General features: G+C 40.9%; 1 protein-coding gene across 3 annotated transcripts; it reads right to left on the bottom strand.

Annotated features, from left to right (window-relative positions):
- Positions 1-57,313: 57,313 nt before the first annotated feature.
- Positions 57,314-110,584, bottom strand: TMEM161B (transmembrane protein 161B). Of its 3 annotated transcripts, none has more exons than XM_063319642.1 (12): positions 110,514-110,584; positions 100,049-100,152; positions 87,453-87,533; positions 82,012-82,109; positions 80,120-80,276; positions 73,224-73,375; positions 72,636-72,696; positions 70,778-70,918; positions 67,893-68,006; positions 66,609-66,783; positions 64,479-64,575; positions 57,314-63,610 (listed from the first exon to the last, which is right to left on the bottom strand). In XM_063319642.1, exons 1-12 carry the CDS (start codon positions 110,514-110,516, stop codon positions 63,333-63,335), a joined length of 1,461 nt encoding a protein of 486 aa, XP_063175712.1. In that variant the 5' UTR covers positions 110,517-110,584; the 3' UTR covers positions 57,314-63,332. The 3 variants fall into 3 exon arrangements, with proteins under 3 accessions (XP_063175712.1, XP_063175713.1, XP_063175714.1); XM_063319643.1 differs by lacking the exon at positions 110,514-110,584 and adding an exon at positions 110,167-110,248; XM_063319644.1 differs by lacking the exon at positions 70,778-70,918.
- Positions 110,585-129,532: the final 18,948 nt, after the last annotated feature.

Below are 129,532 nucleotides of genomic sequence, written 5' to 3'. Positions count from 1 at the left end.
ACCTACTGGGTCAGCTGGAAAGTGTTCATACGGGTTTTGTTTGTGGACGAAGAAGAGAAGGCACTTTTGTGGCACGTTGACAGGCTATGAAACACACTGAGAGGTATAATCAGGTAACCCAGAGCTCTCCTTGGGCTAGTTTACAAGGAAAACCCTTTCAAAGCTGTCTGGGGTATGTCTACTCTATATGATAGATGTACTGAGTACACAAATGTGAAGATTGACAACACAGTATTTTTAGGTTATTTTTTTTAAGGAGAGAAGCTTAAGAAGTTGCACACCTAAACTCCACTGAACAATAGTAACAGCTCAATATTAACTATTAGATTAATTATCTTCATATTAATAACAGACAGTGGTATTAGCAGTGTGTGTCCAGAACCACTGTCTGTACGCATCCCAAAGAGAAGAAGCACAAAACCAGAAGCTGGCACTGGACAGCCCAACTCAGCCCAACTCAGCCCATCTCTTACAAGTAAGCAGCCTCCTCTGCATTTACAATAAGGGCATCTGGGTTACACAGCACCTATCAGGTGTTCCTGCACTGTCTGAGTGCAGGATGATATTCCACTTTGTCATTTCATTTCATAATATTTTTTAAATGAAGTATATGTCCAGCCCTACAGCCTTTGGTAAGCACCAATTTAGAGTTTCCTAACTGGTTTTCTTACATGCTGGCCATCAAACCATCACATTAGCTCATTATTTTCTGCAAGACACATTTTCTCTGTTTATAAAAATTATAGTTGCAATGACATTGTTAAGGTATAGTTGTAGTTCAGTGACATAAACATATCAAGCCCATAGCAGCAGAACTGTGGATTACACATCATTCACAGAAATGCCTCAACATTGTGCAAATTTGGGTGTTTTGGTAGCCACAGGATTTCTTCCGAATAATAACTTCTTACTCAGTACTGATGCAAACAGGTCGTTCTGCTCTGAAGCCATTTGCACTTTTTCCAGTCCCCAAAAAAGAGAGACGTTCCTTCAAAAAGCCGTAATCAAACCTGTGGCACTTCTGAGACACAGCCAAACGCAAAGTTACTGTTCACTAAAGCTCATCTTCAGTGAAATCCCCTATTGTGAACAAATGAAGAAAGAAAAGATTTTGTATTCCCACCACATGTGACATTAGCTTCTCAATCAGTCGCTCCTCCATTGATTAGTTAAACAGACCAATGGATGTCAAGCAACCATCAACACTTGTGATATTTTTTCAGAGTAAATGACATACATGTGCAATCGCTTTTCTTTAGCTACACAGTCTTTGAGGAATTTAATTTATCTCCTCTGAAAACGCAGACGCCTCTTAGACAAGGGGTGTCTCATGCTCTCTACCAACTCAAGCATATTCTTCAAGCAGCCCCACTTAACTTTACACCTGAGTTATGGAGTCAGTTTAGCTCAGTATGGCACACTCACCCCTGAACTGTAGTTCTCTTTCCTTCTCACAAAAAAGTCCCTCTACTTCCCCGTTTGTGGCTGCTCTTCTAAATCTTTCTATACCAAAACTTTAAACTACTCTTAGAAACATTTTTTTCCACCTCACTGCTTCTGGCCAGGGAAGTAGTCAAATGATATCCAGCTCGATATATAATGATCTTTGAGACTTTTTATCATTAATAAAAGCTGAATTTTGCCTGTCCTTTTTAAATTCTTTTGGTGGAGCGGCAAGTTTCTCTCTCAGTAGATATACAGTTTGCTGTCACAGTCTGCTTAAAAAAAAGAGCGTTCCCACGAGCCCCCTGAGCCTGTAAGACTCATGATTGAATTTCTCCTTGAAAATTCACCATACCTTCCTAGTCAGCAAGTCCCTGTGTGAGTTCTCTACCCCCTCTCAGATCAAAGGTAAGTACATTTGCAGGTTAATGCCATTGTAACTGTTTGCATGCTGTAAGTCTAATTGTTTGTTCAAGCTGGAGAGGAGATTCTCCTCTGAAGATACTCGAACCTTCCTTTTTTCAAGCCAAAATGAGCAATATTACAAAGGCACGCAGTTTTCAACTCTGTCCACATAGCTGCTTGGGGTGTATAAGACTTAACTCTTCTTTTTCCAGCTTCTTTTTAAAATATCAGTTCCCTTTCATGGCACTATGGCCACTGGATAAGAAACATTCCAGACTGGGGCCAGTGATGAAACATAATTCAATTTTGAAAATGATTTGGTACAGTAGCAATAATACTATGTAAAATCTTCAAATGGATATTTGTTTTAAATATCACAGGGTACTTTTCATATGCTAATGAAAAGCAAATGACTCTGAGAGGGAAGGACATGTTTGAAGTTTAAAAAATGAATGAGAAGAATCTTCAGCCTGGATAATACAAAGATCCACTTCAGTGTAAGTGTATTCACTGTTCATTTCCTAGCACACCTGCGGCAGCGGGGAGAGGGAGGGCTGATTTCACAATCTACCCAAATGTGCTGTAATTAGGGCAGAGTCCTGCACACACTCTGTATCTGGAAACTCCTTTTTTCCCACCCCCATAAGAGAACAATCTCAGTTTGGCACAGGCACCAGGGCAACCTGTTATTTCAACACTAGGGCTGTTGCCTCGCTGGCACTCAAGATCTGGAACTTAGAGGAGTGTGAGTCCTCGGAGCTGTCGCAGGGTTGTAACGTTTGCGCTTCGCTGCTCCGAGAGCACCGGTGCGCAGCACTGCTCCCCTTTGAATTAGCACCACCGCCGCTCTCCTGCCTTCTGAAGAGTGCTTCGGCATAGGAACGGCTCCTGGACCTCTCCACAACATGTTACTGAGCCTGAGAAGGTTTGAAATCTACTCCCTAATTAGGGTCCAATCCAAACCTACTGGTCCGAGCCAACGTGTTCTCCCACAGGTTTCAAAGGACCCCCAGATCAGGCTGTGAGTTTGTAGGCATTGTGTTCTCCTGAAGAATTTAAAAATCGTATCAGTCTGCCTGGCTGTCTCCCCATTTGAGCTTTAAATCACCTTCACAGAAGCTTCTCAATTGGCCAAGGAAATGGCTCAGGTAATCGATTACATTAATACCTATAGGCTGTGTCAGATTCACCTCCTTGCTACCCGTATCCCAAAGGCAGGACCTCGGAGGTAGGTCGTTACGTTATCTGAAAATGATTGCGTGGAAAATGAACTAGAAATTCGCTACCGCCAGGGTAGCAGCTGCTTCTGAAAAGTAGATATCTCACCTCTGGAATGGAGAGTCTAGCTGTCATCTACATTTTAGATACACGCGGCAATTTCATCACTCAACCTGCTGTTCATTCTTCATGGGGTTAAGCTTCCTTTTAAATAAATGGTGTCCATGATTTTGGTAGGACATATCTTGATGGCAGGAAAAAATATGCTAAATGTTTTATTTTTAATTTTGTTTTTTCTACAGTAGAGTTACAAATATAAGAAGGGCAGGGTAGACAGATGAGGCATTCCCATGTGAGGAATGTCACCCATGAGGCGTCACCCATGTGTGATCCATGCATCAGGATAATTCCCACTCTTAAAAAATCATTATATTAGACTATAGTGGTGGACTAGACACAGAGGTTTTATATAAATGACGATAAATCTGTCCATATATGGGTGGAGTGTAAGAAAAAATGATTGTCTTTTATTTGCCAGGAGGACTCATGGATAGGTCCATAATGACTGCCAGGACCATGAAGGATGTGTTTCCTCATAATATAAATCAAATAATATCTTTGCATGTTTTCTACATCCAGACCAGAATTTTACAGCTGAAATGAAAGCTGGCTGTTGGAAAGAATTCCAGTTTTCACCTTGACACCTAAAGAAAAGTACTCCTCCTGAGGCATCTCACTTGCTTTTTTCTTTTTAACGTCATTACCATGGTTTCCTCTCTTATTACATTGAAGTTCTAAAAAAAAAGCCCTGCAACCAGCCTTACTGTTAAGGCTTGAGAATATATAAACATAAAATATGTAATCTGTCTTTGATTTGAGCTAGAATATTGCATTGCTGTGCTTTGAAATCACAACTGTATTACAAAACTGACAGTTTTAATGGAAAAATGGCTTTTGAAAGCTGCCTTTGAAAACACACTGAATAATTCTCCGAATTGTGACTGTTTCACTTCCTGAATATTCAGGATAACAGCAAGAAACACCGCTTTACCTTATTCTCCACCTTATTCTCCACCTTATTCTCCTTATTCTTTGGAGTGACTTTCAGAGCTAATAAAACATACTTTGCTTTACAGTAAAACCCGTGCAAGCACCTTGTGCTTTTCAAACCACTTCCCATCTGAAATGACCACTCCAGAACTTCTCAGTGTTTTGGTCCTGAAGAGTGTACTTAAAAGAGTTCTTGGACTTACACATTATTTCCTGCTCAATGATACATACAGAAGACCCTTAAGGCCATTTGATAAAAAGTGGTCCTTGTTTTCCCTCCTTGTTCACCTCTCTCATCCTCAACTTAAATAAAAATGTAAGAAACTCCAGGTGACGCTTCTCTGGTTTCTGCTGGAGGGCTCATTGGAGGTTTCAAAGATGCAGCCTGTGAGCACATCAACGCGTAACTCAAATGACAGAGGGTGTTTAATCTTAAAGACCGTCTTTACACCTGAGTGTTTCTAAGGCACTCACATCAAATAACCATTAACAAAAAAAAAAATTCAAAACAGAGTAGTAAAGATAATTCTTTCTGTCAAATAATCAATCTCCAGTTGTGCTCCTGATATGAGAGTGCTATGAATTTTCCAGTCAGCAGAGGAGTCTTCTACCACAAGGGTAGCTAAGGCATGAATTTTTAATTTATAGCCCAAATAAAATCCCAAACAAAGCACTTTCTTTCCCATAGGCACTTCTTATATACCTTGAAAAAAAAATAATAGAAAAATCAAATCAAATCTATTTCTTTCTCTTTACAAGTCATACTTAAAACAGATTTGTCTATAGGAGAATCCTACTAATAATCCAGGTTTATGTAGACATACATTTTATGCTGTATAGAAAAGTATAGTCATCTATCTCTAGCTCCTAGGAAAGATTTAATAGTGGATGCCACAACATATTACCAGGTCAATTTTATTTAACTCTGTTTTCTGGAGTCCTTTTCCAATCTTATTACACACTGGAAGAAAATAAATGTAAAATTCAGTTAGAAAAAGTACGTTTTGTGATTCTTTGTCAGTTCTTTAATTGTATCAATTCATTTACTCACTGGCAAACAGCAATGAATAATTTGACTCGCGTGCCTAGGTGCAAGTTAGTGAAGTTTCCCTGAGACACACACAATAAATAGGCTTGAATGAGGGCAGTGGTCAAAAGGAGATGGCATCATAGACTATGATTTTGTGTAGTATTATATTCAACTACATGCAGCTGGGGTTGTCATGTAAAACTGGATGAAAACTCAACATATTCTGATCAGCTTGACCAAAGACTTTTGACCTCGGGCTTATACTGAACTGCACCAAAATAAATATATACCAGTCACATATAAACAAGAACACTTTCCCACACTCTTCATTTGGACATTAACTTCACTTTTCAACATCAATTTAACATTTTATTCTGTCAGAAGTTTGTTTACTTGTGTTTCTTGTAATATGGTTTTCTGGTATCTGCTTTGTAACTACTAATTTAAATTGAAGTAAAAAAAAATTCGTTATTGTCTGCATCAAATACACTCGAGTGTGATGGATTATTCTGCTCATTATGAGTACTTACACAATACAGCACTGCTTCCCCCAGAATACCAGAACACATGCAGTAATAATTCATTACAATACTCTATTTTGGGATCATTTTTATGAAAAAAATTTTAAGACACTTTGAAGTGTGGATTTCTCAACAGGTTAAGATAGGTCATTTGATATGTGTTTATATGACACAGGAAAGAGACCTTGCCTGTTTCCCTACGGGCAGACATGACATTAGCAAACTATTAATTTATGACACATCTCTGCAATTCATGTAGTTACAGTGTTGAAACTGAGTGAAAAGGATTTCTTTGGCCAAATGAGAAAACGCAATTTTTTTGTGAGTCCAGCCCCGAACTGCCCCTTAAGCCCACAGCAGGCTTTTGCAAGCGAATTTGCATGGGTTGGGACTACTGTGGTACATACAGTCTCCTAACTGAGACTAAAAATTGGCTCTGACAAGACAGTCTTGCCCTTGTAGGACGAGCCCTGTCATTTCCTCTGGGAAGGGGTGGTTTCTTCTTAGGCATGTCAAGGCAGAGCTAGAAGGAGAAAGGCAAAGTCACAGAATCACAGAATGGTAGGGTTGGAAGGGACCTCTGGAGATCATTCAGTTCAACCCCCTGCCAGAGCAGGGTCACCCAGAGCAGGTGGCACAGGAACGCCTCCAGGCGGGTTTGGAATGTCTCCAGAGACGGAGACTCCACCACCTCTCTGGGCAGCCTGTGCCAGGGCTCTGCCACCCTCAAAGGAAACAAGTTCCTCCTCATGTTTAGGTGGAACTTCCTATGCTCAAGTTTGTGCCTGTTACCTCTTGTCCTGTCACTAGGCACCCAACAAAGTCCCAACAAAGCTACTGTGGATATTTGGATGAAATGAAGAACACAATATTTTAGATATAGTCTTTACATTTTCATTTGATTTCTTGATGCTAAGTTTTTGTCAGAATTGAAATATCTAGGTTTCCTGCATCTTCTGAATACAACATCTGGGGAAAAACCTGCCTGCTGTCAGACAAAACCTGTCAGACCCCATTAGCACCACAGGTCCCTTTTGGCTTCCAGCCTAGACTCAGCCAGGCAATTTTAAGCACTCTACAAGGGCCCGCTGTCAGGAGCCCTGATCTTTTTTCATGGAAGCTGATAAGTGCTCCTAGAGAGCAACTCATCTCACCTAAGAGTTCCTTTCCACTGGGATGCAGATTATTAACTTAGCTGATTTAGCAGTCTAAAACCAGTTGTTATTAATCTAGGCCTTACAGTAAATGAATTAATAAAATAGGTTTTCATATAAAGGGTCACTCTGGTAATCTGACTAATCCTATACATTTTCTCAAATTACAGCAGGAAGTGGAAAGAAAATTTGCCTTTGGGTCAATTTCTTCCTTTTTGGTAGTCTTGGTGAGGAAGCTAATGTGGACCAGTGAAGAAGCTAAGATGTTATGCCAAGAAATTTGAGCCTCTCTGCGTCCCACTTCATATTAATGAAGACTCTTCAAAGAGTACCTCAGAGATAAACTGCTAAGTAGTATTTCATTCAATATTTTACTGAGATATTTCCAAGATACAAATTTATCCAGTGATTCTCAATGGACTGGAATGGCATATAGGCAATAGTATTTCAATTGTGACTCATTGGATTGTGCCAGTTTAGTAAATGTAACAATTTTAACAATGTTCAGTATCTCTCTGTTTAATATATTGAGACACCTAAATAATTAAGATTTAAAGGAAACAGGTTGACAAAGGTACAGTAGAGACAGTTTTGGCATTACTCTAGTGAAGAAGGGGAAAACATTTGTCAAGTCATCACTGATGTATAATTCTGTTTCATTCTAGTGATAAAGTCCCTAATTTAAAGCTGGTCCTATCCATGAGTCCATCTCATGCAAAGACTTACAGAGCACTCAGCCTTGGAGGATTCAAGGCTAAAATCTTACAGAAATCCCATGAAATACTAGGAAGTTACATTCTCCTCTCAAAAGCCCCCCATTCCAGGTGACTGCTAACCCTCTATGATGTCTAACCATGTCAAACCACCATGTTGTATGTGAAGGATTTACTAAATCACTTCAATTTGTGGTTGGATCGCATTTTCTCTGGTGGACCAGTGTAGAACTTGTCACCTGGGTCATCCTCCCAGCAGCACTGACAGAGCCAGCAAGCGTGGTAGGAACAGTCATGAAGACGTAACCTCATGGTCAGAACTGTAGGATGACCACGTTTTACACTGTTGGAGGCAACCAGAAACAAAAAATGACTAATATTCCTGCTCCTCTGCTCCATGCATCCTGATATCATACCCCTTACCTATGAGGATTAGTCCTCAGAAAGCCAAACCAGTTAATCACATAATCCCTAGTTTTTCTATAAAGCTTTCTGTGTCCCAGTAGTATTGATTCATAGCATGGAGTGAAAAGGTTTTTTTCCGAGCAAAGTGGCAGGTGGTAGATTCAGCCTCAACACACCATCTCCCTTCAGGGAAAGTGGTTTTTACAAACAACAGATGGATGGCACAATGGCTAAAGGCCCGCAACTCAGGTTGGATTATTATTGAAAAGGGGGTTTTGTTTTAATTTAATAGCAGTATGATAGGTTAATCAAATCAGCGGGGAAAATCCCGTGGTGGTGCTGGTGGAGAAAGTATAGTATGTTATTCAATCTGGTAATCATTGTAAAAGGCAGCTCTTGGGGCATGAGATATATTAATACAGAAAGAAGCAGAACAAATGTGCTGGGGCTTATTCAGCTCCACTCCACATAAGGCATATTTGGCAAGAGTCAGACACAGAGGTAAATCCACCACATGAACCTCCGAACCAAGCTATGAATGGAAGGGTTAAGGAAAGTCAGAAACCATTCAAGTACGTGTAGACTCCAAACTAGTGGGAACTCACGGGCAGGCGGGGAAAAGGTTGGGGTTTGTATTTTTCTTAAGAAACATTGGCCTGGCATTTTTCTGCCTGCAGCATCATCCATAGGACCTCTTTCTGCTGCCACACAGGCTTCCATCCAGTGATTTGTCTGACCTCAAGGTGGGAAGCTGACTAACACAAATGCACTCATTGTCTATGCCGTAATAGAATTAGGAACCTTAATACACCTCCTGTGTTTTAATGAGGTTCGTTATACAGTGCTGTGTGGTTGCCCACTTCTCTCCTAGTAGTTCTTAAGGCTGGTGAAAGCGCAAGATCAGATTTTCTTAAGCTTACAAATGCAATGCACACAGTGCTTAAATCCAGGTTGTGGCACGACTAGACAAGTGCTGGAAGAGTGACAGTCTAAGTTTAGACCCCATTCTCACTGATGCCTTTGTGAATAAGAGATGGGAAGAATACATGGTACCACATCTCTAATTATGGAGTCTACCCATTTGACTAGATATGCTCAGAGTGCATAGACTGTAATATTTTCTTAAAACACATGTCGTCTGTCCTACAGGAAAAAGGAACTAGAGGCACTGCTTTATGGGGATAGTTTGTTTTGGGTTGTTTTTCATGGACCTCTGTATACTTAACTCGGTTTGAGATAAATGTATTATCAATTTATAGTACCTCATAAAGATTTGCAGACTGTTTGAAGTTGCTTTCTGCCATAGATTGTGATGATGTGCTTTGAGGAAATACATACAAGGAAGCCACAGCACAAGAGAGAATATGTATTCTACTGCTGCCTTTTTCCTTAATTTTTTTAAGTCCTGTTGCTCATGAGAAGGCACGTACAGATCTCAATACAAAGGTTGAGAGCTCAGCCTCATTGAAGTCTATGTATTAGCCTGGGAGATGCAAGACTAGAGGTTTAATTTCTTAAGCCTTCACGGAATATCAGTGTCCACCAGCATGAGTCACCTTAGGGCTCTGGGTAAATAACACGAGTTGAGGGGTGATGCAGCGCCCATGGCACGTAGGTCATGATGCCTGGCCCCATCCTGCCCTGTGTACCCCAGCCTGGAGGTTGGTGCTTCAGCTTGGTTCTTGGCTTGGAGTGACTTAATGCTTTAGTACTTGCAACATGTCATACCTCACGGCCATATTCACACCATCTTGGCATGTATTCACAAATCACTGTCTTGAATATTTAATTTTATGCAAGTACTTCAGTGTTTACTGACTATTTTAAGTTTGTTAAGCCTGTTTTTTTTTCCTGGGATAGTTGGCATATTATGCATTTGTTATTGCTGACTGATAGAAACTTATTTTCCTTGCTTGTTCAATTACATGTATTTTGAAAGGCCTACTGCAAAGCAAGAAGTCCGTAACATTAAAACAAAATAAAACAAAACTAGGATTGTAAAACCAAGTGGAGTCTGAGCTAGAAGTAAACAGAAGAATCCTCTATCCATTCATAAAATTCCTTGAGCTCAACATTTTGATCTGTTACTGCAGCCTAATCCGTACATTGTTGTGTGCCACATCCAACCTTGCAGGAGTCCCTGTTGCTCTGGTTCCATGATTCCACATCTACTGGTTTCAGCACAGCATCAAAAGAAGCAGAGAAAGGCAACGCATAAGAGTCTTCAGGGCTTCCATGTGTGGTTTGGGAACAATGAAAACCTAACAATTAATTTTTCTCTCTCCCTGTCTCTCCCTTCCCATGAGCTGGCACACACACCTGGAGAAACAGGCGGTATTTAGAATCATAGAATCATAGAATTGTTGAGGTTGGAAGGGACCTTTAAGATCATCGAGTCCAACCTTTAGCCTACCCTGACAAGAGCCACTTCTAAACCATGTCCCTAAGTGCCCCATCTACCCTTTTTTTAAACACCTCCAGGGATGGTGAATCCACCACCTCCCTGGGCAGCCTATTCCAATGTTTAATAACCCTTTCAGTGAAAAAATGTCTCCTAATATCTAATCTAAACCTCCCCTGACGTAACTTGAACCCGTTTCCTCTCGTCCTATCACTTGTCACCAGGGAGAAGAGGTCAGCCCCCATCTCTCTACAACCTCCTTTCAGGTAGTTGTAGAGGGTGATAAGGTCTCCCCTCAGCCTCCTCTTCTCCAGGCTAAACAACCCCAGCTTCCTCAGTCGTTCCTCATAAGGCTTGTATTTTAGACACAATCCATCATCAGGAACCGCACTTGCAGACTTATCTTTGCAACTAATTGTGACTTCACTGTTTTCAAATGCAAAATAATAAAATCTGAAGCCCATTAGTGGACACATTTGTTCCTGAATTCAATATTTTGTATTTGCACATTTTTTAATTCAAACATACTTAAATGTAAAATTCTGCGCTGAGCATCGGAGGTTGTTTTAAATTTGTCAGGACTGAAACACAAACATGTCCATAAATGCTGCCTGCCTGAAAGGATGCCTGGCACACCAGCATTGGCTAATTTTGTGATGCAGAGATACTAATACCTGGTACTGCTGATCTAAAACCCTCACAGAGTTTTTCGTTCTCAGTGGGTATCAAGGTAATGGTGCTGAAGTCTGGTGCTCCTTTAGTTGGAGTTCAGGTACCTCAGCTGTGGGCAAATAAAAATTGCAGGATTAGGGTTTGGGTTATGCTCAAACATAATCATAATTTGCTTTCCAAGCTCCTGGTTTAAGGAGCTGACTGGGCTGATTCAGGAATTAGCCGTAAATTTAGGCTTGAGTTTAGGTCAGGCTGGTGTGAGGGTTTCATAACCATATGAAAGAGCATCAACAAAGAGACTGGACAATGCTCCTGGCGAAGCTTGGTTTCACTGGCTTTGGGTCTCAAGTGAGAGTCTTTGGCATTTAGAAAAGTATTTAGAAAATGTGTGTGGGATCACATGAAGGACTCTGAATTTATTAATAGTTCTTGTTTGAAAAAGATAAGGTGACATGACCTTAGCTATAAAAACAGTAGCAAAGGCTCGCTCAATAAATTTGCTGTAGGTTTGTGTATGCACTTTCCATTATCTGGAACTAAAAACCTATGATAATAAACCTAACTGTATGTGAAAAAACGACAGTACTGCTTTTAAATATTTTATTCGCTTGCAGTTGGCACCCTGCGTGTGCAGGAACACTAATGCATCTTCATCTGTATGGAGGAGGAATTTTTTGCCTTTCTTATGTGCCTTTATGTGTCTTGGCTGGAAGGGGCTTAGATCCTATAAAATGTCCCATTTTTTTTAGATTCCTGCTGTAGAATAAGACCTGGATCACGCAAGTTGGTACAAAGCTCTATCAGTAGATCAAGAAGCAGGCTGAAATGTCGTATTTCCAAACACAGGAAATAATATTAACTGTTGAACTAAAAACCTGTTAATATATGAATTGATTTACAGTAATACTGAGTTCCTAGAAAGGTTGATAGGAGCTGTATTAATTATCAGAAGTAAAATTCTATGGCAATCAATTACAAAACTTTTTCTGACTTAAATAAGACCAAAAAATCCCTCTGTAGTTCACCTGCACTTAAATTCTATATGTTAAGCATTCATATTTTGAAAAAAAGTGTGGAAATACACTATAATCATTTAGACAGATGAAGATCTGACTTACAATTGTGCACTAAAACAGGGGTAGATCCTTCCAGTATGTTGGGTAGACATGTCCTTAATTGCAGTGAAAGGTCATCCAGTTAACACCTTGCACGGTCCTTGCTGAACGTGTTTAGTTTGGAGAAAAAAGATAAAAATACGACATTGGTTCACAAATGTGAAAATATTTGATTGCCATAGAACTTTAATTTCAAATCCAACATTTTTTCCTTCCACATTTCACTGTTTCTGACAGCGTATTCCAATACTGAAATGACTGGAAAATTATTGAAAAATCTGATAACTACAATATATATTATAGTAATATGTATTTCAGTATATCCATACCTCTGGAGTAAACTTTTCTTGTAATGTAAAAACTGTGTATTGCTTGGTTAAGTAGGAGGAGCACAAAGATATAAGCAAATTGGGAGTTGCTTCAATGGCAAGACATGGAATAGCCCAATTTACTATTTTATTTTACTAATTTTAATATGAATGCTGTGTGATGGAGAAGCATACCACATTCCTCAATATGGACAGCCTTTCAATAAAAAGAGAGCTCTGCAACCACCTGTTTTATTTCCCCAAATCTCTGGGGGATAAAATGATTGTGTTAAGTGGAGCAGTGAATAGGTTGGGTTTGGGCAATAGGGGAGAGGCAGGGGATTGCGGCATTATGGCCTTGGAAAGCTCTCTCTGAGCACACCTGAGCTGGCCCAGGCTGCGAAAGCCTGCCTGGGGAATGGGGAGATCTGGAGTTTGAGGCTGAGGTCGCTTTTCCTGGTAGGAGGAAGAAAGGGAGAGGGCTGCGAGGGGAAGTCTTGCTCTTATCTCTTTTCCTCTTCTGTATCACTGAAGATAAAATTGCAGAGCAGCACACCAGGAGTCGGCTCAGACATGAGGACATGAAGTGTTCCTGTGCCCTGCAAAGCACAGGAGTCATTATTCAGTAATCAAAGAAATAAAATAGTAGTACCTTAAATATATACAGATGTTAGAGTGATCTATTATTTGGAAGGTGACTCATTTAAAGTTAGCTGCTGTACCAAGGTTCACCTAAATTCAGATGTCTAAAAACCAACATCTAAACGTGCCGTCTTCAAGCCACGGGGTACAAGCACTTCCATCGGATGAAAGAGTTCCTTGATATTAGGCAGGGGTCTTGGGATGTGGACCTGGAGGGAAGTTACTTCTCTTTGTTGGCCAAAAAGGCCCTTACAGCTAGTTCAACTTTACACTAGGTTATGTGTGGAGGGAACCTGAGCCTGTGTACCCGTCTGTACCGGGCTCACCCTATGGATGAAGCCTCCCTGTCTCACCAAGCCTACCTGTTCCATCTAGACCAGGGCTGTCGCAGAAATATTTCCCTGGGGATGCTGGCTACCATCCTACGCCATTGATAGCCGTGATAGCAGCTAATGTTGGTGCAAGCTGTGCATTTTTCATTTGGGTTTGTTTTGCTTCATTCTGAATTGCAGGAGAGACAGCAGCCTGTCTTCAACTTGGATGAAACATCACAGAATGGGGCAGAGAGCCATCGATGTGCATACAGGACAGCTAGGGAAGGACCCAGTAGGACTTGAAGCAGAGAAGCAAACAACCTATTGAAAGGATATACAATACAATACAATAAAAGACAGGAGTAAAATAATGCAGCATGATAATTCTGAGCTGGGTTCTGCTCTCCTTTGCAGCCAAGCAGCATTATTGGAGCACAGCTCTGCATTCATAGGGCTGAATAGCTGCAGTCAAGGAAGAACTTTTCTCACTAAGGGCAATGAAAAAGGTCGGTCTCAGGAGAATAATGCTGTATAACTGGATAATCCAGTGCTGCATTTATTATATACGTTGGAAATAAAAAGAAAAAAACCTAATACTTATGCTGGGGCGGGGAGTGGGGAAAGACACTGCAATAATTCCCCCCGTTCTACTCAGCTCGTTGAGATGACTAGTTTGTAGGGCTACACGTGCATGTGAAAACTTGATTATCAGTACGTGAAAGTCTGCAGAGATGAAGCAGGCAATGTGAGCAGAGAGAAGAGATGATATTCAAATAACCACCACTTATTTGGACAATGACTACTTATAAAACATAAATCTTTAGTACGCTTGCCAGGGGTAGGGGAATAAAATAAATTAAAAAAAAAAAAAAAAAAGACAAGAAATGGAGCTTCATTTGTGCCCTGAAAATGGAGATTTTGTGCATAACACCTGCAGTTAGTACTAATATAGTATGAAGGGTACATGATAAATACTGGTCTCCCTGAGAAACCAGCTCTTTCAGAAAGTTGAATAAATTGTTGTTTGCGGATGTTCTCAGATACCTTTGTTTCCCAGCTACAGCTTTGTCTTGAAGTGGGGAATGTACTACAAGAACGAAAGGAATGTGAAAAACTTAGAAAGCTGAAAGTTATAGAGGCAAGGAAGAAAAATAAAAGATCTAGAGAGGCACAAAAAATAGACGAGAGTAATGTAAAGGAAGTGTAGATGAGGAGAGAGAGGAGATACTTTAAAAAGCAGGAGGGGGAAAAAAAATGAGAAGGTGGAACAACTGTGCCTCTGAGAGAGAGATTAAAAAACCACAGAGAATGAAAAACTCAGAAAGAACCTGAAAGGAACCTGAGAGGTGATATAGGGGTAAATATAGGTGCACATAGGGAAATATAGAGCGTGAGAAATCATTGAAAGGAAAGAAAGAAAGCAGAAGGAGAAGAGCATTCAGAAAAAAATACATGAAAAAAAAAACAGAAGATATACATAGAGGAGAAAGCCAGACTAAATTATTAGAATTATGCATATTTTTAGGAATTGAAGAAATAGCTAGAGACAGGTAAGCAGGAAGGAAAGGAAATTAAATAAAGTGAAAAGGAAAGAGGTTTTTTTGGGATTACTTCCTAGAAAACCGGGTACTAAAGATAGATATAAAAAGCCCATGTAAAGATGCACATTTTTGAAGTGAATCTGTCACATCTCTGCACTTGCAGGCTCCAGTCCTGCATCCTCACCACGAAATCTTAAGCGTGTCGCTGGGGGAGGCTGCCGTTCTGCAGCTCTGTGTATCCCGTGTCTTATCTAAGCGTTTCCAAGTCCTACACGGGAATCCCATATGGCACTGTCGGGATTGCACAGAGGTTAGCTGACTATGCAATGGACATTCTCCAGAGCCTACACCGAGAGAGGGACCTGCGTGCCGTGATGCTATATTGGTGTTACACCCGCTAATCTTACCCATACTTGTTGCCGTGTTAATTTAGGGAACAGGTGGCATCACTGCTAGTGGGCACCATGGCTGAGTGGGGAGATGATCGAAAGAGACAAGAAAAGAAAAAGCAAAGGGAATTAAATTTAAATGGCATGAAATAGTCTAGAAATATCAATAGGGGGTTTATACTCATCTTTCTTACCTATCGTGTGGAGATAATTCAGAAGATACACGCTGGTAGGCAAAGAAAGGCTTTGTGTTTCTTAGGGAAAGGTGTAGAGAATAACTATGCATCACGTGTTCTAAAAAGGTAATATAGTAATATAATTAACTGGAATTGTGTTGCAACTGTTATTGTATAACTCCTTACTAACTATACGGTTTTTGACACCTTCATTACACAAGTGTTTTCCATTAGATGTCCTTCTAAAACATACAAAGATGTTTGGGAGGGTTAATGTATTTCAGACAGCATTAAACATTTTGGAATTGATACATATAGATACACCACTATTTCTGGTTTTGCTTATGTTTTCGCCTTTAGAAGAACCTTTCCATTTTAGTTAAGCCACACTTTAAAATATTATGATTTTTCTTAGTGTTCCCTCAGACCTGTATGCCAACATGCGCTACAAGAAACAGCAATATTCTGGTGTGGGCTTGTCGTTAAGTCTGGCAACCAGCCAATTCTGCTTCACGTTGTGAAATGGCGTAAAAGATAAGAAAACTACAGCTGTGAGTCACCAAATAACAGACCCGTTATTTTAATGCCCAAGACTCACGTGTCAGAAGCTGATCTAGCACATCCACCTGCAGAACTTTGTAGGTATCAACTTTTCAGTAAGCACATGCGTATTTGTGAGATGGGCACATTTCCGAAGAGAAAAGCTATTCATGCAGTTTTTCAGGCGCACTGAATGGCTTGGGAGTTTTTCAAGACCTCTCTTTCTGGTGAGCAGGATGGCTTAAACCAAGCCAAACTGCAAAGGAAACTGTATCATATGTTATTTCCCACGTAACATGCCACCTACCGCTTGTGTAGGCAAAAACTATTGGATTTCTTAGAAACCCAAAGTTGTTCTTTCTTTCCAGTTGAAGGGAGCCTGTGTTTCCCACCTCCCATAATCATTTTATGCTGTCAGATTGGGTATGCATTTCAAAAATTGCAAATCATACGTATATTTACCTCTCTTCTCTTGAAGATAGGGCTTCTGCCTGCGCTGTCCCAGCAGAGCAAATCTGCAATGGGAGGTCATGACCGGGCAGTGAGTGTTGCTCGAGCCCTCCCCAGGGGACCAAGGGGGAAACCTTGGGTTTGACCTGGGAATGAGGACATGGCAATGGGTAACAGGATCACCACCGCTCCTGCTGTGAGTAACCTGCTGCTGAGCTGGCTGAGGCTTCCTTAAGGGTAACAGTTTCATGCTGAGGTACAATGAACTACAGTAACTGAGACTGGCGGTTATGATCACCGTGACTAAAAGCATGACTTGATCAACAATGACCAAGGCCAGGTTGGATGGGGCTTTGAGCAGCCTCAGGTCTAGTGGGAGGTGTCCCTGCCCATGGCAGGGAGGTGGAACTGCGTGGTCTTTAAGGTCCCTTCCAACCTGAACCATTCTGTGATTCTATGCTTCTATGATGACTGGTATCTGAATCTAGCAGGAGGAAAATCTGTCCTTTTGGAGGAGGAAGACCTTATATTGCTCCTTGCTTTTTACTGTAAAAACCATGGTGTGTAGTGTAACCAGTGTCAGCCTTGTGATGGCTCGTTACCCAGCAACAGAGAGCTCGCTATCCAAATTTGAAGGCACAGAAACACAGAGCAGGTTACCGTCCTCATCTCAAACACATTAGCAGCTTGAAAAAAAGATGTGTTTACCTGTCATGCACTCAGCAGTCTTTTCCTACCACAGGTTTTGAAAACAGGTCCTAACCACTTCTCTCACTGTTTTTACTGTATTTTGCTCGGCTGTCAAAAAAAAAAATAAAAAAAGAAAAGAAATATCAGGCCTTTGAAATTTGCCTTTTCAAGGAATGGTTTCCCCTCTTCCTAAAGTAATGTTTGATGAGAAATAAAATGCTGGAGAGTTACTTACAAAGACCACAGGGAAATAGATATTCAGTGGTAATGAGAGGAAAGAAATTGAACTTTTTGTGCAGGCATTGGAAGTGATTTGTCTCCAGCAACGGAAATCGTCTCCCTGATAAGGAGCTTGCTGGCAGAAGGAGGTCTGTGCAGCAAGGAGTTTGCAGGTCTCCTTGCAGAGCCATCACTGCTCCGTCCAAGGTGGTGGTCAGAGTTTATTCTGCTTTTTGGTACCTCAGCCAGTGATTTTTAGGCACAACCAGCTATCCAGGTGCAAACCCAGCTCGCTTTCTTTGCTTCGTGATTCATTCATATGCCTGCCTTGAATATCTGCTTTAACAACAGCGGTTTTTCTTAGCTGTCAGAGTTCACTGGCCTTAAAATCCACAATGCTGTTTACTGCAGAAGAGCTGCTCAGCCCACATGCAGCTTTCCTCCACCATAACCTGCACAGCCCTTCTGGGCATCTCTCCATGAGCTTGCTGTAATTTTCTAATCTAGAATAGGACAGAAAAAAAGGAAAAAAAAACAACCAAACAAACGAAAAAAATCCAAAAAACTGATTCATTGTGGATTCACTGATAACTGGAACTGCGGATTGAAAATGGCTACAGCCAAGACATGAGAAAAGGAAGAGTACATTGGTTCCATAAAAACACTTCATTTCTATAATTCAAAAATGAAACTTTTCAGCTTCCACTTAGAAGTTGCAATTTTCTTTAATGAACTAATATGAATAGCATAGTACAATGTGAAGGAAAATTAGTGTTCAGATTGAATTACATACAGGGATCTGCCCAGCGCAGGTTTTCCCGTCTTTGCTGTGTTGTCAAATATCTGAAAAGAAAATTCTGTTTCATCTCCACAATTTTTCCCCTTTCCTGACCATATTTTGGTGTGCCAGTGAGCCAAAACCACCACATTTTGCCCCACTCTGCTGCAGACTCCTCTCCTTGCGTGGCAAGGTGCTGGTGGCCCTGTCCTGCCTGGAAGCCAGCTGCAAGTTTAATTCTCTTTCAGCCCACAGACCTGAATTGCACTGTTCTCCTTCATAGCTAGAGTTGATTATGAAATCTGCAGTTTTAGTGGTCCTTCCTGAGAGCCATCCCCCAGCCGGCATCACTTATCCGATGCTGTAGGGTCACCATGACCTGGACTATCAAGGGCCCTCTGGATGTACCTTGAAGCGTGAAGGGCAAAGAGGAAAAAAGGCTGGCTCGGAAAGTTTTACAAACATGTCTGAAAACCCATGACTCTCTGTTTCCAAGGAACATAAAGCTGGCAAGAGTCGTTTGTCTGAGAGATTCTCCCTATAGGCTTCCCTGACTCATCTGGGGTTGTGATTCTAACAAAATGCTCAACTGGGAAAAAATGTTTTGTTTTGGATCAAATGCAGCCAAGTGGCTGGTTTTGTTGTTTTCTTTTGCTTGCTTTTATTTCATACAGAAGTTTGGTTTTTTTGATTTTCATGAAGATGCCAAGTACATCCGTCCTCCCGGGGCCTCTCTGGGGAAGGGAGACCAAGTTGTGGTCCCCCGTAGGACCTTTGCACCCTGGTCCTGGGCTCCGTCCCTGCTGCTTGCTCTGCACATCCCTGGGAGGCGGCACAGCAGAGGCATCCAGGGCGTTTCAGCAGGCGCTCTTTAAACGCAGGGGTTGGGCTAACCTGAACTTTGTCTGTTATTAGCTGCTACAAAGCCTTCTGAATAGCCAGCTGGACCAGGGCCAGACCGGCCTCGGCAATTACAGGGCTGGTAGCATGTGCAGCCTGACTGTGCTGATGTACTGATGGCAGCACTGAGAGCATTACCAACTGTGTGGCATCCACAGGATGTCTGATTTGCCACATTTGTGACCATAAGCAGGAGGAGGAGGAGGAGGAAGAGGAAGAGGAAGAGGAAGAGGAAGAGGAAGAGGAAGAGGAAGAGAGAAAAAGAAAAAGGAAAAATAAAAAGGAAAAGGAATAAGGAAAAAAAAAAAAGAAAAGAAAAAGAAAAAGAAAAAGAAAAAGAAAAAGAAAAAGAAAAAGAAAAAGAAAAAGAAAAAGAAAAAGAAAAAGAAAAAGAAAAAGAAAAAGAAAAAGAAAAAGAAAAAGAAAAAGAAAAAGAAAAAGAAAAAGAAAAAGAAATTCATGTTTTATGAGCTCCTGCCCTGAAGGGTTCTTGAGAACAGGGAGTGTGATCACCCAGCTCTGCTCTCGTCCCACCACAACAGCTACGCTCTGGTGCGCAGGTCAGTTGGCAGCTGCTCTAACAAGGACTTCTCCCCGTGGGTGGTCTCGGCTTTACTCCCATTTGTATTTTTGTGGTACTTTGATGCAGAAACACAAATGCTTCTTTTCTTATCATGTTCTAGTTTAGATTTCGAACTTGTATGAAAGGATCATCACGGGGATCCCCGCCTCATAAAATACTCAGGATCTTGCAAAGCCAAATGTGGTGTTCTTTTTCTTTTCTCCTTTTTTTTTCCCGAAATGCAGTTGATTTCAGGACTAAGATTACTCTTTGGCCATTCACCAGACAGACTGTACATTGTATTCATGCTTTTCAATGTCGTTTCCTCCCTAGAATCACCATGGTATGCTGCATTAGCAATAATATTTACCATCTTGTCAGTCGGTCATTGGCAACAGGCTTAATAAAACGGGTCATTTGTTATTCAGCACAAACCGCAGTCATTGAGAGATCAAGCTGGGAGACAGTTATTTACTGAACTTTTATTATCCGAATGCGCACAGCCTTTTAGAAAAAAATGTATAAAACTTGTGAGTTTGAATAGTGAGCATGAGATGGGGGTAAAAAAAGAGCTATTTATACTGACTCTTTCAAATGTCTTGCCCAATTTCGCCTCTGTAAAAAGGATGCAAATGTAATTTGCTTATTCACATTTTAAGGTCCTTTTCATGATGTTAGAACAAAGTAAATAAGGACTCTGGGTCAGCTGTGTTTTACCTCCACATTAGTAAACTTAGATTAATTCTGTATGGCTAAGACAGTGTGTATAATATCACAATACTGTTGCAAACCTGAAAACAGAGATTTGTGGGAATGGCATTGGCAACAAATGACTCCAGAGAGGAAAATGTTTTCTTTTCTTCTTTTCTTGTCAAGTATTAACATCTAGAAAGACATATAAATGAAATATTCTCTTCTCCTACCACATCCACTTTCTTTTTTAGTACAAATAAACACATTGTGGATATTCAAGGGATTGTTTCCAGCTCCAAAAGTGTCAGAAGAGCTGACTGAAACTTCTGATATGTCAGCAAACAATGACCTGAGCATGGAGGCCTTTTATTTGGTTTGGTTTGTTGTTTGGGTTTTTTTATGTGGTTTCTTTTTCTCTCTTTTCCTGGGGGTAGTGGGAGGGGGCAGGAAAGTGGAGGCAATACAAAACAATCTTGGGGAAAATATTTAATTTTACTTTATAATAAATAAAATGAGGCCAAATCCAGATAAAAAAAAATACCCAATGCCAAAGAATTTTTAAAAAATTGTTTTAAAAAGCCACATGTATGTTTTTTTAAGTACAAAAATAGAATAAAGTATTTTAGCCATCCCTTCTGGCAAGATCGTTTTACTGTACTTCATAAATTTCTCTTGGCTGATACCCCTGTGTAAGACTCCTCAGATAACATGGAGCTACCAGATTTTCTCCTATACTCCGGGCTCCAGCCAACGTACCTTTGCCAGAAGTATTGACAGCACCACAATGCCCTGGTTTGTCGTCTATTTTAATTTCAAGCATCTGCGAGGCTTCTTTCAGCCCTGCTTGGATAGCTGTAGGGTTAGAGAAATGTCGTCGCGTCTTGTGCTACCGGAAAAGCCCTGGGATGTACACATGTAAAATGCTCCTTTCCCACTTCCCGGAGATTTATGCACCCCTGGGAACAGCTCTGGTGACCCACACACCAGCACCCCTCCTGGTGTTCAAGGCACCAAAATGACATCCATATGGTACTGGGCAAGGCAGGGGACTTTTGGCACAGCTCACCCTCCTGAGAAAGGCTCTCAGCAGTGGAAAACCAAAGGATACCCTGATTCATGGTGAGTCGCGGAAGGCGAGTGGTAGTGACAGTCCCTGTTGGGGTCTCACGTCTCATCTACAGCCTCATTCTACCCTAATACTCACCAGGGCCACCCCTGCCCGTGGCGTTACCTGTCCTGCACACCTGCGGCCAGGCTGCGAAGAGAAGCATCTTCTTTGCCTGCTTGGGGGGAGACCTGGGCTTCCACCACTCTGGTTCTACCACCCGACCCTAGAGAACAATCCCTGCGTTAAAGGCTTTTCCCGAAGAGCTGCTTCCAAAGGTACGTTCTGAACTTGCAAATTTGCACGATGTGAAAATGTGCTTCTGAATATGCTCTCATGTTTCCAGTGATTATCAGTTTGCAGGGAGCTGCGGGCTACAAATCCCATGCAAAATAGCTCCGGCTATTCAGCTCCAGTAAACACTGACAGCCCCTCGACTTTTAGGGCTGCCCAAAAGAAAGAGAATAAAACCATCACTGACCACATTTCTTTTTTTTTTTTTTTTCTCCCATGGATGTGTTGAGGATGGGGATACGGAGGGGCTGCGGGGAGGGAGGGAGCGTTATCGGTGCTGAAATTAAAGGGAGGTGAGAACCATGAGTGTAAGCGAAATCATCTGCAAGTGAAATGCTGCAACCGGTCGCTCGTTAGGATGAACAAGCGGGAGGAGAGCGCGCCGGGGTGTGCTGCGCAGCATCGGGAGTTGCTAGGTTACCCCCAGCACCAGGAATTCAGGGAACAATGTACTCAACATCTTCTTCAGTTTTGAAAAATAAAATAAGTATTGACATGAAATACAGTGTGGCGCTGAGGTAATTCGGCAGCGAGGAGATCAGAGGAAGGGAGCCTTTCATCTTGGCGACAGCGGTTCGCTTCTGGTGGCGATTTAGAGAGGGCTCGCTGGGGTGCCTGTCTGTGGGAGGATGCTTACAGCCCCAGCAGCTCCTTGCATCCCAAAGCCAACAGGCCTTGGCTGGTCCTACAGAACACCCCGACAGCCCCAGTGAAGTACAGGCCTCGAACTTGGAGAGGGGGGGAGGAAATAAGCCACCCTTTCATCCTGGAAACAAATCCGATAGGTCTAGCGGAGACTCTCAGCTTACTGGTGTTGTGCCCTGAGCTTTATCATCATTGCCCTTATCATCATCATTCTGCCGTTCATAGATAATGTCATAATTTACAGTCACGCATTGCGCACGCTGGACGATTGGTGCTGCTTGGGCATGAATAACCCTTTCTGTAGGACTAATAATGGATCTTCAGTGAGAAACCGGGGTGGGGAGGGGGAAGAGTGGGGGAACTCCCTCATAAAGGCAGCCTTTCCTCGGATGCTTTTCTCAAGGCAGCAAGATGAACTTCCTCGAGCCTGCGCCCTGTGCTGGTGTTGTCCTAAAACAATCGCTCGGTGCAGGAGCAGATACGATGCCTGCACAGCGGGAGGACAGAGGGAGCTCCCAGCACAGAGGTGGCAGGGTGCTCGGCGGGCTAGGAAGGAGAGAAGTCTTGCACGAAGAGGTCAGGTTGTGACACGGGCTCCACCACCACGCAAAATGGACTGTGTTTTTAGTGCTACAGACGCACCACTTCTCAGAAAAACATCAGGTCACTGCCACTGGGTGCTCGCTTGGCTGCGACTCTTCAGGGACCAGAGAGGGGAGGACATGGTGTCCCCCTTCCCCAGTCTTACTTTAAAAAAAAATACACAACCACGTTTCTATGGCAGGAGCACATTTGTTTCAGTCAATTGCAATGTCTCCCAAAATAAACAGGCTACTGTAGAGACCACATGCTCTCTTCACCTCTCTGTCTAAAGTTGACTGCATGTCCTTCAGCAGCCCCACCAACACTTCCGTGTCGGGCAACGATGGAGGAAAAAGGAGTCTGCTTGCAGTAACGCTACGCTACATTTAACCACAGCCCCAGCATCTCATTATCAGTTTAGCAGGGCAGCTCAGACCACAGTGGCTGAGCTACAGGCAGGGCTCATTTTATTGTCGATGCTTCTCACATCCACCTTTTCAAATTGTCGGCAGACTTTTATGTTCTGTAAAAATGTATATCAATGAAGGTTGCATTTTTGTGGATGGATTCTGATGACACCATAAACTACAAGGGCAAGTCCTCAAATGTTTGCAAAATCCCACCACAGTCCAAGGGTAAAATTACATTTTATAATTGGTAGAGGATGAACTTCAAAGTGATCACACTTTAGCTTCATTTACAGAATCAATTTATCTTCAGTTTCCCTAAAACTACATGTATATTATCTGAATTGTCAAAAATAGATCTGAATTTACTTACAGAAGGGATTCTTCATAGGTCCAAGTTTTAAAAATTAGTCCTGTCAGGATACCCTGTGATCCATGGTGCTGACTAAAGGCAGAGCTGACTCCTCTGTATCTTTCCTGATACCACTTTTCCTAGCTTGCTCTTAAAAATGACTCATTGTTGGTATTTCAGCACTTCCCAAGACAAAACTCAGATTCTAGTGCTTTACTCTCCTTACTGTCCATTAGGTTTTCCTGACATTTAACCTCAGTTGCGCTTTTTGTAATGTGAACTCATAATTCCCTTCCAATTTACAGCAGACAAAAAGGAGAGTTTATTCCTCTCCTTTTCCAGGATGAATTTCCTTTCTCCTTTTGGCACATTCAAAGAATATTATCAGCTTCTTTTTAGTCACCTCTTCATTAAACTAAGCTAATTTTAGTTTCCTTGTGCCTTTCCTCCTAGCTCAGGTTTTGCAGAGCTGGTGAGACTCACAGCCATCCTCTGCATTTACATCCCCTCCCATAATCTCTTTCTTCCCCCCGTGCAATTCTGCAAATTGCAGTTTCCAGCCAAACTTTAAAAACTAATGGCAGGTCCTCAGCTGAAGAAAATCAGCATTGCTACACAAATGGAATCAAGCTCACCTGAGCCAACAGTTACTATTATCATCTGTAAAGTGGGTGCAAAAATATATACATGCTTGATAAGTTTTTTGAATTACATGGACCAGAAAGTACTGCAAAAGTAGGCATTACTTTTCTTTTCTCTGCTGTCGCTAACCATCGCCTTCACACTCCGCCTCTAGAAGAATCAACCCAAATAAGTGTCGTTAGGCAATGGTGAAAATAAATTGAAAAACAAAACAAATCCTCATACGTGGACTTTGTTGGAGTTAAGCTTACTTTGCATTTTATTTCTCAGCTCACGCGACGCTGTCTTTTGCAGTGTTGGCTGTATCCACTCTTATTAGACAACGTCTTTTCTCCCGCGCATGTCAGGTGCCCACCAGCTCTAGTACTGAGGTGGAAACACCTGCTTAGATGATTAGGGACGGCAGCAAGACTTGAAGAATCAGCTTCAAATCTCACCTCAAAGTGGTGGTGATACTGATGCAGGGTGCATGGGAAGAGCCATGCACTGCCTCCAACCACTGCTTGCTCGGAAGAAAGCCAGGTACAGGACTGTGACTTCCCAGTGGTGGAGGGGGTTCTCCTCTTCTTAGTCACCCCAAGACAAAAATTCACTGTTTTTTTTTTTTCATAATAAAGGTGAACTAGAGTCACATTCCTCTGCCAGATCTTTCCTTGGAATAGCATTGCTGTAAACCTTTCCTACCTCAAGGAAGAATACCAGTATTGGCAGTTAAGGCTGCCATTTTATGTCACATAATTCTGGAACAACACCCAAAAATAGACAGACAATAAAAACATCTATTTTTGATCCCTTGATGTATTACTTGCTGTGTTTTTTCCAGCACCGGCTTAATCTTTCTATTCATCAGATAAAAGGTAATTTAAAAACATTTTATAGAAAATGGAACATCAAATTATAGCCTGGAGTACAGAAAATCAAATTATTTTTTAATTTTAAAATACTTTTATTAAGAACTCAAATTATCTTGAAACATTAAATTTTTAATAAGATAGTAGAAATACAACCCCAAGTTTTAACAGAAAATGGGATTTATGTTTCTTGATTTCTGTGCCTTTTTTTTTTGTTTTTAATGGTTCAAAAGAGCCTTTCTAGTCTGAGAAAAGTGTTTGTAAAAATGGGACCACAGAATGCGTATTTTTCAACTCTCTATGACTTCCAGATCCAAATCCTATAACTTTAAAAGTAGAAACATTTCTTTTTAACTCCTGTTAAACTAATCTGTCATGCTCCTTGTCTGCAAAGTGCTTGACTTGCTCTTTGCAAGAAGCACGTTATTCAAGGCAGCTGAAGTAAAAGGATTACATTTTCTTGCACTGTGTTGACTACTCATTTCTGTGCCTTTTATTTCCTTAAACATCCATGGTTTGTGAAGCAACCATATGAGTCAGTTTAATCTTTGGCATCTGCAAAGAGTTTACACTGTTTGTAGACAAGCAGCAGTACTTCATGTTCTTCTTCAAAGATGTCTTAGGCATAAGGTGAAGGATTTGTACATCTGGAGATTAATCAAAGCCCTCGTGGTGCCTGGGGAAAAGTTTCTGAGGTGCACTCCACAGGACAGATCCTCACCACTTTTGTTTTGCGGTGGATCACAATTTTCTTCCGGTACGACAAGGAACAAAACACCAAGGCTAACTATGCCAAGAAGTCTTCTCCTCCATGCTGTACGCTTAACTCACCTGCCCTCTCATCCTCCTCTACCTGACTCCCTGATCCATACAAACAAGCGGGTGGCATTTCACCACTGGTAGTTTACGGGGGAAGCGCTTTTCTCCTGCAATGCAGGAACATTCAAGAGTGAGCCAACAGCCTGGCCTGATGCCTCTCCTCACCCACGCCCACCACCTACGCTCGTCTTCCTCGTACAAAAGTCCAAACAAAGACATGCCTGAATGTGGGGTTTAATGGCAGGGATACAAAATGAATTCCAGCTATCCTACCACAATTGCAAGTGACTCATTAACTTCGTCATCCCCAAAGCCCATTAACACTAAGCTAAAATTAGGATATATCATAGTAAGGATGTGCAGCGAGAGGATTATACAATGACTTTTTCTTCTCCTACCTTAACTTCCAAGTGGTCCTATCATAATTGTGAATGTGACATCAACACAGCTAGCCCCAAAGACAGTTATACCAAGCTAGGAAAGCTAAGCTTTGCTTTCCAAACAGCTCTCCATCACACTCTTAGGAGAAATTGCACAAGACCTCTTCCCTGTCTGGTGTGCTGTGCAAACATACACGTTGCAGACAAAACAGACCTATGGTAACACCGCTGCTGAAGGAGCCTCTGGGCACCATGGGAGGGCAGAAGCTGGAGGGAACAGACAGATTTGTGTTCCAAGAGGTGCTCCATCCTCCCCTCCTACCTCATCCAGTCCCAAGCTGCCTGCAGCCCACCTGCATGTGACACCAGAGGTCCCCTCCTAGACAAAGCAGAACCACACTTGTTCTCCTGCCAGAAGCTACCAATAGCTGTAAGACCGGTGGCCAGATAAGCCTTTTCAACAAAGAAATCTGCAATACTGGCCAGTAATGCATGAACAAGAATGTGCTTCGTCTTTTGACTTCAGACCCAGGAGGAGTAAACAAACACAGCGTCTCACCTGGACCACAAACAGGTTTAAAATGGAAATTTCCAGCTTCAAAATGTGATGGAGTTTGCCTTCCAGTTCTAAACTCTCAGCTTTCTCCCTGCGGAAGTCAACAACAAGCTTACCTAGCAACAACACACAAGCTGTGCCTGCTCATAAACCACCCGAATGCAGCCTTTCTGGAGCCAACAATTATAGCATTTCGGTTCTTGGAATGTGTCACACTCGCTCAGCATGAGTGCCCTACAGAGAAGAGCCTAAATACTTGTCCACATCCATCTGACAACACAAGGTGTGCATGCAGAATTTGCTCTTTCGTTTCAGATGGAAAGATGGTTTCATAATGCCGTTCATCAGTTCCTGAAGATTTCTAATGCCTTTTCTGTCAAGATTGCGCACATTGTTCCTCCATTTAAGAGGCATATGTTAGCATCACAGCTGCGGCGGCATTGCGGTAATACCAGATCCTGTGAAACAGCCTTAAAAAAGAAAAAAAGAAAAAAAGAAAACTAGAAATTGTAGGAACAAATATACATAAAAATATGCAGTGCAACTTTCCTCTGGTGAGTTTATTACGTTTTTCAAAAGCAATAGAAGATACTGGATAATAGATGGCCAAACAGTGACTATAAAGCAGTAATCTATGCGAGGGGCTCTGCTCGTGTCACAAGCAGTGAAAGCACAGCTCCAGCTAATTCTCAAGCTGAGAATTAATTCAGCTGCATGGGTCAAACCCAAGAATTAGGTTCCCATTCTAATCATACGCAGTGATGTTTCCCCCTCCCATCCCACCTCAGGAAAAAATAAATGAGAAAAAATAAATACAACACCACAACATGAAAAAAAACCCCGCAAGTCGGAAAAGAGCTGGTCCCATCATTGTTTTTGGTTTTATTATTTGCAAGTCTTAGCTCTGGATCACTTCTGAGTTGCTGTAGGTAAAGGAAAACATCTTCAGGACATGCTGGAGCGAGACAGAAAGCCTGAGTGACTTGATTGACCTCACAGTGCTTCTCAGCTTCAGGGCTGGCTCCGCAGTGGTTACAGTAATGATAGTGGGCAGAAAGGGCTCCGGATGTGCTGATCTACCCAAATCCTCTGGTGGGTCTCGCAGCTCATGATGCTGAAGTTTGACAGGTAGCAGCACCCAAAGCAGAGGGTAAAAATCCACCTCTCCACACCCGAAAGCACTCTCTATGCTGCTAGGCATTGCAGGGCTCAATGTAAGACTGTATGGTTTACTAATGGTGAATGATGTATGTAAAAACAGCATGAGAGGAAGATGCTGTACCACTGCCCCACCACAAAACGGAGATAGGGCAGTGATTGCTTGCTGGTGGAGAACACTCTCAGGCTGACTGACAGCTTGGAGGAGCAGCTGAGAAGTCTTTGAGGGGTGTGCTACATCCCAGGAAGCATTCAGGGCAATCTGAGTTCCTGAAGGACAAAAATGGCCATATTTTTCCTTAAAATGAGGCATGGGTTGTTCCCTCAAAAGTTATGTACCTTGTTGAGACCCAGGGTTCATGCACTTATTTAGGGATACAATCATGCTCTCCTTAGAAAGGGAAATGGTTCACATAACGCACCCTCTCAGATATAGTGTTGTGGTTTGGGCAACAGTTTTTCCAGTTTTCATAAAGACTGAACGTGAAAATTTAAATAAAACAGACAACAGTTTCTCAAAAGCCCATCGTTTTGGTGTAACGAGCTGGTTATATTTGGGGTTTGAACTTTAGAAGTCACTTTTTCTGAGCTAGGAACCTGCTCTGTGGCACAAGAGAGGCAAAAGCAGAATTATACACCACTGTTACGCTTTGGCTTCTGAACTCTCTACACATCTGCATCACAAAATCTCAGCACTCCGAGGTTCAGGGTTTTGAAAGTACTTTGTACAAATTTCATTTGAAACATCAGAAAACACGTACCAGCCACAAAGACTGTTGGAAACCTCAACCCAGTGTCACAGCTTCGTGTGCCTTGGACCCACTTGGAAGGTTGTTATGTGGTACCTGTGAAGTGCACTTTCAAATGTGGAAAAGCAGGATTTGTAGGGAAAGCTAAAATCCCTTATTTGACCAGCAAATACTATGGGACATGACAGAGAGTTCTCAGGCTCAAAGTCCCTTCCTTAGTTACAATAAAAAGCAGAAATATCCATTCTTACACAACTTTCTGCAGCTAAGTTCAAGGCATAAATGATGACAGAAAGTCATAAAAATTATAGTGGTGGAAATCTCCTGAAAAGTTACGTTAACAAAGACAGGGTTAATGGGCAGAAATACTACATACAGTGGCCAAGTCAGTGACACCTTCCCATATTTCGCCTTTTGCTTCAAATCTATAAAACTAAACAAAATGAAGTCTATTCTTCATGAGAGGGGAAAAAAACAACCAAACAAAAAAAAAAATCACATGGGACAGTTTTTGTAGGGAGGCAATCATTAAAATTCAGGCCAGAAGGTACTAAAGAAGAAGTCAGGAAAGAAGGAATAATTTGGGGTGTTGAGGCTGAGGAATGGGCTCCAAGATGCTGGAGACAAAACCAGGGAGGGTGGCTGTGTGAGACGGGGAGAAGTGAGGTCTGCTCATCCGTCAGGAGACGCAGGACGGCAGCCTGCCTGCACGGCGAGGGCAGGGCAGAGAGGGGTCCACAGGGAAACCAGAAGAGGGGTTGGTGTGAGATGGAGAAGGTTTTAAGAGGAAACAGGGGAAGAAGAAACACGACGTGAGTGGGTGGCCAAAGAGATGAATCAGGGAACCTGAATCAGAGAGGACTTTGGAAATCTCAAAGCACAGCAGGGGCTGCAATCGAAAAGGGAAAGGGCAGTAAAACAAATAGAAGGAGACGACGGGCAAGAGCTCCTTTCAGATGGTGCCAGTCCTTCTGGCAGGGAGTCAATAAAATCCCTAGAAAAATAAGAGAGAGACAGCAGCGGAGCAGGAGGAAAAAGAGGAGAGATGAGATTTTAAGCAAAAAGTCAGAGGTGGCAAAGAGCTTTTACAGATTAGAAATCTCTGAGCAGATAAGAGAGGAGAACTAGAAGGTCCTGGCCAGGGAGAAGACAGGGCTGGAAGGAGAGAAGGTCAACCTCACAGCAGAGAGAGAGAGCCATGTCAGAAGGGAGGGCATCTCCCTGGTGTCCTTCGCACGGCAAGAACCAGAGCCACGAATACTCAAAGCTGAGAGAAAATTGCAGTTGTTGACACTACAGCAGCACTGGTTCTTCTTCCCCACCACTTTGATATTCCTAGGGGCCTCATGGGGGACTTGTCTTAATCCATTTTTCTTTCCAGCCCTAATCCCTTCTCCTCTCGATCTGGCCGTGGCAGCAGTGACAAAGGCATATTGATAATTGTCCCCCGCCAGCTGTGCAGCAGTGGCTGAGAAGGAGACAGAGCCAATGGAGCTCATGCGGGGAGGGGGGGCAAAGGATTTTTCTCTGTGAGGATATATCTCTCTGCCTCTTCTGGGACACCCAGGGACAGCAAATATCACTGCCCGCTAATCTGTAGCAACTGGCATCATCCACACTGCAGGGGCAGAGGTCTTGGCAGCATCCATCATGGGAGAGAGCTCAGAAAGAAGAAGAAAGTGGAAAATAATGGGAGCATGGAGCCAGGGCTGCTGCAGGAGAGGGGGATTTTCAGGATGACTCCTGTTGAGGCGAGGCGTGAGGTTCTGCATCTGAAGGTGGGAATGGGCAGCAAACCTCAGCCGTTTACCATAGGCACTCGCTTCAGTCATAGCAGAATAAAGATGACCGCAGAAAGTAGCCACACACACGCAAAAAGCCCTCTGTGGATCTCGCCATTGTTTGTTCTGTAGCTGGAGAAATACTCGGTTTTGGTATCGGAACTGGAACAGCCTGCAGAATAACTGAATATCACTTCCACAGTCTCTGCTGGGTCAGGATGCACCAAAGAGGCCGCACATTTGGAAGACAACATAAAGCGATGTATTTTTAATAAATGCTGAAGTTGCTTCAATGCTAGAACAATGAAACTGCAGGCATCGATATCCATATTCTTCGGTTGATGTTAAGAGTAAATAGAGCAACTTCATTGTTTTCCAATGTTACTCACTTGGGAGGCCTGTTCACATTTTACAGAGCAAACCAGAGATGTGCTTAAACAGATGGGTAAAACATTAAAATTAAAAACCGGAGTACTTTTTCTGCAAGTACCTTTTCAAACAGCACAGAGAGCTTCGCACAAGCTAAAGGAGGCTCTACATTTGTTTCCTGAAGGCAGTGATGTTTCCTCAGCTCATCCAGCAGTCTGGTCAGGTACTGCTGAGTCAACCCATCGCTGGGACTTTCTTTGCTTGTTAAGGCTGCGCACGGGCCTTGAGGTGTCATTATTCGGCTGCTATGGCATTGCAGAAAAAAATCGCCTTTTGCTGGTTCACTGCCGCTTAGAAGCAAAGGCTCAAAATCCCTTAGCATCACATTTACTGTCTTTAAATCCAAAGCTGAAATGCCAATTCATTTGCAGAAGTGGCTTCTCTTTCATGCTGTGATATTATTTCTCTCTGGTTCAGGTACCCTCACGGTTATCTGAGGACTCTAAAAGACTAAATTTCATAAAACATTGAAAACTAATTCTATTTTCTGCAGAGCTATCGTGGAGTGTCAAGCCTGTCATACTGAGGCTTACACCACCAAAGAACTGCTTTCAGAAGATCTGCTACGCATGTATTATATGGAAACACTTCAGGTGCTTCACTGTTTCTGCTGGTTTATCTCTCATACCTTGCATTCGGCTTCCAGAACAGATGAGTGTATAAAGGTCCCAAAGGAATCTCTTCAAAGGGACATTTTGGCCTTCCAAAACCGTAGCAGAATGCGATTACCCTCTGTAAATACACAGGGAAGGTGAGGAAGAAAGAATGAAGAAAACCACATGAGTGAAAGGAAACGGTTTGCACAGAAGATACTGGATACAAACTAAGCATGACTAAACTTCGACCAGAAATGTGAAGATAATCACAGAAATCATCTTCTGGATGGGGTTTCTTATAGGAATCGTGGAGGAAAAACAAAAAAAAAAAGGCCAAACGACCTAAGGCTTGATAGAACTTTTCATGCCCTCCCTGGGCAGGCTGTTCCAGTGCCTGACCACTCTTTCAGTAAAGTCATTCTTCCTAATATCTAATCTAAACCTCCCCTGCCGCAGCTTCAGACCATTTCCTCTGGTCCTGTCATTATTCACCCAGGAGAAGAGGCCACCACCCACCTCTCTCCACCCTCCTTTCAGGGAGCTGTAGAGGGCAATGAGGTCTCCCCTCAGCCTCCTCTTCTCCAAACTAAACATGCCCAGCTCCCTCAGCCTCTCCTCATGTGACCTGGTCTCCAGACCCCTCACCAGCCTGGTCGCTCTCCTCTGGACACGCTCCAGCACCTCAATGTCCCTCTTGTACAGAGGGGCCCAGAACTGAACACAGCACTCGAGGTGAGGCCTCACCAGTGCCGAGCACAGAGGCACGATGACTTCCCTGCTCCTGCTGGCCACGCTATTCCTGATACAAGCCAGAACGCTGCTGGCCTTTTTGGCCACCTGGGCACACTGCTGGCTCATGTTAAGCTGGCTCCACCAGCACCCCCAGGTCCTTTTCTGCTGGGCAGCTTTCCAGCCACTCTTCCCCAAGCCTGTAGTGTTGCTTGGGGTTGTTGTGACCAAAATGCAGGACCCATTTATGTTTCCCTGAGGATAATTGTGCACTGCTGAAAACATCATATCTACTGTCATATATTGCCAAATCCCTGTCAAAAGGCCGCCAGAATCGGTGGGATGATTCTGATGAGTATATACCAAAAATATGTCCCATCAACCCAAGTAAGCACCTTCATTCATACAATGACTTCCATGTGAGACAACAGCAGTGTATCCCTGAACACCATCCAAGTCAAAAAAAATACACTGGGAAGGGGTGCTTTGAGACATCTAGTCCATCTCAGTGGGGTTTTTGTAGAGCCAAGTCCCGACAGGTGTTGATCTCATTTGTTTTTTAAAAAAAACCCAATGATGGCAAGTCCACAAATCAAACAGTGACTGTGCATTATGTCAATACTATATTATAGTTAAAAAGACCTACTATCTCTCCTAACCCATAGCATGGCTACTTAAAAATCGCAATTCATTGTGTGGGTGGGAGATAGTTGCCTTCCTCACTCAGAAATTTTTTTCTCTTGGTTGCTCTTAAGTTTGCATCTATCTGTGAGTACAAATTTATGGCTCTCTGGAGAATGTGTTGGAAAAGTCTCAGAAGAAGCACGGTCCTCAAAAGCAGTAAAAGCCAGCGTAAGCCTCACTTCCTCCTTCCAGGAGCTCCAGACAAATTTTGAAACAAAGCTTAACAAAATTTCATTAAGATATGGGCATCTCTGTATGCTCATGCGGACCCTGAAAATGGGTCCTAAGTCAAACAGGCACTTTTAAACCATTTGTCTTACCACTCTAAAGTACGCTTGAGTTTTCTAACTTGTAAAATCATCTTCATGAAGAATGAATGATGACTGAGTTTGATGAAACCATGGTGGAGCAACCCTGTCGTTGTTCTCTGTACACTTAAGAGTAAAACTGGCCAATTTTAAACTGTCACATAAAGCAAATCCTTGTTCAGCTCCAGCAAGAGAAAGCAGAATCAGATGTTGCAGGTGTGACCTGACACATCACTGAAAGTTAGGCTCATTTCTTTAAGCGTTCCAGGGATTTGGGGTAAATTCTGGTGGGGAAAAAAAAAAAAAAAAAAAAAAAAAAACCACAAAAAACGGAACACCTTTCTGCTGTTCCCTTTTGATAGGAAGACCTGGGTCGCATACGCTTCAGTGTATGAATCGTACTGCAGACGGGGATGTGTGGCTCCCCCAGTATGATCACACCTCACCAAACATGACACAGGCACGGATGTAAATTCAACTGGGCACCACCAGAGACAGCACACTTGGTCTGAAGGACCGTCCAGCTGATGCAGCGCAGCATCCCGACCGTGCTTCCTGCCCAGGAGGAGGGTTAAGCGGGAAGAAAGGAGAATGCAAAAATCTGTGCATCTGTCTGTGGCCCCCCGTTGAGGCTTTTTTTGCTAACATTGGGTGAGAAAAGGCTGGCTGTCCCTGAGAGGATTCACAGAGTGGGTGAATGGAAAGCCAGAAGGGGGGACACAAAACCGGGAGGAGGAAGAGCTGAAAAGTTATCAGATGCATTTTGGAGTTTAGTCCAAGTTAGCTGCCAGCTCCTAGAGCCCTCTGCCCTGCGCTGAAGCACCGGGGAGCCCGGGGGTGCCCAGCACTGCTGGTGGTGAGGGCACACAGGCAGGACACCTGTGTGAGACCTTGTCTGGGCCATGTTGCAAAAAAAGAATAATTAAAAGCACCACATTTTTATGGCCTTCCTGCATTTTTACCCTTCTGCACAAATATATGAGCCTTGACATCACTGAACATATTTGAGGACGATGTGATATTTGAGGGATGTGGAGCAGAGTCTGAGGGTTTTGTGGAGCAGGCAGAGAGAAAAGTAATGCCCCAGTCACCTGTTCTTTCTTGAGTAGGGTTTTGTTTCTTTTGCCACAATTAATGTAAAATATCATTACTATTTATTATCACTGTGACTGGATCTTACAACCGCATGGAGGAAAATCTTTTAAAGTTGGGTTTATACTTTCTACTTAAAAAAAAAAAAATCCACCTCCCAGGAGACATCAGAATAATGAAACCTCCCTTCTCTTTTATTTTTTTCTGAACACTCATTATTCACACTTTGTATTTAACTCATTTTCTTCCATTATTTCATCAGATGTGTCTGTAGATGAAATTTAGAATAGTAGTAAAACATTAGTTGCATGTGCCATTAGAAGATGTTAATGTGAGTATTACTTAATTACAAAAGTAACCTAGCATGGAAATGAATACCTTTATTGAAGAGACCATTTTGAATAATTTTTATTCAAAAAAAAAGCTACACGTTGTATTGCAGGTGTGTTGGACTGTAAAGCGCTTTTACAGCACAACATAAAATGCATTTTATAGGAAAGCATTTGTAATGTAGAAGAATTATTCTGAGGTTCTGGTCATTACTACAAAAAATTGTCAAGATGATGAGTGAAAAATCCAGGTAATGACAAACAACTTCGAAATGAATTACAGCGAGACTGGTTCTGAAGCACAGCCTGGGTGAATAGTGCAAAATACACCCAACTTGTACCACTCGAAGGGAAAAAAGCAGGGGTTTTTTAAAACATTTGTTTGAGCTAATCCTGCCATCCCGTCCCTTTCCTTGCTCCGCTCCCGAGACGTGTCCCCACGCCGCAGCCTGGAAAAAGAAAATTTTGGAGGCTGTTTACGGCCAGGAGCTTGCCGGCCCTTCCTCCGAGGGGCACCGGGAAGTCTCCTTTCCTCCCCCCACCCCCGGCACTTTTGCGGGACGGGGGGTCCCAGCGCACCCACCTCCCGCTCTGCTTATTTCTGCCTGCGGGGAAGAGCAAAGGCGGGCGTTTGCTGGCTCCCAGGGTGCGCACGCTGAAGAGAATCAGCCAAGAAACGTCCTCCTTTGCCTTTTTTTTCTCTCTTTCTGTCTTTTTTTTAACGCTGCCAAGGGATGAGCGCTGCGCGTCCGCGCTCTGCAGCCCCTGCGCGCAGCTTGAGCGGTACCCAAAAACTGGTACCCAAAATTCTGCGGACGGGGGAGGCATTTGGGATGCCCTCGGGAGGGGAGCGACTCCCCACAGCAGCGGCGGTTTGCTGGGTGGGGGGGAGGGTCTCCGCCGGGGATCTGCCGGCGAGGGCTGGCTTTCCAAACAAAATAAAAATCAAAAAAGGCATGAACACACCAAAGAAAGACAGAAAGAAAAAAAAAAACAACAACAAATTGAGGAAAATAAATAGAAAAAGAGAAAGAAAAGAGAAGAGAAGGAAAAGGAGAAAAGGAGAGGAGAGGAGAGGAGAGGAGAGGAGAGGAGAGGAGAGGAGAGGAGAGGAGAGGAGAGGAGAGGAGAGGAGAGGAGAGGAGAGGAGAGGAGAGGAGAGGAGAGGAGAGGAGAGGAGAGGAATTAAAAAACCTGAAAGAAACAAACAAAACAAAACAAAACAAAACAAAAAAATAAAATTAAAAAAAAAAGAAAGAAACAAACAAACGAACAAAACCAAAACAAAACAAAAAAGCAGGGGGGAGCCAACCAAAACCCAAAATAAAAAACAATATTAAAAAAAAAACAAAACTTAAAAAAAATAACCTAGAGAAAGCAGGAGGCACGGAGAAGGGGAAATGCCACGAAGGCACTGACTCCTTTTCCTACAACATCCCAGAGGTCCAGGAGCATCTTTCCCGCCGGGCCAGGGAGGGGAGGACTGGAAGGGCCGCATCAGTATCAACCTGGCAGCGAACGCACAGAAACGCTATTTTTTTTTATTTTAAAGCAGATGTTGTTGCTCATCTCGCTTCAACTCACTTGAAGCCAAAGGAGCTGCAAACCAAAGTTATTTTCATGTGAGGTATCACAGTAATGGTTGTTAATATGGTAAGGATTGTTTCTGATTTGCTCTACAAAAGGCTTTTTACACAAAAGGATTAAAATAGTTTGGAGTATAAAAAGCCACGCCACACTGCCTGAATAATTTAATAGTGATAACGATGACCCTCACCCAGCATGAAATTACACTATGCATGCATGCATTGTATATCCATATTAAATCACCTTTGATTTACTTTATTTTTTCATATTTCTTTGTGTCTAGTGGTCCGGGATGGTTTATAGATCACAATTATTCCAGTATTTGTTTTGTTGTTGTTAAAAAGGGGACTTGTTACTAAATGGATGTTTTATAAATATCAGTTACTTCAACAAGAAAATATCGTCACTTAAGCCCCTGTGTTTTTCTCCCACAACAGTGAATTCTGTATTAAATTCAATATGAAATACAGATATAAAAGACACTTTATCTTTTTCTCTTTTTTTCCTTTTTTCTCATTTTTTCCCTTTTGTTTTTTTTTTTTCCCTAAAGAGTAAGCTCTCGCATAAACTGCCCTGTTCCTTTCTTTCCATAACCCCCTTCAATTATGGGAGATGATGAGAATGAAATTGTAATTTTTACAGATTTTCCCAATTTGCTTTCACAGCAAATCTAATTACAATATTTTTCAGTATTTTGAAAGTGAGAGCTCCAAAGCTCTTTTGCAAAGATGCCAGGAACTTGCTTAATTTTTTTAAACACAGAATAAACACAATTTTTTTGGCAATATACATTGTGTTAATATATAAAAAAAATACAGTTACGCATACATTTAGATGCAAAGCAGAACTGTAGATTTTTTTTAATCAGTCCCCTCACAGTAGATAGCACAGACTATAGGATTACAAAGGTATCTGCAAATACTAGAATGATGCTTAAAAAATCTCCAACTTTGTTGGTTTGGTCACCAAGTACAAATAAACTTACTCCAGTTTTCAGAAAGCTACCACTATGAATACTCATTAAATTAATAAGGGAGGGAGAGGAGGGTGCACAGCTCTCTTTTCTCCCCCCCCCACCAAGAGATGTGTTTGCAAAATAACCCGGAGTAGTAGGTTATTGGATTTTATGGAAGTTTTAATTGTTAATCCAAAAGACACTGAATTTAAATATATTTATGCAGGGATTTTTTGGCTGTTGCTTTGTTCTCATGCATCCATCCGAGCACCTGGGGCTTCCAACCCAGCCCCCGTCTGCTGCGTTTGCCACGAGAGATACCGCAAACTCCCTGGGAAAAACCCCTGGGCTTTTTGCAGGCACGGCATCCCCATCCCTCGGAGAGGAGGGAGCTGGAGGAGAGCTTTTCTTGCGGAGCACCAAACGCTGCGTGAACTGAGAGGAGCTGCGCTGGCATCTCCCCCCCCATTGCAGACTTTTTGTTGTTGTTGTTGTTGTTCCAGTAAAAGCACAGCTTGGGGAAGTTCATGGGAAAGGTCTGTCCTGTCAGAGTCGCCCGCTCCCAGCAATGGCTTGGAAGTATTCTGTCGGGGGATACGTGGCTGCTGGAGTCGAGTGCATTAACGCATTTCCTTATTTTGTCATTTTCTCTTGAGAATGAAGGCTTCATTTCATCAACGAGGCGACCCAGGGCTGTGCAAGGCGCGTCCTTGTGGGTGTCAGCAGTCTGCACAACTGTTAGCGACTTTCCTTCCTTGTCGGAGCAATACTTTTAGGAAGCAATAGGGTTTTAGGGGTTTTTTTTATTATTATTTTTATTCATTGCAGCCTGACTGTGCTAATATACAGAGTAGTTTTTGTTAGTTGCTGTAACTATAATCATTTAAGCTTTCAGAGGAAAATTTTGAAATCTTGCAGTGAAAACGCATTTCTCCCCCACCACGCCAAAAAAAAATTCAAATAAAGCCAGACAAGATTTTAACTTTTCTTCAATGCTGACCAAATGATACATATTCTTACAAAATGTGCATTCACAACACCTTAATTTAAAAAAAAAAAAAAATCCAAAAATATTAACACAAAGGAGGACTCCTTCAGCAATATTCGGGAACTCTGTCGTGGGTTGCCAGGGTCTTGTTTGACCTAAAACAACGTGGTCAGCCATCACACAGATGAAACACCAACGTGAGTGCTGAAACGCCTACAGCAATTTTGTATGATTTCAGGAAAACTCTCCAGTGAGAGCCAGTTCCTCCAGCCTGTGTCCCGCCTCCCTCACCAGCCAGAGGAGCCCAGGGTACCACGGCTCCCACGATGTCCTTGGGATGGAGCCACTGCAGTGGCAGGGAGGCAGCGATCCCTCTCTTCCTCTCACAATATAATTTGCTAAGAAACTGATTTTATTAAGGCACAAAGCTTCACAGAATTATTGAAGACCAGACCCTTCCCATTTTCTTTCCAGATGTTTTGCCCCTCCTTATAAATGACATAACAGTTGGAAAATTTACCTGCAGGATTTTGTCTAAGTTGGGAAAATCTCTGTGTGGTGATGATCCGGACAGCCTGCTGTGGATGCTGCCTCTGCGTCCTCTTCCTCCAGCAACAAAACCACTTTACATCTGCCTCTGGGGAACAGGAATGTGGTCCGGGAGCCAAAATGAGTAACGCCTGGCGGGGTTTGGTTAGAGGGGCTTTGCCACAGAGCTGGGCACACAAATCCTGCCTTCTCACCTCTGCTCCTGTTCTCCTCCTGATGTTGTTCTGTGTGATGGAATTGGGGACCTGTCACCGCCCTCACAGGTGTGGCACAAACCTGTTTGGTTCAGCGGGGAAAGTTTTTGGGGAGTCTATGCGCGTAGAATGGCAGAAATGTGAGGAAAGAGACCGGGTTAATAGAATGAATATAAACGGGCCAAACGCCACGCGTGCTTCATCGCTCCGCTGAAGCGATCTGCGGGCAGCTGCGAAAAGGCAAAGCACTGTTAAAATAAACCCCCACCATTCTGCTAGGCAAGTACTTTCCCGTCTTTCCAGTCTGCTTTATCTGCAGGGGAAGGAAACCTTCCTCTCCTTTGATGACCTGGATGCCGAAGCACATTGGGTTCCTTGCAGCGGGTGCTGGGGGCGAAGCAGCTGTCCCCGAGGGGCAGCAAAAAAGACTCCAGAAGAGATGTTTTACTCCTGGGGCAATTGCTGAGACTTCACCTCCACCCCCTGATTTTGCCACTGGGGCTGGAATGCTTTGTGGATGCACCGGAATCTGTGGGAACATTTGCAGCAAGCGCATTTAGTTCAGCTGGGCTTGCTGCTTTCCACACATATGAGCGGCTATTATTATTATTACTACTATTATTATTAATTATAATAATATATAATATATAAAATATGTATAATATATTATTATATATTGTTATATTATATAATGAATATATTACTATATTAATATAATTATATATTATATCGTATATATCATTAACAATAATTAATAATAATTTTGTTATTGTTTTATTATTAATAAAGGAATTGTTTTATTATCAACAAAGGAAAACAAGCCTTTATGTTTCTGAAACCCACACCTTCCTGAAAAGCTAATACACTTTGCCCTCTCACAGGCCAAAAGACATTTTGTAGGATCCCCTTGTTAAAATGCTGAGTGTCCATTATCACCCTTTTTCCCCCCCAAAGGGCTCTTCTTATTGTGCAGGAACGTTTATCAAAGGTAAGTGGTCAGTCGGAAAATGCACAAAAAAATTATCCTTTTACTTTTTTGAAGTTAAAATCCATTCCCAGGAAAGGTACAGGACTGACAACAGCCCAAAAAATGAACCAAAGCCGCTTATTTACTAATAATGTCAAATACTCAAGTCACCTAAGGAATACCACAACCTGTCGCTCAGGTCAGCCCTGCCACCAGCAGCAACGTACACCTGCAGCCGCAGGAAATAAAAGGCTCCTCCTCCTCTTTTTTTACTTATTTCATAACAGTTGTTAATTATTTCACTCCTTGCGGAGCTCACTTAGAGCCTACAGGAATTGTTTCTAAAATTTATAAACCTATTAAGTGCACAACGTACTGAAGTTATGCGATTCAAAATACCAAAAAAACCTTCTTGCTTTGATAAGTCAGACCTTGTTTGAAATTATTTGGTTAAAGAGCTGATTAAAGATGCAGAAATAGAAGGTTCTTAATTATTTGATTCTCCCAAAATACCTTTGATTAGTCTGATGCAAAGGCATTTTCAGCTTATTAATTAAGCATACTTAATTAAATGTATTTCAATTAAGAATACTTAATTATGCCTAACATAAAACATATGAGTAATCCTGTTGCCTTCATCTATGCAGATATTTAAGTCCCTTGCAGAGAAACAGGGAGATGTTGCCGTTGAGTTTTCCAGCCAATTCCAGGAGAAACCGGCACATAAACGAAGGGCCTCCAGCTGGAGGACTCTCGGTACGTGCTTACTCCTGTGGCCGACGGCCCTAATTCCCTCGAAACAAAAACTTGTTGAATGTGGAGCAGTTGGCAGCGTAAAGCATGTACAGTGTAGCGGCTAAACGAGAACTCAGCAACTTCGACTAGCTGAGATTTTGATTCCAGGCACTGGTTCCTTCTTGGGGTGGCATAGCAATAATTTAAAAAGAAAAAAAAAAATCAACAAAAAAAAATCAACAAAATAAAAACCCCACAAACAACAAATTATTCAGTCAGCCAACTATTCTACATTTTGTTGTTCGGCAAAAGCCCTCTAAGTTGGCCGTATAGGTTTATTCTGCCACCCAGGGGTCTCACGGTTAATTCACATGCCCTTGTGTAATAGTATTTAAAATCAAGCTGTGGGCAGAGGTTATTCCTGCTTACACCTCTGCGACTTTGTCCTAAAAAGGATGTCCTCTGTGCTTAAGGTGTCTTATCAAAGTGTTTCCCTGAGCAGCACATCCCAAAATCTGTTAAAACAGATGCAATTTTACGTTCTAGGTGTAGCACAGGGTTTCCAGAAGACTTTCCTGTTAGCACTGACACGTAGCAACAAATACCCCAAAGCCGCACTTCCCGCTCTGTTTCCCTCTTACCTGTATTTATACTTCTTTACACTTTGTTAAGAAAACAACTCAGAGCCCCACGGCAGTAGAGCCAAGTCACAGCTCAACCTGCAAAGACTGGACCCAAAACAAGGAGCGAGGTAGCTGCCTGCTACACCCCCATCCCCCCAGCTGAGCTTTCGGCTTATCTTAAAACCAGGTGCAGGGAGTTAAATTACCCCGTCTCAGAAACTGATAGCTTGATCCTCATGCAGGGAGACACATATACATCACCTGGGCATCGCCACCGCCAGGCGTGTAGGCATCGCTCAATAACACAGTGGGGGGAACGAACCATCCATCAATCAAACCCTGCTGCTGAGGCCACAGCTGAGCAACTTCCAGAAGAGATTTCTCTGGCAGAGAGGAATCCGGCAACGAACTCACTTGCACAAAGTTGCAGGGAGACGTATGAGGTGGCAGCAGGTCTTGGCCTTCAGAAGGGAGGAGAAGGTGGGTGGTAGAAAGGGAAGAGAGAGCACTACATCAAGAGGTGAGTCATTTTTCTGACTGTGCTTTCCTCCCCTGCAGTTCTTTATTTATATACACAACATTACATGTGCATATATATCAGGAGGGATCACCATCCAAGAGCAACTGCAATAATAAGTGACAACCTGCGGAGGGGTGACTTGCCGTACCACCTGTGGGATGCTAGTGACTGCAGCAAAGGGCGGAAGGAGGTTTGATGGAAACGTCACCGGAGCAGGCGGATGTTCACACCGGAAGGCTGTGCCACCATACAGAGAGACCTGGACAGGTTGGAGATCTGGGCAGAGAGAAACCTTATGAAATTCAACCAGGGCAAGTGTAGGGTGCTGCACCTGGGGAGGAACAACCCCCTGCACCAGTACAGGTTGGGTGCTGACCTGCTGGAGAGCAGCTCTGTGGAAAGAGACCTGGGAGTCCTGGGGGACAACAGGATGACCATGAGTCAGCAATGTGCCCTTGTGGCCAAGAAGGCCAATGGCATCCTGGGGTGCATCAAGAAGAGTGTGGCCAGCAGGTGGAAGGAGGTCATCCTCCCCCTCTACTCTGCCTTGGTGAGGCCGCACCTGGAGTACTGTGTCCAGTTCTGGGCTCCCCGGTTCAAGAGGGACGGGGAACTGCTGGAAAGGGTGCAGCGGAGGGCTACCAAGATGATTAGGGGACTGGAACACCTCTCTTATGAGGAAAGGCTGAGGGATTTGGGTCTCTTCAGTCTGGAAAAAAGACGGCTGAGGGGGGACCTTATCAACACTTATAAATACTGAAAGGGTGGGCGTCAGGAGGATGGGGCGAGGCTCTTTTCAGTGGTGCCCGGGGACAGGACAAGAGGTAATGGGCACAAACTTGAGCATAGGAAGTTCCACCTAAACATGAGGAGGAACTTCTTTACCCTGAGGGTGGCAGAGCACTGGTACAGGCTGCCCAGAGAGGTGGTGGAGTCTCCAACTCTGGAGACATTCAAAACCCACCTGGACGTGTTCCTGTGTAACCTGCTCTAGGTGACCCTGCTCTGGCAGGGGGGTTGGACTAGATGATCTCCAGAGGTCCCTTCCAACCCTATGATTCTATGATTCTATGTTTCCCAAATGATAACGACGCTGCTCATTTCTGAAAAGGGAGCATACAGTGAAAAGTTACAGCTGTGAAATGGTAAGGGATGACCATTCCCTTGTGATGTGGAATGACCCATGAAACCTAAAGAAAAGAAACGGTGGGAAACAATTTTGATGGAAGAGAAGTGATGGAAGAAGGGCCCATGCAGTTGTACAAGCTGTAAAATTGTGTTGTTGGAGGCTCCAAAGTGGCTCTGAAGAAGAGGAATTGCTCTGACTTGTTGGAGGAAGGACGAAACTCTGAGACAGAGCCTGACACAGCCCGAGCAGGACTTTGCAATGCATCTGCCCACCGTCCTCCGCAGAGAGATGGCACAGATTTGGGGGGAAAAAACACCTGCAGCATCCCTGATACTGTAGTATTTTGCTCTGCCACTGCTTCCAACGCAGCCCTATTTCTTTGTCCTTGTTGCCACATCACCCGAATTCTCACCTGGACTCACATCTTCCTTTTCTCACCAGCACTTGTACCCCCATTGTGGCGTCTCCGGCTTCATTGATGGGAATGCAAATTCCCAGTGCTCAGGGTGCGACCAGAGGGCAGGTTGGGCACCCATTGACTGAACGGCTGCTGCACTTTGCAGACTAAAATAAAGCAAACCAAGTCCTTTGTTCCCTTGCAGCTGCCAAATCTCTCACCCCTTCGCACAGGGGACTTTTAGCAGGCGCTCACCCCCGGCTCAGCTCTGCTTCCACCAAGTTGATGAGCTGATGGTTAATCAACTGCAATATCTCAAACTTCTTGGGATTTGCAGCTTCACAAGTGAGACTTCTTTTCTTTTTTGCCTTTTTTTTTTCTATTTTTTTGAATCAGACTGTCCATAACTGCGTTTGCCCTACTGACACAGTTGTCTTTGAGCACTGCTCTCCTAGTTGCCTCTGAAAAGGTCAGATATCTGAGAGGCTACAAATAAAATCCAGACTGCCAGTGCCTTACTCCCAGTATTTCAAAATTATAGTTGTACAGAGCATGGCATGTCTGTAATCACGTGTTAATTCACAGAAGTGTTCTTAATAAAAGTGCTCCAAAGAGTTTCCTCTCTTTGGAAGTCTTCCTCCATTACGGGTAGAGCTGGATGAATACCGATATCGGTGAATACCAACACAAACCGTATGTGTATACTAGTGTTTTGTTTTCCCGTGTTTTGGGGTTTTTTTTCCCCTTGGGTGAAAGTTTCCATCAACTTTGAGGGAAGCCAATTAATGACACCTGCTTCGATCCAATCCCCCAGAAAAGAGGTACGCATCCCCAAAGAGACACGCATAAATTTTGCTCACCATGAGGATTCAGACCAGGACGTTATGCTCATTCATAAGACTAAGTGCAATTTGTATCACAGCTAAGATGATATTGGATTTCAAAAGTCAAAAGCAGACTGTGAAAGGGAAGACACAGGTCATTCCAAATGTGTAATGCTGGGGGCGGGGGGGAAATAATCAAGTTTTTTTTGCAGAAAACTTAGTGTAAATTTGGTAGGAAATTTTACTTTAATATTGAGTAGGAAATGCACTGTTGATAGGGTATGTGAATGTTCTTTGTTATTTCAAGGCAGAACATTCGTGTTACAAAATCACAGCTTTCAGGCATTCCTGCCTGACTGGGATGGGCAGTTGAGGTCGCTAAGCAAACTGAACTGTTCTCGTGCCACTTTGCAAAATGAGGAGAAAAATCAAGAGAAGGCTTGTGCAAAAACTGTGATTTACACTCAAAATAACCGAATCATGTCATCACATAAGGAGAGAGTTTCTCTACAATACCTAAGACCACTTTGAATAAGAAAGTAATTCCATGGCCACAAGAGTTAATAAGAAAGAGTAAGTAAGTACACAGGAGTAAGAAGGTGACAACTTAGCACTTTTTTCTTTTTTTTTTTCTTTTCAAGTGTGCTAGGATTATTTTTCAAAATAGCAAGCCTTTTCGGATCTCAGTTTCTCAAACTGTTTAGTAAGCACGTGGGAGTGAAATGCATCCTCTTTTCCCACGTGAATGCACCTTTAACGTGACTAATGTCCCCACCAGCATCCGGATATTTTCATCAGGGTAGCGTTGCAGTGATCTCCCTCCCATCTACCCGGGCCAGGACGCTGCTGCTGAAGAGAAGTGTTGGCATTATCAGAGGGAGCATTACGAGCACCAGCACCAACACATGGAGAGGTGGGGGGCGGAAAAAGCTAGGGAAGATTACAAGAGCATTTATAGGTTGTGCATACGACCGTACTAAAAGCCCTACAAAACTCACTACAATGCCGCTCGAGTCACTAACAAATTGAAGCACTTTACGAAATTTGTAGCTCTTCAATAATTTTGAATCATTCTAAAGTGCTCGCGCTCCAAACCATAAATTCTTTCTTAACCGCTGCAGAAGTATAAAAGGCACATCACCAAAATGACGGTAATCAACTCCTTCAATCTCAGGTGTGAAATTGTTATGTATTTTTCCCTTGTCATTTTTGTTATTCACCAAGTGCAAAAAATAGAAGTGGTCATAAGGACACACAAAAAAAAAAAAACCACACCGAACCACAACCTTTTCCTGGATTCCTATGTAATCAAATTCAAAAAACTTTGTGGATTAAAAAAAAAAATAAAATAAAATCACAGTTATCTTACGCAACATTGGCTAAGCTATCATAAACTATTTTTTAATAGCCATCCCATGAACAAAAAAAGAACGAACACCCAAACATATAGGGAGTGACCGATCTCCAGAGATATTTCCTTTAGCAGAGAAAGTGTTTTATGGTCAGGAGATGCACGCTTGAGGCATGTTGTGCTGGGTATTGAAAATATGTTAACAAATATGTTAAGCTTAGCATGTTTTTCCTATAACTCACAGCACACAGCAGAGAGCAGTATTGAATTGTCTAGGTTAGACATTCATGACTGGGAAGTCGTGTGAATAGTGGATATCTCAGTTTAGCCACGAAACCAAATGAACACTGGTGTGTGGGAGGAGGATAGCTCGACTTCTGCAATGAAAAAAGAAAAATCAAAATAATAAGAGAACATGAGCTTTGCCACAGTTGTTCATTTAATTCACAAATATGTTAGTCCCTTGAACAGAAAGGTCTTTTGGCTTTTGTTTTGTTTTTGTTTTTGTTTTTTTTTTTTTATTGAACTAACACTTCCTCTCCTACTGCTGAAGTGTAAACACGTGTTGCCAAGCACACGCTCTTCTGTACAGACTGTTATTGCAAGAATCCTCCTGTCCCTGTCCCCAAGAACAGCCCCGAAGAGGGATGTCCTGATGAAGTTTATTATAAATGCAGCAACACGGTGTGGTGCGTAAGCAATCTCACGCTTGCAAGACGTGAAACAACAGAGGTGGCTGCAAGGGAGAAAAAGGAGAGCCTTGCCAGAACTGGAAGAAGCAACTTTTCATTTTATTATTATTTTATTTAATTAATTTATTAATTTTTTTTAATTCCTTTCTCCTTCTGTGGCCAACGAAAGTAATCAGATAAACCAGGTCAGCACAAATGAACAAGGTGAGCCAGCTGCAAACTCAATGGGCGACAGAGCAGCGGCTGAGGTGGCTGGGAGGGCATACGCACCACAGTTCAAATCACCAGGGAACAGCTTCACACAGCTCTAATTAATTTTTACATATGCTTACTCTTGGTTTTTACAAGTGGTTTTAAAACCAGTACTTCACACTAATTTTGGAACTATATTTTGTATCAAGCAACACAATAAACTAGTCACTAAGTTGCAAAACCTTCAATTAAAATTTCTTCCCTTTTTCAAATTAATCAAAATCTATCCCTTTTGATCCAGCAGGAACTAAGTAAGTGTCAGTGACCAGATTCCCTTGCAAACCTTCCACTTACCTAGTGTGTAAAACCTATGCATACTTTTATCAGTGAAACAGAAGTTAAAAGGAAACTGCTCTCAGAACACGCTAATTCACTCAAAGTACAAAGAAAAAGCACAGGATGAAGCAGGACCAGAATGGGAATCCCGCAGAACACTGCATAAAAAAGAAAATACAGGCAAAAGTAAGCAAATAACATTCCTCGGGTATCTCAGGAGTTTAAAACCAGCCCTGTGAAAGGGAGTTCTCATTAGGAGAAATGAACTAACTTCCATGTGAACGTGGTGGGTCTCGTCCTGTGACCCCATCTCTGCCCAGGACTTCGGGATTGCTCCCCATCTTTGGGGCAACGTCCAGCCCTCAACCAAGGGGTGACCTTTCATGGGCAAGAAGAAAGGAGAACTCAGTTCTAAGTTGCAGTGAACCCAACACTGCTATGTCTAAATCCTGTATCAATTTGCTTTTGCTTAGCCAGTTAGATATACGCCCGAGTTCAAAAGCCACCAGCATAGCAAAACAAGACCAGGGTCTCCATACAGATTTAAGAGACAGACAGGCTTGAACGCTTTGCCCTGTGAAAACTCCCTCCCTCTGTTCCCAGCCGCACAGTGGTCTCGCATTTACCCGCTAAACCAACTGTTTACATTGCTAATTCAGATTCATTGCAATTTTGTTTCTTCAGCAGCGGAAACTTAATTTTAAAACCCTTTTAATTGAATGACCTGCTAGAAGTACATTAAAGTGATTTCATTATTTTAAAATTTCCTATAGGAAAGGTCATTTGCATAGTGATCATTTTTCACATGCACCAGCAGTAGCCATTTTTCAGCACTCAGCTTCTACCCCTCCCTTCCTCCCTTGCACTTAAGTTTACAGTAGGTAGCAGACAGGCTAAAGAGATGCTGCAACCACGAAATCCAGTCAAATAATTTTTAAGTAGAGGTTAAAGCAGAGCCTAAAAGTTAGTAGTAGATAGTTTCACACTTTGCCTTGTTTTTTCTTGCCTTCACTACATGAAACCTCACAAGGTCCTGAAAACTGGGCATGCCACGGAAAGGCGGGGGGACCTTTTGGGGAGAAGGTCTAAGAAAAGCCTTGTGGAGGACAAGGATTCAAGTCCCACATGGGTGTGAAGTGTATTGGCCCAAGTCAAGTGCCTGGGCAAGATTTGCTCGTGTCCCAAGGACTTTTCTCGTGCCAAAGTCTCTGCAGTAAAACCAGGACACAAAGGTTATGGCCACAGATGCTTCAGGAGGTGAGCTTCAGCCCACCTTCCTCATCCTCTTCACTTCACCAGTAACTTACCTTCAATGCACTTGTACTCTTCAATCTCTGATTTTCTTACAACCAAAATACACTTCCTCGATGCTGCTTCTAAAATCTGATATTTTCACACGGATGCTGCCACCTGGCATTTTTATTTGAGTACAGAATGATGAAACCATCAGTAAATAAATATGTTGAGTCTTCACCAGTTGCACTTTCATCTACAACAGAACATGTGTTGAAACACGTAAGCGCCGGCAGACAAAATTTCTTTAATATTCTGACAATTTCATTTTTTTATTAAGTATAGGAAACATTTGTATGTGAAAGGCTTAGCATAGTCATTTTCTCAGATATAATATCCCTTTCCCAGCAAAGAGCTTGTGAAAAATAAACCCGTTACACTTTTATGCGGTTGAATCAAAAGAAACACAAGATGGAAGTAAAAACAGGAATAAAATTTGCAGAAAGATATTTTATATAAGCAGCACGTGCCCTGACCACTTCAAAACTTTTTTCCCCTCCGTATTTCGGAGTGATGTTAACGTAACCTAATTTGTTTGTTAAAAAGCAGAAATACTACTAAATCCACTTAAGCAAATAAGCCAACTTTCAGGGCATCTCTTCCTGCCCTGCTGGAGAGCTGCTCTGTTTCATATAAGTCCGCATCAGAGACATCAACAGCTGACTTTGGGCATATTTGTCCCTATTTAATGCCTTCCACAGAAGGCTACTTCTTTCTTTGCTACAGCTCTGGGATGGACAGAAAACCCCTATGAGTTTTTTTGTGTTGATTGGGAAGTTAAGAGAACACAGATGGAAAGCACCGTATTAATCAAAGTCTGGTAAAAATAAAGATCATCCCACTGAAAGCAACTATTAATTCTATAATAAGAATCCTTTTTCTGTGAGTTTAGAATAACTTTGTTTCCTATAGATGCAAACATCAGGAATTTGTGGAGTTGACAGAAATTATGAAAGGCAGCAAAGCTGGACTTTACACGCCTTCCCAACAGGATAAATTTGTGCTGTGGGGTGACTTCAGTATGTTTCAACTCTTGCAACGGCTCCGTCTCTAAAACGTATAAGAAACATGACTTCTTTAGTGGGAGTAAAGAGAGATGATACATAACGGTACCATGGAAGGACAGAAGGAATCAAGAGCAAGAAGAAGGTGGGATTTCTTTCACAACCAAACTCGGAACAAGAACAGCCAAACAACAGCACACAAATAAGAGGAAGCATAAAAAAAAAAAATATCTACAACAGGCAGACAGGGACAAAACTGAGAAAGCTAAGAATATCTAAGGGATAACGGAAATAAGAAGGAAAATGAATAGCTGTCTATTACTTAATAGGGAAATTAAACAAATAAGTGGCTGGAATGCTCCTTAACTTTTTTATTTATCATTCGCAGTGGTAGACCAGGATACAGAAAGAAAAGACTGTCAAATATTAAGAAAAGTTAGATGCATTTAATCAGGAGTGCTTGAGGAAGGTCACCGGAGTGCTTAGCGCACTGGCCAAAAGCGTCACCACACAAAATCAACGACCAGCCCCAAAAAGCTCACGGAGGACAACAAGTTTCTTGAGGCTGAAGGCAGGGAAATACAAGGTCCACCTTTAGAAAGTGTGGGGTAACGGGGGTTATTAACCACTCAGCCCAACTTCAGCACCCAGACACACACCCCGAAGAGATTCCTAATCAATCTGTAAACTCTGAGAGGGTGAAGTGATAATGAAAGCGAACACAGACCTGCCAAGGACAGATCATGTCCAACCCACCCAATTTCCTTCGTTCAGACAACTGGCCTGGTGGGGAAGCGGGAAGTTAGAGATGCTATCTCTCTTGCCTTTATTAACGTCTTCGAGGCAATCCAGCAGGAAGTTTTCATAAACAGGTTAGAATATATGGATAAAGACCATGAAGCACCTACAGGCCGGTTAGGACACTTCACGGAAGAACTACTGTGAGCATTTTGCTGTTAGATGGGGAGTATATAACGGAGGTGGTGTTTATATATAAAAATACATACATGTAAATATATATACATAATGCATCTGTGTGCACACTCCTATGAGGACAATATGCTTCAATGTTTTCCTTTAGCATCTTGGGGGCTGGACTAGATTATCTTTAAAGCTCCTTTCCAACCCAAACTATTTCATGATTCTATGACTGTATGATCCTACTATGTTTGCATAGAAGACACATATTAAATCTAATGGACTCAAGTTACAATTACCTTGAATTTAAAGTAGCTTTTATGCATTGCAAAAATGGTCTAAATTTAATATTTTTTTAAAAAAAGAAACACAGCAAAGTGCCAACTATTTAATAAAAAAGAAAAAAGCATATATACAAAAATAGGGAATAATTGTCTTGTAATGGTACTGCATAAAAGGATCTGGGAATTACCACATATCCGGCTACGAACCAGTGTTGCAACGTTGCTGCAAAACAAGAGGCAGAGTTATTTGTGAGACACACTAACAGGGTGTCTTACTAAAGCTTGGGAGGTGATTGTCTGGGAGGGCTGAAAGAACCGGGCTTGTAGTCAAGGGTAGGAGGAAAAAAGACCAGGAAGACCGTAGCAGTCTGCATGAACATACATGGGGTGAGTAATAATGGGCTGAATCCATAACTACAGATGCTGGGGGAGTGCAGGTGTCCCATGTCCCTCTTCGTGGTGAGGAGGAGACAGGAGTACGGGATGCAGAGAGAGACGGTGAGTGTGTGCCTGGGATGGACGAAGGGACACAGCTGGCACCTACGAAGGCTTTCTCTGCTGAAAACAACACCCCTCATCTAAAATCTGTGCTCTAGAGAGCGGACTCCACAGTGAAAACTAAGATATGAAGGAACAGATATGAGTTAAAAAAAATATTTACAGAACATAGATGCTACTAAGGGAGAAAGCATCAAATCCAGCTATGAAGACTTTGATAACAGACAAGAAACCTCTGAATTCCTACTGAAATATCCCAAACCAACCACAACATCTTGCTTGAACTACATCAGACATCCAATTCTCTAGCAAGGTTCTGATGAAAAGACAGAGTCGCAGGAGAAGAGGGGAGGATGTGTCTCCAAAGTATAGAGTTATCTTGAGAGTAGCAAAAACTTCTCAACATATAGCCACCCAAAGGTTAATAGTAACGACAATGATGATAACACATAGCGGAAAAGAACAAAACGGTTCTTACCTCCAGGCATTTAAGAGAAGTGGGACCTTAAATTGCCAGCTCAGACTTGAAGCCAGTGAGCACAACAGCAAGTCTCCTCCTGCTGAAAGAACAACTTCTGCTGCTTGGAAAGCCAAAACCACAACTAACATTGAAGCGCAAGTTCTTGATCTCTCATCTACCCCCTGAACTCATCTGCTCTATTTCCAGCTGAGAAGTAAGAATCACAAAATTGTAGCATCAGAACAAAAAGTTCAAGTGCTGGAGACTTACACTTCTAACTTTGTAAGAGTCATGTTCTGACTCCACTCTTGTACGGAGTCCATGGAAGTCCACATGGAATTAGATTCAGCATCTTTTAGAATTTCCAGAGAGTTTTCTTTCCTAAGATATCACTATGCTTCTAGAAAGACAGAAAGTAATACTGCTATTTTCTTACTTTACAGTTCTTTACTTTCAAATTTACTTTTTTTTTCCTAGATATCAGCAAAACTGTATTTTAAATTCTTTTGACACTTACAATTTTTCAAAGGCATTAAAACCTGTGCAACATAAAGGAACGGCTACACTTAGTCCAGGTTTCAAATATGTTAAAGAAATGTTGTCTGCGTGTCTCCTGCTAGTCACGCGGCAATCCAGCCACAGCAGTGCCAATCCAAAAATTCCAAATTTCCAATTTTTAGAACAAACCTAAATTAAACATTGGTTTAGTTGTTTGTCCCCTGATGCCTTTACTTTTTGTTACTATCCTTGTATTGAGAGCAGTAACTTGCTCATCCATAGCAGGTTATAGAGAGGATCTCTGAAGACAATGCAGTGGAGAATTTAGCACTTCAGGCTGTAATGCAATTAGTGACTTTCTCTGTTAAAATCCCATTTTCTGCTACTGTAATTTATCTAGTGTCAGGTTGCAGTCTCTGGTTCCTGTTCTGTCTTCCTCTAAGATTGGAGTCCTTCTCTATGCAATTTTTATTCCGCATTAAGGTACTTTAACCTCTGAATCTACCCTTGATACTCTGCAGAGTTCTTACGTTTCTCACTAAAAGTCATTTTCCCAGTCCTTAAATCCTCCACAGCTTTCCCAGGTTTTCCCACGAAAAACAACCAACACGCAACACCTCGCCCTGCAGTGCTATGGCACGGGTCCCACTTACCCTGCGCTACACAACCTCCAACTCACCCCTTTGCTGGCTTTTGGTTTCTTTTTTTTTTTTTTTTTTTTTTTTTTTAAATCGGAGTCACTTTCACTCCTCACCTCCTAGATGGCTTTTACTAGCATATATTGAACAGCCAATTTACCACATTGTACTTCCCTGTGGCCAAGGAATCCCTGTCCAGATCAGATGCTTCCTGTGTCTTTCATTCTGTAAATTCCAGCCCGAATTCCTTGACTCTGCTGTCCCCTTCCTCACTTCCGCGAGCTCCTGCTGCCTGGGAGGTGACAGTAACAGCTCAATCCCGCTCCACGAGCAAGAGGACAGGGGAACCGGCCATCTGGACCAGATACAGATGTTTGGGCTGGAGGAGATTTTATATTTTACTCTTCTAATGGGGCTGACACCAAGAACAGGAGTGGAATAGCATGTGCTCACCCAAGGAAGAAAACCAGACTTTGGGACCAAAACTTGCACATCTGTCCCATACCCAAAATAATCCAAATGAATGGGAAAAGGTCAGATACATCTAACTCCAACTAAGAGCTCGTATTCTTTTAGTATCTGACACATGCACAACTGTTTCATGCTATACCCCATACACCTATAAAAATGCGCATTTCAGGAAATCACACAAGTTCTACACTCGCTGAAAAACTGCTTTCAGATTTGACAGGTGGGAAGAACGTGGGCATCATGGAAAGTAGCTTGTGAATCTCATAACTCGGAGATGGATGCTTTGTTTTCCTTTCGGCTTTCAAGAGCAACAGAATTACAAAATGGCTCCACAATTCATGAACTTAGAAGCTGCCTTTGCCCCAGACCCATCACCCCTGGGAAAGCAAAATGCTAACCCACAACAGTGTTTCAGAGGGGTCTTTAAACACACAGATATTACGGGAAGCAGAAAATGTTGCAGGATTGACTCCAGAACAAGTATAACAAATTACTTTCTATTTTTTAATGTAGATCTAGAGGGAAACTGAACATTTCTCCAAAAGAGTGACCTCCCTGTCTCTGCCACATCTATTTTGCTGTCCACCAGCTAATAGCCTGTCTGTCAAGCAGACAAGCAACAATAATTGTTACATCTTCTTTGAAAATTCTTCACAAAATCTGAATCAAACCAGCAACATCATCGTTATTTTCTCAGCCCTGTCCTGACCAGCTAGCACAGGACAGGTAGCAGATGCGTGACCTCTTGGTTGGAGTACACTTCTGGGCCTCACCCTACCACAGGACATACTCAGATAAAATCAGCATTTTTAAAAGTTGGATAGTCCCTAGGCTGTTACACTGACTCATGCACGCTTGCACTTGACAGCAGAGGTCAGCTTTGCTCGTTTTCCTCCCCGAAGACCTTTAAAGTCAGTGGGGCTTTAGAGTGTGAACCTCGTGGGTCCAAAAGCAAGACGTCATATAACCCTTGAAATCAAAGACTCCCTTCCATTCCAGGAGCACGCTGCCAACGCTTTCACACGGCTGCTTCTGGCTGCAGAGCAGGTGAGTGTGAAGCGCGGGAAGAGCGGAGCACGCACCTCCACGGCAACCAGGGCTGTGGCTAGCAGAAGGATGGATGCTTTTTCCAGGCAACTTGCCTGGACACTTCACAGGTAGAAAAGATGCTGTAGAGTCAACAGCCTGAGTAAGCTGACGGCAGAGTTTGACACCAAAGACCTTTTGCAGGTTAAACACAACAAACTTCGTAGATGCAGAAACCTAGCCTAGAATAAATCTTGAGAAGCACCTACACTGTTTCAGCGCCCACTGAACAACCTGAAGTGGCAAACTAGCATCAACATATCTCCCAGAGCAGAAGAACAGACTATAAAAACTGCTGAGAAGAACACACCGCGCTAAACACCCATTCTACTGTGAAGTCTTGGGGACTGCAGAGTCCCAAGGCAGTCTTGGGCTTCAAGTGGCATGGAGAAAGCAGAAGGCCGAGGTGGCTTCTGAGACACAAACAAATCTCCCACCATAGCTCACTACCTTCCTCCTAACCATGGTTCTAAATTCACCCTGCTGTCTGGGACAGGCTGGTCACTTTCAGGAGAGGATCCCACAGCTCAAATGCCTCGTACACTTTCAAATCCCCATCCCAAAAATGAAGACTGGCTTCTCCTAGGGACTGCTGGGCATTTTTCCTCTCTGCAACAGGACCGTCCTTTACAATTGAAGGGGTCTTTGGTATTAACTCGGTTTTAGGTTAAAGGATGCTGCTTTCTCAAGGATTTTTTTTTACCACTGCAGAACTATCTGAGCGGTTCTGACATCATTCACCTGTACGTGTTGCACAGATGGAAAGAAAAACCATGCATAACCAAATCTGCTATTCAAAAAATCAAATTAAAAAAAACAAAGGTTACAAGATGTCATTCCTTTAAGTATATTCCTTCTTAGTGCTGCTAGGACAAAACAAATAGAAGAGACCATGTAATATGTTTTTAAACACGTTCCTTCTCTTTTTTTTAAGACGGCAAATGCAACCCATTTTTAAGTACTTTCCTATTAGGAAATGGTGACAGTCAAAAAGAAAGGTAGTAAGTCCCATGACTATCGTGGGAAACTCAGAATTTCCTCCACCCACCATGGCATACAGCTGATCGTTTTTCCAGAAAGTTAAATTGTTCCTGAATTTTAATTCTAAAGCACCCAGAAATGAAAACATTTGTATCAAATCCGTAAGTGGTTCTTTGTGGGTAAAGTGCCATTCATGTGAATACAGCATTATCTACATTTATACTAGAAAATTGTTTATTCTGCTGCACCCCAAACAAGGAGGGGATAAATGGTCTACGCTATTTCTAAAAAAAGAAGATAAACCATTTCGGCTACCACAGAAACTGAGAAAAAGTCTGTGTACTACACGTTCTTTGGCAAACCTGGACATTTTGGCACAAATTGTTAACACGTGGGATGTATAATACAAAATAGGAAAAAATAATCACACCAATAGACAATAAACATTTATTGATCTTTGGCTTTAGAAATTTTCCTATTTTGGATACGGGAAATACTATATAAAATAATGGAAGGTGTTTGTTTTTTTTTAAACCTAAAGTACTGCAAAACACTCTATCCTTTGACAGTGCACAAATGCAAGGCATGCAGAGTACATGTAGGGACACTAAATTACCACGTGAGCATCGCTGCAGTGGACATTAAATGTCTAACACGATCAAGGCTTTACAAAGGCAAGCAAGTTGGTGGGGCAGTTGATATACAGCAGCTATCACAGTTCCTCTTAGATTTGCTGTGGTATTACCATTAGCAACTAATAGATGAAAATTTAATCATGTGTGCGTCATAAAAGCAAAGTTAAATTATAACATTTCAACAGAACGAATGGGGAGTAAGAAAGTATAATCCTGTTTCATGTTACAAAATTTACTGATGTTAAAGGAATTCAGGCGTTTAGACGACAAACCAATTCTTACTATTTTCACATTAATAAAAAGCTGCCTGATACATGGTAACACTAAGCAAGACAAAACCAGCTTTTTAAATGCTCTGCAGTAAAAAAAGCAATGTAATTTCTTACACCTAGTGTAAGGAGGCATTTGGTAAGCTTACTGGAGCAACATTTCCCAAGCAATGTACTCATACAGTACAGATTGCTACCGCCACTTTTTAGAGCCAAAAGCTCAAAATGCTTTTATAAGCCTTCCTCGGAGGAAGGCTTCCTTTGGTAGATTTGAATGAGCAACACCATCTCAACTTACCAGCACTTCACATTGAGAACGCGTAATTAACTCAAGAGTAGGCACCTGCTGTTTCCTCACTTTTTTTTAATTTCCCTGCTGAGCCAGACCAGGCAGGATTCCACCTTCGGCTCTCACCGTTCTCAGAGGCAGGGAAGTAGTTGAAAGATGAGGTTGGTTTCGCTATTCAATACCCTAAACAGCGTCCCACAGAACTGGTACAAGGTGTAACTTGTGCCTTTTCTTTCGGAGCCCCTTTGCTGGGTGCCAGCCAGCCACATTACAATCCAGCTCTTTCGTATTCTTTCTGCCCCAAAAATCTATGCGGATGCAGTGAACTTGAGCGCAGCCTTTCTGAGCTCACGCAGAATTACTTACCTGGCTGAAGTCACTCGTGTGCCTGCACAACTCGGGCGTAAGTGACACCCAGGGTGTCCCTACAAAGTCAATGCTTTCAGAATTGTGTAAGTCCTTTCCCCCGGCCATAAAAAAAAGGAAAACTGAATGCACAGCTGGCAGTGGGGTGTTGTATTACCAGTCAGGGAGTGGGAAAAGCTGTCAGACTATCATTAGAGTCGCAAGGATGGAAAAAGGTTTCTTCAAAATCTTATTTGCCTCCAACGTGTAATAACCCATGAACACACACGAACATTCTGCGTGTCAAAAACTGTAACGAAACAATAATTTTATAGCAAACCCCATTTTAAGGGCTAGCATTCCTTGCATTTTCTTTCCAAAAAGTTAACCTTCTATTATGCAGCAAAATAACTACAAAGGTACATGCAAGAAATTTAAAGCATGTCTTCTAGAGACCACCCACATTTAGGCACTTTAGTCTACAGTGTACAAAAAGAATGCAATGTTACTGTAGGTTGTTTATTATTTGTAGTAATTGTACCTAAGTATCATCCACACCGACTCCAAAAAAAAAAAAAAATTAAAATCAACCACCAAATGCCCACAAAACCCCAACACAAAAGAGAGCAAATCCCCAGTTTTTTCCAACATGTGCTGCGCTCTCCCGTTCATGGACCCAAATGAACCTCTAAAGCATAAAGCAAACAAGACAATTTGTTTTGAAACAGCAGGTAACGCACCACCGGTCGGGACAGGTCGATATAATGCAACAACCACTTGACACCATCTTCACTGTGAAGCATGACAGTCTTAATGCTTGTAAAGCTGTAACTACAAAAATCGTATTTTAACACTAATTTAGCAATAAGAGGAAGCTGGAACTTACATAAATTACATCAGAGTCTTTCCCATTTGGCAAATACTGAAATGAAGGGAGGGGAATCTTTTGTTCTTAGGTTTGCTCTAGAATAAGAAGTATTTAGTGCTTTTCACTTAAAAAGACAAGAAAAAGGCTATTAACAGAACAACACTGAGTTTATGTATGTTCCCAGCAACAGAGAGACATGTTTAAACTAAAATATTTACAGCTTGGAGGATGTTCCCTGTGCAATTTGTAACAAGTCTACCTTATGAGAAGTTTTAGGCTCAAGTCATTTAATAGCATCTTTACATGAATATTTGCTCACATAAATGGGAAGACTGACACATTAGACAAAGTTTCCTGTCATTGCTATTACAGAGTATTTCCCCACATGTATTCTTCCTAGAAAGCCTTACATACTGAAAACACAGCACGATTGTTAACAACGGGACAAAGGAAGGACTGAATACAGGAGAATTAAAAACTGTTTGTTGGCACGTCATGACATGGGTATGAACTGTACTTATGAAACAAAATTTTTGGTGCATTTTTCTTTTTCCTAGGTTTTTATCAAAAATACTATAAACATGCATTCTTGAAGCTTAGAAAATAAAGAGAAGCAGAGTTAGAATGAACAGAGTAAAGGAGAAAAAGGTTGACTTTAAGCATAAGGTATTTTAAACCAGGTTTCAAAAATAAAATACTTCGCAGCATCATAAAATAAACAGAAATGGCCTACTACTAAGGAGTTTGTAAAAAGCTACTCAAAACTCTACTGAGGTGTTTGTTTTATAAATAGCAGTCATACAGATAGCATGTTGAGGGAAACGCTGCAAATCTGAATAAGGATTCTTGACTGATGTGTGATCACTTAGGGGAAAAAGTTTGGTATTTACAGATGGATTTCACACTTCAATATAAAACTGCATACTTGTTGACACTTCAGTCTGGACATCAAGTTTTAAAAAAAATTTAGTGCAGAAGTATTTGACTTCTAGTTGCAGGCACTGATATTAATTAAAAAAATGAAAATATGATCCATGGTATCAGGATTAAAAATAATTTCCATTAAAAATGCCATTGAAATCAAAGTTATAAAAATACACATACACTGGCATGCAAAACAATGTCCAGTGCAGCATTACTCTCCTGGCAGTCCACAGTGAGAGACTCGAAAGAGTTAAGTGCAGCATATACAGATGTCAGTAAAAGCAGCCTTGAAATAACATCTTGGCCCCTCCTGCAGAGGAGGAAGACCTTTCAGCCTAGGATTAGGAGCGGAGATTAGACATGCCATCCGTTTCAGTGCATGCACTGCCAAGGCCACAAAGCATGGCAGACCTTGCTGAAGAACAAGTTGCACCAAAAAAAAAAAAAAAAAAAAAATCACTCCAAAGCACAGGACTGACTACTCTGCATCAGCTCGCTTAACTAGATCAGACATTTGGCTTCAATACTTGTTGCCTAGATGGTCCTTAGAGTAAATATCCATGAGGTCAAAATATTGCTCTTAACTTGCTGTTTGGGATTTAGGACTTAGGCTGCAGATGCTGAAAATAACAGTCTTATTTACTCATAATGGTAAACATTCAGATTTAATATTTGATTTAGGATACAAGTGACCTGTTGTTGCCTTCTTTTATTAAGATTTTGCTCAGCCACAATGGAAAGATTTCTCCAAGAGAACACACATTTTTCTTTGGCCTGATGTTCATTCCATGTTCCCATTTTCACCATGCACTTAATTCTTCAGTCTTAACTAAAACACTGTAGTAACTTTGTAGTGACAAAATGAACTCGGGGGTTAAGTCTGGGGGTTTTGTGGCTAAGAAATGCACAAATTGTGTCATACTGCAAAGCATGAAGCTTTCAAAAACTGCCCAAAAATCTTCTCTGCAGAAATACGCTATGTTCAAAAGGAAAACAGAGGTCTTTGAGAATATAGAGGCATAAGGCCTTTTGCCTTGTAGAACCTTCCAACAGCTTTACGATTAGATACTTTAAATTTTCTATGCGGTAAATCCAAGACCTTTATTACCATTTAGCTGTAGTTACTGTGACAAAATACAAAACTTAAATTTTGCTTTGAGGTTAGTTGAAATTTCCATACTCACTAACCATTTTATACAGAACGGGTATTCTACCTAATTGTTGTGTTGATGTATCTTGGTGGCATTTTTGTTTGTAGGCGAGTTTGACTTCACAATCCAGGTAAGCCAAGTGTACATCTCTATCCACAAATCTTCCAGTACTTCTGACTCAAAGAAGGTGAAGAACAACTGTCAAAGAGATGAATTTTCTAAAGTGTGTCCCTCTGCACAAGGATGTTCCCTTGTACTGATGCTACCTATTTCCCCCATTTCTTCATCTGTTGATTCTTATGCAAGAGAAGTCTGTAAGAAGAAAAACCATGCAGCTAAAAATACCTCAAAACCTGGCAAATCCTACAGGTTGAGAAGAGGACAAGTGCTGACTGAGAACATCGCGTGCAAAGTGGAAGAGCAGGCTTGCGATAATCCATTCTCTTTTTCCTAATCAACTTCTCTAAGCTCGGAAATAACACAAGTGTTACGTATGGACTTCCCTGAAGTTGCTGGAAGACTTGGATTTATCACTATCTTAATAATCTCTCTAAAGGGACTTTCATAATAAAAGTGCAGTGTTTAAACATTCATTAAGAAATTTGTTTATACTTCAGCTAGAATTCAAAGTTATTTAAAGTACTTACAGGAAATAATCCTTCAAAAACAAAATATAGTCCTGAATTAATTTAGCCCAGTCAGTTCTGTGTAGGAACATAGGGAAAAAGCTATAGACAGGAAAAAAGTCAACTAACAAGTCACATTACCGGAGTGAGAAAGAGATGTGCACTGAGGAAGGAAGAAAGTAAGAAAAGCTGATTCTTTGTCAAAGGCACCTTTCCTTCTAAAATCTCTCAGAAATGAAGTAGCTAGTGGGCAAAAAGCAAGAGAAAATGCTTAAGAATCCTGAATTAAAACTGCTAATCTCCCAGTCATGTTTTACCTGCTTTTCCATTTCTGCAAGATGCTTCTCCCCCCACACGCCCCACCCCAAGATGCTGATAAAGGTCTCAAAAAAAAGCAGTTGCCAGCTGCTGTTTTAAAGTAACTTACTAAAGAAGCGAGCAGGTACTCCTTTCAACCTTACATAATATATATGTAAGTCAGGACTGTCAGCGTTGCCATTTTGCTTTAAAAGTCACTGTTGAGCATATCTCACAGTTGTAGGAAGCATTGCTCACAACTATAGCAATACACTCCCTCCAGTTTCACTGTCACCTCACACTTCAAAGGCGTTTATTGCTATATTTTAGTTTATAATAAGCCTCCTAGACTCATGTAAGGATTAAATGGCTCCAAAGAAAGACCATCTCCCACTTGGATCAGACGGCTGACCAGAAGGTCAACTATTCAGTTCTGCGGAACAATGAAACAGCAATGGCCAGAAGTGTTGATCTTAACTTTAGCAACATCCAGGTGCCTATTTTTCACTGTGATCAGTGTGACGTCTGAAGAATAAGACAGCATGAGCTCTTACCAAAAGCACTGTAAAGCTCGGCTACACACACAATTACCTTTGCTGAATGCAATATTCTATAACTACAGTTCACTTTTACTTACGAGCTTTCAGAATAAATACCTATGCCAACAGAAACTCTGTTACTTAACGTTATTTTGAAGTCTTCCCCAGTATCCAAAGTTCATTCCTTTTCTTCAGATTGCAACAATATCTCCTATATAGTGAGCTGCTTCGCCTAAGTTCACCATAAGAATCAGGCTGGACTACACTGTTTTATTTTCCTGAATGAAATACATTGGATACCTAACTATAACTTAAAAGCTGGCCCTATTACTTCTACTAGTAATGATACATCTCGAACTAACAGAAAGGGGGTCCAGTATTGCTGGATCTGTCGTATTTTGTCATTCTATTAATCCAAAAGACATTTACTAGGAATGTTTTCGAGATCTGAATCTAAGAAGTCAAATATTTTTCTTTAGGCGAATTCACACAGTTAAGCCTTTGTCCCCATTAGTTATGAAAAGCTGGTGTGAAAAAAAACAAAGCTTTCAGCACCAGGAGCACTGAAATACGATACTGCAATGAAACCGGTAAAATCATGCAAAGTGTTCTCAGACATCCCAAATGCATGCGGAAGGTACTGGATGGTGTGCACAAATATTTCCCTAGTATCAGTAAATACAATTTAATAAACTAATAAATAACTTACAAGGCATTCAACACAGTAAGACAGTTTATCCCCATCTTAAGTTCTTGGTTTTCTGCATTCATTGATAGTTTGTTTTCCCATATGGTAGGTTTGCTACATATTAAATATTTAGTTAAGCTTTTCCATTTATAAATGCTTATTATATGCCAAAGCTGTACACAAATTCAAGAGAAAGAACATTAACATAAAACCAGCTAGTATTAGTTAAAAAACCCACTGACCTCTGCAAAGTGTAGTATTAATTTTTTAAAAAAACTACTGCATATAAATTCCCATTCCTGTTTTGCAATTACACAAAACATCTGAAAAACTGTCATCCTCTTTGTTTTGCAATGGTTTTATACTTGGAATCTATCTCTCCAGTTAAGCAAAACTTGTAAAGTTTATGCTTTGCTCCTTACTGTAGCTGTTTTATTATACAGAAAATTTATTTCTGAAGCCAAGAGATATTAGTAGTTACTATATGGCCAAGATAACACAGATTAGAGTGACAAAAATCATCATCTGACAGAGCAGACATTTCAAGATTAACAGTTTAAGTAGATCTTTTCTTCCAAAAGAGCATAAGTTCTTTAGTATAGCTAAGTACCTTTGAAGAGGCACCAAAAACAAATAGCCCTTTCAACTGAACGTTCAGAAAAAATTCAATTTTCCTTTCAAAAGGGATCTTGAAATTACTAGATACACATACATCCCTCTCCCACGGCCCTGTAAGATACATTCAGTAATTTAAAATAAAGATTCCATATTTTATAACTTCATATATATTATATATTTAATATATAATATATATTTATATGTACATTACACAGACACATACACTCTCAGTCAGCAGGATTAAACTGTTTTGTTTTGAAATGTTTGGCGTCACTAATCGTCTCCTATTATTTTGTGAATTCAATGGAATTTATCTATTACCTGAAAATAAATTTAAAAGATCCAAATGGAATCTGTGGATCACTATTAGCACCAATATAGATGGCCATTACTTCAAAGTGACTGCAGGGACAGAAATAATATATTTTTTATAACCCCTCTCTTACTGCACAAGCATTCCTGCAAAATATTTAGGCAGCAATACCTGTCAGGTCATACATCTATTCCTGTTAAATTTAAATTTTATACAACTTTCCTTACTGTAATATACAGTATCTCTTTTGTCCTGTTGGATTATTTCATTTTTCATGGAGAAAAGTGATTGATAGCTATCCAACAGAATATTTTTATTTTTTTTTAAATCCCCTCTCTCCTTCCATTGTATGGCTCAGTTTCAAGATTTAATTGATAGGCAGCCACCATCACTATAACCAGTACCCTTCTAACACAGTTCTGTCACTGACTGTTGATGCTTAAAACAAAGTTTAGAGGTTGGCTTGCTGTTTATGGAAACTAAGATACTCAGAGGTCGTATCTTTTCAGCACGCTCACCACCACCTGCCACCCAATAATGTCAGTCAGTCCCGATACTATAATTCAATTAGTTACCTACCATTTGGGTAACAAAAATAACAAACCCAGTTGCGATTTTAAACATTATAAGAATATTCACCCTGAGAACACAGAGGAAGTGTTTAAAAAAAATTCTGATATGTTTTCTCTTCATGTATAGTTTTCTTTTCTCTTCATCCCCTCCTGGGTACCTGGGTTTGTATCTAAGTATTTGACCTCACGCTTGCTTTGTCATTTGACCTGTTCATGCCACAGTCAGGTACTGATGATAGAAAAGCCCAAAAAGGCTTGTAGAAAAGAGGCAAGCAGCAATCCACCAGGTGAGGAAAGACAGGAGTCCCCGGAACAGGAGTGGAGTGAAAATATTCTTTAGGCTTCCCAAGGCCATTGTTATTTGTACTACAGTTACTTTCATCTTTCCATCAGCAGGTGGAGACTCAGAATAAACTGAATTGGGAAGCAGGCTGCTCTCCACTGGAGTGTCAGAATTCAGTTCTGGGTAGACGCCCCAAGAATAATTACCTGTGAAAAAGAAACAAGTAACAGATATTTGTATAATCACATTCAAGTTCTGTTATTTCTGCCACTCTAAAGATCATCTTAGATATATTTTTCACACACAAAAAAAATATTGACTTTTTGAGATTTAGTAAATACTAACTGTATTCATCTGCATGGCTTCCTGATCATTCTAGTAAACTGTTAGGGTAGGATTCACCTTACCTTTTGACACCCTACCATCTACGTATGATATAGCTGCCTTGAGACCCCTGCCAGTGCTGGGTATGATTCACCTCACCAGGTGTAGCTGTCTACTCTAGAATGGGATAAATCACAGCCTACTAAAGCCTATCTCCATTGACATTTTACGAAAAGAATGCCACGACTGCGTGGCAGGCTGTGAAAGACATCCCTCACAAGAAAGAAGATAAACAAAAAAAAACCCAGAGTGACATCAGATCTCCCAATAATGACATGAACCCAGTATCTCACAATTTCTGTTCAAAGAGACCACTTAAGATTGAAAAGCTGAAAAAAATTCATTTAACAGATGCTTATAAGGTTAAATCAATAATTCTTTATACAACTCACTTTTAAAATACTTTTTAGCCAAATATTTCAACAGAAGTAAACAGCCCTATTTTTTGTATTACACAAATTCTCAAAAACAAATCAAACAAATTAGCATATAATTGAAAGATGTCAAAAGCATCAACAGAAGAGGACGAGGACCGCTTAAAAGCCATAGACCAGTATGTTTTAAGTAGCAGGAAGCTACAACCTATTTCTGTATTAAAGTACTCATACATTCGAATTCTCTTTAGTAAGCTGAAAATCTAAGAGCCCTGTATAGGAGACAACACATTTTTGTTGATCCAATTTTGCCTACCTAGTGTTTTCAAGAGCAGGGTTGTGTGAAGTAGCATTACCAATGGTGCAACGTACTGCAGTGCAATTACACAGAGATAATAGAATACCCGAGCCACCTGGGAAAACAGAAGAGAGCAATTCATAAGTTCTGGATGATCAAAACAAACCTTTACGAATAGATCTAGGAAAAACAAGCAATTTATTTAAAAAAAAAAAAAACAACAAGTACTTATGCAGTAAAGCTGTTTTAAATGTTTTCTACCACATCTTGGGATGTGACATATTTTCTTCAAAAGACCTAATGAAGAAACCCCTATAATGAACTCCAGTTGCAGGGCATTTACAAATCTGAGAGGAAGTGCTGAAAGGAAATAATTAAAAGCATCAGTTCTGTTAAAACGAACAGAAACAATTTTGCTTCTGCAAACTCCGTGTCATCATTCAAAGACTCCTCCTTCAATAAACCAGAATCAACGCTAAATATATGTTCAATTTTTAAAGTCCCCAGTGATTTCAAACTCAATCCTGTTTAAAAAATGAAGCAGTAGTCACTGTCCAAAGCCTCATAAAAAGTAAATTAAAGTTAGGTTAATACTGCAGTCCCTTCTCAAAAGCAACATATTTTTAAGATATCCAACTGTGAAACACCGATGTTTTAAGAACAATGACAGGATGGTTTTTCATTAATAGTTGATCAATAACAGCATTTAAATGGTCTTTATTTCAGGCATACATTATGGTTCATTGAAATCCACTCAGATTTACCCCTCCCCCTGCTCCCAATCTGTTCCATCTTTCTCAAGATTGTTGCCTTACGTATTTTATATAAGCTATTGACCTAAAAGACAGGACCAAATAAAGAAGGAAAAAAGTCATAAAATCAATAGCAAGCAAGCAACGAAATAAAGGTAACTGGATTTTAGAAAAGATGAAGGCATACATGACATTTTTGGAAATACTTCTAAAGCCTCAAAGGGCTTTGTGATGAGCAAGCATCAAAAAAACTAACATGAGACGAGAAATATTGTAAGACAATTGATGGAATATGGTAAGAAAACATCATCGCTGTAGGATGACAGCTAGGAAAACTTTACTGGCAGTTCCAGGAGAAGATACAGAGATCCTGGATAAACAGATTTAGGAAACACCACATAAAGACATTATTGTTTTACAGATAGGGTGAAAGCTCCCAGAACCAAAATTATGCAATAACAGCATTCAACACAGTTCTGTCCAAACCAGTTGCTGCTACCTGTATTTCCTAACCTTTTTTCTGAAGCAAATTGCTACCCCCTTTGTTTGTAAATAGCTACTGCGTAGTCCACTTAACAACCTTCAGATACTCAGTGAAGCCAAGGACAAGATCATAAGTAATAGTGGCAATCCTAAGAGAGGAATCTGTCTTATGGCATACTTCCAATACTCCTCCTGCAATACTTCCCAGCTCAGCAGGATCATCAGGCACCACTATCATGCAACACTAGAAATGTAAGTTTATTTTGCAGGCAACGTGCAACACCATTCTACAACAAGCTTACGAATTTCTACCTCGTCACTTTGTTGATGGTACGTTTCATTACTTTTCTTTAAAAAAAAAATCAAATTTTTCCTTTGCCACAGTAAGAAGATGGGCAGACAGTTTTGTAACTAGGGCAGTGCACTTGATGGTGGTCTGACAGAATTAAGCACGTCTCATTTTATAGTAAAATATAACCACCTAATCTTAAATTTTGCCACAATTCAAAAATCATAGTTGGGATTAGGTAACAGTATTTCACTCTTCTAAATTCAACTATTTCTTTTTTCCCCACGTTGTAGCCACAGATCACTCTCAGCCTGTGCACTCCCCCAGATCTATTCATGCTGAACAGAAACACATCATATTTGTAAAGAACAACTCATGATGGGATCTTTTACGAGTACTTCCAAATAACTTAAGACAGCCATCTGCATAATACGGATGACAGACCTCTGTATATTTTGATCTGCAGAATTTCTCTGTAATAGTGCTCTTTTTACCAGAGACATATTTTAGGAAGCTTCATTCGGATTTCAGCTTTGGTGCCACAGACGTCATAAGAAACTGGGGAAAACGCATTTGTACAGACAGAGGACTCCAAATTTGTAACCTCAGTAACACCATACTTACCATTTTCTGTAAATCAACCATACTTATTCTGCCAGCTTCCTTTTTCATCTGATCCACGCTTTTCTGGGCTAAATTCAGATAGGCCTGTAAATGATGACGCATCATAGCCAATCGCAAAGCACACAAGAGGATTATAATCCACAACCTCACGGTGTCAAATGTATCTTCTGTCATTCTGTGGATTAATAAAAAAAAGAAAGGCAATGCTGTTTTCCAAAGGTCACCTACTGCTATGGAGTTATTTGTTTGTATCATCTGTAAAGAAATTTTGAAGCATATTGTCAAAAATCCCTAACACAATCTAAAGTTACAAAGTTCATGTGCAAGCAATATTAACTTTGGTCCTCTGCTCCTCTCTCTACTGCTACTTCTTAGTAGCCCTGTTACAGCATAAGATCCAAATTAGTATGCATTGTAAACAAGAATAGCTCTTAAAAGCTTAAATTCCGAGTAATGAAGACAACACACTACAAAACAAGCTCGCTCAGATAATTACAGGACTTGATACACACAGTTCTAGATAGCAAATGTGTGCTTCAGTTGCCTTAGATACCCTGTTACAGCAAAACCCCCATTTTAAGAAAAACCAAGGAACAAAATGGGAGCGCAAAATATTTGCGATGTTTTATGTAATAGTTCAGTGGTCACAGAATCACCTTAGAAGCAGAAAACAATAAAAGCATCAGCCAATCGTATCTGTTATATGTCTATTTGACTACTACCATTTTGATTTATCTAGACTAAAGTGACAGTGACAATCACCTATGCTACTTGTACAATATTTATTTCAGACACCGCTCTTCCTGAAAATCCTGTCCATTTTTTATTTTTTAAAGTGTTTTAGCTATCAATTCCACATGCACTTCATCTACACTTAGATCTTAAGACAAATTGCTTAGGTTAGTTCTCATGCCAGTGTACCCCGACTGTCTTCAGCGAAACCGCTCCTCTCCTACACCAGTATGTAAGATACAAGGTTCCAGAAGGTGGCAGTGAGGTCGTATTCCACCCCTAGGAAGAACAACCCATCACTGACAAGGAGATGCCAGAAGATAGCAGCTTTTTGGGAACCACCACCTTAACATTCACCACTTTGTGACTAATTCTCGTTCTTCTGAAGTAACAGAAGCTTTTTAGAGCTCAGCTGCAACTTCCACACTATCTTTGAAAGCAAATGCTGTTAAATTTTAAGTTTTTCACATTTTTATGACTTTCACAGGGCACTACTTAAACTTATGGTTTTGTTCTCCATACCCCAGAAAGAATTTTTAAAGGGAATCTTACAAAGGGACGCTCTCTTTGCCCAAAGGTGGGTTCATAATGTAGTCCTTAGCGATTGGTTTTACCCACAGTAGAACCATAAATAAAGGTGCCAAGAAGTTTATATGTAGCAATGTTCTGAAAGAAAAAAAAAAAAAACAGGGAAAGGTTATTAAATACAAACAATTACCATGCTGCTGAAATGGGCAGTAGAGATTCAAAAGGAGAAATTCAAATTTTAAAATAGTCGTGAGGCAGGGTAAATAAGAAAATTACTTCCCTATTTTATAGATATAACTTATGTTTAAAAAAACTTACATACTTTGAAATCCCGCTGCTTAAAAAAGTTCTCTTAGAACATCTGAAAATTTGATTTATTCCAAAGAATTTAATGATAGGAGCTACCTGCATTATTCCACACTATTGTAAAAGACAGTTGTTGAAAATGTCCGTATGATAGCGTAACACCAAACTGCACTAGCTATTACAGTTTTAACCTACAGTCAGCATATAAGGATAATTACAGGAAGTATGCTGCTGTATTTATTTTTTTCGCTTTAGTAAAAATGTACTCAGATTAATTTCCATTATCTATATAGACCAGGGGAAGCAGTTCTCACAGGTCAGACTTCCCAGTTCAATGAAGATTTTTGCTTAGAAACCTTGACTAAATGAAACTAGGTACTTCCATTCAATTAAAGATATTCAGACAAAAACCAAACAATAGCCAGCATAGCTATTCTATTTTAAGAGCACTGTAGTAAACTGCACAGCTAATGTAAAAGTAGTACTCTTCTGATTTCTGAGTACAAAATACACACTAGAATTTAAACAGAGGAGATAGTTTTCTGGAGTTTTTCCTGAAACTAATATCCTTCTTCGTTTCTGAACCTGATATCCCACTCATTTTTCATTACTAAAATGAAACAAAAACAGATGAAGACTTCAGTGCTGTCGTTCCGGTGGTTTTGCTAGTGCAATGCTTCCTCACTAACAGAATCAGCTTGTCTATACTGCCACCTCCAACCAGAGTGCTTCGACACTATAGAAAAAATGTGGTAATCAAAAGTTATTCTAAAGAACACAAGACCTTACTGATTTCAAACTATCAAGCTTCCTAAAACCATTAAAATGTTGGCATGTTTCAGAAGATGTCATCACACACACATTTAAATCATTGGTTTCAGACGAAGAAATAAGCACTGCTAGTTATTCAGTGTTGCTAGGGAACACGACGGCATCAAAGAACAATCCAAAGCACTTCAGTAACTTGTGAAAGCATTTTACCTGAGCTTCTACTTATTTAAGACATCCTACTGAGTTAATGGACTGGAGTGTGCCAAAGGGTGGCAAGAATCCCTTTCTGTTTGTTTGAGTACAAGGAGAAAGGCTGAAAGACTCCTGAAGCAGGCTAAGGAAAATAAGTGAATGTGTAGAAGAGTGGTACAAATTGATTAGGAAGATTCCAAAACATAAGCAGCAAAGAATACGCCTGACAAAGAAAAAAACCAAACCATCTATCAAAAACAAAAGGGACACCAGATTATTTTTATTCTGTTTACCCCTCAAAAAAAAACACAACTCACTCCCTGTGTACATAAAAGAACCACATTAATCATTTTGAACATATTAGTGAAGTGGCAGTTAATCGTTAACCTTTACTTTTTTTGGGGGGGTGGGGGGGAAGGGTGAGGGGTTGAAGGGTGTCAGTCTTCCCTGTAAGTTGCCTTCAACAATCAGTTCCAATATCACCTAAACTTTAGGTTAGAGAAGATTTACTTTTCATAACCCCACTCCAGTGGATATTAATTACTCTTTTAGTTCATGATTAATGAACTTCTGTTTCAGAGATTTTATATTTCTGCCTAGGATCTCATGTCCACAGATAAGATGTTGGACAACTAGATAGAAGATACTTACAAAAAAGGCACAAGAAATCTTAAAATATGGAGAACCATAAAAATTAAAAACTAAGCAGTGTATTTAGCTGAAAAGAACAGATTATGAGGTGATTCAGTCACAGTCTACACACTGAAACTTCACAGCAGATAAAACAAGCCAACATCTTACAGCTGTACCTGGATGCATTCAACTACGACGACTGCAAGTGTAACACAGAGTACTTGGTTATAAATTTACCAAGAGTGAAGGAATCTACTTTAAACACAGATTAATTGTTAAGATGGGCATTTTTCGTGGAAAATAAAAGATAATGCAGTTTGCATATAAATAGTTTTCATTTCAGAAGATATAACAATTCTCTTAGGAAAGTGACCTGACTAAATGATCACAATGGCCTATGCTGCAGAATCTGTCATTAACATGTATTAAACATCAAAGGTCAAAATCTATGAAAGACATTTGGAGGTTTTCTCCCAACCAGAGAACACTGAAGAGAAACAGTTAAATCAGAGAAAACATTTTACTAACAAACTCAAGGACGGCTGAAAATTAAAATATTCCTTTAAACTGTTATTAACATCTGATCCTTATTAAATATTCTGGGTCATCCTTTCTTTGTGTCTTATCCTAAATTTATTAAAAGCACGATGCCCACCTGGAGGTGGGGTGGGAAAAAAAAAAAAAAAAAGAGCCTGTGGTTGCATCTCTGCTTACTGAAAGTTATCTTAACTTCCAAAAAAAGATATGATGGGGGAAAGGAAGCAGTAAGCAGAAACATTCGTGGTGGAGGAGGAAAGGAAAGCTCCTTTAATTGGGACTCTAATTACAAGGCAAAGAAGGTAACAGACTGGCAGAGCAGAAAGAGGCAGGTGGCAAGTCTGCTCAGGATACGAAAAGCAGGCAGCAACAGAAGTCTTAGTCACTACCTTCTTCTTGGAATAGTTTGCTTTGTTTATTTTCAGACATTAAAGACTGAGTAGCATATATGTGCACATATTTTCTCTTACTGTGTTATTTTTTCTGTTGCTAAATTCAGAGCATCCAGATGCATTTGAGCCAGTCGCAAGCCAGGGAATGTCAAAAAAGCACCAATAAGTGAACACAGAACAGCCAGGAACAATTTGAAGGTTAGTTTAGACACAGGACCCCTAAAAGAAAAGAAAGGAAATAAGCATTTTCTTGGGGGGGAAGTTGTGGGGGTAGGGTATCAGAAACTACTTTCAACTCAACAGTATCTAACATTTAATAAAAAAAGCAAACATTATTCTATAGTTTTACTCTGGAATACCAGCATTATTACAAACCAATCTGGAGTTAAAATTAAAAAAAAAAAAAACAAAACACCAAGTCAGCTATTTATTTCCTAGAAAAACAGAAAACCTAAGCTACTGCCTGTAAGATGTTAAGTTTGTTAGTAGAGAAGGAAAAAAAAAAGAATAATTTCATATTGTAATTAACAACAAAACATAAGAGAAATCGCTAATAGAATGAATTTAATAATTATGTTTTTAAGAGAGGAACAGATGCATCAGTAAGTTTAAGTTGTCAAAGACAAAATGAATATTTAAGTTACACTACTTACTTTCTACCTTGATCCATCAAAAAGCTCTATCAAACTGTTATTACTGCAGTTTTTCACAGATTTATCTAATACATACATATGGCCAATTAACGTGTCTCTTCAAGTGATTGATATAGTTTGTTTTAGTGAACTATGGAGTATATAAAAAAAATTACTGAAGAAATATCCATGATCAACTAAGTTACAGAATAAACAAACACTGGATTACACAAAAAAACAAGTGACATGTAACTAACACAGATTAAAGAGTAACAAAAATAAATCTAGTGATCCACATGAGTTTCAGATTCTTTCTTAATCTGTGTCATATCAACTACCAAGAGACACCATCATCAACTCAACTGCTGCCATAAGCAGTCAAAGCACCACACAAGTTCAAAAATACACAAACACTGAACAGGAAAATTAATACAGAAGTTAGTAAACCTGCAATAGCTTAGAAAAAGCAGAGTGAAGAAAGGCTAAGAAACACATGGGATTCAGTTAAGGGTTTCCCATGAATTTATTCATAAATGACAAACTAATCTAGTTTGAGGAAACTTCTGTTCCTCAAAAATAAAGAGATTCTATAGCTTCTGCATGATACTTAAGAACTTCCAAGCAAGAAATTCAAAGTTGCACTCCCACAGTGATTACATATCCCATAAATGCATTTTAGAGCATTTCTATAGGGAACGAATTGTAACCAAAATCCATTTTACAATATACAAAGGCTGTCTATGACAGTGATTGTATATTTGTGTAACATAACAAGCTATAGCACGTTCTTCAACAGCCTATGCAAAACTTGGATGTCCTGTAGCAAGCAAATGATTTTGCATAATTGGAGAACACTAATAGAACCTGAAAACAGGACTGAAGGCCAAAATTTACTCCTAATGCCAACTGTATCACAAGCTTTATCTGCAGCTTTTGCACATTCATCCTCTTGCATACCACAGGAATGGCAAAAGATACCTAGCACCTGTTTTAAGCAATCCTTGCAAAGCTGAAGGGAATTACTGCGAAAAAAGTGTTCATAGTTTTGAACAATATTTTATGAACTACAACAAAATGTGAGGGTAGGAACTACCTCCAAAATAAAAACAGAAAACACAAATGCAACTTAAGTTACTTGTGACTGCTGATGAATTATTTTTATTAATCCACCTCTTCACATTATTATAAATATTAAAAGCATGTACAAGAGAAACACATGCAAGACAAATGCTTGCTAAGAAAATCCAAGTGATTCAGTTATAAATGCACACATAAAACAGACAAATGTATTTTCAGGAACTTACTGCGATTCCAAACCCTGCTTTTCAAGAAACTGCATAGCACTTTCTGAGAAATTCGAGAATCCTGCAGAGACATAAATTACATGTATTTTATGACAGTACAAATGCAGAATCCCTTTTTTGAAATAAAATGCCAGCTAACAGGTCATCTTATAAACAAATTTTCTTATGTATAGCATAGCTCTTTCATGTGCTAATTAGTATGCCATAATTGAATAAAACTTGATTATTAACATCTCTGATATTATTACACTTCAGGAACACGAATAAAATTAACATTATTTTTTACAAACATAAGTTTTGGGGTTTTTTTTGAGTAAAGAAGCTTCACTTTACTATGAAAGGCAAAATGGGTTAAATGTAAAACTGGAAAGCAAATATAATTAACAAACGATTACACTTTTAAAAGAAATCAGGGAAAACAGAGGATATCCTCCAGAATCTACATTCCAAAGCAAAATTTCTTAAAAGTGTATGACACAGAGTTCACTTTAACACAGATACTCTCAAAAACGCAAAAAAGACTGGAAATAAAATTTTTCACATCATGCAATCACTAGAGGTGTTGCAAACCATAAAGAAAGGAGTTACCTGATTCCAGTCCAAATTCTAGATAGTTGTCTGTCACAATGAGGATTGCCATTGCTTTCACGAAGAAGAAAAAACCAAAGGTGACACAGACTGACCTTTCACCTCCATCCTCTACTTTGAAATAATGGGTAGTCAATGAAAACAGTACCTTACTACACAAGAAAAAGGTCAAGGAAAATTAAGTTTGTAAAATAACTATATTTAAGAATTATAAAGCTGTGTTTTGATCATCTACACTAGGGTTGTTCTATGATGCGTAATTTTTTGTAAAAAGTAATACGCGTTCAGCCAATTTCAAGTTAAAATTACAGAATACTGGTAAAGCGTAATAATCACATAATGGGTAGCCAGGAATACATCACTCTGGAGTACAGCTTTGGTTTAGGCTTACTTATAGTTAATTGCAGCGGAATTCACGATCAATCTAGGAGAACTAAGCCACAGTTTAAGTGTAAATGATTACATAATCATAAGTTACATCAAACAAGAAAATAAGACAATTGTATTTTCAATGCAAAATATTGAGCTAAATGAAAAATATTCCATTAAACTACATAACTCAAGATTTAATTAATTTCAAAACCCAAAATACTACTTTTGAATGCAACAACTGGATGGCAGGGAAGTGAATAAACACAGGGGAGCTACATGTGTTCTTCCTGGATGTACAACCCTAAGCTATATGTACAAACAGGAAGAACAGGATGCTCCAACAAGCACTTCTATCAATAATGGGATAAGATTTCTCAGCTATGAGAATTTCTTCTCACAGGGGGTGCAGACCTGCCTTACAAGAAACTGTGACAAATAGCCTGGGATTCATGCTTAGATTATCATATGACTGTTTACTAAACAGAAAACATACGGAAAGATGAAACTTAAAATTCTCTACTTCCACATGCGCATATTTGAGATTTCTCAGCCACCAAAGATAGTAAAATAACAGCATGTTTAGTACTATCTGGGAAATAAAAATCTATCCCATGCTCACCTTGGGAAGAAAAAAAAGAAAAAACTGACTTTAAAAAAGCCCTATATAGTCCAGCATGATATATTAAGTCCTTTCACGTAGCCGCAAATATGAACATCTAAGACATCATCTGCTCTGTTATCAAGCTGTTTTTAAAATTGAAGATTCTCCTTTTTAACACATTTCTAAACATAATTAGCTCCACAGTTAAAGAGTAGATTTGGATATATTGTCAACTCTTATTACTATGAATTGCGGATCATTATAAGTGATTTTTTCTTTTTTAAATGGCAGGCAATATCCAGTCCATATTTAAATAAAGGACTTTGAGATCACTCCAGATATTACCTGCTTTGAAAAACCAAAGAGAAAAAGGGAAAAGAAGATTTTTAAGTGTAAACTGTACCCTTTTCTTCCCACCATGCAATAACATATTCATTCATATTTGCACTTTTTTAATACTGGAAGTATTTTAAGATGTAGATTACATGAAAATATATTTTAGAGTATCTATACAGTAAAACATTTGAACAGTCATCAGTTATTCCTTGGAGAAACTATATGACTACGCGATATCGCACTTCATTAGGCAGCACATATTGTTCTATTTCCCATATATGCAGAGAGGTACTCATGCACACAATGAAGTGGCCTAAGCACAGCATCCAATAACTCTAAGTTCAATGTAATCAACTTAAACTCACTTCGTACTTCACAGAAAGAACTGATATATCTACAGGAAGACGTACCTCATCCTAAAAAGAGGTACATAATAGGTCTGGAGAGCTCTGTTTCTCTAATAATACATTCTTGAACCAAGTGTCTTTTTACAGCTAGGCACATTGATCACAAATTGAAAACACATTAATTTCAAATCTTCAAGTTATACATAGGTCTTCATAAGACTTTGTGATCAATAGTCCTAGCCTATAAATAGATTTATAATCCCCCTAGATACCTCATGTTTTCAACTACGGATTGTGCCTAAAGGATGTAGAAAATGCAAACGAGAAAAAGAAAGCATGCTGACAGTAAATTCCAATTATAGTGCAGATTCAGAACTCAATATATAAATTAATGATTATACAAACTATATGTGACTGAAGCCCTCCGTTAGTTGAATAATCACCACTGCTACCTCTTTTAGGGATGGAAAAAATTAAAGCATTATGGCTCACTTCATCAATTCCTTCCACTGCTTCACCTACGTTTCAGGACCTACTAAAGAAATAATTCTGGAGCATACAGTGCTAAATTAGTAGATTCCCCACCTTTTCTTACTTTTGTTTAGTCACAAAACGTGGTACACCTATAGAATTTGTGGTATACACTTTTACAAAAAAAAAATTGTCTTTTAAATTGCTACAGTTATGGAATCCAGCGATACAGTCCACTGGTGTCTATGCACATGTTTGAAAAGATCTACCTTCTGTCTCTATTAAAATACATGAAACTTTTGGATTCACAAGTGAAAAACCAAATAAACTCCTCTATATTTTTTCTAATTGCATGTATGTAGAAAAAACTATAGTTTAAGTCTTGGAGGTTTTTTTTAAGGTATTTGATGGCCGACTTTCCCTGAACCAGCCTTCAGTCAAGTTAAGGCTTTCCCCTTCCTTTGCTATGCCCTTGAAACATTTTCCAAAAGTAGCCAGTGAAATTTACTAATCTACCATCTCCTTCATTCCACTGGACTGAGGTATGAACCAATACCAACCTCACAGTTGGTAGCATGGATAAACAGCTCCAGCACAGGGAACTCTCTTTTAGCAGAACAGAAAAATAAATCTTTACATGTCTAGATAGTTTCAGGAAGACTCAAAGATGTTTCTTGGAGGCAGCATTTAGAAGACCTGTTCAGGGTTTAATATTTTTGAAAAGCTGCAGAATACTCTGTTGGTTGATCACTTTTGATGCTGATAGCCTGCGCTCACTGAACAGTTTCCAGTACCTGAAGAGAAGTAATAAAAGACCCTGCAAAACAAAGATGTTGCACTTTTTTTCAGACAGATTACTGGCCATGACCTGCTGATTGTGGTGAATTTCAGCTTAAAAATGAGTTTTGCAATCTTTCTTGCAAAAACAGCATTATTGTTTGTGACAACTCATTGTGGCGTAGGCGACATTGTGGTGTAAGCCCTAGACTTAACAGCAGGCTGAGCATCAGCTGCCACTTGAGCATCTACCCAGTCTGGCAGGGGAATCTGGCATCATTCACTGAGGTACCTGCCAATGCAGCTGTACAAACATTTCAGCACATGAAACACGTTTAAAGCTAGCTTAGTTGTGCCTAGCACAACTACCATCAACGTAATGCCAACATACTCTAACACTGTAACTCAAATACTAAGTTTATGTACTACTCCTTTTAAACTAAATTTCTGTTAAAATACAGATCTGTAGAGTAATTTCTGGAATTTTTCTGAATATCTACACTACAGACATTTAAAAAATGCTTATAGTGGGTTACTGCACTGAATCAAAACCAAAACATCTATTTCTGGAAGACAGGGCTGAAGAAAATTCCAGTCATCACCTCCAACTTCTCTAAGCTTTTTTGGGTCATTCAGTCAGCCAAATCCATAGTACAACCTATCACCTCTTAACGCACAGCCATGAAATAGAAGAAACACCTGTCATCAAAACACAAATTTGTTCTAGAATTAATTGTTGACATATCACCCTGACTGCTTTCAACTGAAAATATGGTGGCAACCAAATTTTTTTAATACTTAAATGACGATGAATCATTTCTGGTCTTGACATAATGAATCAGTAAATATTTGCGTAAGTTTTAAAGTATTCTCAGCATCCCAGAGGCCTGATGTGACAACACATGAATGAAACAGTTTTCTTCTGAAATCTGTTTTCATCTGCTTAGGTGCCAATGATCACAAGGATTGTTATCAATACCTCTGTATATCATTCTTTCCACCATACTCCTTCACCCAAAAAAGCTGTAATGCCCAGAAAAACTTATGTTACCATATTTATAGAGATGTTAATTCTAATGTAAAGTTTGGACCATGCTTCCTAGTACTGCAGCCTTCTGCTTTGCCATTAATCCCTCAGACTGCACAGGATCACATTACTTCATCCCATCAGTCCAGAAACCATACAGGCAATTAAGCAAAGCCCTGTTCAATATGAAGAAGCAGTGACTTCACACAGATTTCTACAAAATCACCTACTCTGTACAGAAGCCTCCAATTAAAACAAGGTCTATTTCATGCCACCAAAAAAAAAAAAATTAAACAGAAGTTGTACATAGTGATAGAAAACCAGTTCTGGCCATTTGTTTCCTTTCTACAATTGATAAATGACTGCTCAAGTACCTAGTACTGGATAAGTAATTATACTTTCTATTGTATTATCTCTTTCAAATTATCCAAAAAGGTAAAATTGGTTTTGGAAGTGATTAATTTAAAAGCCTAAAATTTAGACTCTACTGTTTGATAACACATTACAAAGGGGAATAAAAAAAAAGAGAAAAGGTTACACTTTTTTATTTCACAGAATTTATTTATTTTGGAAGGCTTGGTCCTACATGTCAGATCATTCTTTGGGCTTTCCCAAATTTGCATGTTTTTAGAAGTGCCATGTGCATTTTAAACTTTATCTTCTCTAACCTTTCTCTCACCCCAACAAACTGACAGAAGTCCTTAAGGATTTCCTCTATAAAGTATACTGCCTATTACCAAAAAACTCAAAATAATATTGGTCCCTTAGCTAATACATACCCAGGTACAAAAATGTTAAAGCACGCAAATAACTGTTCGTAGCTTCTTAAATAAAATTTAGCTTTTGGCACACGGTCTTTTGCTTTTAATACTGTTCTATCTGATCTCACTTCCCTTTCAGTCATGTAGGAAGGCTAGTGAGAAAATACAGCTAATGTGCTTCTAACAAGCAGGGAATACTAGATTTGCTTCAATCTCCTCCAGGTCCAAATTAGATCTCAAGTGCTTCAGCCAGATTAGGATAAAATTGGAAATGTTGGGTTAGGCTCAATTCGTATAAAAATGGCAGGTGAGAAAGAAACAATAAAAAAAAAGATCCTAATATCAACTTGCATGTTCACACTACTGAGACAGAAAGCTTCCACTGCCAAGCAACTTAATCTTTTTTAATTTCTACATTTGGTTTTGCACTGAATATATGACCAAATGAAAGCAGTGATTAGGATTGTACTCAAATACCACTGTAACAAAGAATTACTGCAGTGGATTTTCCTACAATATATAATTCACAAATCTACTTCACCTAGAGTTGCAATCACTGTAGTATTAAAGTTGGCTACACCCAAGATTTGAAAGATGAAGCAAATGGAGCATTGCCACCGATAAATTTAAGACTGTATTGTGGCTTTAGTATTTCAAGCTCGTTTTTCCATTAGTTCTATTAACCTCCCCCTCATGCTCAAAACGGGAGTCAAAGGTGTTGGCTTTCATTTCTAATTTCTTCCCTCTGCCAAGATTATAGACTACAATTCCTGACTTCACCCAAACAAAGAAAACAAAGGCTGTGCCATAACAGATATATGTTAGCTATAATATAGCTATAGTATAATTATAAGGTGCACAAGAGCCAGACACAAGCTTTCCTGTCATTACCTGGTGGACTAGAAAAAACACCTTTTGGACTGTGGGTCTGTCCACAGACAAGTCAAAGGAGAAATACCTGGTCTGGAAAGCGAGTTCTTGTTCATTATAAGAAAAATTTTGGATATCATTTATACTTCAGGCTACTTAGAAAAGAATTATTATCCTTATAAAGGCAGCACATATTTAAATAATTATCAGGTACAGACAAGCCTTAAGCATATCCAGAACTGTTAGCCAAATATAACCAGACATTAGAGTTCAAGGGTTTTACATAACACCACCAGCTATTGCGAACACAGAAAAAACAACAAACACACAAACCAATACCCCATAACATAGTAAGAATCTGTATTAAAGAACATGTATGTACACAGAGGAATCAGTTTTGAATATCCAAGTGCTATATGGACCCAAACTTAGCACTTTATCTGTCTGTCAGCTGTTGAGGAAGCAGAGGGGTTGCAGAAATTCATTTTCTAACTCACCTTTCCATAACCTGCACTCTTGCAGGCCCTTATTCAATTCCACTGCTTTATCACCTATCACATCTTTAAAAGACAACTTTCCTCCCTAAAGTGTATGTCTGGATTGGTCTATGAAAAGCAGTTAATTACCGTGCAAGCATCCATGTCTGATACTGCCTTCTCCAGGAAAAACAAACATAACAGCTGCTTCTTTTTATGATTTGATATTGCCTGCTTCCTAAACACTCCGCTTTTATTTCCCGTAGTATCAGAAGGGAGTTCAGCTTCTCACAGTGCTTTGAAAACTTAAAACCTCAGCTCCTACAACTGTTTACACATTTTGTTTTCTGCAAACTTTGTAACAGTGTCTTGAATGTATTTTAAAATTATGAATTCATGCATGTATCTTTGCAATAAACTAGTATACACATTACTATACTATTTTGTTCAGGAAGTACCAGACTAAACATAGGGAAAACAAAAAGGTGTGCAGTAAATTGCACACCCTTCCAAAAGCTGTAAATGCTTTCTGTAGAGAAATCTATTTCTGATTGCCAAACTGGGCAAAACCAAATTAGTTTAGAATCACTACATATTACAGAAGAACACTAACTGTATGTTCACAAACATGTATTTTTTCCATAAATTGTTTGGTATTAATATTAACAAGCTATTGATATCAGCACGTACAAAGAGCATGTACAGAATATACATTACCCAACAATGGCCCTAGTTTACACAATCCTTTTTCACAAGTGCTAAATATTTATGTATCCTGCCAACCAACAGAGCTTTATATGAATTGCAGAATGATGTAAACTATTTGTAAGAGTGATTTAAGGGAACAGAAAAGGATACACTGCAAAAGCCAAGACAAGCAGACACCACACTACGCTGATATTCATTTCTTGTGAGGGCTTCACAATACTGTAATAGGCTTCTGTCACCACATACACAACTGTAGCTGCAACAGTGAAATCCACCAACCACTGATATTCCGGAAAATAATGCAATGCTGAAAAATACAAGTTTGCAAACGTTAAAGGTTTGATATGTTAGGCAGTTACTGACATACACCGAATGGAGTGACAAAAAACGCTTTCAATTAACTGAGATCTAGGTAGGCTCAAATCATCCAAGTAAAGAGCAACAGCTGCAAAAAAAGCCACATTTTTTCAATTCAACAACCTGAACTTCATTCTTCACTTCTGTTATTCAATACTTGTTTACTACTCAAATTTATAAGGCTACAAGATTTTACTGTTTTATCAGCTCAGTTTTTATACATTAACATCCTAAATTCAAAAAGCAGACTTAATTTAGATCTCAACATCATGACAGAAAATGGTTCTCTGGCTGAGTCTAGCTGCAATTCCACATAAGAGGCTTTTTGACTCTCTGTTAAAGAATAAAAGCTCATCGTCAATCATTTAGAATACTACATATAATCACTTCCTCTTTTTCTTTAAAAAAAAAAACAGTACCTAAGGTACTGATGGTTAGTTCTTCCAGATTTTGTTAATATCTCCTGTACAGCAGTAAATAATTGTGTAAATTCCACTGTAAAAGCTGAGGATCATACTGTCTTGCATGCAGGCTGGGTGATTTATGAGGAGAGAGCTCCCATAGGTGCTAGGAACTGCTGGGAACAATTTGTGACAATGAAGTACAGACTGTCCCTCCCGAACACCTTCCTTACATCTACACAGTTAAAAAGTCACAAAACATTACTAGGCGTTTCTCTGTTGACTGCTACCTAACATCAAACACATGAAATTGGCCAAACTCAGGTATTTGCTATTTTGAAATAACTATCTGGTTAAATTCAACAAAAGTTTGTATACATAATTTTTTAAACACAGTTAAACCCTACACTGTATCAGTATCTATGAATACTCAGGGAAACAGTTAAATGCTATAACTTCAAGCAAATAACACCAATTGAAACTTGTGAATGGTTGGTTTGTTTACGTGCCAGCTTCAAAAAACCCTGCATTTCTTTTAAAGGTATTTTCTATACTGTCGCCAGTAATTTAAGCATCAATTAATTAATGCAATAGTTTAAGCACAGTCCTACGCAGGATTATGCTTCCTTTCTTCCTACGTTTATGCATAGAACACATGCATTGAAAAATGCAGATACAAAGAAAATACGTATCACACATACATAGCCATATATGGGTTTTCTGTAACAGAATGACTGGTTATGATTAAGGAGTCAAAAATTGCCATTTGAAAAAATAGCAACTTCCAAAACACTTAATGCTGCTTGTTTCGGTACTGTCACTTTCAGTTTCTTAAGCATTTTACCTCACCGCGTGGTTGAAAGGTCTAGGTTTCAATGCTACAGCACATTTCCTATTTTAGATGTGCAGAAAGTATATGTTTCGACATCTGCCAATTGTCATTTTCTTGTACAAAGCTATGATCTCTATTTCAAACAGACTACGATGTGATCCTTTGGGTGTTGTCTTACATTGCTATGGATGCCTAATACAACAATGGATGTGCTTTATGCTGGATTTCACCTACTCATCCTTTTCCATAACACTGCTATTAAGATGTCAACCATCGAACAACAAAGGAGATTTAGCCCTAATTCCTGCCTTCTCATTTAACTTTATTGTCATACTTCTATTCATTCATTGTCTATAAAGATATTCCAGCATTTATTGTAAATAAAGACTTGATAGAAAGAATCAGGATATATTTGAAATAATATAATATCATCTGCATCTACTTATTCTTACCGATAGTGTCCCTTTCAGTCACCGATTTTGTTTCCAGATGAAGATCAATGTCTTTTGGAATGGTTAGGGGTTTGTTTTCAATATGACCATTATATTTTCTGTAAAAAAAATAAATAAATAGGTAATACACATACAGATATGACAAAAACTTTTTGAAGATATAACAGCATTTGAAGCTTAAGAAAAATGCAGAAAACTTTTTGGGCAACTGCTAATGTTTTTATCTATCTAGCTAAAAGAACTAATTCAAGTTCAAATCTTGAGAAACAACCAGGTATGTCAATGATTTCTAGCTTTATCTTAACAAGGCTCTGACATACTACTGTAGTACGGGTTTAAATAGCTTCCACATGCTGCATCCTGAGCGTGTATTAGGGCAAAATCCCATGGCCAGTATTTACGTCAGCCTGCTGATTTTCTTTGTTCAGGGAGCTACAGGGTGTTGTAGTAAGTTCCCACAGACCAGAATATATCCACACTGCCATACAGATACCCTGGGAAAAAAAAAATCAAAGCTAAATTGGGACATTTTAACTGAGGTCTAGACCAGGATGCTGAAAAACAGGAGCATTAAAGTCTTTGGATTGAAAGTAAATAAGAGAGACAGACAGACTTGGCAGTGTTAATTTATTGAATGTTCACTGGAAATAACAAACAGTAATCTACCTTGGAAGACAACTGATAAGGAAAAAAATAAAAAACAAATTTCCAAAAACATCATTAGGCCTTTTTGTCACAACAATGTGCTTAGCAAGTACATCAGAGGAGCTGGACTAACCTAGACCCTTGAAAAATCCATCCTACTGTCCACCAACCAAAGAGTTTTAAAATAATTTTCTAATCTAAAAGGGTATGTGTAGAAATACTATAGGCTTGTTTCTGTTAATACCCTGCTTATGAAAACAAGCAAAAAATGCTTTTTGCAGTGTTACTAGCAATCCTAGAGATCCAGTACATCTTGAAAAGAAATAATCCATCGTGTCTTTGTGGAGACAGACAGGGCTAAGTACATCGCAATACAGCACCAGGATTCAAAGCTGTGTTCCAGGTTTTAGCCACTGCTGCAGAGCATGACAGTGATACATGGGGGCTTCACAAAGACTAACACAGATTCATTTGATGGCTACTCGCTCATACAAACAGAAGGAACAAGGCAACCAAAGGTTGATGCTCACACTGCTAAACCCTTCCTGCCTTCCACCATTAAGTTACTTGGGGATAACCTGAGCCAGGGATCACATCTTCTGAAACCATAATTTTTCAAAATTTACATGAATTTGCTGAATCCCTTTCTGAACCAGCGTGAAATTTGCTGAGCTGCATAGTGCCTTGCGGCACCAAGTTCCACATGAGTGTCCCAAACTGAGAAGTCCTTAAATCTACTCTACTAACATAATTTGGTGACTCCTTGTCTAACATAGTAGTAAGTTTACTACTCCCTATCCACCCTTTGCACACTGGACATGTACCTGTTACAAAACCCTCCCTCACCCAGTTCCTACACTAGTAAAACTTATGCTCCTTCTTGTGTGGACGCCTTTCTTCTAGCCACCATCAGTTCCCCTTTTCCAGTTCTAGTGAATCATCCTGGAAATATGGTATAAACAAAAGTACTTCTTATACGTATAATATGAAGTTAGACTATGTTTTACAACTTGTTGGTTAGAATTAACACATCTTTAAGGAATTATTTTTCACAGCACAAATACATGTAAAGACCATAAAAGATGACATTTTTAAAGTAAAAGGTGCATTTTCATCCAGAGCTCTGAAACCATACCAACACCATGACCTTCACTTTCCTGAAAATAAGCCACACTACTAGACTTTAAATTGAAGAAAACAGGATACTCAAAAAAGAACCAGAAAAAAGTCAATTTACATGAAATTGGGCTGAGAGATTACCATTACTAGCTAGGGTAAAACTTACCTCATCAGCATTTAAAAAAAAAAAAAATCATTACAGCAGATCAGAAAATGTTTTGTTAAGTTAAAAAAAAAAAATCAAACTCAAAACTTAAAACCCCTAAGTGACTAGAAGGAAACAGCAAGCTCTGTTACCTTTTAGAATATCACCTCACAAACTAGAAAAGGAGACATGGATTTCCCATAGAAAGACCATGTATTGGGATATAAGCATTAAAAATAGTCAATTGTGAATTTATTTTTAAGGAATTATGTCCTGTCAGCTAATGTGTGAGATGAGAACACAAGCAGAAAGTATTAATAACTATTATTTTTTTCAGGTGGCATTGATTCTTAGTATCATCCGAAGGACAAGAATTTTAATGAACAAACTGAAAACTGAGGATAGGAATCTAAAGCATTGCTCAAAAAATTCAGGTGCTCAAGTCTTCAACAAGAATCATAGAATCTTCATGGCTGGAAAGGACCTTTGAGATCATCGAGTCCAACCATACACACACACAAAAACCCCTACAATCTCTGCCACTAGAGCATGCCCTGAAGTGCCACACCTAGACGTTTCTTGAATCCCTCTAGGGACGGTGACTCAACCCCCTCCCTGGGCAGGCTGTTCCAGTGCCTGACCACTCCTTCAGTAAAGTAATTCTTCCCAATATCTAATCTAAACCTCCCCTGCCGCAACTTCAGACCATTTCCTCTGCTCCTGCCGTTATTCCCTTGGGAGAAGAGGCCAACACCCACCTCTCTCCACCCTCCTTTCAGGGAGTTGTAGAGGGCAATGAGGTCTCCCCTCAGCCTCCTCTTCTCCAAGCTAAACATGCCCAGCTCCCTCAGTCTCTCCTCATATGCCCTGGTCTCCAGACCCCTCACCAGCCTGGTAGCTCTCAACTCCCAAACACTGCCCAGCCACTTGACTACCTGCAAGCTTCTGTGTGCTCCCCTGTCCCCAGTTGTACTCTCGATGTTTTTCCACTGCATGCACACAGGAGTGCCATCATGAGTGAGATGAGCATTTTGGTAACTGAAGCCATTTCAGTTCAAAAAAAATTTGGTGTTCCTACACTTTAATTATCCCAGGGGATCCATAATCCAAGAGACACAGTCAGAACCCACCCAAGATCACTGGCAGCTTTAATTCAAAGTAATTCATAGTAGCTATGGACCTTTATATTAGCCTAACAATTTAATGTAACACAAATGATTCCGAAATAGAAAATCTGCCTAAAATTCATGTGCCATTATAACCTATAGCGTAATATGCTGAAGTATATTATGCATTGAATAAAATGGACTACAAGTTCACACTACTGCTGTTTCTAATGCTCATTTCCAAGCAAGTTCCTTGGATGTCCTTTTGACATTTCTCTTTTAATTACTTCAAATTGGAAAAATATTAAGCAAGGAGCAGGTACTAAATTTTGCAAGACTATGAGCTTCACAAAGCAAATTCTTTATCTTGAAAAGACATGGCGGGGGGGGGAATCAAATAGATGTGTCCTTATTTCTCCTACATCATCTGTTTCGTATCTCCTTGGTTCAAAGGAGCACTGCATCCCATTTTGTGCAACCTAAAGCGGTATAACCAAACCAACTCGGTAAGAACAATTCCTAGTTTAGACTATGGTTTTCCTCCCACAACAACTGCTTCTTTAGCAGACATACGGGTATATTTATTGATTAAAAAGTAAGTGTAGTATTCATTCCGTTGTTACAACAGCAAAGCAAAGCTGTAAGTTTAACATCATTTAAGTCTCCACATTACCATCCTGGTTTCTTTAAAGTGTCATATTGCCCTGTGATTAATGTTTACCCTAGTACAAACAACTACCTACAACTATTACAATTGCATTCTCCTGGTTACGTGTTAATATAGTAAGATAATCATACCACTCTTATAATAACTAAATCACAGCAACAAAATTTAACTGCGCAGACAAGAAAGCATAGCGTCACATTTGAAACATTAAATGTAGGCTTTTAGTAACTGAAAAAGGACTTAATGCATATATAGATGACTTGGGATACAGGTTCCTACTAAATTTCACAGTAAACTTTCCAAATATTACAAAATTTAAGATTGTATGTCAGCACACATTAACATATCATGCTTCCACTCTGCTGAGAGCATGTAATTGCTCTGGTGAAAGTGATAACACAGATGTTATGGATGGCAAAAAACTGGCAAGACTGGGGACAGGCAGTAAGAGCAATGTACAATTATTATTTGGCAATGTAATTGTGTTTTTCTGTTTAAGGCTCCTATGGATGGACTTAAAGTTATAGTTATATAATTAAAGTTAATTTTATGTATGAATAAATATTACTGGTTAAATGGATAGTTATAAATTATAATGCTATTCATAATTATTTTGTCTCGATTTTTACAGAAAACCTAGATAAAATGAGTTTCAAAATTTCAAAGAATATTGCAATATGTAAAATTAAAGTTATTTAATACTAAAGGAACAGGTTAATTCTTTACCCCAAAGTGTGGCAAATAAGGTTGCTAACCAGGTAGCTTAAGAACTACAAAACAGAAAAAAAAACAACATTACAATAAACAGACTGTATGTGCACTTTATGGTTTATATGAGAGTTCATCTGCAGTAAAAGAAAAGGACTAAAGGAAAGCTCCTGTGTCACCAGAAAGCAAGCCAGAGAGGCTGGTTTGTTTTAAACACAGCCAATTCAGAAATCTTGCATCAACATAGCAGCTCCACCACCTCAAGATGTCTTTGTTTTTGCCACAGTTGTACTTCTGGAAGGCTGTTCCAGAACTTCATGCCTGAACATCAGAAATCTGTTTCCACCTTAAGCTGATAGACAGCTATCCCACCTCTCTCAGTCGTACTTTTGCTAGGTTGAACAAGCCAAGCTCTTTTAAGCTTCCTCTTGTAAGACAGACTTTCTGTTTCCTGCATGACCCTAGTAGCCCTCTGTTCATTTGTTCACGTAAAAATTAATTTTTCTTGAACATGAGTGATCAGAACTGTACACAGTAATCCTGATAAAGTTCTACACTGGTGCCTTGACCAAGAGGATTAATATTTCCCTATCTCTTCTACTAGAAATACCTCACCTAATACATTCTAAGAGTACATTTACCTTTTTCACAGCTGTCTAAGAGTGGTGGCTCACAGTAATCCTATGTTTAACTAATATACTCCTATCTTTCTTCTCTTGCTTCAAGATGAAGAGCTTCAATCCTATAGAAGATTTGCTTTCCTCAGTTTTTATCCAAATTAATACATTCACTAAAAAAACTCCTTGCCACTAAATTAGCAATTTCACAGATCAACTTTGTGGACTGGAAATTACCCAGTCCTGAACAATTTGAGCATATTCAACTCTGCTGAACTGAAAAAACACAGTTTGGTACAGTCTCGTGGCAATTAACACAAGCAGGGCAGTCACATGCAACTAGCAGTTTTTAACTCACACTAAAACAAAAGTTGGCTGGCAAAATTATTATGCTACAAAATAAAAAATGAAAAAATCTTAAAGTAAGTGTTTACCTATCTTTTTTGCTCTTCCCTCTTTGTTTCCCTGCAAGAATCCGTAGCTCTTCTTCAGTAGGATGCTGATACCACCGTAAACTAAAGAAAAAGAAAATCCAAATTAAAACAGTATCAGTATTGGCAATTTAGTGTTTGGTTTGTTTTTTAAAAAGAAACCATATATCAACACAGATCCATATTAAAATGCGGGTCATTTGCCACACCTAAGCAAAGGAATGGCTCACACTTCAGACGGGACAGCCACCCCGCAGGAAGACCTGGGCAGGCTGGAAGAGTGGACTAACAAGAACCTTATGAAGTTCAACCAGGACAACTGTAAGCTCTTGCACCTGGGAAAACATAATGCAGGAGTGCAGCACAGCCTGGGATCTACCCGACTGGGGAGCAACTCTGTGGAAAGGGACCTGGGTGTCCTAGTGGACAACAAGCTCAAGACGAGTGAAGAGTGTGCTGCTGCAGCAAAGAAAGCCAACGGGATGCTGGGTTGCACCAACAAGGGCATCACCAGCAGAGACAAAGAAGTCATTATCCCACTCAGCACTTGTCAGGCCACACCTGGAACACTGTGTTCAGTTTTGGTTCCTACTACGCAAAAGTGATGTGGACAGGCTGGAGAGGGTCCTCAGAAGGGCCACTAAGATGATCAAAGGACTGGGAAGCCTGTCATATGAGGGAAGGCTGAGTGAATTGGATTTTTTCAGTCTTGAGAAAAGAAGGCCTAGGGGAGACCTTATCACCAGGTTCCAGTATTTAAAGAGTGGCTATAAATAAAAAAGATACTCCCTTTTTAGAAGGAAAAGACAAGGGATAAATGGATACAGGTTACTCCTGGGGAGATTCCGATTGGACACAAGGGGAAAATTTTTCACACTGAGAATCATCAGCCATTGGAATAATCTCCCCAGGGAAGGGGTGGATTCCCCAACATTGGACACTTTTAATATTCAGCTGGACAGGGTGCTGGGCCATCTTGTCTAGGCGTGCTTTTGGCAAGAAAGGTTGGACCAGATGATCCCTGAGGTTCCTTCCTACCTGGTATTCTATGATTGTATGAAAATACCTTTGTGTACAAGTACCAACCCTGCCTGAACAACCACAGATACATTTCAGTTCTCTTCAGCACGTGAGATGCTGATTCATAATTAGAAAGCTTTGCCACTTTGTCATTCAAGTGAAAGCCCTTCACTTTTCAAACAACCAAATTTTCAAGTTATCAAATACAGCAAAAAAGGTTGTCCTGATATTGGAAGAAATTCACTAGAATAATTATAGCATTACAATTACCTATTAGAACCATATTCTAAATGATTTTATAAAGTATAATTATACCTCTCAAAAAACCAGTAAATTTTCCAGAAACCGGAACAGCTATTATCAAATAACCATTACAAGTCTTTTATCTTAGGCAGAGCAGATCATAACATCAACATTCCTTTCCTAAACATCTCCTCACTGATATCTTCAACACGTACTAGAAAAAGTGCTACTAAAAAAAAAAAAAAGAAAATCACTAAGTTACATGTAGTTGAGCTGCAAGTTTTTCCACTTTCACAAGTCAATGCACCCATCCATTGCTCATTTATTTAAAAGGCAAGTAGTGTCACAGAAATTCTGAAGACGAAAAACAGAAATGGTTAAGTTTCTAAGATGGTACATTCTACCTTAATCTCTAAGCATGTCAAGAACCTTAGTAGCTGAAAGAAGGTCTTTTCCACATTCAACAAGGGAGGGCTGCTGCCCAGATGTAGGAAGGATGTCACTCTGATCTCCATTCTGAAATGCTGAGGCAAAGGAGCCCAAGTATTAACAGGAACGGACTTGGAAAATTTATCTGTATTTATGTGGAAGTACTTTTCTGGAGTAGGAGGCCACTAATAGGTGACCCTGGTTAACACAGAGTAATAGCTAAGAGATGATAATGGAATGAACAACCATCACTACTTCTCACGTTAAGAAAACATCATCAAATAGGACCATTCTAAATTGGCAAATTAGAGATTAAGTTACATTCAATTTCAAAAAGATAGCAAAGCAAATTTGAAAAACAAACATCAAATCCAAATAACTTCAAGCCACTTGGTAACACTTGATTCCCAGCTCTGTTTTGGAAAGGCTTCTTGTCCCAAGTGGAAGTCTGATTCACCCATCTTTATATTTGCAGAATATGGCCTTTCACATAAAGATAAAAAATTTTGTCATTCTTCATGGAACATTGTCTACACAACAAATACTGCGGGAGGTCCACTGCTATGAGACTCATGCTAAAAGCAGAAACAATCATAAATGCAAGCAGCCACAATGAGCAATATTATACTTCTTCTGCCTTCCTCACAATGACATGGATGCTTTGTGGGTGCACACATGTTCTGAAAGGGACACTGGATAAAGACTACGAGAAAGAATACCTATAATTTTAATGAAATCTATGTAACACAGAGGACATGCCTGCCTGGCAGATCTTAAACATGAGACAGTCGTCTCTCTATCCTGATACTGTCCGTGACACTACACTAAACCTGGCAGAAGACAAGGAAGTGGGAATGAAGAAAAATGGTGCAACAAGAACACAACACATTTCAGGAAGAGCTCCCAATTTTGGCAGTTTAATTGCTGGAATAAAGAAGTATTAAACAGGTAGTTCCACAGAGATCATGGACATCATCTTAAAATACCTTAAAAAATGGCACAATGGCTAAGTAAGTGTTCAAACCAGCAAAGAATACCATCTAGTTAATAGGAAGTTCCACGAGCCTGTGTCAGTACGTACTGATGTGCTAAAGAATCAGCTGATGCTGGGATTTCTTCAAGAGAAAAGAACTTCAGTACCAGTCAGTAATACATCACAGAGATCCAAACCACTGCATGCTGCAAATTTCCCTTGCAGGAATTCACTGCAGTTCAAAAACTGAAAAATGGTAACTCCTACAGACTCTGCAAGAGCAAGATGGGGGGGGGGGGTGTTGAATTTTCTTTGTGGGGTTTTTTGAGGCACCAGTAAGAGAGAAAGTTATTCCATTGTCCTGGTTCCGGTGGGGATAGGGTTAACTTTTCCTGGTATTCCATGCCATGTGAGCCACGCCCACCCTGAGCTGCCAGGGGAGGGGGCAGGAAGTTGCTGCTTAAAAGCGGGCTGGGGCGTCCCGGGTCCGGCCGGTCGGCGAGCGGTGAGGAGCGGCGGTTCCGTAATCGCGTTTGTATATTCCCCTATCCGTGTTGTTGTTGTTGTTGTTTGCCTGTTCCCTTTGCTGTTCTGTTAAACTGCCTTTGTCCCAACCCAAGAGTCGTGCCTTTTCTTACGATCCTTCCTGTATTAGGAAGGCACGTGCGAGCGGCACGTGGTTCTTTGTTGCCATCTGAGGCTAAACCACGACAGTCCTTTTTGGCGCCCAACGTGGGGCTTGAAAGGTTGAGATAACGACAGAATCCAACTAGAACGTGGAAAAAACAGTTTTGGTTTGTTTTTTTTTCTTGTATGCATTTATTTTATTAGGTAAGTAGTCACTGGTCATCATGTTGCTTGGTTTGTTCTCATGGCTGTGTTACATAAATTCCTATATGGCTTATGTACTCCCTGCGATGCTGTTTACCATGTCTGGAAGAGGGATGAGGATTATCATTCTGCTGTCCTGTGCGATATCTGTTTATGATATGATAACATCACTGTTCAGACGGCTATTTTGGGGTGTTTATGTGGTCTTGTTGTCCTGTCCGTACATTGGACACTGTCTCTCAGAATTTGTTAATAGTTTCCCCAGCCCTTTTGCCTCCCTTTTCTCCTTCGGGTCAGGTATGACAGCTTTTGAGAATCTTGAATATCCTTGGGATACTCAAACTAGTGTGTTCCTAGTGCTATGTCTCCTGAATACGTTCCAGGTCTTGTTTAGGGTTAAGCGACTATTTAAGACTACCACCCGGAGATCTGCTCCGAGGCTGGATAGTCAGGGGTGGCACAGCATGTGGGAGAGCATGGGCAGGTACCTAGAGAACTACTCACCTCCAATGGTCTGGGACTTCACCCCTGAACAATTACAGGACCCTGATAAAGTGGTAGAATATTTGAAGGGAAAATGCTGTGGCTATTCTAGAGAGGCACAACTCACCGTGCTGTGCTGGGCCCTGGCCAGTATCTACCAGGCACTGCTCAGAATTATGCAGCACCCTCAAGGGGAAGAGATGGAAACCAGACCGGCGGCCCCTGCGGCTGCTGCAGCCCCTGCGGCGGCCCCTGCGGCTACTGCAGCTCCTGCGGCGGCCCCTGCGGCTACTGCAACCCCCGTGGTAGCCACTGCCACTGAACCAGGGAACCAACCCGTGCCGGTATCAGTTGCCCCCATACAGAAGAAGAAGTACACAAAGAAATCAGTTTGCTTAGTAAGAGATGATGATGAACCAGGGCCATCACGAGAGCAGGAGGAAGAGGCAGAACCAGAGATAATTACTCGATCCCTATCCTTGAGTGAGCTGCGGGATATGCGAAAAGATTTCAGCCGACTTTCAGGCGAGCACATTGTCACCTGGCTGCTCCGGTGCTGGGATAATGGGGCCAGTAGCCTGGAATTAGAGGGTAGGGAGGCCAGGCAGCTGGGATCCCTGTCTAGGGAAGGCGGCATTGACAAGGCGATTGGGAAAAAGACCCAAGCCCTCAGCCTCTGGAAACGACTCCTGTTAGGCGTGAGGGAGAGGTACCCCTTCAGTGAGGATGTTGTATGTCACCCAAGCAAGTGGACTACCATGGAAAGAGGTATCCAGTACCTGAGAGAATTAGCCGTGTGGGAGATGATTTATTATGACTTGGACAATGCCGACTTACCCACGGACCCTGATGAGGTGCGATGCACAAGGCCCATGTGGCGGAAGTTTGTACGGAGCGCACCATCGTCATATGCCAACTCCCTGGCAGTAATGGAATGGAAAGGTGAAGAGGGACCAACGGTGGATGAGGTAGCTGGCCGGCTCCGGCGATATGAAGAAAGTCTCTCTTCCCCCCTTGTCTCAGCTGTGGAGAAACTGTCGCGGAAGGTCCAGCAACTTGAAGAGAATATGTTCTACTCCCCACCTGCACGGGCCAGCATCTCAGCTATTAGAAGCAGGCATTTCCCCACTCAAGAGAGAGAGTACAGAGGGTACACACCACGAGGCACCCTGTGGTTCTACCTGCAGGACCACGGAGAGGACATGAGGAAGTGGGATGGACAGCCTACTTCGATCCTGCGGACACGGGTACAGGAGTTGCAAGGAAGGACAACCACAAAAGGGGATCCCTCCAGGAAAAGTGCCGCCCCAGTTTCCAGTGGGCCGTTCCCCAGACAAAGCAGAAGGCCTGATCTTGCTTCTGATCCTCTTGAAGGAACTTCCAAGTCATTTATGCAAGAAGTGAGTAATGGATACTATGACGAGTATTAGGGGGGCCCTGCCTCCGGCCAGGTGGAGGAAAGGGACAACCGGGTTTATTGGACGGTGTGGATTCGATGGCCTGGCACATCAGACCCACAGGAGTATAAGACTCTAGTGGACACGGGTGCGCAGTGTACTTTAATACCATCAAGCTATAGAGGGGCAGAACCCATTTGTATTTCTGGGGTGACAGGGGGATCCCAAGAGTTGACTGTACTGGAGGCAGAAGTGAGCCTAACTGGGAATGAGTGGCAAAAGCATCCCATTGTGACTGGCCCAGAGGCTCCATGCATCCTTGGTATAGATTACCTCAGGAGAGGGTATTTTAAGGACCCAAAAGGGTACCGCTGGGCCTTTGGCATAGCTGCTTTGGAGACAGAGGAAGTTAAACAGTTGTCTGCCTTGCCTGGTCTCTCGGAGGATTCTTCTGTTGTGGGGTTGTTGAGGGTCAAAGAACAACAGGTGCCGATTGCTACCACAACGGTGCATCGGCGGCAGTATCGCACTAACCGAGACTCTCTGATTCCCATCCATGAGCTGATTCGTCAACTAGAGGTTCAAGGAGTGATCAGCAAGACTCGCTCCCCCTTTAACAGTCCCATATGGCTGGTGCGAAAATCTAATGGAGAGTGGAAGCTAACTGTAGACTATCGTGGTCTGAATGAAGTCACGCCACCGCTGAGTGCTGCCGTGCCGGACATGCTAGAACTGCAGTACGAACTGGAGTCCAAGGCAGCCAAGTGGTATGCCACGATTGATATAGCGAATGCATTCTTCTCAATCCCTTTGGCAGCAGAGTGCAGGCCACAGTTTGCTTTCACTTGGAGGGGCGTCCAATACACCTGGAATCGACTGCCCCAGGGGTGGAAACACAGTCCCACCATTTGCCATGGACTGATCCAGACTGCACTGGAACAGGGTGAAGCTCCAGAACATCTGCAGTACATTGATGACATCATTGTATGGGGAAACACAGCGGAAGAAGTTTTTGAGAAAGGGAGTAAAATAGTCCAAATCCTTCTGAACGCTGGTTTTGCTATAAAGCGAAGTAAGGTCAAGGGACCTGCGCAGGAGATCCAGTTTTTAGGAATAAAATGGCAAGATGGACGCCGTCAGATTCCAATGGATGTGATCAACAAAATAGCAGCTATGTCTCCACCAACTAGTAAAAAGGAAACACAGCCTTTCTTAGGTATTGTGGGTTTTTGGAGAATGCATATCCCAGATTACAGTCAAATTGCAAGCCCTCTGTATCAAGTAACCCGGAAGAAGAATGATTTTAAATGGGGTCCTGAGCAACGACAAGCTTTTGAACAAATCAAACAGGAAATAGTCCATGCAGTGGCCCTGGGGCCAGTCCGGGCAGGACAAGATGTTAAAAACGTGCTCTATACCGCAGCCGGGGAGAACGGCCCTACCTGGAGCCTCTGGCAGAAAGCACCAGGGGAGACCCGAGGTCGACCCCTAGGGTTTTGGAGTCGTGGATACAGAGGATCCGAAGCCCGCTACACTCCAACAGAAAAAGAGATATTGGCAGCATATGAAGGGGTTCGAGCTGCTTCGGAAGTAGTTGGTACAGAAGCACAGCTCCTCTTAGCACCTCAGCTGCCGGTGCTGGGTTGGATGTTCAAAGAAAGGGTCCCCACCACACATCATGCAACCGATGCTACATGGAGTAAGTGGATTGCACTGATCACGCAGCGAACTCGAATGGGAAACCCCAGTCGCCCAGGAATTCTGGAAGTGATCATGGACTGGCCAGAAGGCAAGGATTTCGGAATGTCACCAGAGGAGGAGGTGACGCGTGCAGAAGAGGCCCCACCATATAATAAACTGCCAGAAAATGAGAAGAAATATGCCCTCTTCACTGATGGGTCCTGCCGTATTGTGGGAAAGCATCGAAAGTGGAAGGCTGCTGTGTGGAGTCCTACACGACGGGTTGCAGAAGCCAGTGAGGGACAGGGTGAATCGAGCCAGTTTGCAGAGGTGAAGGCTATTCAGCTGGCTTTGGACATTGCCGAGCGAGAAAAATGGCCAGTACTTTATCTCTACACTGACTCATGGATGGTGGCAAATGCTCTGTGGGGGTGGTTACAGCAGTGGAAGCAGGGCAACTGGCAGCGCAGAGGCAAAGCCATCTGGGCTGCAGACCTATGGCAAGATATTGCTGCCCGGATAGAGAATCTGGTTGTGAAAGTACGCCATGTAGATGCCCATGTACCGAAGAATCGGGCCACGGAGGAACATCAGAACAACCAGCAGGTGGATCGGGCCGCTAGGATTGAAGTGGCTCAGGTGGATCTGGACTGGCAACGTAAGGGTGAACTATTCATAGCTCGGTGGGCCCATGACTCCTCAGGCCATCAAGGGAGAGATGCGACATATAGATGGGCTCGTGACCGAGGGGTGGACTTGACCATGGACACTATTGCACAGGTCATCCATGAATGTGAGACATGCGCTGCGATCAAACAAGCCAAGCGTTTGAAGCCTCTTTGGTATGGAGGGCGATGGCTGAAATATAAATATGGGGAGGCCTGGCAGATTGATTATATCACACTGCCACAAACCCGTCAAGGCAAGCGCTATGTGCTCACAATGGTGGAAGCAACCACCGGATGGCTGGAAACATACCCTGTGCCCCATGCCACTGCCCGGAACACTATCCTGGGCCTTGAAAAGCAAGTCCTGTGGCGACATGGTACCCCAGAGAGAATTGAGTCGGACAACGGGACTCATTTCCGAAACAGCCTCATAGACACCTGGGCCAAAGAGCATGGTATCGAGTGGGTATATCACATCCCCTATCACGCACCAGCCTCTGGGAAGACAGAACGATACAATGGACTGTTAAAAACTACACTGAGAGCAATGGGTGGTGGGACTTTCAAACACTGGGATACACATTTAGCAAAAGCTACCTGGCTAGTTAACACCAGGGGATCTAACAATCGGGCTGGCCCTGCCCAATCAAAACTTCCACATACTGTAGAAGGGGATAAAGTCCCCGTAGTGCACATGAAGAATATGCTAGGGAAGACAGTCTGGGTTAGTCCTGCCTCAGGCAAAGGCAAACCCATCCGTGGGATTGCTTTTGCCCAAGGACCTGGGTGCACTTGGTGGGTGATGCGGCAGGATGGGGAAGTCCGATGTGTACCTTATGGGGATCTGATTTTGGGCGAGAATAGCCAATGAATCAGATTGTGTGCTGTTAATTGCTAAGTAACACTGTCACTGTATGTCCTCATTGCTATAATTGCTATCAGTTGTACTACAAGTAAGGCACAGGGATGATGGGATAAGAACTGACCTCAGCAGCTGGCGCCCAGCAGTTTCCTCAAGATCTACATCTTCAGCCCACGGACTGTGAGCATGAGCCACACCGGGTGCACCAGTCACAAGCTCCGAAAAATACAGCATGCAACAGACCAGCACCACCCAGCATCTCACCTGCCCTGAGAGACTGTTCTAACAGATGGAGCCCAAAGCCGTGGATTAAAAGAACTCAACGGACACTTTGGAGGGATGACCCATAAACTAAGGGCATTATATGTGTGTATATATATATATATATATAAAACAGGGGAAAGTGGTGGCAATTCATTGGAACCTGCTGGGCATGGCATAGATGGTATGGAATAAGGGGTGGATAATGTCCTGGTTCCGGTGGGGATAGGGTTAACTTTTCCTGGTATTCCATGCCATGTGAGCCACGCCCACCCTGAGCTGCCAGGGGAGGGGGCAGGAAGTTGCTGCTTAAAAGCGGGCTGGGGCGTCCCGGGTCCGGCTGGTCGGCGAGCGGTGAGGAGCGGCGGTTCCGTAATCGCGTTTGTATATTCCCCTATCCGTGTTGTTGTTGTTGTTGTTGTTTGCCTGTTCCCTTTGCTGTTCTGTTAAACTGCCTTTGTCTCAACCCAAGAGTCTTGCCTTTTCTTACGATCCTTCCTGTATTAGGAAGGCACGTGCGAGCGGCACGTGGTTCTTTGTTGCCATCTGAGGCTAAACCACGACATCCATTAATTTATTTTTATGATGTGTGGTCCCAGCTGAAAAATTTGCTGTTTGCAAACTTTGCTGCAAAAAAAGACTTAACACTGAGAATCACACAGAAACCAGAGCAACTACCTTCTCATCCAAGACTACAACCTACACTGGAGATACTACCTTCTTCCTGTCTTTCACACGACCTAGAGAATGTGGGAGAAAGCAGAGAAATAAGTCTTCTGCGTTGTCACCATCTCCCAGATCAGAACTTGGCATGCTGAAAATACCACAAGTAGTTCTGTAGTGATGAAAATCAGCTGTGTTGGAACACTAGTTTTTCAAAATCTATCCTGCATAGATATAGTACCTAATACAGCAGAACAGAGCGAATTCCTGTTCTGTTTAAAATACTAACACAAATCAAACACTTAAACAACAATTTGCTCTTAATTACACAACTAAATTATGTTGCAAGTGATTCCTAATTACAACTAATAGGCTACAAGAGTTTGGGGATTTTTTTAGTTAATAAACCCTACACACCTTGCATTTACAATCTCAAAACCAACAGACATTTTCTTAAAGGTAGAGTGAAAAAAAAGAAAGAGTAGTTAGCATCTGCTTTAGCTTATAGATGTTTAAAACCGAGATCCCACAACAGATCACTCTGTAGCTTTGACATATCCAAGTTAGTTTAAATAGCAACAACAGCAGAGATATGCCCCAGTTAATTTGAATGAAGGGCATTAATGAGTGCACTACAAAACATCCGTTTTATCCTGTCTTCCTGAAGTGACCTGAAAACGGAATGTAGCTGAGCAACTTAAAAGCAACATTTTGTTAGAGAATGTTTTATTAGTCAAAAATGCAAAGGCCTATGTAGATATTTAGGCTGCCAATTCTTTGACTTCAATAAATATGAATATTCAAACTCTGTTCAAGCTCTGAAAATAACATTGTTTGAAAAAGTTTGTATTTCTTCACAAATTTAGATAAATAGTTTTTCAACTATGAAAAACAGCTGGAAACTCCATAAAGAAATAATTATCTTATGTCTACCTATTCTAAACATTCTTTTAAATTTTGTAGTGTCCACGTTCCCTTTTAATGGGCTTTGAACGCACACATACAGGCATCTTGGAACCAACTGGTCACTTAAGAGTTTCTAGCTTGTCTGGTAATGTGTTTATCCTCCCTCACATTTGGCAAGGGCTATCTGTAGACATTTCAGGCTACCTGCTTAGAAAAGCCTCCCAACCCATTGGAAGAAAGACACTTAAGACAAATAACTTAAAAAGCAGTTTTTGGTACCAAAGACTAGTTGAAGTATATTGACAAAGGAAAGGAGGGGCAGGAAGCAACTTTTCCTAAGAAAGCTGGACTGCTCAAGAGTGTGTCTGTACACTTACGTGTGTATAAAGCCCTCCACCACCCCACCCACACAGGTCTGTCAAAGAAAACACTGTTGGCAAAAAGACAGCACTAAGGAAAACGGGTTAACATAAAAGACAGTTTGTCAGCTAAACTACGAGGAGAACTGTTTTTCTTTCTGACATTAAAATTCAGATTCTTGTTGCAGTGAAGCTTCTGAATTGTTTTTATTTCTGGAACACAGCATTATTTTTGGCTCTTTAAATAATACTTGTATTCGGGAGGTTATTCACAATGACTGAAATTACAATGCACTAAAACAGTTCCCAGATAAATAGAAGAACAGTGAAAAGCAACAATGAGATTCTCAAGGCTACTAACATGAAAGGCAATAAGACTCATAAGACTCCCATTGACTTCAGCGGGAGCCAGATTCCATATGCACAAGTGCAAAAATCCTGCGCTGTGTATTTATCAATCTGCAGGTGCACAATGAAAACAGGAGAAAAGGATTACAAAAAGTATCTGAACAGCAAACCTCTCCCTGTATTTGGCACAAGGCATGACTTAGAACAAGAATACAGAAAGGCAAAACTTCACAAGAATGAACAATGTGGGTATAATACTGAAAAATACTTTAAAAAGAGCAACTAAATATTTACATTTCAAAATAAAAATTTAAATAAAACTTTTAAATAGGACATAAAAAGTAGAAAACATCATTTGAATAACTGCTAAAAAAACCACAATGGTAGTAACACACCTTAAAAATAAATGGTATGCAATTTCATATTCATTAATTTAATATTCTTTTTAGAGCACAAAAAAGGCGATTAACACCCTGCAGATGTGGTCAACAATGAAACTTCACACAATTAAGAGTGTGATTCCTCTGCATATTATTCACCTGACAATTACTGTTTTCCATTACACTTAACCAGTGACACCTAAACACACATCTAAACAACATTTAGAGTCATTTTTCCTTAGCGTCTCTTTGGGTGGTGAAATGGTGAAAATTAAAAAGTTGGTAACTCTGAGATGTACAGGAAAAAAGGCAACGGAAATTTATGAGAAACTGGTAAAACTCCTGTGGAGCTCATTATTATTCAAGGATACTTCTTCAGGAATCACGGAGTAGAGACTTGGTATTGTCAAAATTTTAACAATTAGAAAAGACAGCAAACTACATTCTAATCACACAAAGTGTTTTTCTTCCCAAACAAAAAAACACAGTGCCCGTGATTCTTTTAATATTTAAGATACTGATTTATATTCAAAACAGCTGCTCGTTTTCACTGTGATTATGGATACAGACACACAGGGAATGCTCCCCTTGCAACTCATTATGTCTGTTTGATCTATTGTTATGAGGAAGTAGTGTATTGAAATTTATACTAATCCTGTCCTATGAAGTATTAAAAAATAGAATTTTTAATAAATACCTAAGCACTCTTTAGATGCAAGGCTAATCAGCAGGTGGATGATCAAGAACACTGAGGCAGTGCAGAGAAAAAAATCCTTCCATTTTTCAGTGCCTTTCATTCAGTTTAGCTATTTAAGTATGTAATTTTGTCTTTAATAATATAAGAGTTGGATGACAGCTAACTTTATGACTCGTGCAATTAATAGCAATGAACAAGTGTGTTCTTCTGCAGCAACACTGTCTTTATACCTTAAGCCTATATGTCAGGTATTACAATGCTACAGTAACAAATTTAAGAACAGCAGATTAATTATTTTTCAAGAAAACAACCTAAATTAGTATGTTTTACTGTTACTACTCTAATGCATAATTGCATTACCATATTAACACACGGTATAGCAACTCTTTCTTATCTTACCTGCCACTACAGAGAAGCCAACGAGCAAGAGAATAGTGAGGTATGATCTTCTGTATGACACTAGCCATTACCATGGTAACCACCAACTGTACACCTATCACACCCTGTAGAGGAATAAGTTAATAACAAGTCAATACGTGTTTTAGAAAAGTGCTGAAGTACCTTTCAAAAAAAATAAAAAGTTAAAAACATCCTGTATGGTCAAGATAACATTTTTTGGTTCTTTTTAAACTAGAGGAGGAAAAAAATTGTTATATCACAGCTTTCAAGAAATCCCCTGGAACTTGATATAATCAGTTACATACTTCATAGAAGGGAAAAAGCATTGTCATGTCAGAGACTGGGAACGCATGTCCCTGTTTCACAGACTGTAAGGCCACATGTGGATGTGGCATTTCACAAGACATCATGCCTTAAAATTACATCACTGATGACAATTGTGGGTTTTGTGCTCTTTTCAGTTCTGACACGATTTAACAGTTGACGCTTCACAAAGCCACTGGAATTAACACTATTTTACTACATCTGCATCATGAATTTTCATTCTTAGACATTAACTTTTGGTTACTGCTAGTTACTAACAATATTTTGAAGTGAAAATATTTCCTTCTATATTGTAGAGGTTGGGAATTACACTTCACTAGCTTTGTAGTGATGCAATGTACTATAGAAGGTCAGGAAGCAAAAGTATTTCTACATATGGAACCAGTACGCAATTAAGCACTGGCAAATAAAACACAGATTACTCATACGCTTGAGAATCATTTTCTCCAAAACTCCACAAAGGAAAAAGTAAGCTTCATCCCCCAAGAACAGCTCATTAGCAGCACAGCAGGCAGTACTGCCATTGTTCAAACACATCCTCTCCCACTTAGCATACCTGTTCACTTGAAGGAAATTTAACCACACATTGTTTTTACAGAAGTTTCTCTCAATGTAAAGATAATCTGGGAAAGAAAAGACCAATTCTTACAGAATGGTGAAACAGCTGAGGTTGGACGGGACCTCTGGAGATCAGCTAGTCCAACCTCCCTTGCTAAGAACAGGATTAACTAGAGCAGGTTGCTCAGAGCCATGTATTCAGTCAGGTTTTGAATGTCTCCAAGGACAGAAATTCTACGGCCTGTCTGGGTAACCTGTACCAGCATTTGACCACCCTCACTTTAAATAGTTTTTTTCTTTCTTATGTTTAAATGAAATATTCTGCGTTGTGCCCACTGCCTCTTGTTCTTTCACCAGGCACCACTGCGAAGAGTCTTGCTCCACCTTCTTTATTCCTCCCGTCAGGTATTTATATGCATGGATAAAATGCCTCCTGAACCTTCTCTAGGCTCAACAGTCCCAGCTCTCTCAACTCTTCCTCGTATGACAGACAGTCCAGTCCCTTTACAATCTCTGAGGCCCTGCACTGGGCTCTCTCCGGTGAGCCTGTCTCTCTTGTACTGGGGAATCCCAAACCAGATGCAGCAGTCCAGTGTCTCACCAGTACTGAGCAGAGGTGAGCACCTTTTTCAACCTGATGGTGATTCTCAGCATAATGCGGCCCAAGGTGCTGCTGGCTGCCTTTGCCACAAGGGCTCATTGCTGGCTTATGCTCAACTGAATGCGTTTCCCGGACCCCCGGGTGACCTGACCCTGCTTCCACCACTTGCATACTTCCTATGTTTCAGGTTAGTCATGAGCTCCATGTTCATCCACGTACATCAGGATGGATTGTTCTTGAGCTTGAAGAAGGTGATCCCAGACCCCTCTTCTCTCCAAGACCATATCCCAGAGGATTCTTTCAGGCTGAGGCCTGATCAGGCCAAAGTCTGCTCTCCTGAAGTCTAGGACTATGAACCTGATACTTGTTTCGTATGCGTCTCTCAGGATCTTGAACTCCACCATCCCACAGTCACTGCGGCAAAGGCTGTGCAGCCTTCACATCACCGACCAGTTCTTCCTTGTTTGCAAGTTTGAAGGACAGCAAAGCACCTCTCCTCATCCACTCCTCAACCACCTGTGTTAGGGAACTGCCACCAAAGCACACAAAAAAGTCTCATGGATTGCTTCTGCCCTGCTGTGCTGTCTCTTCAGAAGATATCAGGGCAGCTGAAGTACCCAATAGGACCAGTGCCTGCAAACCTGAGGATTCTTCCCGTTGTCTGAAGAAGGCCTTATCTTCTACTTCTTTATGATTAAGGCTATCTACAGCAGACATCTACAACAACATCACCCACGTTGCTCTGCCCTCTAGTCCTTACCCATAAGCTCTCAGATGGTTCATTTTTCATCCATGGCAGACCTCCATGCATCCCTTCTGCTCTCTCACTTAAGAGCAAGTCCCCTTCCTCCCTATCCCAGCCAGTCCTTTTAAAGGGCCTGCATGCATCCATGGCAGCACTCCAATCATACGAGCTATCGCGTCACATCTTTGTTATCCCAATGAAATCATAGCTCTGCAACTTCATACAGCCCCCTACTTTCCTATTTTCTCCCCAGGCACCATGCATTAGTGTACAAGCAGATCAGAGATGCACCCAAGTGTGCCAATTTCCCAGAAGACATATAAAAGCTTCTCCCTCATAATGCTGGCCTCATTATCTGTGTACAGTTGTTTTCTTGTTTGTGTTTCTACACTTATGTGAGCCCCCTTCTGCACTGTTTAGTTGTTTTCAAGGACTACTCTCCACATCACCCTACATCCTTTGCTTATCAACTCAGTCCACCACTTTTTCCTGTCAACTTGTGAGTCATCACCTCCGTTCTCCCTCAGTCCTAGTCTAAAGCTCTCCATACTAGTTTGGACAGCCTGTTGGCAAAGATGCTTTTGCCCAACTTGGTCAGATGGATGCTGCTCCTTCCTAGCAGTCCTCAAAACTCAGAGAGGGTCCTATGGTCATACAAACCAAGTCCCTGCTGTCAACACCTGCTATGGAAACAGCTGTTAAACTACAGGATCCACCACTCATCATCAACTTTTCCCCTCCTCATCAGCAATATTTTCCTTGGTCTTAAGTATTGTACTAAGGAAATTTCTCCTCTTTTCTCCTTTTAATGCTTTTTTTCATTTAAATATATCAGAAATTGTGTCAATACTGCTTTTATGAAAAAGTATAGGCAGATTAAATGTTACAGGTGATGTCCAGTATCATCCTTTATAAAACATGATTAAGGGAGATTAAGAAAGCATAAATTACCTTTCAGCATTTGTAAACACTTTCACTATGTTACCACACATTTCATAACAAAGTGTCAAGTATAATTTAGAAGTACTTATTACTTTTTATAAGTTGAAATAACACCTTTGGGTGTTCTTTTTCAGATATTATTAAGTTTCTTTAGTACTGAAGCCTCTCTTTGCTGATTTGCCCCTCCTCTCCTTGAAACTTCTACTGCTTCTTTACATTGGTGCCATCAGTTTTTTGAGGTACCTCAAAAGGTAACACCTCACGTTTCCTTATGCTCCATGTCACCAAGACCAAGGATGAAGATCAGGATTGAAAACTGTATGTATATACCTTTATTAGGGATTCTTCACATCTTGGAGTCCTGTGCATAAGATTACTCAAACCAGTTCCCTAGCCAAGGGGAACTGTACTTAAAATGAAAGGAAGCGTTATTAAACAAGCTGCCTGCATAATAGATTTATTATATATAAATTACTAAATTGCTCAGGAGGTATATAGTCTGTTTACAAAACAAACCATGCATTTTAAAAATCAAATGTTTATTCTGATCACTTCACAATAAGCCACTTCTACTCAATATGTGAGAGAAACCATTGTGCCTCCACCTAGCCTGCCTACCAAGCCATGATCCTCAGAGTTCACTATCTCAGTGTAAAGTTACATTAATATTTCTCTAGAATAACGTTTTTATTAGGAGGACTGCCTAATCAGGTGCTAGCCTGTATCTTCAATTACTCCTAAGGCTTTCTGTTCATAAGGGAAAGAAAATGCCTTTTGAACTCAAGACAACAGGACGGAAAAATAATGCAAGTCCAGACAGTTATTTGTTTGGGTTTTTTTTTTTTTTTTTTTTTTTAATACAGTGTAGCAAGTCCACTAGCTGAGCTAAAATACTTACAATTCAACAAACTATTTAAAAATGCACCTACAGAAACCCATTTCCTCACTCACGTGAAAGCTGCAAGTTGTAACTGAGCCCACTAGGATCATTTTGTCTTAAGCCACTGCACATCTCTCCGCATCCACCCCACCCCCTTCCAGCAGAAATTCACCGTACCCGCTCCCATAAAGGTTACTGCTATATTTATTAAAAATAGAAATACCTACACAAAAAAAATTCAGCTTACGACTGAAAACAACCTCGTAAATTTTAAGCCATTAAAAAAAATTAAAAACATTTAAAAAAATCAACAATGATATCCCTAATCTGAATTTTAAATCTGACTTTGTGGTGGAAATATCCTTCTGGTATTTTTCTACACTGCAAGCAATTAAAAAAAATTTATACACACACTCACTTGATCAGGGTATTTTTCTCTTGATTCCTGAAGGTTAGTAATCAACCACGAACAATACGTTAAGACACTACAGCTGTCACATGACATTAAAAAATTCCACTGCATTAATCTTCTTGCAATCAGCCCAGAACACATGGCACAGGCATACAGTAGCTGATATGCCACTCAAAATAACACGCTATATGCAAAGCACAACATTTTTCCAGCTCTACTCTCTTACCTGTAGATGGTTACACACTACTTATATGCTTATTAACACACTCTGGAAAAACCTACAATATCCCGAACCATTTCACATTATAACACCAGAACACATCTTTTCCCCACCCCCACACACAAAACCACAAAATACACAGTTCATTCCAATCAGGCTCTGTCTAGATCAAGTCTCTCACATACTTTAAAGTCTTCCCATTACCACTAATATCAGTTTAAATTCAAAACCACTTGTTTCAGGGATATGAAGATTAGCTGTTTGTTCCCACCAATATCTAATATCCTGTACTTGCCATACTCTAATTTAGAGGACAGAGTTTAGAGCCTAGCCAGAAATCCGTAACTTAAATAAAAAATTCTGTCCCTGCTTAATAGAGTATGATACGTGTTTGAGGGAGAAGATGCTCAAGGGCAAAGTCCACAATCACAATAGCGTTTTAAGGGCCTCTGGTGAACAAAACCTGGAACCCACCAACCCACATGACCTATGATAAAGTAATTGAGCATACAATCATTGACAGGCATGACTCAACAGTAATACAAGCATTATTCACCTCTTAGATGAGGAACTGCTGCACAGATTAAATAAAGGGTCTGCAGTTTCAGATCAGTTTGTGGAAAATGACATTATCTGAATCCATTTCATAAGACCTTCAGCACTCTCCGATTCCACGTAACTGCATGTCCCTATCATGCATCAAGTTTGCAGCTTGGAATTTGAAATCCAAATTCAAGAGAGAGAGAAGTCAGGATCTTGCTGGTCAGAAACATTTCTGTCAATCTGTATAACACCAAGAAGCACTCAGCACAAAGAAAAGATGACTATAGAAGATAGTTAAGTTGGTTTTGCTGCAAAACAGAGGCTGGCAAGGCTGGTGGTCAAAGACAAGACTGAAATATTACAAGCTCTTCAGGAATATGCTGTCTAATAAACTGCAGTCTGGCTGCGTTTGTGACAGTGGAAGGTCTTTAGTTAGAGGTGTCTTAAAAGTCTTGAGCACTGTGCTCAGTTCCAGGTCCTTCAGTAAGTATGGCATTCTTACTTTTGCTTGTGCAACACAGCACGTTTTACAAGAAAGCTTTTAATAAAACATAGCAGAGAATGCATAAGTTGTCTACAAGAGAAGTGTCAGCAGCTACTTTAAAGGAAAGATTGCCAGATTTCTTCAAATTGTGAAACAAAGACAACAGGCCTAAAAGGCAACAAGGTTGTACAAGGTTGAATAAAGTATAACTTCAACTTTGATTTTCACAGTCTGTATCTTTTATACTACACACCTGGAGACACTGTTGCTGATAAACAGGAGAACAGAAAGTATGAATAAGCAATGAAGATAAAGTTAAAAAAACCCTTATCTACAAGTTAAGAGCACTTATAATACACCAACAGCTATCTCAGAATAGTAAACAAAAAAAAAACCAAATTTTTTAAAATACTTCTGTCTAAAGGACATTTTTCTTTTCATCATTAATTGATTTACAGAACATACAGATCAAAGATAGCTAAGGTTAATAGTTTTATGCCAAGACACCACTCCAGTCTCCTTATTTTGACCTTGCCCAAGGTTATTCTCCCACACCTGTCATAACAGGTCAGCTTTTTCCCTCTTTTTTTGCCCTACCACCTAGGTATTACAAATAATTCAAATACCTAGCTTTATGCAAGACTTTGAAACTACTTGTTCCCTAAAAATAATGACCTCCTCCACTGCAAGATGAGGGCCCTGAGCTGCAGTCAAACACTGTACGCACCAGGACTGCAGTAGCCATACAACTGCACGTGTGAAAAAGCAGGCAGTAGAATCCAATTTACCACTTCAGCTTCAGAAATGCAATGCCAGCTACTTACTTTTCTGAAGTGGCAAGTTTTGTAAGAACAAGACTTTTACACAAGTGCACTGGAGCATTCTATAGATGTTAATTCAGGGCATATCAATTTCTTTAAATGGTAGCACACAAACATACTAAAAAGGTGGTGAATTTTCAAGTAAGAAATGGAAAAGCTTTTGTATTAGTAGCAACCAGCAAGATCTCTCAGGATAATATAACAAATATTCTTATCTTCTGCAACTCCAAAGTGCAATGGTATTTGTGAAGCCTGGAAGCTAAATCGATACAACCTGTTTGAAATGTCATTTGATGGATGACACATTATTGCTCCTGCTATTAGATGAGACTCTTCCATATGCAAAATTTTGTCTGCATGTATATGTGTGTGCTCAAGCTGCAGCTTGCAAAAAGCAAGACAGTGCTCTCCTGAAACATAAATGCAATTCAAAATTGTTTGCTAAATAGTAGAAACCATTATATGGGATGGCCAAAGAAAAGTGAGCTCACTGTGCAAAGTGTTTAAAATGAATGCTTTCTGTGAAAAAGACTACTTTCACAAAATACCTATAGTCAGAATGATATCTTGTAGAGCTAGCAATCTAAGGCAGTTCAAACCTTACTATTTGTAAAAAATCAGACATTCATAAAGCTAATTTTGGGGAAAAAAAAAAATCTATGCCAAGCGACCTCTTCATATTTTATTTTTTTTTTATTTCTTCACGGACAAGTTTTCCCTGAATTTGTAATTTCCTACACCTACCATTGTTTACAACACAGCAGGGATGAAACAACGATGCATAAAGTCGCATGAAGAACAAACAAGGAACTCGGGACTACCACCAAACTGTTCACCTTCGCAGGTCTTTCCCGCCCAAAGGTTACTTCCCTCTTGATCAGTGGCTCTCCACATGTTCAAAGGACAGCCATGAACTGCTAGATGAAAGCAGTCACCAGCAGTATGACTCCCTCTGAAACAAGGTGTTTTGTTTAAAACCAAAACTATATTTCAGTCAGCCAACAGCATTCTACCTGACAGTCTGGCTTCTTTTTCCACTGAGGCTCTCTAAGCACCAAGATTACTGAACTAGTGATCATTAGGCTGTCCTGGTTTGAGGTAAAACAGAATCAATTTTCTGTTTTGTAATTTTACTTTTTAGCTGGGCCTCTTCTAACTGACTAAACTCTGAAATTAACAGCACATTGTTCACAAACTGTTCACTCTCAGAGTGGTAAGACCTAATTATATCAAGGAATGGTATGCACAGAGGCTCTTGGTTATACTTATCGCTATAACAACCAAGGTCAGATAACTTCGCTGTTTGCCCCATTGGAGGGTTGGAGGTGGAGAAGCATAGAGGGGTCACAGCTGTAGGGCAGAGCAGATGGGACAGGAGACCCAAAACTGACCAACAGGGTATTCCCATATGTATCATGCTCCATATAAAAGCTGAGGGATCAAAGCATCAGTTATCTTTCTTCAATGGCCGACGTCCAGGGAGGACCCTGTCTGTTCATCTGCCTTTGATCCCAATACGAGCATTCCTGACTCCAGATCTGAATTCAGCTCCTGTCCATCCCTGACTCCAGTCTGGGACTTTCCCTGTGTCTGCTGGTGATGCAATCGTCATCCTGGGAGCTGGATACGGTTTTGTATATATTGTATACTTTTTATTATTACTATTTTATTATTATTTATTATTTCATTATTTATTAATATTTTCATTAAAGTAGGTTAGTTCTTTTTCTAACCTCATAAGTGTCTTTATCTCTTTTTCTCCCCTCTTTGGAGAAGGGGAGGGGAGGGCCACGTGTCATTCTGATTGGCCAATCCAGCCAAAACCACGACATAGGCAAATGGAGTTATTGCTGTAGAAGTCTCAGGACTGGAGCAAAAGCATTTATAAAGTCGCAGAGTTATCATTATTACTGAAGAAGCCAATACAGAATTAGTGTTTTGCAGAACACTAATACATATCCAATGTATTATTAAACTACAAGTAAAACTAGTTCAGAGAACCAATCTACTACAAAGGGAAAAAAAAAGATTATATTCTATTATTACTACTCATAGATTTTAAAGATCTAGTTTACCCATGCTTCCCCAATAAACACAAGTAGGAACTATGGAAGCTCTCACTTTCGAGACCGCTTGTTTTTTAAATAGCTGACTTTGCCATTACAGGAGTCCTTCCAAGTATAAGAAGTGAAAAGTCTCTAATGCCTCTGCTGAACAGTCTAAAACACCAAGGCCTTGCATAGTATTAAGATACTTGTGCAGAGTTTAAAGTTGTGAACATAACTGGCATTGCAACTATGCAGACAAGTCCTGGCTGTCCCAACTTGGCAGAGCACTGCCAGTAAATTGTTTTGGTGACTTGATTTATAAGCCTCTTGATGCAAAAGAAACTGATGAACATTTCATTCTGCTGTTGCTTTGGAACTGGAGAATACAGGTTCCAAACTGAACTATCGTCTTTTCACTTTGCTTACGTCATGGAATCACACACAAAGATTATTTGTCCACACTGCCAGCAACTAGCAAAGAAAAGTGGACCTGATTTTTCAACCTCATCAGGCAACAGAAGGAACCACTCAGTTTATTTAGATAAGGACCTACACTGAGAGGAAAAGCTGTATTTGCTTGCAACTTTCCAAAAACAGCTTCAAATACAGAGCTAGATGATAGCACCCATGCACTCCTGCAAACGACAGGAATCTCTCAAGACCTTTTGATTAAATATTCTAACCTCTACAGAAAATAAGAAAAAAAGAATGGAGGAAAAGACAGAACGAAAAAATACCTACACAGTTCCTTTCTGATTTCAAAACATACATTATTTAAAAATAGCTTACTAGAATCAGATGAATAAATATTTCAGTATCAGAACAGTTAAAAGTGAGCTTTTACTCCATGTATAACTCTACAGTGTGTTCCCTACACAAGGTGTCCATCATTTGAACACTATATTGCTACAGTTAAAACGGCATATTGACATTTATTTCCATATGGAAGATAAATATATGTGTTAATGGGACATACAAAATATGTTTTTATACCTGCACTCATGTATCCCTATGGTGCTCCATATCTGTAAAATAAGTATGTTAAAGGCAGAACCAATCAACTCAGGTGTTTTAAATGGTTACTAGGACCTAAGTACAAAATTAAGCGTATCTTTATAGTGAATGAGGTCCATTCATGAAACACTATTAAGCACTATTTAAGCTGCAGTATCCAAACATGCTTATGTCATTAGCGGCAACTACACCAGTCAAACTTTGCTCTCCTGTTACTGTCTACATTATGAGGAGCTCATCCACTGTGCATTATGCAGAGCACAATAAGTTGTGTCTGTGCTAAAACATCTGTCAAGAAAAGTGATCTGAGGCAGAATTTTTCATAAACCAAACGTATTTGCGTATACTACTGGCTGCAGTGTCACCCAGAGCGCTGAAAATGAAGAAGCAGTAGTGAAAACCAAAATGTTTAGCAAAGGTTTCTAGATACATTCCAGATCACAGCTAATTAAATAATCAATTTACAGAGGATTTGAACAGGCAGTTGTATATACTTAGAAAAACACACCTTAAACCTGATACAGACCATAAAGCGTAGCAGCTTGCTCCACTTCTCAGTGGAAAAGCAGCAAAAGAGGAAATAACCGCTGGGAAGTACAAACGTGCCGGTGTCAGGTCGCCGTGAGGAAGCAAAAGGCACGGTGCTTTCTTAATGAGTAACTAATAAGGGAGATCAACGGAATCAACGGAAAACCCTCCCTCCACCGTTCCAGACGTCCCCAAACCCGTTCCTGCCGCCGAGGCGGGCCGGGGACGGCAGGGCCTCAGCGCCAGGACACCGGCGCCGCCGCCCTCGGGCTCAAGAGGGGCGGCCTCACCCCACACCCCTTCCCGCCCCCTCTCCCCGTGTCCCCCCTGCGCTGCCCCGCTCACCATGGTGCTCCAGCCGGCCCCCCCCGCCGCCCCTCCAGCCGCCCGGCCCGGCCCCGCTCCCAGCACATAAATCCGCCGCCGCTCCCGCCGGCTCCCGCCCGGCGCACGGAGGTCACGCTAGGACCCCCCCCTACGCTCCCCGTCAGACTGAGGACCTCCCTGTTTGAGCTGCGTAACTAACTGCCTGCGCAGACGGGCTGGCGGCGCGCCCGGATGGCGCCTCTCCGGCCGCTTCTTCTGCACCTACTTGGACTATAGAATGGAGGCGAAGGGGAGGTGTCCATCAGGGCAAACGACTCGCAGGTTTCTTTGTGCCATTCCGGTCAGGCGCTACATAGGCAGCCAGCGCCTGGAGGGAGAGGCGCATGCGCAGAAGTAGAGGGTGAAGCCGGAAGTGCCTCTGGGGAGGGAACGACCCCGGGGACCGCGCGCCGCCAACGTCTTTTAGCGGTTCGCGGTTCCAGGGGTCGTTCCCGCCTATCCCTGGTAACGGCAGCCGTTAACGGCGATCCCTGAGGGGATGCGACGGTCTAGTGTGGCCTTCCGGCAAGCCCTGAGGAGAGTGGGGTCCGCCGCTGCCTCCTGGGCCCGCCGATGTGCTGCCGAGGCGGCAGCCGTTTGGCCTGAGGGAAATGTGGCCTTCCCGCCGCTTTCCCACGTCAAAATAATATTTGCCCTGTCACCTCTGGTGGCGTTTACCGCATGGTTCCTGTCTTAAAAGGGATTGCCTTCACAGCCAGCCCCAAAAGAGCGGCGGCAAATTGTGGTTATCTCGTAACTGAAATAACAAAACAGCTTTGCTGTAAATCCGGCTGATTTAAACGTACCATCATTTGTGAACTGGAAAGTGAAGCGCAAGCATTCCGCTTGAAGGGATAAGTAGTATTTTTACGGAAAATATGTATTCACATCCATTGGTATCGTGACAAACTTTGCCTGCCTTTCAGCGAATCCCAAGGGGGGAATTCCCACTGAGTCTAAATCTCGCTCAACCCACAAGTAACAAGGAAAAGATAATTTAGTAACATCTTAACAACTGTCATGGAGACTTACAAACTGTGACTTTCTGACATTTTTAATTGTTCTTTTGAAAAAGGTGGTGGCTGAAAGACAAACCTAACAAAACCCACTCAACCTCACAATAATAAAATAATACAGCAAATGGACATCAAAGGAATTCCTCTCAGATACCAGAGATTATAGTACCAGGGACAAAGACAAGACAGTTTTGACTTGTTCAAGCCATTTCCTTCTAGTCAACAAGTCTCGGGTGTCCCAATTTATTAACATTAATTTGGCAATGTTTGTGGCACATGTAGCAGGGTAGAGAAGAGCACTGTCGGTTTAAGAAAACAACAGATTCTGAAGTCGTTCTGTGTACAGCATTAATCGTGTGTTCCTGGCACACAGAATATTAAAGAAAATTAGTAAGTTCTTAATTTTTTAGGCATTTTTTAGGCATAAATTTTTAGGCAAAGCTACAACTGAAAAGCATTCGTCACTGTAGGAATAATAAGAGATCAGATGCATTTGGAGAACAACTGATGTGAGACACATTTAACACTTCTGAATATAAAAGTCTCAAAATTGTGTGTCTTTTAAAGGAAATTCATAAGTTCGCTGTGGATCTCTTTGGCATGAGATTTCATCACTGATAAGAATTTGGTGACATTTTATGAAAATTAAGCCATCAAAATTGATAACAAGGAGAGCTGTTTCATTAACTGAAAGAAGAATTACATATCGGTTGGCTTGAACTCTAACAAACAAGTATGAGTTCAGAGCCCTAGTATTTTAATTCCAGTGTTGCTTAAAGGGTGTTCAACAAAAACAATCAATATTCACACAAAAATGGGGCCAAAGTTGTTGTAATCACCGTGCAAAAATGGATTTTTTTAAAGGATTTATATGGGCTGAGTAGGACCTTTGAGGGGAACAAGCTGAAAAACATTGTCCCATGCTTTATCCAGTGCCGCTGGTACAAACACCGTCTCACCTGCACTGGTGCTCTCCTAGACCCTCTTGTCTCGCACAGTGGGCAAGTTTTAAGAAATTGGCTGGAGCAGAGACATCCTTGCTGCCCGTGATGCCTGGATACAAGGCTGCGTTAAGCGGAACACATATGCCTCTTTCTTCAGGAAACAGGCAAGGCTCCCCAGAGATACCAGCCATTTCTGGACTGTCAAATGTGGTCTCAGCAGCCTCTCTGTTCTCTTTATTCCACAACATTAAACTCTTTTTTCCTCCAGGCTACCATTTCCTCCCCCATGACAAGTATTATTCAACCTCCACGGGAAAAAAAATCAATTTTTTGCCTAACATGCAACATGTTATGTGGCAACTAGCATGACTTAAACTCTACTTTAAGCAGACAAGCTTGCCAGCTTTGCCGAATGTATGCTGAGATCACATCATTAGGGGTTCAGAAAAATTTTCTGCATGTGGGAAGAAGCAGGACTCACAATGCTGATGAGAGCTCTAGGAACATTTTCATTGTGATCTCTAAGGGCTCCTTCTCAAGCTTGGTATTAGAGCTGATCACTGTCCCACCTGCTTTACGAAGATCATTTCCACTGCTGTGATTTGAGACGAGCTGTTTCATCAGCGGTTTAAGTGCATGTGACCATAATGATGCTGCACCACAGGTCTTATTCTGCTGTCATAGTCACAGAAGTAATGACTTCCAGCAAAGAGAGTGAGGGAGACATCATTATCTTAATCAGATTTAGTGAGAAAATATCTAAATAGGGTCCTCAGCCTTCAAAGTTCCTCATGATGTCACAGTTAATGAGTTGTCAGTTTTATATCCAGCAGACCTTAATGCCATTGGGGCTATAAAGGAAGCTTAGCAGAGCTGTGGCACAACTGTTCCTGACACAACTAGGTTATGAAATAACTTTGCACTCAGATATGGCAGCAGTCTTGCTCCAGACAAAGGCAGAGTCTCAAAGAAATGCAGAGGAGGAAAGCTTCTGTCAAGGAGATTCCCTTTTTTCAAGTCTAAGGAGATCTAATCTCATGGTTATCTGTGGGACAGCACTTAGCTGTCAGGAGGTGGTGTCAGTGTTTTGGTGACTTCCATCTGATCCTCATCACTTGAAAGTGAAAAAATGTTATAAATGTTTTTGAAGGTGCATTTTATCTCCCAGCTTCCCACAGGCCAAGAAATCTTCCTCTAGAAAATGAGCCTGGGAAGAGTAGAAATGCTTACAGACATGAGAAGTCTGCCATGTAATGTTAAAGCAAGGCAACTGAGCTGCTGAAACAAAATTTAAGAGAATATTTATTTTATTATAATACCATCTGCAGTCCCTAGATGACAGGACGGTAAGCAGAAGGTAAGTTTAGATCAACAAGGGCCAATTAAAAAAAAAACAGAATGCAGTTTACTCAGCAACATTTTAAACAAGTTGCAGGAAAAGGTACTGGAAAGAATAAGAGCTCCACTTCCTACGATATGCTGGGATTTGAGTTGTCCAACATAAGCCAACACATAAAACATGTATTTGACATTAGAGTTTACCCACCAGACAAGGGAAGTTACTATTATTTTGTGAAGAGGAACCTGAGATAAAGCCAGATAAAGCTTACCTAAAATCACTGGGTTTCTCTATACGTAAATAGATCTCTGTAAATATGAGAAACATTACAATCCTATGTCAGTGCAAAGTTTATTTTTAAAGGAAAGTTTATTTAAAGGAAACAATGGGAACACGTGTCATTGCAATGTGTTCTGTTTATCCTGAACTTTCCATTTTGGGGGATTCTTTCAATTTTTGTAAGGTGAAGACTATTAAGAGACTCACTTAAAACCTAATTCTACACATGAGAGGATATTGAAGAAAAATGGTGGTAAAACCATCAAAATCTGCTCCAGAGAGGGCTCATTATTTTCTTTTTTGGAAGACAGCGTGTCAGGCTGGAAAATTTCTGTTTAGATGAATAATTCTGAATCTTCTGAGTAAAATAAAAATATTTCCCAGCCTTTCAAAATAATAACATAGGCACTTTTAGCATACAAAATGGGAGGGGGTTTACCTGGTGGTTCTCTTGACTTGAGTAGGTGGCCGCTCAGCTTATTTGAACTCGTCCTGTGAATAGTGGGGCTAATGAAGCTTGGTTTCCTGTGGATTTCTGTCTCATGATTGACAGATTAGAAATGCACGTTTCTGTTTTAAGAAGGTGTCTGTTTGTGGCATTTGCAATGTCTCTGGCCTACACACAGGCAGTGTAATTATAATTGAGAATCTTACTTTACAAATGTGATTGATGCAGGCCAGTGGGTTCCAAACTGAATGAAAAATCACCAGCCTACGGATTCACACGTCCATTTGAGTTTACATATAGCCACGCTGCAGGACCATATATGCCTCATTTTCATAGGAAATCAGGCGGGAGAGAAAACACTTGCATTTGTGCCACCAATGTTTTCATTTCACCTGTGTTACCGTGCCATAAGACAGAAAGTTATGACTACAAAGGCTGTGGGTTAATTTTTTTGTGTATGTGTGTAGTAAGTCCCCTCACAGGATCCTGGTCTGGCCAGAGATTTTGAGAGATTAATCCCCACCCCCAACCTCTATCATATTTTGTAATGATGAGAAAATTATTTTAACTATGTATGGAAGTACATCTTTTTATATATTGGTTCCCATGGTTATGCCATGCACGCACACATTCACACACACATATATATATAGTTATATGTATAGAAAACTTCTGTTATCTAAAACACATGCTCTTACAAATGGGAACAGAGCAGACAACAGACTAATCAAACCGCAGGCTCCAAACTTGCCACTTAAAACAAGGTGCTTCTCATTTTATCTTCTGTGCATCACTTCTGAAGTGGTTACTGTTCTCTTCAATTAAACTAACTTGGAAAGTACTTTCTGCTAGTGACCACACATTTCCCTTTTTTCCTACAAAATTACTGATTTCCTACAAAGTTACAGAGCAGCAAGTGCCGCCTTGCTGAGCCGTGCAGTAGAGCTAGAAAGGCCTGTGGTGTATTGTGACTTAACTTAACCACCACCTGCTAAAAGAATTTAAAAATAAATGTATCTCTGACAGTAGCATTTCCTTTTAAAAAGCACTGAGCGGTTTTGGTGTTTTCTTCTTTGTACTGTACCTTAAAGTTTCACCTACATTTTTTCAACATACACTAAAGTGTTTGAAAAATGAAGTCATAACAGCAGCAATCAGAATGTAATTATAATATCAGCTATGGGCCAGTACATGTGACAGTTTCCCAGAGCAGCATTTGTGTGTAAAAGATCTAACCATGAGTGAGCAGACTACAAATTGGCAAGATGTTCCAGATGTGTAGTGCAAAAATGGTGAAGTTCTTTGGTATCTTGGTATTAGAGCTAGCAGCAGATGATGAACAGCGCGCTCAAATCTGTAGTGCAAGTGGGGAAAAGGGCTTGTGCCGGTTTGCAGGAACTGGACTACTGAAGGTCTTGCAGGTCAGAAAGAGAATTTTAAAATCAACCCTCTGCTTCACAGGGAAGCAGTGTAATGAGCAAAGTAACTCTGGTATGTTTGGAGGCTTGGGAGCAAGTGAACAACCTGACAGGAGCATGCTTTAAACGCTCAGCAAGGGTGCCATAGCCTCTGCTCAGTGTCTCGGTTCCTTGGGCATCCAGAAATGTATTCCAAGCACTTGCAAGTGTTCTTACGAGCCTTTAGCTGATTCTGTTGGTAAAATAATTTTAAAAAGGAAACAAAAACTTGACACACCAAGAATATTCTCCTTCTATGATTCAGATTAAATAAGCAGTGTTTGTAAGGCTTCAGAGTAGGAGTCCCCCACCCCCTATTGGTACTCGAAGCACATGCCTCTGCATTTCTCAAAAGAATGATGATTTGTAGAGCTCTAAACCGTGAAAGGGGCCCCAGGATGAATGACTGTGAGTGGGTGGGGATCGGGCAGTGACATTTTCTTGTTCTAGTTCCATTCTGTCAGAGGGGAGATGGGGGTCAGGAGACAAGTTTTCCCCAATCTCAGTCCCTCTGCAGAAGAGGAGATCGAGGTCAGTGATGAATTTTCTACTTCCCCATGCTGTCTGGGAAGGAGACAGGGCTGGCTTGGTCAGCTGTGTACAGAAGGCTGCATGCATGGAAAACCAAGCAGACCATTGTTTTTATTTGCTGACTCTGGCTACTTTTCCGACGACGCTCAAGCAAATCACATGTGCGATCCTCTCTTCAGAAAAATCCCTGAAAGGCCGGCAGCAGGAGACCCGTCATGCAGCAGGCCCTGAAGAAGTTAGCTGTCATTGTAGCTGAGAGCACTGCTGCCGTCTAATGAGTGAGAGTTAATAAAACGAAGTGGTAAACCAACATGTGAGTTATGAAGCTCTTCCCTCACTAATCGGAGTTATCCAGTGTCCCATAGACGCTCATTATGTGTTGTTTATACCCAATAGTAAAGTCTTGCATTGCTTCGGTAGCATTAGCTGAAATGGTGCTCTGTGATCACAGAATAAGAGATATTGAGGAGTTTTGTTCTCTGTACTTATTTGTCTCTGGGTTGTTTTTTTTCCCTCCTCTCTCTTTACCTATCAGAGTGTTACTTATAGGATCAATTCTTCACTCAGTTTAAAATAAAGGAAAGTTGAAAACATCTTGATACAGGCCGATTATGAAGAAATAGGGATATTAGCATAATGGGCCAAATTAATCCCCAATGTAAATCCATTTATTTCAGGACAGCTATGCTAAGGACGAGTCTGGATCAAAAATGTCTAAAATAAATGTAGTTGGGATGTACAGCTCACATTAAAAAGTGGAACAGAACAACTCATCAGTTGAGTGCTTTCAGCTGTGCCCTTGTGTGCCTTATTGTGATTCCAACGTAGCCCTGAGGTAAAAACGTGAAGAACTCTGTCATTCTTCTGTAACGTGAGGTGTCACCGAGGCAGTTAGCATTCATTCTCTGCTACGCAGAGGAGAGATCAATGAGTTTTATAAACTTGCTTTGTGTAAATGATGCTGGAACAGTCAGTGTTCTGAATGCCAGGACCCTTGAGTTTTGGGACATGTTTGAAAAAGCTGAGTGTTTTCAATCATGCCCTTTCAGTTCTCTGAGATTAAAAGGAAATAAAAAAATAAAAATTGAAAAATATGTATGAAAAAATGAAAATAGTTCTACTGGCAAACTCTGCTACAGAGGTATCTCCTCTAATTTGATTCTCTAGCAACCTGCAGTACCATGGGGCACAGGAAAACTTGAACATGCTGGAAGTAAGCATGTTTTTTCATACTTACACATTTCGGCCTGTTTTCCTAAGGAATTTAACTGTTTGTAATCTCTATGTTTGAGTGCAAGTGAGTAGATGATAGTCTCGTCATCATTTCACCTGGATACTTTAGAGCTTGTTGGGCAATTCCTACCAAACCTGCTTGAAAAATACTAAGTTCTTACAAGTCCGATGAAAATGTGAAGCCAGTGTCAAGAGGAAACCCTCATTATTGCTACCAGCAAGGGTAGCGCTGCAATGAGAACTCAGCCCTTATTAAAATCTACATGGAAGAGCACACTAAATGCAGGCAAAGCATCTGCTGGCCCTCATATCTTATTCAGACATTAGCAAATCCAAGCACAAGACACAAATACAAAGGAGAGCAGGCTTCATTAGCTCCGCTGCTGATGTGATAGTTGTACTCTGGCAGATTTGAGTCTGTCGTTTAACAGCACGCTGGAAAAGAAAGTTGCATGTTTTAAAGTCTTTTTTAGAATTTATGCACTGTCTTTTATGTAATAATCCGTCAAGTGTTCTTCACAAATCTTAAAGGCAGGTCTGCACCTGGCCTTGCTAATATTCAGCAGTACACAAAGAAAGAGAGAGACAGAAATACTATATATGTGTGTGTGTGTGCGCGCGTGTGTGTGGTGTGTGTATATGAAAAGCTCTGATAGAAATCTGTGTGTTTATATACACATATGTGTGTGTCTATACACTATATATGTTTATAGTTACAGAAAACTAGACAAAATGCTGTTGCCACCTTCTTAGTTAAAATTTTGAGAATAGGTGTCTCAATTTAGGATTTTGCACTTAGACTCCAGTGAGTACTGCTGAGTTGAACCACTCAGGGTTCTACTGAAATGGGAGCCACTTAGGTGACCAAAAAATGGATTTATCAAAATGAGTTTATGTGTCTCTTGTGCAAATATTGGTCCTTCAGGCGCAGGGACTGCATCGGGCAAGTGCTTCCCTTCACTACCCTTCCCTTCCACCTCCTCTGTTCCAGGTAAGTAGAGGAGTGGACCTTTACGTAGGTTGTGAGAGATGAGTCCAGCATGCCTGTGGCATGACAGCACTTGAAAAAGAAAGCATTTTTTCTGAATTCCGGCACAAAGACTATGACATCTATGTCAAATAAAGTTCAATCTGAAACTTGAAAATCATGAACCTGCTGGTGGCCAAAGCCTCCCAAAAAAAATATTTTTGCTTCATGCATCTTGATTTCCTGGCACTTATAAGCATCTATATCCTCTGTTGGTGTAAAACTGTTGGAAAACAATAGGTTTATAGCAACTGTCTAATCAAAACTGCACATGGCAGCTTAGCAGTGAAAGATTCTGATAGGGTTTTTCTGCAGAAAGACTTTTCTGACTATGAGGGCAAAAAGAAGAGCTAAGACAATGCTTAAATAGCCCGCTGGCTTTCAAAATGCTTCTCTATTCAATGCAGCCATTTGAGGCTTTTTCCCTCTTTGTGAGTGTTTTATAAATATTTCAAAGCATTTTGGTTTGCTTGTCTATGGAAAAAAAAAAAAAAAGAAAAAACCACAAAAACTAAGTTCTCTACAAAACTCAGCCAGGCTAGTGAACAAGGAAGCATTCATAATGGGATATTAGTTCAGAACTGCTTTGCAAATAGTAACATCAGTTATATACAAGTGCGAAAAAGCCTAAAAGACAAACAAAAAATGTTTCCGTCATGAAAGTAAACAAACATGATCAGGAATATATTTGCGTTTACACACGCTTAATCAATCTACCGATACAAATTCAGAGGGATTGTAGAGGACACAAGGAATGCAAACTCCACCCCCAGTAACCCACAAGTAGCAGACAAAATTATGTCAATATTAAATTAGGAGGAAATTAGATCACACTATCTCTCCCCACTTCTAATCTCTGTTCACATCACACCTCACACAAGCAGTATTTTGAGTCCAGTAGACCTGTCCTCCATTTCAGACTCCTGTATGTAGCATCTTCAGGAGCACAAGTACTGAGGAGACATTTACATTAAGGTCTTTTGGGTGTGGGAGAGTTTTTTTAGCTTAAAAAGGGTGTAAACAGTATCGGCTTTCTTGGTAAGTATTGCCATATTTAGAAACCATATTGTAAAATACAGGAGGGAGTCAGAGCATTCTGCCTTTAGACACGGTGGGGAGCGTGTAGCTGAGACATTCTTTCACACCACTTTTCGTCCTGTTTTCTTCTTTCTGTCCCTGTCTCGGGAGTGTTTTTGATCTTTGCCATATCTGCGTGAATGCTTATGAAACGCTTATTTGTCATGCATCACTTATTAAAAACTGATGGAAGGTTTTATTAGTAATAGCACTTGCCTGGTGCTTCCCTTGTGCTGAGAAATTACAATAGACCTCGCTCTTCCATGTGTCTTTCATTCTAATGTCCTGGAAAAGAAAGCTAACTACTAATTATTGATACAAACCAAACAGTAGTCCTGGGAATTTGGTCATAATCTCTTGTGGGCAGCACGATCTTTAAACTCCCTCATTCTTTCTTCTTCTGTCATACTCAATCATCGTTTTGGTTCAATTTTTAAAAATTAATTTTCTGTAAGAAAAGGGATACAAACAAAGCAAACAGCTGCCTGGATGTTAGACTTAACATAGGAGAAGTGAAGATGACATGCTGCCCTTTTGATGTGTCTGTTCAATATTTACTGTCAACTTCAACTAACATTTATATAATATGAATATTTTAAAACAAACTCATTACTACACCCGAGTACTTACTTGAGTAAATATGTTACAACCAGCTCCACCCTCCCATGTTCCTTTAAATACTAGCTAGCGTGCAATGAAAGAGCAGAAAATCAGGAAATAATGGAAAATGAAATTGATTTGATAGCTCTGATTTGGCAGATTGCTCCTACATAGCAAGAATTACTCCTCTTAGTTTAAGAGCAGAGTATCTTGGGTATTGCCTTAATGGTCAGAGCTGGCGTTTTAAAAATTATGTGGTCATTTTCCAGTTTTCATGTGAACTGCTGTACAAGTAGAGTAAATTCAAGACACTAGAGAACGTATCCTGGAACAGTGCGGTAGTTGTGTGAACACATGAACGTGTAAGGGTCATGGCTGTGCTTTCAAACTAAGCTTGGTACCCAGAGTAAACGTGGAATTATGAATGCTGAAGATTATGGCATGTACCTAAAATGACCTAGTGGTCTGGCATCTCTTTTTTTCCCCTCTTGTCCTGTACAGGGCTGGGTTTTTTGTGGCAAGCTTAAGGATGGTGTGAAGTACGTGGGCTTTTAGGCAGCCATTGGCACCGAGCTTTACATCCCCTCCTAGACACCGGTCCCCACCAGCTCTGTTCCTCGCCGCTTTGCTAGCCAGGGCCATTCTGTCATTTCCCCGGTATCTTGCAGCCTGTGTCTTGATGAGCTTTTCTAGTGTGTACTCTGGTCTATATCCCTCTCCACACTTGACCCACGAGGAAAACTGAGTTTTGTACAGTTTCTGTCCATGGCAGATGACTTCTTAGTTTTAACTTTAGGTATAATGTTTAACTCCACGCACTCTCAGTTCAATAGTCTGTGTTGACCAAAACTGTGACTCTTACCATGGAATATGCTATTGTTGTCCAGAAATTGTGTGTTCAATATGTATCATTGAGCCATTTCACCATTAGATCATCTTCATGTATTCATTATTAGCCGTTTTTTTTTGAGCTACATTGCTTTTTTTATTCCCCTACCTTGTTTGTTTGTTCAGCCCATACTGAATGGACATCCCAACTCATAAAATGTAATGGCTGTGATAACTCATGGAGTATAAGAACACAGTAATATGTAGTGAGCGTTTGCTACAAAATCATCTACACAGGGTGTCTCTAAGAAGTGTGAGCAAAGGTTGTGCCATATTAAAATAGGTCAGTTAATAGTAGATACTTAAATAAATTTTTCAAGGACAGTCACTGATCAGAAGCAGGCTTTTGAAGTATTTTTGTGTGTTTATAAGGGACGTGAACCCTGTCCCAATTCTTCCCTCAGTGAAGAATAAATATATGGCCCTTACAGTGGGACAAGTCAGAAATCCTTGGCTCATATTATAAAAAACAACAGGGAGAGTTTAGTGTCTGTATTTCTGCTCTGGTCAGGAAGAAGATGGGAGCCTAGCTCAAACTACAACGAGCTTATCAAACCCACCAAAAGGCTTGTAGAAATAAGTTTAAGGTAGCTTTTAGTTTTCCTAAGAGGGGAGGAATTTGTCTAATTTGCGATCTGTTGACTAGTCCTGGAAAGCTGTTAGCCAAACAGCTCGCGGGTTGTGTTGGGGAGAGGTGCCTATGTGTGTTCAAATGGATGTAGGATGTTGCTGCTGGCTGGAGACTCGCTTGCTGTAAAGAGCATTAGCATATTCAGTGTCATTTCCTCTGTCTGGACACAGCTGGAGCGTTTGTGCCGCGTTCTTCACAAATGCAAACTGTGGAGCTACCGCTCCATCAGCTCTGAATTACTCAGGATGTGTGGCTCACTCTATTTTTTTTTTTTAAGTTTCACAAGTTGGTGTATTGTTTTAGTAACGTGTACCCCTCGCAAACCGTCAAAGATCGTCAGTTGCAAATAAAGGAAATGCTTTTAAAAGCAAGAGGGAGAATAACATTAGAACAGAATATGACTGCTGGAAAATTTAAAGTAATTATCTTTTAAAATAATTTTACTGTTATTTTCACCAAGTTTTAGTTAGCCTATAAGAAGGTTACTGAAAAGTCAAGTAACCTTTGCTTCAAATCTGACGTCCCCATCCGTGAAAAACAGAGAAAGCAGCACAGAACTATAGAGGTACAGATTTATAGTTATTGGAAGCGAAAGAACTGCAGGCTGCTCATTCTGCCCTCACAATGTGTAGCAAAATCAGAGCTCAGATCAAACTAAGAAACTTTACCTGAAATGTTAGCTGTAGTAAGGGACTTTGTATGGGCTTCAGTGTAAGAGAGACGGGGGCGGGGGGGAAGGGGAGAAAAAGAAGACAAAAAAAAAACAAGAAACAAACCAGAAACCCCTAAGGTAAAGGGAATTTCGGAGCGGAACAGGTTTTTTCAAAACCAGGAGGCATAGCTGCAGCACCTGCAGGAAGCAGAGCATCTCCCCTGAGCCCGCCGGGATCCGGCAGCGCCCGTGGCGAACAGAGCAGCCCTGCCGCTGGCCCAGAACTGCCTTGTCCCGTTTTGAGGGGCCACGACCCGAAAGCATGGCTGCAGGTGTATAAATCGCGAGGATTCAGCCCTGTTCTGGGTGGGTAGAGTTTGCTTTCCTCCTGCAGCCTGTGCGCGTCGCATCAGTGTCTGAAGACCAGTGAGACAGGGAAGGGTCGGAGGGATTTGGGGAGGGGATGGGCAGGGGGCTGCCCCAGGGACTCCGCCTCGGACTCTCCCTCCTTCCCCTGCCGGCACGGCTCGGGGAGCCCAAGGGAGATTATTGAACCTGGGACAGAGCAGAAAACAAAGATTACGGAAAAAACCCACGATTATAAAAAAAAACCAAACCAAAAACATTAGGGATCCTTTCACGGCAATAATCCCGCGGAGGGATTGCATCATCAAAATGCCAGGGTCCCTGGGGCTCCGGGACCCCCTGCTTGGGGGTGCTTGAAGGAGATGTGAAGGATTCAGGAGGGTGCAGGTGCTTTGCCGGGGCAAACGTTTGCCTGAAAGATGCCCTGTGTCAGCCAGGATTAAACTGTCTGAGGACGGTGCTGCCTCCGTACCGGAAGAAAGTGGATACTGTGAGCAAATCGACTGTCACACACGATTTGACAAATTCTGATTTGCTTTTGGGAAGAAGTCCGTTAATCCTATTAGGGGAAGGGAGGGGGAGAGGCGCGAGTGGGCGCGGACCGGGTGGGTGGCTGCAGCCGCTGTGGAAAACCGGGATTTTGGGGTCGGGTTTACTTGTCGCACTTTTTTAGCGCTGCCCCCGCAACAAGCCCTGTGAAGGAGGGCGGGCAGGAGGACCGAGGCGCGGAGGGAAGGGCAAAGGGAAATTTGGTATTTCCTTCCTCAAACTTTACAGGGGACGTTTGGTTTCCCCGCTCTCCCCAGTCCGTGGGTCGTCTCGGAGACCCGTCTCTCTGCATCCCCGCATCCCTGCCTGATGCCGTTCTGCGGGCAGGAGGGAGGGATGCGGAGCGGCTCCCGCTGCCTCGGGCGGCTTTCCAGCACCAAATATCGCCTGCGCCGGATTTTCAGTCCCTGGTAGATGCTGCTGGGGCTGCAGGTCGCCGCTTTCCCCTCTCCGTGAGGGTTTGTAACCCCCTGCTGCAAAAACTGATTTCCCCCCGTTTTGTATTTATATTATTGTATGTATTTTATATAGTTTTCAAGCAACGTTTTGTCGAGGTTCGGAGGTTTTCTGGAAAGGCAGCTAGGACAACACCCGAAGTTTGGGGGCAGGCAGAGGGGACATTTCAGTAGGGGGTCTCCTTAGGGTTTTCCCCAGAGCCAGGAGGAAGAGATGGGAGAGGGAGACCCCAAAACCCGGCTTCTCTTTGGCGTGACGGCGGGGTAAAGCCCGAGGGAGGGGCTGGGGGACCAGCCCCTGGAGATGGAGGAGTGCTTTGGAGGAGTCCTGAGGAAACGTCCTTGAGAAAAGAGGCGACCCGCGCGTTACAAGTAGTCACTGGCTGCCCATCTTCCTCATAAGTATTCAAATATTACGTTAATTATCGCCGCTGCAGACTTTTATTCAAGTTGAGGGTTTATACCTGAATATTTTATTTCACTCACCTACCACGGAAGACCTGGCTGCATTTTGTACAACCGCAAAATGATGCACGTCGCTGTATTTTTTTTTTTCTTTTCTGTCGGTTTGTTTTGTTTGGCAAAAGGCTGGTTTTGAACCGGAGGGACATTACAGTTGTCTTGTCAGTTAGTGTGATTTGGAAGTGAGCCGGTGCAGCGCTTCAGCCTGCCCTCAGCAATCAGGCTTTAGACTCACGAGGCTTTGATTGTAGGAGTTGCCTTATTTGCATTGATGAGGATGAACCAGCTGCTGGAGCATACAGAACTGCACCTGACACAATCACCCGGCTCAGGATTAGCGCGGGGAATCAGGAATCCACTGCGCTATACGGCAATCTCAGCCCCACATTAGAGTCACTCATGCAAAATGACCCAAATTTGCAATGAGCACAATTAGCAATCCAAAGATGCATGTTAATTTAAGGCCTGACATTTACTTGCATTTTTACTTATTAAATATAACGATTATGTGCAGCTTAGTATGCAAGGCTGAGGAAGATGAGCTTTTTACTCCCCCATGAGCGCCCCAGAGCCTCCTAACTACAGTCCCTGGTGTTTAGAACAGGCAAGAAGTTTCGTACTCCGTAACCCAAAGGGTGGCGTGTTTTTTGTTTGTTTTTTTTTTTTTTTCTCTTTTGTTCATTGTTTACACGAATAAAAAAGAAGGGTCTTGGGGTTTTTTTTTACGTTTATTTTTTTTCCCTTTCCTTTTTCGTTAAGCGACAGCTTCCAACTTATAGGACAAAACGTCGCCGTGTGGTGTCCCCCAACCCCCCGCAGTGGTTCCAAACGTACCCACACCTAAATCACCCACCCTTCCACCAAAGTTAAACTGCTCGAGTGAGAATCCAGCAAAGTAGTTTCCCTCCCCACCCCCCTGACACCCGAGGATCTTGAATTTACAACAGAAATCAAAATCTGAGGTCTACGGCTTTCGCGTATTTGGGTATTGAAATTCTCACCTATGCTTGGGGGAAAAAAAAATGCAAAAAAAATGGAATCAGTGATAATTCGGAGCAAAAGGATGCAGTTCAAAAGCTAAAGCTCCCATTGGAGAACAGAAAATTTAATGAGCTTTTAATGGAATGCAATGCTCAGAGTAGTAAATTATTTGTTAGTTGACGATGCAATCAGCATGCTGATTAAGGTTGCTTGGTTTTTTTACTAAACATTAACTGAATGAAAACGGTTAGTCCTTGTTCTGCTTCGGGGGCTTTCGTGAAGCGAATGGACTTTCAGAACAGAGATTGTCAATAAAGGTGAGTGCACTCCAGGTGTCATTTGAATATGGTAATAAAATACTTCTGATAAATATTTAAAAGCGTTTTAAATCCACAGTATCTGCCTAGTGTATTGCGAACTTTGTTGAAAGAAACAGCGGGCCTAGACAGGCCTTCCGTCAATCCCTGTTTCTCTCTTGGACGATGGATATTATATTTTATTCGGTAATTTTTTAGCATTACCTTCAAAATGAGCGTTTGCACATAAATGCAGGCAAGTTACAGAATTTGTGCAAGGGGAAATAAAAACTGCTTAAAGGAGAAAGTACTGTTCCCGACTAGGTTAGAACTGTAATTAAAGCTCTTCTAAACCCACCCGTAATATTTATTCACTTCAAATTTGGTAATTTTTAATTTCAGATGCTGGGGTTTTTTTTATGAAGGGAAATCTCTTCATTTTTAGCGTGGAACGAGATTTCTTTTTACTTCAGGGGACTCGAAGAAAAGCAACAAAACAAAACTCCAGTGGCATTAACACCACAATAGGGAGGGTGGTTATTGTTCTTTTATGTATGTTGACTGTCAATATTTAGCCTATTGAATCCTCAGACAAGCCTTGGATTGCACGGATGAATCCACGTATTGACTGAGTATGCGCCTGTTTTAAGATAATGTTTATCGTTTTGGTCGCCTGTCTGCTTTGGTCTTACAGATTTACGAGAGACAGAAAGGCGAATTAAAAAAAAATAATAAAAAATGAATAATTATAGGCTGGAAGCTTTGCTTTTTAAGTTAACGACGACAAAGTCCCTCTTCTATAAATCCCAATTAGTTAAATCATCGCCTTACTCACTCACAATGATCAGATACCTTTAAAATCCGATAAATAACTATCTATGTGTTTTAACCATTCCTGTTTATGACCCAAGAGGTTAAAAGCCTTTGACTGGCATTTGACTTCTGACCTCATATAAATGTTATCTTATCAGTTCCTGCTTGTTAACTTGTATTGAGTGCTTGTCCCTGATGGCTTTTAGATAAAGGGGTTTTTATTATATTTCCTATTGAAACTGAATCATTTGCTTTGTTCTTCTTCTGTAGTCTCAGCCCACATAGTAACCTTGTAACCTAACAATTTTTGCTGAATAGCCTAAAATCCTAACTATTTACAGTTCATAGGAAGCCTTATTTTTGTCTAAACTCGCTGGATTGGATCTAATGTTTTGTAATATAGTTTGATCTTTTTTATTAATTTTCTGATCCAACGTTGAACGTTGCCTTTATTTTCTTGCCATCATTTTTAATAATTGTAGATTTCGACCAAGAGGAGAGGAGCTAACATGATCACACAAATATTTTTTTTTTACCCGAATTTGAGGAGCCTCCCTAAAGAAACCCTAAAGATGTTTTAAATATTCAGGTACAGTATTTGCATTGCATTTTCTCATCTGCTAAAACGGTGTAGTTGTTGCACTCGTCTACTCGAATTCCGCCTTTCATATTGAAGAGATCTCTTTTATCGTACGTATTCGCCTGTACCTTTCTGTCCTTCCCATCGCACCCAAACTTGTCGCTATTATGGTGATGACTAATGTGCAGTAGGCGTTGCTCCAGACAAACATATATGGTGATCGGCTGTATTTATATAAGCTTATCCGCGTTTAACGCGTTTTATTACTGTTTGCGTATGCGTTAGGAGAACGCAACTGTAGTTCCCCTGGCTGATTTGCTAAAGAACATTTTCCATTAATTTTCCTACAGAAATTGGACTATAATCATAGAGAAAGAATGAAAAGGCAGCCATCTTGTGGGTGTCAAATTGCACTTTTTCTCCTTGGTTCTTTTCTACCCAGTCTTTCTTTTTGCCGTCTTGTTGCCTTTCACCCTAATTAGCCTCGAAGATATTACTTGATATGCAAAGAGATATTTTCATCATTCCATATACTGTAGAAAAGTTGCATTCCCCTTTGGCACTTCAGGCAATCGCTGTCTAGTGGTTACAAGCAAACTAGATCTGCCTTTATATTTACTCATACATATGAATGAAACATAATTTTTGCATTCTGTGGTTCTTTGTGGAAATCTATTTACAAAAAGCAAATATGTAAGCAAAACATTATTCTTGCGAACGAGATTAATTTGCCTGCAAACTAACATGCAGGTATACCATTCAGGATTAATAAAATAGGAAATCTCATGGTTGCTCCCTTTCCCAAATTAACTTCATTCTAGATAATATTGCTGATATTTATTGAAAGACTTATTTACTGTTTTAATTGTTCACATTATCTGTGTGGAAAGGTTAAGAGATTTCTTTCCTCTTAACGTCGATTCGATTTCATTATGTCGATCGTATTTCATCACAAGAAATATTCAATGCAATTCGTAATTTTGTATTTAAAATACTGTATAGTTTAAAGATATCGGCTCAAAAATAAAATGTCCCTAAGAAAAAAAGATCTGTTTACTGTCTATTAATAATTGCACCAACGAGCATTATACAGTTCCTACCTTGTTATAGTGTTTTTTAAGAAGGAAAGCTAAATCCTGAAGTTCAAAACTCTACCACCAAAAACGTAAGAATAAAGATGTGAAGCTATTTGTCAATGAAATAAATGCCGTCAGCAGCATTGTCATTAACATGCAAACTGTTCGGTTCAGGATTAGCCTTAACAGACGTTATTGATTATGCCGCTATCGGCAATTTATTAACAAACTTTCAATAGTAGCTTGAACGTAGCGGGTTTTAATTTGTGTGAAAACTTGCCGGGAAATTTTAAAACTTTTTTCCACTTAAAGAGTCTCGAAATGCAAAATAAAGTAGCAACACTAATTAGCGTGTGTTTCGTCAGCTGTTTGTAAATGCACAGCGCGTTGGAAGTGCTAAATGTTATTAATAACTCTGAGGACATGGATAATTCGTGACTTTGGTGTCTCAGAATAATAACCCCCGTACAAACATCCGCTCACATGCGCGCGTACACACAAAAAAAAACACCAAACCAAAACGCCGAAAAAACCCAACCCTTTTATTTTTCCTCTTCCAAAACAGCATAAACTAAATTTTTGTTTCTCCTGTTTTCGGAGATTTTTTTAAAAGGCTTTATAGGCAACAGTTGGCGAGTTCCATTTCCAAAAGGGAAAATACATGCTGATTAGGAAGCAAACAATTATCACCTCTCTCTCCCCGCCTCCCCGTCCCGCCTCCCGTCCCCGAAATAAAGCGCTCTCCGGTCTGTATCAGTGCAGGAATCGACAAAATGCGTCACCTTCCCGTGCTGCGTTTATCAGAGAATCCCCAACCTGCCTGCGACACACGCGACTCCTCCTTTTACCAAATTTAACCCGAAAAAACCTCGCCTCTGTGTCTTTCTTGGCTGAGGCAATGGGTGCTTGGCGGGGGGGGGGGCAGCATTTTTATTTCCAGTGTAATCAAACTAAATACGTGTCATTTTTATCGTAATTATCATCACTATTATCGCGACCCCGGCCGCGAAACCTCCGCGCACCTTCCGTGCTCGCCTCGCCTCCCCCCCGCCTCCCCAGGGGGGGCTCACAGGGAGGCTTTCTTCTCCTCCCCGGGTAAGAGCAGATCACATCCTCTAATAGATTGATTTCCTTGTGTATAAAGATAATTAACTCATTCTTCTCCTCTTAATGGCATTAGCGCCGATGTCCTGCAGAAGGGTATGAATATTTCTCTTTGTGCCCAGACGTCAGACCATGGGGGTCTGGGCCGGGGACGGACGAGTTTTTGGCTCTGGGCAGCTCCCAGGCTGTCGCCC

This window comes from Chroicocephalus ridibundus, chromosome Z, assembly GCF_963924245.1.
Source record: "Chroicocephalus ridibundus chromosome Z, bChrRid1.1, whole genome shotgun sequence".
Lineage (NCBI taxonomy): Eukaryota > Metazoa > Chordata > Aves > Charadriiformes > Laridae > Chroicocephalus > Chroicocephalus ridibundus.
The sequence above is the reverse complement of the archived record's forward strand: the minus strand, read 5'-3'. Positions and strand labels throughout refer to the sequence as shown.

What these genes read in the sequence shown, in the direction of transcription:
- TMEM161B (XM_063319642.1), bottom strand. An exon ending in TGGCTTCTCTGTAGTGGCAG is followed by an intron (nt 87,534 to 100,048) that starts GTAAGATAAGAA and finishes CTTTTTCTTTAG; the next exon opens with TTTACGGTGGTATCAGCATC. An exon ending in CTTGTCTTGGCTTTTGCAGT is followed by an intron (nt 73,376 to 80,119) that starts GTATCCTTTTCT and finishes TTTCTTGTGTAG; the next exon opens with TAAGGTACTGTTTTCATTGA.